General features: G+C 45.4%; 1 protein-coding gene and 1 non-coding gene across 2 annotated transcripts; one reads left to right on the top strand and one right to left on the bottom strand.

Moving 5' to 3' along the window:
- Positions 1 to 70,067: 70,067 nt before the first annotated feature.
- On the bottom strand, positions 70,068 to 70,231 carry LOC117016375 (U1 spliceosomal RNA). Its single transcript, XR_004421898.1, has one exon. It is a non-coding gene; the product is annotated as a U1 spliceosomal RNA (small nuclear RNA).
- A 5,685-nt stretch (positions 70,232 to 75,916) lies between these two features.
- On the top strand, positions 75,917 to 134,799 carry ZNF831 (zinc finger protein 831). The gene is made up of 5 exons (XM_033095445.1): positions 75,917 to 75,970; positions 112,973 to 116,728; positions 117,887 to 118,026; positions 134,522 to 134,673; positions 134,717 to 134,799. Exons 2-5 carry the CDS (start codon positions 113,009 to 113,011, stop codon positions 134,797 to 134,799), a joined length of 4,095 nt encoding a protein of 1,364 aa, XP_032951336.1. The 5' UTR covers positions 75,917 to 75,970; positions 112,973 to 113,008.
- Positions 134,800 to 144,179: the final 9,380 nt, after the last annotated feature.

Genomic DNA, 144,179 nt, shown 5'->3' with positions numbered 1-144,179 from the left:
TATACAAAGATAAACAGTACATATTTAGGACATAATAATTGTGAATTTATATGCACCAAATAACATAGCAAAAAACACACAAAGCAAAGAATGTAAGAACTTCATGTAAAAACTAACAAAAATTATCTTATAGAGGAGCATTAAATTCTCTATACTCAAAACTACAACAAATAAACAAAATTTGTAGTCTACAAATGAGACATAATTTCTTTAGAAGTACTCAAAGAACACTTACCAATTTTATCACTTGTTAGTTTATGTATAATTAAATGAATAAACATCACCAGAGATTTTATAGGCTACACTCTAACAAAAAATACAACTAAATGTTGAAATTAAAAGTCTTAAGAATAAGCAAACAAAATTGCAGGTTACTCTGATATTTTAAAATAATCTCCTAAAGAACAGCTGGTACAATAGAAAAATCAAGAACTTAATGAAGGACAATTTAGAAAATATAATGATAAGAATAAACATATCAAAATAATGCTTAGAGAAAATATCAACAAAAGCTTTAAATGTTTTATTGTTAAAATTAAAAAAGAAACTAAATACATTATTCAACTTAATATCTTAGAGAAGAAAAAAACAATGAAAGAAATAAAAAGATAAAGTCATAAGTTGGAAAGCAAAAAATAAAATCAACAAAAAGAAATGCTGATTCCTTGAAACTTTAACAATATAAAAATTCTGATGTCTAATAAAATAAAAAACAAAAAAACACCTAAAATACAAATTAGAAAAGAAACTCCATTGAAATAAAAACTGTAAGTAATAAATATAAGTATGGTACTGTATTTGTAATGCTCAAAGAAATGGGTAATTTCATAGAAAACAAAAATTCCAGAATTGATTCAAGACAAAGAAAATCTTTAGAGATTGACAAGAGAGGAAAAATCGGAAAGTCGTCAAAGAACTATTACAATTTCAAAGGAAAATTTCTGAATCAGAGTGAATTTTTAAAATATTTTAAGAAATAGATAATACTATGTTATAAAGTGTTCCTGACATAGAAGCATTTAATATACTATTGATAAGGATAAACACCTCAGACAACGAATCAATGACATGAATATTGATGGGGAAATCTTAAATAATACCCACCAAAAGGGCAGTGCATTACAAAATAAAATGTATCCCTGAAATGCAAGGATGGTTCAATTACAGTCTTATGTGACATTAATGAATTAAATGAAAATACCTATAGTCATTTCCATAGATACTGAAAAGTAATTTGAAAAATTTCAACATATATTCCAACTACACATTTTTAAAAAAGGGCTTAGAAATATACTTTCTTAATATAGTATACATATTTTTTAAAATCAAGAGACATTATAGGCAATGGACAATACTAGAGACATTTCTTTAAAAACAGAATGAAATTAAGGTGTTGCCTTAATTTATTATTATTTTGGTATGTCTGTTCAATAAATTAAGAACCAGAATTAAGACATAAAAAGAATACATATTAGGCCTATAGAGACAAATGCTCAATTTCAGGTAATAGGAAGTATAAATGTACATGTACATGCAAAAAGTTGCCAGATATAGAAGCAATGTCTGAAATTGATAGCATTATCATGTACCAGTATTAACATTTCATTTATACAATAAAATTAATTATAAGTTTATTACTTAGGGATAAACTTAACAAGGGATAGATGTATGAAAAATAATGAAAAATTTACTGGAAAATCCAAAGGAAGACAGAGGAATGTAGAGCAATGCTGTGTTCTAGAAGAGAATAAATTTTCTAACTTGGACTTGGAGCATTCTCTCCAAGTCCAATTAGAATCCCTAGAAGATGTTAAACAGAACAAACAAATGAAAACAACTGAAGTAAACAACTATAAAATTCATGAGGAAAGAATGGCAATAGGAAAATATATGCAATTAATAAAAGTGGAGACTAGCCAAGCTGGCAGAAGTGGATTTACCGTGAGGCTAATGAAGCTTAAGCTTCCATTCTCTCACTGTGTGGACCCTCCCAGTGTTCTGGGAGGAGTTTTAGCAACGTGTTCTCATGGTCACATAGTTTTGTAAGTTTTACAAAACTAAATATGTTTTCTTTATGAGCCCCTGCCCCCCACATTGTATCACTCCAGATGCCCCAAGATTTGGTTCTACCAGGCCAGATATAAAAATTGTGTTATAAATCTACAATAATTCAAAAGATTCTCTAAGTGGTATAGAAAAATCAATCAATGCAATAGAAAAAACAGCTACAAATAAATCCATTGACATGTAAAATTTAACTATATGAGAAAGTGTCACAAAAATGTGACGAAAGAATGAATAATTTAATATATGGTATTGGGTAACAATCTACTCATAGGTGATGTTCAAAATATTAATAACAGTAGGGGATGGGTATGAGGACAGCTGCTGGTTCCTTCCATCAGGGGCCACTGCACAGGTGGGTGTGACTTAATCCAGCCCTGGCTTAAATTAGGAAATTGGAAAATGCACTTTAGATGTGCATGCTCTACTGTATTGAATTTCAGGTGGATGAATACTTTAAACCCGAGACACTTGAAAAAATCGAACCAGATAGTTGGAAAAGTGATCCAACTTTCTAAGGACTGAATCAAACACTTGACTATATGTTACACCGCTTTTACAAAATGAAAATTAACAAAATCAAAAAGGAAACAACTATCTGTGGAAAAAAGTGGGAATCAAGTGTGACAAAGAAGCCACGTCAATATATACTGATAAAATGGAAAGTCCAGTAAACAAAGAGTCAAATTTCATAAGTAGACAATGTATGCAAGGACAGACCCCACCAACTTATGAGTGTTGGGCTTCCATTTGAATGAAAGGAATGCTGAGTAAGATAGCAATAGGTGCTATTAAAACAGTGCACGTTAGCAAAAACATTTAAAAAAGATAATAGTTATTGCTGGTATGGCTGTAGTTACACTGGTAACTGTGTATGTTACAGGTGATAATTCTCTTTTGAACAGCAATAAAAGGAATATATTGGCAATATTAAAAATTGAATAATAAAAATATTTCTGATTTTTACTCCATAATCCCACATCTGAGAAACAGCAGGATATTACACCTGGGGATAAGGAATGTTGAGTTGGAAATTTTAGGTTTGAATCCTGATTCGAATACTTTCAAGCTGAGTGATCCTAGGAAAGTTGTTTAATTTCTCTCTGCTCCTCAGTTTCCTCATTTGCAAAGTTGGAATGATCATATGTTCCTCCAAGAGTTTCAGTGACAGTTAAATGAATGGTGTGCACGTAAATTGAGAAGCCCTGTGTTTCCATGGCACTTTGTACTTTTGTCCATGAGCCTCAGGTTCCTCAGTTCCCTGTTGGGATAATGAAATCTGATGTTGCATTCATTCATTCATTCATTCATTCATTCATTCATTCAACCAGTAGTCACAGGGTGCTGTAACTATACCTAGGTGCTGGCCACACAGGTGTGAACAAGGCAAGCCCAGTCAGCCATTCCATGTCCAACTGGAGATGAGTCCAGGGTTGGGCTTGTCCTTGGGTAATCGTGCCACAGGTCTCAACAAACACAAATGTGCTATAATTAGTTAGCAGTTCTGACTGTCTGGTGCAGACCACACTTAGGGTTCCTCGAAGGAGATTTCATACGTGCATTCCCCTTTGGTGCCCTTTGTATAGAACAGGGGCTCAAAATAAAATTCCATCTGTTGGATGGATGGATAAATGCTTGCATAAACGTTTCCAGGAAGGTCATTGGTTTTAATGAATAATCTGAAGTCGCCTAAATGTTCAATACAAGAGGAGTGGCTAGGCAAATGGTATTGTAATTACTCAGCAGAAGAGTTTGCAGCCATTCAAATGAAAAATTATGAGGAGCACGAAAGACAGAAAAATATTTGGTATAATATTACATGGGGAACAAAAGCAGAATATAAAACTGCATAAACTTCACAATTATAACTACATATATGTCCAATGAGAAAGCAGATATTGAAAAACTTTTTATTACAGTGGGAAGATTCTGGGTGAATTTAAAAAAATTCCTTTAATGATTGGAAAATATGACGTTACCAATAAAATGGCAAGAACAATGAGAAAGAAAATGGCTGCTCTGCAGAGAGGGAAAAAAACAGGTGATTTTATTTAATTTTGTTTGTTGAAGTGTAACTTACAAAGAGTAAAGTGCCCTTATGTGTCCACCTGACATTTCTTTACATATGCATATACTTGCTTAAACTCCCCCCAGATCAATTTGTAGAACACGAAAAACAGGTGATTTTAAATGGGAAAAACAGTTTTGGTGTGTACTGTGAGGGTGGACAGAAAACTATAATTTTGCAGAAAGATATCACTGTGTTCCTCATGGATGATAAAATGTTAGAATGTATAAAATCACAGAGAATCTAGAGCCCGTTTTTAGATGCAGTTCAGAAGTTGACAGATTTTCCAAGGCAAACAATGTGAGCAGCCTTTTTTTTTTTTTCCTTTTACACTAAAAGGCCCAAATGGAAGCAAATCACTTTAGAATGATTACATGTAATATGCATAAGTACAAATCTGACACCACCGAAATCATATGCACCACCTCAGTTTTCCTTCTAGCAGGATAAACAAGGCAACATAGGAGACTCTTCCTGGAAATAGGACTCTCAAAGACTACCCCCATCAGTGTGGGACTGGGAAAAGAGAGGAGTGTCAAAGAAGCGATTCAGAAACAGGAAGGCTCTGCCTGTCTTTTTTCTGCCTCATCCTTCCCTTTGCTTTCCTCCAAACTGCGAATACACATTTATATATTCCTCTCACAGCTCTCCTAACTCCCAAGCCACAAACACTGACGTCTTCTATAATTTCACAGTGTTTTCTTTTCGGTGGGTAATTTATCTGGAGTGTTGCGTGGCTGTCTTATCTTTCTTTCCCTACACAGCCTCCTAAATTGCTTCAGCCCATCCTCACCTCTCCAGAGACAGGAGACAGGCACGAAGCTTGAAGCCGGACGCAAGGCCCGCGTCCGCGTGGGCGGTGAATGAATGCTCCATGATGGCAGAGTGAGTCACTGAGATGTAGCTGGGAGTGTGGAGGAGGAGGGCGAGGATGAAAAGGGCTCTGGCACTGCGGGAAATGTGCGCAGGTCGGGCATCCTGACGTCAGGCCCGAAGCCAGTCTTTAAAAATAGTGAGGCTCCTCTGTGAATCAAAATGATTCGACGGGGGAAAAAAACTAAGTGGAGGACGGAAGCTTACATTGCTTCCTCAGAGTAATTTGTACTCGACCTCAAGACAAGCAAAAGTTACCCATCAAAACAGACTCAGAAGTGCTTTAAGGATTTGAAACTCATCAGAACTGTGGGACTGAACTTCCATACAATAACTAAAGAAAATTATTAGGGAACAGTGACCAGGGAGGACACCTGGCTCCCTTTCCTGTTGCAGTAATCTGTACAGGTGGGATGACTGGTTTTTGCTTCAGAACAAATACCATAAGTCTCTGGGGGAGCCTTACTACCAATAATTCAGGCTGGAGGTATCAGTTCGGGATCTGGACGACAGGGTCTGCATTGCTGAGCCTGCCAGAGTTAACCCCAGAGAAAAATGGATCTGAGTATGCTTTATGGTTACATAACATGCCCAGACTTTAATAGGCCAGGTTGTTTCATTTGTATGTGCTTAGCATGCCAGATTCAACCTGACTGAAGCTGTCCCAGCTTTAATGAATTTAATTGATTTTCTCCTTCTGATGGGAAAATAGAAATATACTAGTTAACTACTCCAAATACCCCCACCCCCACCCCCTGAAAGTCTTTGTGAAGTCTCTATGATGAGGTGGTTAATTTTTTTTAGTGAATGACGTCAGACATGCCCAGAATCACAAAAATAATATTTAAATAACACCAAGCTGGACACATAGCTGACATTTAATAAATACCAAATAACTATTCAGATCACATCAGTAGTTCTAAATTCAAATCAATTCTGTAATATTAATAATAAAAATAATCACCTGTGGAAATTAGGTTTTTTGTTTTCTTTCAATGATTCACAAGCTTGCGGTAATAAGTGCAAAAATAGGATTTGCCTGCGGAATAAAAATGTTCTATTTATAAGAGCCAAGCAAGGCCAATAATTAAACACTGTAGTTCTTCAAAGTATAGTTTTAAATTTTAGTCTTTTTATAAAATTAGCTCTAAGTTTTTAAATGATAAATAGTACAGGAAACTGGAGAGCCTAGTTTTTTTCTTAAATAATTTGAAGCAACTTAGTAACAAGAACAAACAAGCTAATTTCAGTTTCTGCTGTTAGTCTTCATATATTATCAAACTGTTGCCAAAATTGTGAGGTGAAGGTGGAAACGATGCTTTTAATGAGACACACTTGCTTTTCCTGGTTCGTTTCATGTACATTTTATCCATATGACAAAACATCAATGTAGAATTAAATGTTATACCCGCAAAGGGATACAGAAAGTAAACATGTTTTATTTTACTTTTCATTTCCCCCATTGCACTTGGTACAATAAATGAGTTGAGATGAGGGACAGCTACAAGTACCACTTTGTGCTGTTGGGTGCAGTTCTAATAATTTGTATTATAAAGTCTAATAACACACCGTTTCAGAACAAATCCAGCCGCAGAGCGTGGCACAAACACAGAAAGGATTACAAAATTATAAGCGTCTGAAACATAAAAGACTATGTCGCAATAAATATTTTTAAAGAAAACTTAGGTGGATATCAAGAAAGGTAAAGACTCTGATTATATAACTGGACATTATAACTCTAATTCTCTAATTACCATGAAGCTAATTTATAATGGTCTAGGGGATGAAAAAGATAATTGCATTTTCAAGTGAAACCTCATAACTTCTCAGAGGGAAGCCACATTCTGTGTCACACTGTAGAAGAGATAGTCACTGCCCTCCCTTTCTAAAAGGAGTCAGAAGCACATATTTATAATAAATAGGCAGTTAGTATATTCTGAAACAATTTGGAGTCTGCAATGGCTTAGAATAGTTTAAAAATGAAATATTTTAAAAAAACAGCCTTACATCCTTTCCAACCTATTCTGAACAATTAATTTCATATAGTAGATGAAAAATTTTCAACTTTTAATATTGCTAAAGGATAAATAACAAGAAAAGGGCTCAGAATAAACAACAAGTTAAATATCCTACCTGTATGACAGAGTAATGCTTTTACCTTCACGATGATGAGCTATGAAGCAGAAATATTTCAAAAGACATGCTTTAGAAGAAGATAACATAATCCAGAAACTCGGCAATGTATTGCCCACAACGTCTGGACTATATTAAAAAATTGCTTGATGTAAGAAGAAACACAACCGGGAAGCAAAAAGTCCAAAGAGTCCATACAAGAAGACCTGGAGGTTTTCTCGATATTGGAGTGAGACAAGAGGTTCTTCAAAATAACTATGATTAATACACTAAAGAAAATAGAGGCAAATATGGGCCAACTGGGTAAAAGATGAAATAGTTAAACATAAATTAGACTATATCAGAAAGCTTATAGCACCGGCTGTGACCCCTCGCACACTGTTGACAGCGGTGGGCGTACCATCGCCCAGATTTGCTCCCAATGTGAGCAATGATGTTCTAAAGGATTTTGGCAGCTGTACCGTTAAGATCTGGGCACTGTACTCTCTGTAAGTTAAACCTCAATGAAAAGACAAAGAAAACAAACGTCTTAGGAGATATTACCATTTGCATGTTAGACTGTTCCAAAGGGTCTAACCTCTATCTTTTTAAAAGAAAAAAATGCTGAAGTGCTCAATCTCGTCTCTTTTTAGTTGCTGAGAACTGCCGTTTAGGACCCTGATGGTCTCCCTGAATTATTACCAATATTGGCTGTAAATGAAAGGAAACAATTGCTTGGAAACCTCAAAACTGATAGGAAATTATTGTGACCAGAGTATTTTCATTGAAATGTTGTTTCAAAATGTGGCAGCTGACTTCTGGTCTCACCAGGATGACAAATACCGATAAAAGTTAAATATTCAGTGAGCCATCCAGGTGAATCAAGTAGCATAGAGTTATTAAAATCCTCACGAATGTCCAAGCTGTTACATACGTCAGCCACCATTTACTAATTGTCTTGAAAATTGTGGGGAAGGGGCTGGGCTGAGGGTGTTAGTCCATGACAATCTGACTCAGTCTTTATTCTCTTGGCCTGGACTGGATCCCAGAAGGGGTGGTGTCTCCATCTCTCACCCCCATAACCCAAGAAGCAACCAAGATCTTCATTTTTTGCTGTCATTAGAGACTCAAAAACACAGGACATCAAACTTGCAAAGAAAATTTTTCACATGAAAGATTTCTGATGGCCATTTCCTCACTTGTTTCAATTTCCTGTTCATCCCAGACACTGCTGTCTGGGAGCGGGTTTCAGTGGAAGATAGCATGCACTTCTCCCCCTTCCTCCCCAAACATTTGCAGCTACCTGACAGGGAAACATGACGACCCATTCTTTTAACTGGAGCCAGCTATTTATTTCCTTAGTTTTCAGTGCTATCGGCAGCGTTTCAATTATCTGAGCATTCAGAGTCTTCCTCTGACTGATTTCTCCCTTCTTAAAAGTTGTCAGGGCTGCTGCAGACCTAGGATGCTGACTGTAAATCGTCTTGCTGGCACACGGCCGGCGTGGATTAGATTCTTGCTTCTCGATTTGCCACAGGCATGTTTTGGAGTCTCCATACCTCCATGTACAGAAATCCTATGGGAAGAACGTGTACCGATACTCTTAAGCACGGTGGACAAACTATTTAGAAATAGAGTTTTCGTTGATGATCAAGTTCAGAGCAGGGCAATAGGGCAAGCCCTAAACCCCTGTGTCCTTAGGAAAAGGGGACTCTTGGAAGCAGATGCAGACACACACACAGGGAGAAGGCCCGTGAGGATGACGGCAGAGAGGGGCTGATGCTTCTACAAACCAAGGAAAGTCACAGACTGCCAGGAAAGCACGGACAGGTAGGGGAGAGGCCGGGAACAGGGCCTTCCGTAGTGCCTTCAGAGAGAGGGGGGACCTGCCAACATCCTCCTCTTGGACTTCGAGCCTCCAGAACGGAGACAATCCATTTCCGTTGTGTAAGCTGCCCCGTCTGTAGGACTTGCTCATGGCAGCCCTAGCAGACCGTATACCCACTCCTGATCTAAAGTGAAAAGCATGAACACGACCCCCTGAAAGGCTCACACCCTTTTCAGATCACTGGCTTCTTGAGATTGTCTGATTTCAACAAACGCCACAGGTTTTTGTTCCCTTTCCCCCAGTGCACCTGTGGAAAGGCCCCTGGGAGTGGCCTGGGCCCCACTGTGGAAACGGGCTCTCAGTGACGGCTTCCCGTCCTCCATGTACTCTCCAACTCCCCGCATGGGACCGGCACTTTATTTTTCCCAGTAACAAATGAATCAAGAACTGTCACTCAAACTCCCACCTGAACCAACTTCTCATAGCCTCCTATTCAAAAATTATAATTTTTACAAAGAAGCTTTCTTTTGAAAGATAAAACAAGAATGACTGTGTGTGATTTTCTTTCTACCAACTTTTACCAGTGGACGTGCCCACAGAATCGCAGAATCCCAGAATATAAGGAAAGTTTCAGTTTTTCATTTTCATACCTCAAGTAATAAAATGAGGAAACGTGTTTGGGATTCTCTTTCAAAACCTTTTAATGAGCCAAACCTGCTTTCGAAAGAAGTCTCAGTAAAAATATTTGATGAAAGCCAATTACCATTAAGAATCAACAATAATTTCTCCTGACCTACGTTCTACAATTAGTTATTTGCAGTTTTTAAAAATGCCTGTATCATTTGTGGAAGTCATTTCAATACAGGTATAAGCTGTTAATGTAAGATAATTTGAACATCTACATGTACATAAAAGATAAGCTAAGAGGTGATTATTCACTTCAACCACAGGGCTTTGGGATTCTTTTGTAAATGATATGGTTTATAAACGTTTGGTTGTACATCATTTTAGAGCACAGCTACTAAAACAAAACAAAACCAAGCAAAACAAAACAACAACAAAACCCAAAGCTCCAATTCCTAATCAAAGGAAAGATTTACTGAGAAGCTTCTAGATGTCCAGTTCTAATTCTGGTGCTATGGGGGAAAAAAATACACCGAGACATAAACTCTGACCTCAATGAATTTATGGAATTCATTTTTAGCTTGCTTGCAAAGATTAGAAAATTATACAGTGGAGGGCTAAATGGATGGAAAGATTTATATGCGCAGCCAGTATTGCAAGCAGACGAAAGTCCTTGAGGCTGTCCTGGAACTACAGGGGAGGCCATAGATGTTAATCCAGCCGTACCTCGAAGCAGGAGTGTGTCTGGATAGACAAAGATGGCAGAGAGCAGATTCTGCACGGCTTCACGCGGGAGCAGCCGCCCGGACAGAGCCCACTGCCCTGGGAGCGAGCGCACAGCGTGAAGTTCCTTGTCCCATGTCAGCTCCCTGGGTGAGGGTAGGGGTGGGGGTGGGGGGGGCTGTGTTGTGTCCAGAGCATCTGCCCGCACTGAGCTCAATACCGCCGACTAACTGAATTAATGATCGTGAGAAGCCTGGCAAGCCTGGCACAGATGGAATGCATGGGAAGTCCCGAAACATAAATGGGCTATATCCTCAAAGACTTTCTATAAGGATTTGGGGCTCAGACTTCCGTTTCTTACAGAAAATTAGGATAAACAGTTCCTGCAATAGCCCATCCATAGAACTTACTGAATCTCATAATGTAAAGGGGATACGTATTTATAACTCAAACGGAAGTGGGAAAGAAAATGCTGTTGCAATGGAACCACATTCAATGAGGTCACAATTCCCAAGAATTGTTGGGGGCCGTTGTAAGGGTCTCTGGAGCTCTCTCCATGGGGAAACACATTCCATGTCAATTCAGGAAGAGAGAATGAAGGAGAAAATCAATCCAGCTGAGGAAAGCCTGGGAGGGTCCCTGGCAATCAAAAAGGATGCCCAATTTGTCAGGGTAGGAGCAACCAGCTGTAGTGGGACTGGTTTGCTGCTTAGCTACCCCCTACCTCTTGAATGCAGTGCATCAAAATGCAGTGCTAATTCGCTGAAGCAGAAAAGGGGACTGAAACGTGGCTGGAGTCGGGGGTCTCAACACAGCCTTGGAATTTTGTTGCTCTTTACCTCTCACTGCTGCTTTTCCTCTGTTCGTCTTCTTCTCGCTCTGTGCTCTCCACAGTGTGGCGAAAATGGCCACTGGCAATTCTGGGCCTTATCTTACCAGCTCAGCCGCCTCAGTGGATTGGTGACAGTGCACAGTCACACCGGACCCTGTGGCTAGGAGAAAATTCAATAATGCTGATCCTGTCTTTAAAATGGTGATATTTTGTTCATTGTGAATTCTTTCTGCATGAATTTTTATTTGAAAGTATGGTGCAGTGAAGTATTATTTACCTTGCTCACTGAGGTTTTGTAGCCCCTTTAAATTTTGTGCCTACGTACGTGCCTCACTCGCTTCCCCTGATCTCCGTCCTGGCTACACCTATGAGATTTTGCTGACCTCTCCAGTCTCCAGACCCCTAACCACACACTTCCCCCCAAAGTACTTCCTATGGGCTGAACTGCAGCCTCCTCAAAGGTATGTTGAAATCCTAAGAGCCTGTACCTGAGAATGTGACCTTACTTGGAAATAGGGTCTTTGCAGATGTGATCAAGCTGAGGTGAGGTCATGAGGGTGGATCCGACCCCTATATGACTGGTGTCCATACGAGATGAGGATGATGCCATGTGAAAATAGAGAGGCGCAGGGAGGAGGCCATGTGATGACAGAAGCGGAGATCGGAGTGATGTATCTGCAAGACGAGGATCACCAAGGATTCCCGGTAAAGACCAAAAGCTAGAAGAGGCAGGAAGGATTCTCCCCGACGGGTTGCGAGGGAATATGTCACTGCTGACACCTTGATTTCAGAGTCGCAGACTCCAGAACTGTGAGAGGATACATTTCTGTGGTTTTTATCTTCCCCATTTGCTGTCCGTTGTTACAAGCAGCCCTAGGAAATGAACACAGTCTCCATGCTCCAGGCCTCTCTCCTTGGCTTTCCTCCTGAGATCCAGACTCTAGAACCATATGCCAGCTTCTCCATATCTTCACCATTTTCTCTCCTTTTGTCCACTGCTTAAATGGTGGTGTGCCCTCAGGTCCCACCGTGAAGTCTTTTATGGGTGGTTCAAATGATCCATCCTCCTTTTCACCACAGGTGCCAAGAGTGCCACCACCGAGAAGAGTTGCTGGGGTTTGTAGGGTTCAGAATGAACTGGAAGGAAGTTAACAGGCTGTGGCACAGACTGAAGCTTCCTCGTGGTTGAGGATATGTTGATGGCAGTGGGTGGCATGAGGGAGGGGTGGCCAACACCGAGGATTAATTAATGAGGTGTGTAAGTTCAAAGCTACCTTTTACCTAGGTTTTTACCCAGGTGATAGGTGCTGTTGTTCCTCCTTCAAACCATCTTGCCTGTGGTTACCCAGATTGGAAACGTCAGTTCCTGAGACCTCTCTCTCTCCCTTATTTCACCCACCGTCTTCTAGTCAGATGACAAACTCTAACGTTCAATTATCATCATTGCTGTGACCACTTTTCAAGTTCAGAGACTTTAACAAAAGTGGAGCCAAGGTCACACAGCTAATGATCAGAAGGTCCTCTGGCTCCAAACCCCATTCTTCTTCCCTGACAGAGGGAGGTCTCCCCGTTGGTCCACGTCTGGCCAAGCCTGGCACAGTCGCTGGTATAGAACAATGCTTCATAATTGTTTCCTGACCAAATTGAAGAATAATTGTCACTAAGTAGCTTCTTTCAAACAGGATGTTTTCAGACGTTGAGGGCTTTCTTATTATTTGGTCCAGAGGGGCTCATCTAATTGTTTTACATTGCCACCTTTAAAGAAAACCAGGCAAACATGGAATTTCACGTAAATGGAATTGGGTACATGGAATTGCTAGGAAGAGTCCCCCAGTCTCTTTCTTGGGGAGGTTGGTGGGAGAGGTAAGAGCAGGGAAAGATGAGCTTAGGAGATGCAATTCTTAGGTCAGGCAGTAAGCGTACATTTGCAAAGGGGCGAAGACAAAGGTCCAACCCTTAGTGCTTTAGGTTATGAACAGTAAGAAGTGTGGGAAGGATCCCACAAATTGCCAAGGACAACGATGAGGTATACAGACACAAATACGAACATGTCACCTGGTGATGCAGAGTAAGTGAAAGTGATGTATGCGTCTTTCCACCCTCTAGAAACAAACGAAGAACAGCCTAGAGCGTCAGTTCAGAAATACTCTTTTGAAAAGGTGGTCTTCTTTGCCTCATGCACTCTGCCTGTCAGGCATCGTTATTTGAGCCTACGAATTCTTAAAAGATAAGAGTCAAAATCAAGTCGGCTCCAGTGAAGCAGTACATCCGTCTATCGTGTTAGGAAACTTGAACTGCATGAAAACGAAGGGTCACTTAAAATGCCCACTGCATTGCTTGCCACAGGGCAGCACCCCGGACAGCAGCACGCATCTTATCTAATGTGAGTCCTCCAAATATGCTTGAAATTTATGCTTAAAATTCAGTATAAATTTGAAATGTACTTTATTCTGATCAACTGAGTAGCACTTCTGAAATAGAAAAACTTGCCAGTGATCCTCCCAGCTTTTCAACAGGAAGAGGGGAAAAAAAAACAACTTTCAGAATTACCAGGCTGAACTTTGATGCTACTCTCAGAAAGTTACTGCTTAATTCTACATCTCTTATGCAAACTGGGTGGCACACGATTTCATTTTAACTTATTAAGTCAATTACCTGAAAAATAGACACCAAATTACAATGTATACTGTTTTTTTCCCACTCTATAGAGAATCAAAATGTCACAGGTAGGTGGGATACAACAATTTAAAAAGTTTTCTGCTTATGAATGATACATAATTTCAAATGACTCACAGCACTTGTTGAAATAAAGTATCTAACTTGGCTGACTCATAATAACACTGACACTGGAGTTTCAAATAGAGTTTCCGTAATAACAAAAATTGCCCCAATGTATGTATTGCAGAGTTATCTTGACCATCACAAATCACTAATGATCAGGCCATCAATCATTTAAACAAGCAATACTATCCCAAGGATAATTCCTTCAATTACCTAACCCTGTCTGGAAGTTGCACAGAACCGCTTTCATAACTTGGACAGAAAGCTGTGGGGTACATTTAAACATCTTTTTAAATGCAGGCTCTATTGTCAAGCTCTAATGAAAAAGCAGGGCTCTTTATTCTCCTGTAATTTTGAAAATGGCCTCATTTATTCTCCAAGTACATTCAAGACATTTGGGATAATTTAAGAATACTGTATTTCTTAAAAACGCGGTGTGAGAAATGTCAGTGTCTGGGAATGAAAAAAGCCGGGTGTCTATTTTTTTTCACTCCCTTTTGCACCTACAGAGCCTGAAGGGGTCACACAATGGATGCTTCACTTTGGTGTCTTTTCAATGAGAGGGTTTTAGAACAGAAAAATAGAGCCCTAAATAATTAAGAGTGATTCACACTTACCAGTTCGCAACCATGTTCTACTTACTAATTTATAACACCTTTATGAAAAGTCAGCTCCCCTCCATTTCAGTTTCCTGTTCCAAAATGGAAGATGGAGATTTTTCTTTAGTAGCAAACCTTCAAAGGGGAAAACTTCAGAAACAGATCGACTGCTCTTTGGTTTCTGTCTTCATTTATAAGAGTAGAGAGACTGATGGATTTATGTAAGGAAGGTTAGCAGGTTAGCTATCATTCAATTCCTATATTAATATCATTCCACTTGCCGTCATTCCAAACACCTTCGCCATGTGTAGAGGGCACCTATGAATTTCCACCGCCCGAAGGAAACTTTGATAGAGAAATTACCAAGTTCTGAGGAAGTATTTACTAAGTATCTCCTAAGGGCTGATTCTTGTAGAGTTTTCTAGTGTTCTAATATAATCATCTATCCACTCAACAAGTATTTACCTGCTATGTGCCCATCAAAGAGCAGAACAAAAATGAAATGGCACCTGACCTCATGGAGTTTCCACTCTACTAGAAGAGAAAGACTCTTAACAAGCAAACACTTTGTTAATTAAGAAAGCTGAGAGAGCATGGGTGCTGTGAGAATGGTGGGGAAACTGAGGATGGTACCTGGGAGTGAAGAGAGAGGCGAGTGCCTACGGAGACAGCCTGGTTTGGTTCCAGGAGGAAGCGACACTTCACCTGAGATCTGCATGGTGAAAAAGACCCAGCCCCCAGGCAGCAGGAAGGAGAGTTTTCTGGAGAGGGGCTGAGGGCTCGATGCCTGTGGCCTGAACCAATGGGGTGTGTGCACACATGGAAAGTGCAAGGAAGGAAGGTAGCACTCATACTTCTTGACCCAGTGCTCCCTTTCCCCTGCTCTCAGGAGGGAGTCAAGTCAGGTTCAAGTTAGGTGAGGGAGTGGGGACTTGATTGATGGCAGGAGCGGGGCAAGCAGCCCAGAGAGCGTGCACTTCAGAGAACACGTGCATATGAGTATATTTGGCCCTTCCTGGGTACAGGTGTGGGTCCCGCAGGAGGAGCTTCTCCCTCACTATACCAGGACTTGTCTGGGAAATCTGGAATCTCTGTGCTACCTGTGTGTTCTTGTGTAAATTAGTCTGTGATGTGAGTGGCATCCTTTTAGATGTGGTGCAGTACACAGCCTAAACACCCGTACACAGCTGCCCTGGGGGCAAGGAAAGCATCAGAGATGATGCAGAGTTCTGGCTTGTGCCATTACTGAGCTGGGGAGAACTGGAGGATAAAGTTGAAGGCAAAAAAGGAAGAGTGCTTTCCCCTCTCCCCTTAATTATGTGGCTTTTTTTTCCTAGTCAAATGTAAAATGTCACAGGGGCAACATGCAGTCTTGATTTGTCCCTTTACCCTGTGAGCCCAACAAGAGGACACAAGATGAATGCAAGCTACAGCACTTTCGTGGCTATCAGAAGGGTGAAGCTTGTGGTTAGCAGGGTCTGGGGTCAGACTGCTTTGTTTTGGCTGAGCCTCTCCATCTGCCGCTGAGAAGGTCCCTTAACCTTCTAAGCCTGAGCTTTGCCATTTGTAAAGTGTGAACTACACACGACCCATTAGAGGGACCCCCGAGTTGGGACCCAGATGTTTGTGACTTCAAGATGCCCACCTGCCATCATTCTGCCCTCTAACTTCACACCTCCTCTGTATCCTGAGTTGTGTAGCCATGCTCTCGGTTGGGAGGGCATTTCTTTGAAGCAAACATTTAAATTTTACTTTTTTTATCCACACAAAAGAAATCTAAGGTTTTCCAAGCAAATGGTTTTTAAATACAGAATATCAAATTTTAAAATATGGACTATGAAATGCCTCCTCTTAGTCTGTGTAACATATGGTAACAATTTGCAACTTGTTCCCAAATATTTCTTTCCTTTGCTACAGGAAATTAGAGTTGAGAAATGGCTTCAGTTTTACCTTGCTTGAACATAGAACGGTCAGTTGAAATGAGGTGTATATAGTCCAAGAGTACAGGGCAGTCATAACCAAACTCAAATTTCTCATGTTCTACTTTTCTGAGTCTTTCATTTATGTCTTTAATTTTTTTTTTTTTTTGAGCCAGTAAAGCATGACAGGAGGGTACTCAGATTTTGGGGATTCTGAAAAAGTTGGAAATAAAGTCCGTGCTACCAGGAAAAAGGAGTTAATGGCACAAGAATGGTCCCCTTGACCTGTAACCCATCGTGAGAAGGATCTTCTACATTTAAACTATTTTTTTTTTAAAAGGGAACCACTGACGTTTTCGTAGCTTCACGTTATTTTTTCAGTGAAAAGAAGATTTCACTCTACGCGCGATGTCATTGGGCAGTTGATCTTGGCACCTCTTCTCTCAACTCAGGGAAGGCAAGAACTGGCAGCCAGGCACTTCTGGGAAGGAGCAGGGACACAGGGCAGAGGTGTCTGTCACATGGCAGACACCCTGTTTCTAGGGACTTCTGAGTGAGCCTGGGGCGTCCATTCAAGAGTTCCCTGGTTTACTATTCTATCATTTCAAGGAAGTATTTCTCTTTACCCTTCTCCATGAGCTCTCAACACATCACTGCCCTAAACAAGAAAACGTGGTGATCCTTTCTGAGGAAGGCAGGAGGACGTGGCCCAACTCAGGGATGAGCTCCTCCATGGAGTCTTTCTGGATCAGCCAAGTGAGAACAGTTTCCCGCTTTCCTACAGGCCCACAGTTCTTGGTTTCCACCCCAACCTCAGGACTTGGTGTGATCTGCCCTGCGGTGTGATCAGATATATGTGTCTTCACAAGATTTTGGGTCCTAAAAAGCAAAAATTGACAATGCCTTTAGCTTTTCTTCATTCCTCAGAATAATGCCTTAAACAAAATGGTTTTACAACAAATAGTTATTGAATTTGAATTTCAAATTCATTCTCTATTAATAGATTCAGTCAGTGACAAGCTCAAGATTTGAAGCTCAAGGTTAAGTCGAGATACGCACTTTGTCCATCCAGGGTTCTGATAACCAACAACAGAAATGGATGCTGATGGACTTAGGAGGACAGGAATTTATTAGAAGGACATCAACAGTTCACAGAACCAATGAGAAGCCTGGCAAAATAGTCCTGGAAAGTGAGCAGGAAGTGCAGGAGAAGGAAACCAAGAAACACCAAGACGACATCACGGAAGGGTCTGCCTGGATCTGCCCGCTCGTGCCTGTCTGTCTGTGCCGGCCATCGCCATCCTCGGCTCATAGCTCCGCTGCTAGTATAATGTTTAATAACCGGTAGGCACACATGTTTCTTGGGGCCACTCCCTACATTTCAAAACCATGGGTGGGGATGTGCAATTGGCTGAGCCTACATATATGTCCACGTGCTGGCTGCTGGGGCATGGGGAGGGGGACACCTGCCTGGCTCTTCTCTGGGAGGCAGGGAGCTCACAATGGAGAATTTCACCGAGACATGAAGGGCGTTATCAGAATGGAGAAAAGTGGGGGGAAGGACAGAAGGAAGGGGAGGGGGAAAAGGGTGAGGAGGAGGAGGATGGGGAGAAGAAGAAGGAGGGAGAGGGAGACGGGGAGAGAGGACGGGGAGAGGGAGAGAGAGAGAGAGACAGAGAGAGAGAGAAGAAATTTTGATCTTGTTAACCATTAGTTTTTAAAGAAGGTTGAATACACTTTTTTCAAAACCATAAGCACCTTTTCTTAATACATTTATCTAAAAAAATCTAAATGGTTTGTGTGAGTAGTAACAGCTTAAGTAACTGTGCAATCTAAGGGACAAACTCCATATTAGCAACACAAAGTACAAGGAGCTCTCAGTGTTTAATAAAAACAAAGTGTAAAGAATGCAAATTGTTCTTTATTGCAATACTAATAAAGAGGGAAATGTTTTAGAATGAAAACCAGAAAATTAGTTATTAACTAGAGAGTTATTAATTAGGTCCCAGTGCTTGAAAATGCTGAACTGTGTAATAAATATTCGTGTATTTTAGCTCCATGTGGAGTCTCTACCTGGTCTGCATTCTGAGATAAAGATCAATTGTGACACGAGGGAGCAAGGACGCTCCCAAGACGTGTTCCTTGTATTGGGAGGATGAATAATAAGTCATTATGTTTTCGTACACTAAATCAGAAGTTCTCTCCCCGGGACAGACAGGATGTGCGCATCATGACCGTAATGATTGTCTGCGCCACGCATCTAGGCTAAAAATTCCTCTTTTAATATCTCCCATTTTCGCCCGGTCTTCATGAATTAGTTTTTGTAATGTTCCTAAATAGTCCAGCTGACTCGAAACTTCTGCACACCCCTCAAGCAACAATAACCCTTTCTTGAGAAAAAAACAGGGCCCTGGCATCACTTATGCGGGGTCAACTTCGTTAAGTCACGCTCTGAAAACATAGAAACCTATTAGGATAAAATAACATGATGGAAAAACATGCCAGCAATTCATGGTTATTAAGTTTTTCTAGAAGAGGGTACATCCAAATTCCTGCTGTGTAATTTATTCATAACATCCTAGAAGTAACAAAAACAGATACTTAAAAAGTTAAAATTGCTGTTTATCTTGCCCGTAGAATATACATTTGTTTTTCAATTCCTAACCTAATGTAGGACTTGTAAGGTGCATAAAACGGCATGCGTTTGGTAAATAGTGAGAAAAACCATCTCACTATTGCGTTCTGTTCCACAAAGGAAAATGAAATCGCCACCAAAGAAGTACTTTTCTGCCCCAACGGTGATAAGTACACGAACAACTATTTCCTAAAGAATTCCAGGATAATGGTGGTCACACAGCAGAGGGAAGAGCAGACAAAAATAGGAAAAATACAGTTTCAAGGAGAGACATCTGAAAGTATAAACGAAATGTCCAGTTTCAGGAGTGAATCAAAGCAAGGAGTTATTGTCAAACTAAATCTTTGAACCCAAGCAATCCAACATTTGGATATTTGACTGTTTATAAATTGAGCTGTCTCAACACAGGGCTTTTTGTGGACATTGAGGAAAGTGTCGTATCTCTCAGGTACTTTTAAAGCACAATATTGATTGTCCTTTTTAGCCAAAAAGATAGGGAAAAATCCTGTTTTTCTTATTTTTGCAAATAAGTAACAATGACTACATAGGCTTAGTATCAGCAGATTTTAATTCAGGCAGTAATTTTGTTTAAAAGCCTGTTACATAATATTTTGGTAGGAATGAGTGACTTACAAAGAAGAGGTCAAGTTATGACCGGAAGTATAAACTGGATCAATATTTCTTGAAGGCCATTTGTCAATACATGTCCAAAAACTTAGCTTTATTTTTGCTCCAACAAATCTACTTTTTAAATTAAAAAAAAAGTTTTATATTAGTGTCGGGTGTACAAAATGACATAATGATTAGACATTTATACTCTTCACAAAGTGATATACCCTCCTCTCCCAATCTACTACCCCTCTGACATATAGCTGTTACAGTACCACTGACTATATTCCCTACACTATACTTTAACAAATCCACTTTTAGGGATATATATTCCAGACATAATAACAAATTCACATAAAAATTGTGCTAGGATGATGTCCAGGACAGCACTGTTTATAAAAACAGAATATTATCAACCAAGCGTCTGCCATCAGAGCACCAGAAGCAGAAACCATACGCAATGACACGCTACACAGGCATTACGAACGGGGCTGGAAGGGACCTAGAGGTCACTACCACAGTGAGACACCACTCTATACCCACCAGGCTGGCCATCCTCAAAAAGTCGGAGAACAACAACTGTTGGTGAGAAATGAAGACTCTGGAATCCTCAGATATTGCTGGTGGGAATGTAAAATGGGTCTGCCCCTGTGGAAAACAGTTTGGCAGTTCACCAAAAAGGTAGACAGAAGTACTGTACAACCCAACAGTTTCTCCTAGGTATAGACTCCAAAGAACTGAAAACAGACAAGTACTGGAACCCAAATGTTCATGGCATCACGAGTCATAATAGCCCCACAGTGGAAACAACCCAAATGTCCACCAGCTGACGCATGGATCAACAACTGTGCTCGGTCCATACAATGGAATATCTTTCGCCATGAAAAAGAAGGAAGGTCTGACACCTGCTACATCCTGGTCGATCTGGGAAAACACGCTGAGCAAAAGAAGCCAGGCACGATAGGCCACAGATTGTAGGATTCTGCTTATATAAAACATCCACAAGAGGTAAATCCACAGAGAAAGAAAACAGACGAATGGGTGCCATGGGCTGGGAGAAGGAGGGAACGGGTAGGAATTGCTTAAAGGGTCCAGGGTTTCATTTGGGGATGATGAAAATATTTTGGGACTAGATAGAAGTGATGGTTGCACACAATGTGAATATACTAAATGCCACTGACCTGCTCACTTTGAAATGGTTAATGGTTAACTTGATGTTATGTGAATTTTTCCTCAATATAAAAACATGTTGATGGAGGAAACTATCTCATGATAAGGGAAAGTGTTCACCATATATTTAGTGGGAGAAAGGTAAAACTGGGCAAGAAAACAGTGAATATAGGAATTTATTGTTATACTTGCTAAAAATTATATATATTTATATATATCGGTAGCACCAAAAAAATGTATACACATGACTTGTATTCATCTTTTCTTATTGGTATATATTGAATATTACAATTTTAATAAGTTTTTCCTTTCTTAAAATGTATATACTTTTTTTGTCTCTCTCTTTCTCTCTCTCTTTCTTTCTCTCTCTCTCTATATATATACATAATATGATTATACACAAAAATGTCCTGGGTAGTGGGATTTAAGGGATTATGTAGTAGGATTATGATTGATTTAATTTTTTTCTTATCTGTATTTCCAAATATCTCATAATTAGCTTGTAATACTTTGTATTAAGAAAAAAAATGTATAAGTAATATAACAAAAATAGGAATAAAAAATCAGGATTAGGTCTCACGACTCCCAGAGTGCTTCCCTAGAACCCAGTAATAACCTGAATAACTTGTACGTGAGCTTATTTGTATTATCAGGCAAATTATGTCCTGTGAAACATAATAACCCAGCGAGAGGCCGGATGTATCATGCTGAACAAAGAAGTTAGGCTCTCCAAGGTGCTCTGCTATGCTTCTGTTCAAAGACTTAAACCTCTTAGTTGAGATAATAGTGAGCAATTATAGTAACAGAATTAAGTGACGTGACTTTTGAATGGACTCAGAGGAAATACACTTACAAGAAATATCATGTTAAGAAAATAAACCACATGCTGCATTTAAATACACCTTTAATAAAAATATAATTTACTTAAAATCATTAATAAGAGTTCAGTCTTTTATTCATCAAGTATATAAAAATACGATTCATTTAGCCAGGATGAAATAAAGTATGCTTTACCTTTTTTTAACTACTTTTTTCAGATTGCTGTGACAAGAAAGCTACTCAAATGAAAATACCTGTATTTTCAAGCTTTGAGAAAACTTGATAAAAATGCAAACTTACAACACAGGGAAGTCACCTGACTCCCAAATGCATTACCAAAAGATGGACTGAATTATTGAACGTATGAGCTCTTTCAATGCATTTTGAAAGTTTCGGTTTTTCTCCTTGTGCAATTACTGCAACTCCTCCAGGTTCTGGATTTACAATTATTTGTCCAGATGATGCTAATTGGTATCACAGAGGTTCCTTTCCGATCCCACCTGATTTCCTTTCTTGTTAGTGAAGCTGCTCTCTGCTCCTTCCCAAGGAGTTGAGGGCTATCGACCACACTCCAGGCGGGGGTTCAGTGCCTGGCGGTCGGAGTGCCACAGACCCCCCCCTCAGCTCGTAAGTGGAGATCTCAGTGCCTGGAAGAGCAGTAGCACACTTGGTGACTATGTGCTGACTCTTAGGAGGAGGAGTCTGGCGACGGGAAATGCAGGTTCAAGCCTCTCCCCGCCAGGGTCAAGGGCAGGCCATGCAGGCTTGCGTATCACATACTGACAGGTGGACGTGAGCTAACATCTATCAAACATCTCCCAAACGCTGCACTGTTCTGAGCAATTCACTCCTCGGAACAGTCCACTGAGCTAGGCACCATTATTATCCCCACTTCACAGATGAGAAAACTGAGGCCCAAGGGGTTTAAATAACTTGCTTGAGGTCATGCGCCTGCTTGCCAAGGGCGAGGAGGGAGAGGAGGACCAAAGGTAGGTTCTTGGGGAGCTCCTACATTTTGGGGGAAGATGAGAGGTGGAGGGGCTGGCCTAGGAGCAAGAAGGGGCTTTCCAGGTGTTCGACAGACAGAAGATGCTTCCCATGATTCATAGAGTGCCCCCACAGAGCCTAGTAATAACCTGTATAAATGAAGCAATGAAGCAAATGAAGACGGCTTCCGAGAGTGTTGGGTGAAAAGTGAGGCATTTTGCGGGTCCTTATGGCAAAGGCGGTCCAGAGCCATGGTGAAGGTGCTGGCCTTATAATTAGACCGTTCTAAGCCCAGACAGTGGAGCATTCAAATGGTGATTTCCTGTCATTACGGCAGGACACTTTCCTCTTAGTAAAATTTCAGGCAATGTCATCTGGGGCAAAACAGGAGATGAAAGGGGTGGGAAATGTTCTCAATGCAGGTGATGGGCACATATGCCTAACAGTCAGGCAGTCATTTCATATGGTGACCGTCTGTTCCAGGCTGGCGATACTGGTTTTTCCACTCGTGGCAGTTTCAAACAGCTCCTTTTAAAAATAAACCTGTTTAGGTAAAGTAAATACATCCACTAAAGGAAAAATGTGAAGTAAATGATGGCACAGATGATATAAGGACATGGTAAAAATCGTGAAGGTGAGGCATAGATGAGTGGAGAAGACAGAATATATTTCTTAGTGAAAATCATTGAAAACTGAATGATTTAAAAAAAAATGTGCCAGTAATTGCTTCACCTGTAATCCTGGAAACTGGCTAGGTGGTACCACATCTCAGCCCAAACCAACACCTGCCCTGCGAGATGCGGGGGATGAGTTCCTCGCAGGGTTTCCAGACTGCTGTTGGCAGAGACTGTGGCCTGAAGAAACCATTCAGCCCAGCTGGAGCCTGTGGATTTGCAGATGTGAGCATCTAACAGCTTCCATACTAGTTAAGAAAAAAAAAAGAAAGAAAGAAAGAAAAAAGAAACTGCTGCCCTTATTTCAGTGTGAGTTTAAAGATTTTTTTTTAAATGCTCTTTTTTAAGGCAATGTATCATTTCATGTCACTCTATATTTGTAAGGCAGTTCTTATGACTAAGAAGTAGAGTAAACCAACTAGCTGAGTTTTATCTGACCGCGTCTTCTATGGAAGACATTATTGTATCTCGTTATAGCATCTATGACTTTTGCTGTTTATGAAATTGATTATTGACACTGGGATATAAAAAGGACCTGAAGACAAATGCCATTTTCATATTCGATTTTAAATTCCTTTGGAATATTAAATTGACTAATCAACTATCCCTATTTAACTCTAGAAAACCAAATAATACTTGCCATATAGAGATGAAAAGATGGTACCTTCCAGAACCCCTTTCCTTCTACTAGGATTTTCATGGAGTACACAGTCAACTTTATAAGTTATAGACATATGCTGAAAATAAACTTCTAACATAAAGGGAGACTATGGACCTGCCTTATAATATTAGGTGTTGTTCACGGATGGGGCAAATTACCCTTTTCTCTTATTCACTTCATTTCTAAATTTCTTCCAGCAAAGTATAAGCTGTCGAAAAAAGTAAGCCCTAGAAACAAGTTACTCTACACCTGTGTTTTCTAGATCTCCAGTGGCTGTTACTGTACCACCAGCCCAGCTGTCTGGTCAGAGAGTAGTGAGGATAGAACATTTCTGGGGCAGAATGAACGCACCATTGCATTTAAACATGAAATCTGCTTGGCACACAAGATTGCTGTAAGATTCATAGAGAAATTGGGCCACTTAGTGCAGAAGTTAAAAATAAAGACATTCTCATTTATCACAAAGGAAAAGTAGGGTTCAATATGAAAATTTATCCAAATGAAGATTGAACTAAAAATCCATGAACTTAAACATTAAAAAGGAAAATCAAAGGACACAAATCTTGATCAGATTTCCGGTCAAGATGGCGGAGTCGGTAAACGTTGTACTCACTTCCTCTCACAACCACATCAAAATTACAACTAAACCACAGAACAACCATTATTGAGAATTGCCTGACGTCTACCTGAACTGAAGCTATACAACTACAGACATACAGAAGAAGCCACCTCAAGACTGGTAGGCAGGGCAGAGATGAAGAACGGGCTGGTCCCGCACCCACGTGTGACCATTAAAAATCGGGACGGATATATTGGCTGTGGACACCCCCCCACCCGCAGGAGGAGTGAGGGGTCCCAGCCCTTCCCCATCCCAGGGTTTCAGTGCTGGGGAGAGAAGTCCCTATAACTTCTGTTTGTGAAAACCAGCAGAGATTGTGGCTGGGTGAGACGAGAGTGGCTGCACTCCCAGGCGCTTCTCTTAGAGGGACCATGCTGGACTTACCTGCACGAACTCACTTGCTCTGAGATCCAGTGCTGGGGCAGCAGCTTGAAAGGTGCCAGAGACCTATGGGGTGTGGTGGGGGGAACTGAGTTGTCTAACTTCAGAGCTAGGGCTGGAGGGGCAGCTTTCTCCTGGATAGAGGAGCTGGCAGAGGTCAGTGTTTCTTTGATGAGCCCTCCCTCTTCCTGGTGTGCAGAGATAGATGGGCGCTATATATGAGTCTCCATCAAACTGGCTATCACCTGTGGTCTGCCCCGCCCTAGTCATTCCCTGAGACCACACCCCACTCAACTTTCAGGCACACCCAAGCCACTTCCAGTGGCTTTTTCGTACAAACTGCCTGCCTGCCTTGGCTCATGCTGCAGACTTTCCTAAAATCTCTCAAAGATCCACAAAACCCTCATAAGCAGCATCTGGTTTTGGCATGTCCCATACCTCAGGACAAGCAGCCCTAAGCCCAGCACTAGTGACAGCTGGCCTTGGTTTGTGGCTTGGCCTCTCAAGGCACCTCCAATCACAATGTGGGTGGCGGCCATCTCTGGATTGCTTTGTGGCTCTTGCCAGGTGGCCCCAGGTAGGGCACAGACTGTGGCTGAACTTTGCCTGCAGCAGGTCCCCTCCCAGGAGGTCCTGGGGCTGGTAGGACCAGGTTCTCCAGGTATGTCCCAGGGAGACTGCGCCACTGGGCCCCACAGGACAGCTATTAGATAAGGCCACTCTAAAGACTGGGAGACATAGCAGCCCTACCTAATATATAGAAGCAAACACAGGAAGGCAGCCAAAATGGGAAGACAAAGAAACATGTCCCAAATAAAAGAACAGAACAAAGCTCCAGGAAAAGAACTGAAAATGGAGACAAGCAATCTACCAGATGCAGAGTTCAAAACACTGCTTATAAGGATGCTTAATAATCTCAGGGAGAACTTCAACAAAGAGATAGTGTGGGGACAGAGCCAGGAGTGCAGTTTCCAGGCTCTCAGCCTCACGTGGAAAGGTGCTCACTGGGGTAGTAAATGGCCATCAACTGTGATTGGATGGCCATCAGCTGTGGCTAGTTGGCCGTCAGCTGTAACCAGTGAGCCATTGGCCAATAATATAACTGCTGTGGCTTTGCTAGCAGAAAATGGGGGCTAGCAAGAAGATGGTGGCTGAGCTAGCAAGCGCGGATTGCAGTTAGCAAGGGGAGTTGGTTGGCAGGCAGTAAAGCGGACAGCAGGTCGCACGTCGTGTGAATCCCTCCTCCTGTGAGACTATAGTGGTATGACTCCCCTACCTATGGCTCTGTGGGTGTTCCTTTTTGGCCTAGTCACATCCTGCGTTCTTATGTGGGGAGCGGGAGCAGAGACCCTGCAGGCCGCCCCGCACGACAGATAGGAAACATAAAAATGGAGATAGAAAACATAAAAAGAATCAGTCAGAAATAAAGACTACAATAACTGAAATGAAGAATACATTAGAGGGAATCAACAATAGATTAGATGAAGCAGAAATTCAAATCAGTGATTTAGAAGATAAGATAGCAGAAAACACCCAATCAGAACAGAAAACAAACAAATAAGCAAACAAACAAACAAACAAAACCCGAAAAAATGAGGATTGTTTAAGGGGCCTCTGGGACAACATCAAGCGTATCAACATTCACATAATAGGGGGACCAGAAGGAGAAGAGAGAGAACAGGAACTGAGAACCTATTTGGAGAAGTAATGACTGAAAACTTCCCTAACCTGGTGAAGGAAATAGATATACAAGACCAGGAAGTGTAGAGAGTCCCAAACAAGATGAACCCAAAGAGGCCCACACAAAGACACATCATAATTAAAATACCAAAGTTTAGAGACAAAGAGGGAATCTTAAAAGTAGCAAGAGAGAAGCAGTTAGTTACCTACAAGGGAGCTCCCATAAGAATGTCAGCTGATTTCTCAACAGAAACCTTGCAGGCCAGAAGGGATTGGCAGGGAATATTCAAAGTGATGAAAAGCAAGGACCTACAACAAAGATTACTCTATCCATCAAAGCTATCATTCAGAAGGACAAATAAAGAGTTTCCCAGACAAGAAGAGGCTAAAGGAGTTCACCATTACCAAATCAAGGAATCTTAGGATCTCAGAGGGACTTTTTAAAGACATAAATAAATAAGTAGATAAATAAGTAAAATGACAATAACTCCATTTTTATCAAGAATTACTTTAAATGTAAATGGATTAAATGCTCCAGTCAAAAGGTGGGGTGGCTAAATGGATAAGAAGACAAATCCTTTACCTATGCTGCCTACAAGAGACTCACTTCAGATCGAAAGACACACACAGACTGAAAGTAAAGGGGTGGGGAAAGATGTTTCATGAAAACAACAAGAACAACAAAAAAAGCTGCGGTAGCAATATTTGTACCAGACAAAATAGACTTTAAAGCAAAGGCTATAACAAGTGACAAAGAAGGACCTGGTAATCCCACTTCTAGGTGATTATCAGAAGAAAGCCAAAATGCTACTTCAAGGGGGTGTACACATCCATATGTTCACTGCAGCACTGTTTACAATGGCCGAGATGTGGATGCAACCTGGGTATTTGTCTATGGATGAATGGATGAAGAGTAGGTGGGACATACATACAGTAGAATATTGCTCAGCCATGGAAGGAAATGGGTTTTTACCATCTGCTGTGGCATGGATGGACCTGGAGGGTGTGGTGCTGAGTGGAGTATTTCAGACAGGGAAAGACAGATGCCACGTGATTTTGCTTATGTGTGGAATCTAAAGAACAAAATAAACAAACAGAACAGAAGCAAACTCATAGATGCAGAGAACATTTTGATGGTTGCCAGATGGAAGGAGGGTTGGGGATGTGGGTGAAAAAAGGGGAAGGGATTAAGAAGTAGAAATTAGTTGTTACACGGTAGTCATGGGGATGTGATGTAGGGTACAGGATGAGCAATATAGTCAATATATTGTAATAACAATGTGTGGTGTCAAGTGCGTACTAGATTTATTGGGGTGATAGGAAGGATTTATGGGGGCAGGGTAAAAATGGTGAAGGGATTAAGAGATACAAATTGGTAGTTACAAAACAGTCATGAGGATATAAAGCACGGCATAGGGAATATAGTCAAGAAGGTAATAACTATGTATAGGACCAGGTGGGTACCAGACTAGTCAGAGGGATCACTTCTTAAATAACATAAATGTCTAACCACTATGCTGTACACCTGACCCTAGTATAAAATAATATTGCATGTTAACTCTAATTGAACCATTGAAAAGGGGGAAAAAAGGTGAAGGAGAATAAGAGGTCCAGATTTCCAGGTATAAAACAAATAAGTCATTGAGATGTAATGTACAGCATTGGGAATATAGTCAATAACTTTGTGATAACATGGGATGGTGTCAGATGGTGGCTGGACTTATCATGGTGATCACTTCTTTAGTTATATAAATGTTGAATAACTATGGTGTAGCCCTGAAACTAATATGATGTTGTATGTTAGCTGTATTTTAATAAAAAATTTTAAAAAAAGACATAAATCTTGATTTTTTTTTTTTTGGTCTTACCCTCTAGACAATTTTTAAAACATCCAAATACAGCTACATAAACTGCTTTCAAAAATAAGACCCTTGATTACTGGTGCCATGAAATGGATGGAAAACAAATTTCAAATGGCATAAAAACACTAAATCTGATTTTATAGCACTTCCTTAGAAACTCTAATTGAATTAAATTCAAATAATGTAAGCATATATTAGCGAGAAAGCTTATAAGCCTTCTAATAAAATTCATAAAATTTTTTAGGAGGTTTTATGTAGAACAAGACAGACGTTAAAATGAAATTATATAAAAAAAATGTACTTGTCTAAAACTTTGAAATAATAACCAGACTATATGCCCGGAGAGCAAGAATTCCTATGAGTAGAAGAGAATGATGTTTTCATCATTTTAATGTGTGTTAGGAGGCTAGCCGGATAATAATAATTAAAAAAAAATGGGCTGGTAAATTTTTGCTAATTAGAAAGGTGACTTAGGTACCATGTGACAAGGCATATAACGGGTGTGACTTATGATGCAATCACAATGTTAAGATTTAATACATTTTTAAATACATAATTTAAAATAAATAACCAAGTAACTACTAGTATCATAGGAATAGAATTGTGAACTCCAAATCCACATCATTACCATATATTCTTAGTGTGTTTATTCCAGAAGTCTTTTCCAAATGGGAGGCACCAATGGAGAAAAACTGTTCACTCCAGCTAAGGTTAGCAAATTAAGGCCTGCAAGCAAATCTGGCCCGCTGTTTGTTTTCACAAATAAAGTTTTATTGGAACACAGCCACATTTGTTTGTTTACATATTGTTTCTGAAAGCATTTGTGCTGCAACAGCAGAGTCTAGTGGTTGTGCAGTGACAGACCTTCTGACTTGCAAAGTCTAAAATATTTCCTCTCTGGCCCTTTACAGAAAAGTTTGCTGATCCCTGGCTTATAGAATCATTCAGAATCGTGCTAATCTATATGTACTTTAAGAGTCACGAAATTGGCAAATTAATTAATTTTGCTTCTCTTTGCTTTTCTACGCTCAAAATAAGTTATGTGTTTATTTTAGAACTTGTGGCTGATCAATGCTCAAAAGCAAATAAGCAAAATTATTCATCAGAACTAAATACTCTGCAAGATGTTTTCATAAAAATAAATGGGGCAGAGAATAAATAGGATATACAATGGATAATATAAGTAATAAGATAATAATTCAGAGCCGAACACTACCCTGAGTCTTCCAAGACAACGTGAGTTACTTGTAGGAAGTGGTTACTCTCCTTGGATTACTCTCCTTGGAATGCATTCATCCCCTTCTCTGTGAAAAACTCACTCTGCATCCAAGGCATCATGACAATGTTAATTTAAATACAGCTTGAAAAAGTTCTATACCAAGTGGGAAATCAGCTTGTATTCTCTTGCTTTTTTTTTTTTTTTCCGTACGAGAAACTTACTGTAAGTAGCTAACATTTTAATTCTATAGGTGCATACTACCGGTTTCTGAACTTAGGATGCAATTGTAAATAAATATACGATGAACGTTCTCTGAAATATAAGATATTGGTTGTAAAGGTTAAGATGAAAATAACTTCAATGATCAAAACATTATTTTACAAAAAGGTAAATGCACTAGTTGGAGCGTCTCAGTAGGTGGGTAGAATGCTCTGGAATGGGTCGTTGTCCCTGGTCAAGAAGACCACCAGGGGGCGCCTTGTTTCTAAGATTTCCCCAGGGGTTGTTCTAGTTGCTTAAGATTCCTGGATTCAGGATGCATCTCAGAATCATTACAGAGACTCTGAAATTGGTTAATCAACCCTGAGGCTCTCAGTTCCTCCCCAAGCCTGGGCCTCAAATGCTCCAATGGATCCTAGAAGTACAGTGGGATAGTTAGGTCCCCAAGACTTGGGACCCTGTATTTTAATCATTGTGACCTTCAATCTACAGAGCCTTTAAAAACCTATAGTCAAGTGGAGCCCAGGTCTTTTTCATCGGAATCACCCTTAGGTTAACATTCAGTCCATAAGGACTAGTTTGTGGGAAATGGGAGGATGTATTTTGGAGTTCTGGGACCCTGGATCAGCTTTGCCTCCTGCTTACTGAATGTGGGGACAGAGTCCCAGAGAGCTGTTTCCAGGCTCTCAGCCTCATGTGGAAAGGTGCTAGCTCAGTTATTAGATGGCCGTCAACTGTAATCAGATGGCCATCTGCTGTGGCTGGGTGGCCATCAGCTATAACCAGTTAGGCATTAGCCACTGATAGAACTGCCTTGGCTATGCTAGGGGGTGGGTGGGTTGGTTTGCAGAGAAGCAGACGTGGATTGCGGATCGTATTGATCCTGCTTCCTGTGTCTCCAACCCAGCCGCCAGCGAGAATATAGTGGTATGACTCCCCTATCTATGGCTCTGTTGGTGTTCCTTTTTGGCCTCACCATATCCTGTGTTCGTTTGCGGGAAGAGGGACCAGAGACCCCACATGACACCCGGCATGACACCACAGCACTCAAGATGTAACATTTTCATCACCACAGCCAATTTCTCTTGTGCTCTTTCAAAGTTAATCCCCTCCCAGTGCTAATTACTTGTTAAGTTTTGTCAGTTTTCTAAAAAATTAGCGTGGAACATCTAACAAAGGCTGTGAGGTGAATGATGCATGATTTGTATTATTTGCACTGACACTATTTAACTTGCAGAGTACTGACACTGCATATTTTTCATCTACTCTTTCCTGGCCCCCTGCTGCAAGGGTAACACCTGTTTCAGCTGAGAAGCCTGGGAGTGTCAGCAGGAAGCTGCCGATCTCAGCTCCTGTCCTGAAGAGTCCCCAGCGTAGGGAGGCAGAGGTAAGTTCCACACGAAATGCATTCCATCCAATTACTGCTCGTGTAATCAAAAATGACATAGGACATCGGTGAAAATAGTTCTTTAGTAATGTTCTTCTCTAAAAGCCAAGCAATACTAATGCTTTTCTGCTTTCTCAAGGGATAAAGGAAAATTATTTTAAAAAATGAAATTGGAACTTGCACACTAGTAAGAGCTTGCTTTGACCACCTGTGTATACTTTTGGACACATCCCCTCAGCTCTAAAAGTCCATATCATTCTTTGGTTCATCCAACTTTTTGCTGAAACTGTCCCAGAGAGGTCCTTGTGCCGTCCCTCTCCTACTGAGGGGCTCACTCATTACTTGAACTCTTTATTTGAGCTAGGTTGAATAGCTGTAGAATTTTGCAACCCAGACAGCCTGATCCAAATTAGAATTGATACAAAGGTCTAAAGAAGGAAGAAGAAATTTGGGTGCTCATCAGGCTATCGGGACACACAGTTGGGTAGGTGACAGGGAGAATCCTCTCCGTATCCTATGAGGAGACATTACTGATCTGTGAAGGGAGACAGTTCATAGAACCGAGGCCTTGAGACCGAAGCCAATGGCTTTGAAGTCTCTGAGTTTCCAGAATAAAAGGAACAGCAGCACACCACGGTCCCACAGGCATGCATGTGGGTCTCGGCGTTTCTGTCACCTACCGCTTCGTATTGATGTGATCTGTTTGCACGTTTGTCATCCCCATTAGACTGTCACCTCTTCATGGGCAGCAGCCAGTGTTATTTGGCCTTCTTTCTCTAATGTCTCTGTGGTGTCTGAACAGAGATCACTCAGATGACATCAGGTAATGTGTCATACCTGAGCAGAGGGACAGCTCTGGGCGCGTTTCCCCAGGACTCAGGAGCACCATCTTGTGTGCTCCCAATGGTTCGCAAACACTATATGTTCCTTTATACCTTTTGTGGGCTCTCTCCACCTTCTCAACCTTTCTTTTAACCTCCCTGCTGCCTCTTAAAGTACCTGGATATAAATGACATTCCTAGCATCTTTGAACTAGGCAGGTGGATAGTTAGTGCTGAAGTCCAACATGTTCAGGTTCATAAAGAAAAAGTTATTTCTGGACAACTAGATGCAAGACATAACATTACTGGATTGGATACTGAGCCAGAAAAAAAAAAACTTGCTCTAAAGGACATTGTTGTGACAGTTGGTGAAGCTGGAATATGGAGCAACACTTCATTATTTTCTGCCCTCTAGTTCCGCCTTTCCTTTCATTATTTCTCCCTGGATTCTAAGATTAGGTAAGAGTATTATAGCAAAGTAAAATTTCCTGAATGTGATAACTGTGTTGTCATTATATTAGAAAATGTCCTTTTTTTCTGAGAAAATGTACATGAGGTATTTAGGGATAAAGACGTGTGATGTATGCAGTTTAATCTCAAATGGTTCAGACAGAGAGAGAATGACAGGGTAAATGCAGCAAAATGCTAGCAATTGGTGAATTGGGGTAAATGGTCCTGGGAACTCTTTGTACCATTCTTGCAACTTTTATGTAAGTTTAAAATAATTTCCAAATAAAAAGTTAACAAAAAGGTAGTAATTTCTAACATCATTAAATCTTTTCTTAGAAGCATTGTGAACAAAAGTCACAGGCCACATACAGCCAGGACTTCCCAGCTGGGGCAGTACCTTGTTATTCATCCACCCCACCTTTCTCCATCTCTTTCATACCCCCGTCCCCCATCCTGACTTTCTCCTCTTGTTATCTGAATGTGGAAGCCTCTTAAGGCCCCTTTGTTTGCTGTCCTTTCCTCTACACGTTCTTGGCGCTCTCTGCTCATGTCTTCTCTGGTGGCATTCCCCCAATTTCTACTGACCGCTATTGTGACGGTTGCTAGGGCAAGTTGCAGGTGTTGAATTAATGGCAGCATAGATATGGCAGGTGGCCAGAAGGTGCTTCTGATCTGGGTTTTAAAGGAACCACGGGCACTAAATGATATTGGGTATCTTTACTTTCTCACCGTCTACTCACCGCCCCCTAGGGTTTGGGCTTTCATCACCATTCAAATCAATTGCCCTTGGTAGGGTCATCAAGAACTTTCAAATCCAGTGGACAGTTTTCACTTTGTCACATGGACCCCTTTGGAAGCTGTGTGAGCTGGGATAAGAGTAATAGCAACAACCTATACAGAGCAGACTCTGGCAGGCTCTGTTGTAGACACTTTACATATAATTGATAATTTAATTTTCTTAAGTCCTAGTGGTGGATATTATTATCTGTCTTAGTCCACGTGGGCTGCTATAATAAAACACCACACACAGAGTAGCTTAGAAACAACAGAAATCTATTTCTCACCATGACAGAGGCTGGGAACTTTAAGATCGGGGTGCCAGCATGGTTGTGTTCTGCTGAAAGCCCTCGTCTATGTCCTCACCTGGTGGCAGGGGACAAGTGAGCTCTCTGAAGCCTCCTTTCTAAGGACACTAATCCATTCGTGAGGACTCTGCCTCATGATCTAACCACGTGCAAAGGCCCTACCTCCTAATAACACCACCTAGGGCCTAGGTTTCAACATGAATTTTGGGGGGAGGACACAAACAGTCAGACCGTAGCATGCGCAGTCCCATTTCACTCCAGGAAATTGAGGCAGGGAGACATTAAGTAACTGGCCTAATTTCGTGAAGTGCTGGTACCTAGGGGCCTGTGCCCTCAGCCACGATGTTGTATTGCCCGTGAGGCGCCCATCACGGGCCCTGGTATTCAGTCAGTGCTCAGTACTTGTTATCTCTCACCACTATTGTTAGGACGTGAAGGTCTGGGCCTGGCGGTCTAGAGCTGCGCTGTCCCACAGGCATCACCGTGAACAGAGGTGTTTTCAGTGTAATATACTCGTCAGAGTTTGAAGATTTAACACACACACACACACACACAAGAATATAAAATACCTTGAGAATTAAAGATACATTTGGATATAGTGGCATAAATACATTATTAAAATTAGTTTCACATGGTAATTTTCACTTAAAATGTATTTACTAGAAAATCTAAAATGACACATGTGGCTGGTGTTGAATTTCTATTGTTCCTTGTTGGCCTAGAAGCGGTAAAGAAAGCATGAAGCCCGGAGCCTCCCAGGGGAGGAAACATCAGGCCCTTCCAGACTGATCGGCTCGGGGTGAGGAGACAAGTTGGAGGCAGGTCTGGGGCGGGAGCCCGGGGTCTGTACAACGGCCTCACAGTCACACAGTGCCCGCGCCCCGGCTGGAGAGGGAGGCCCACAGAGGAGACAGGGGCATGGCACCTTTCAGTTTTCACTGCAATCGCTCCATGTTGTGGTTGAGCAGCCATGGGCCACGTACAGCCTGCCATCAAAACCCTAGGGGAGCAAGCGGGCCACCATGTTGCCCGACGCCCGGCGCTGGGGGACGGCTTCTTCCGGCCGCAGCGGAAGTCCTGCCCCTCAGAGTGAGGCTCCACCCTCTTACTCTCAGCGCACATGCGCAGCTCCTGCTTCACGTGGATGTTTTTTTCTGGAACCCCTGCTGTTCCAGGATTCTTGTAGTTTTTGGGAAAAAGGGTTGCGTCAGAACTTACCTGGTTGTCTAATGGTTTATCATCGTTTCCCAGGGCCCGGGGTAAAAGGGGGGCTGGGGATTGCCATCACTTGCAGTCGATTCCTTCTGAAGCATCTCCACCTGTCTCTGCCCTGTGACCACCTCCAAACCCACCTCTAAAACTGATCTCAGGACCGGTCCGCGGAACCTGCCTCTCTTGTGTGCCAGCATCAGGAAATCCCTCTACCACTCGGCGAGTGCCAAACTCGGGGCATCACCGTGGCTTCTCCATCTGCTTCCATCTGCATGTCCAGTCAATCACCAAGTTCTGTGAACTCAGCCTTGCAGCTATATCTAGAACCTCTCCAGTTGTCGTCTCCCATCCTGGTCTAGGCCACCTGCACGACTGGAAGGGTCTAACCTTGTCCACTTAGCCCTGCATGCCTGCATCCAAACTCTGCATGCTCGTGGGTGTTTTTTCGAAAGCGTACATCTGAGGACATCTCATGGCAATGTTTCCGTAAAGTCCCAGCTCCTACACATGGCTGGCTGGTGGATCTTTTATCAATTAGTTGCTCTCTGACGCTTCAGTCTCACTTTATAGTCTGGCTTAGTCTTCTTGCCATTCTGCCTGAAATTTACGCTCCATCAATGATATCTCTGTACCCCACCCCACCGCCTCCACCCCAAGAATTTGCCTGTCAAGGTTACGTTCTCAGTTTATCTATTACTTACTCACCCCCTCTGTTTTCCCTCCATAAGAGCACTTTGCACCCTGCTTTGCAGGCTGATTTTGAGCATGGACTGCTTTTGATCTCCATTTATATTTCCAGCACTAGTTAAATGCCAAGGAGATAGTAGTTGCCCAATAAATTTTTGTTACATAAAATGAATAGATTCAACACAACTGACTATTGCCAGGTCAATAAGACTATAGCTATTGACACTCAGGTTGACCTGATTTCCAACTTCTTATCCAAAAGTAAAACTCCCAAGATCGAGAGCATTAGTGCTCTAAAATCCAAATTCCTTCCTGTTTGGCCAGCTGAGGAAATGTCCATTTCTCCAATCCACGGAGTCACTCCCTCCCTGCTTTCCTTTGTGGTTATTGCTTTGAGTGGCCAGGATAAGAGTGTCAGTGGAGGTGAGACTGGGGAGAAAGTGGGTAGGAATTATTTCTGCTTAGATGTGGAAATTGAAGTAATTTTTCAAAATTGTTAACTACTTGATACTTTTAATCAGCTTACTCTTTTCAAGTTTGTTCCCATATTAAATTTGAGTATTTGGGGACTCAAAATATCCTTCTGAATTACTGGATGTGGCTGTGAAATGTGTTCTCAAGGAGCCCCGTGTAAATTTCCATGAACCACTGTTATCCTAAGTCATATGAAGGCAGTAATCCATCAGAGTTACCCCATGTGCAAAAGGAAGGACTGTCTAGAATCTAATTTTATCTCTAACTCTATAAACAGCCAAGTGACACCATTTGTTATTTTATATAAATCAGTCCTGAGACCAAATTCTCCTTTAAATGTGTCCTTCAGTCTTTTCCAATACTGCTTAAAAAGCCTCAATAGCTTGAAGCAGTTCTATGGCCTCTGCATTTGGGGAGGGAGAGAAGTACCGAAGGAGAGGACAGGAAATGCTTGAGAGGGAAGAGGAAACCCCTCTCCGGCACAACTGTCCAACGAGACTTTGTTCTCCTGAGCCAGAACATCTGGGTAGAAAGCAAGAATCAAGTCAATAGTGGGCGTGTTCTCAATTTGGCCAGATGTCTTTTTCTATTCTCATTTAAAATGTCTTTCAGAAAATAGGAAATTGTAGGTTTGCATTAATCACCATTAGGAAAACTTGTAGAGGAATTTACTCTCTAGTGACTTGACTTGGAGAGTGGCTGGAATCCATGGGTCCTTTATAAATGTTACTGAGCGACCAGGGCACTGATGAAGACTGATGCTAAATGGGCCGTACGCTTCCTGTGGCTCTAATGGAAATATCGTTGCATTTAGCATAATGGCAATGTGGAAAATCCACTTCCTTCTCCCAGCCATATTTTTACTAATATAATATTATAATATGATTCTCTCTTGTTTATCCCCTTATTTTTTATAGTTAAAATTTTAATTTGGTGTTTAAATGTAATTTGAATACTGCCTAGAGCCCTCCAGAGGTAAGGTGATATCAATTCTGCAGAACGGAACAATTGTAATTTTCACATGGTGTTAGATGGTGACGAGGGACATCCTGTGCCTCATGAGTGGGTATCTAGAAGCTCCTACCATCCATTTCAAAAGCACCATCATGAGCAAATGAGAAACCAATAAAAATAAATGTTTCTCTTCTTCCAAATTCAGTTACCAGAGTGGAAAATCAACTTGTTATCTTTTCTTGCCATACTTTATAGGATGAAAATCTGGTCTTAAAAAAACATTTAGGAGGAAATAGCCTGGTTTCTTCTTTCTATTCAGCTATGGGCTGAATTTCTGGGCAGGTAAGTCAACTGTAAAACTTAATCCTTTTCTGTCTGATTTTGGATGCTGTCCTTGGGGACAGATTATACTTTGTTGTTGTTTTTGCTTGTTTGTCATTCTCAGTCCAGTGAATTCTCCTCTCTAACTTCCATCCAGAGTTAATTTACATTCCCAGTGTTTGATGCCCTTGGATGAAATCAGAAAAGGCAAACAACTTTGAGAACTTTGTGCTCATATGTTTGATTGTTGGACATTTTGGTTTTGGTTCAGTTATAAGCTGATATTGGTTTTGGAAATGAAAAAAGAAATCCTAAGGAGATGTCAGCAACATAAAAATCAATTACTCCACAAACATTGAGTGCCTCATGCGTATCAGGCTCTACCTGGCAATAAGGTTACAGAGAGGAGTAAACACAAGGTCTCTCCCTGTGGGGGGCTTTCCTGTATGTAGGGAACCCAAAGAAGTAAACCAGTGATTACTGCACAGTACTATACTGACCACAGTGCTATGGAAAACCAGTTACCTCTCGGGTAACTGTGGGTACCAGAGCCTGACCTGTAAATTCAAATTCTGGTTGCATCACTTACTATCTCTGTGACCCTGGGCATGTGATTTAACTTCTCTGAGTCTCAGTTTTCTCATTTATAAAATGTGGATATTCATAGTTCTAATTTCATTGATTTACTTCGTATAAAGTAGCTCAATGTTTAGTACATCATTACCGCTCAGAAAATCTTGGCTATTGTTTTTATTTTTATAAGTAAATTCAAGGAAAAGGGAAATTCACAAATACATGAAATTAATACATGAAATTAACACAATGGATCAAAGAAGAAATCAAAATGAAAATCAGAAAGTACAATGAGATGAATGGAAATGGAAACACAACATGCCAAAATGTATGGGATGCAAAAAAGCAGTTCTAAGAGGGAATTTCATAGTGATAAATGCCTACGTGAAGAAAAAAGGAAGATCTGAAGTAAACAACATAACTTTATACCTCAAGGAATTATAAAAGGAACAAACTAAGCCCAAAGTTAACAGAAGGAAGGAAATTGTAAAGATTAGAGCAGAAATGAATTAAATAGAGATTAGAAAGACAATAGAAAATAATCAATAAAACTAGGAGCTGTTTTTTGAAAATATAAATAAAACTGACAAATGTTTAGCTAGACTAACAAGACAAAAGAGGACTCAAGTAAATAAAATTAAAAATAAAAGAGGAGACATTACAATTGACACTACAAAAATACAAAGGACCATAACAGACTATTATGAATAGTTATATGCCAACAAAATGGACAACCTAGAAGAAATGGATAAATTCCTAGAAACTCGCAACCTACCAAGACTGAATTATGAAAAAAATAGAATATCCAAACAGACCAATAATGACTAAGGAGACTGACTCAGTAATCAAAAACCTCCCAACAAAGAAAAGCCCAGGACCAGATGGTTTCGCTGGTGAATTCTACCAAATGTATAAAGAAGAATTAACGCCAATCCTTCTCAAACGCTTCCAAAAATTAAAGAGGAAGGAACACTCTTAAACTCATCTTATGAGGCCAGCATTACCCTGATAACAAAGGCAGATTAGGACACAGCAAGAAAAGAACAGGCCAATATCCCTAATGAATATAGAGCCCCAAATTCTCAACAAAATACTGGAAAACTAACTCCATTCACACATTAAAAGGGTCACACACCATGAGCAAGTGGGATTTATCCCTGGGATGGGAGAAATGCACTTGTAAACCCCAGCATTCATTGCAGCATTAATCACCATAGCTAAGACAGGGCAACAACCTAAGTGTCTGCTGATGGATGAAAGGATAACGATGTGGCTTACACGAATGTATGAACTTACTACCATAAAAAAGAAGGAAATCTTGCCATTGTGACAACATGGATGAACCTTGAGGGCGTTATACCAAGTAAAGTAAGTCAGGCAGAGAAAGACAAAAAGTGAATGATCTCACCTATATGTGGCATCTAAAAAAGTCAGACTCATAGAAACAAAGAGTAGATTTGTGGTTGCCAGGGGCTGGGGGGTGGGGAAGATGCTGGTCAGGGGTACTCCTAGTTATAAGTTGAATAAGTTCTGGGGGCCTAGTGGACAGCAGGTGACTATAGTTAACGGCACGGTATCATATGCTTGAAAGTTGCTAAGAGAGTAGATCTTCAATGTTTTCACCATGCACACACAAAAAGGCAACTCGTGAGTGAGGTGGCGGGACTGCTAACTGTCCTCATTGTGTCATGATATCCACATATATCCTGTCATTATGTCCACCTTAAACTTACACTATGTTATACATCAATTCTATCTCAATAAATGTGGGAAAACACTTATCTCCCGCAGAGCATTTTGGTGCGGGGACTGCCCTCTTCCTTTTCCTAAAGGAATTGTTTATATTCCAAAGGATGGTAAGACATTCGGAAGAAAAGGTTCTCTCTCAGAGGGGAGGCATCGGTGTGTAGCCTCTGTATATAACACCCACATTACTGATTTTGAGGCTCCTCTTCTGAAAGACAGACCCTCGTACATAGAGTGACATCTGCTTCTGACTGGGTCCCTGGAGGGCATTGGGCATGGGGTCTGGGCAGTTATTGCTGTAAGTAATAGCTCTAATCTCTCCTCCAGGAACTCGTGTTTGCTTCCCGGATAAAAAGAAAAAGCCCTAGATATTAAAAACTTTTTAGGTAGCAGGTGCTGGACCCCCTTTCACTTCTATGGATATAGGACTCAGGAGCTTTAAAAGTGATTTCCCATCATGATGTCTGACCTTCTCAAAAGTTCACAGCCAGCAGGGCGGCTATGAGACTCTCTTACAAATGAGGGAAGTGAGAACCTGAAATCTGAAGGGATTTGCTTGAGGTCAGACAGCTAGTAAATAACAGAGCTGGCTGCTTCTTAAACCAGGGGCGAGTCTGCCCTCCAGGGGACATCTGGCAACATCTAAGGACGTTTTTTGGCTGTCACAGCTCCGGGGAGGGTGCCACTGGCATCTCGTGGGTAGAGGGGTGTCGCTAAACATCCTCCAGGACCCAGGTCGGCCCCGGCACAGATGTCGGGGTTGAGAACCTGTTGCCGAGGTTGAGAAGCTGCTTCTAGATCCTTCCCGCACTAGTCCTGGGCTTCTCCATGACTCAGCAACAACCTCTTTTCTGCAACTTCCACTCCATCTTGATTAAAAGGGAAAAGAACCTGGCAATCATGTCCTACAGAAAGTCCCCTCAGCTGTGATCGGAACCTTTTTCGAAGTTTACTTTAGCGTGTAAATAAGCCCTGCCTTTATTACAATGTGCTGCCTGGTGATGTCTAACTCAGTCCTAAGCGAGAGCATTATATTTGTGTGTTTTCTTCGGGAGCCCATTATCATAAATTAAAAAGGCAAGGGAGCCAACTGGGTAAAGCAGCGGGCAGGGCTGCCACACCTGAAAGTGCTCAGAGGAGGGGAGGTTCACCTGCCTCTCAGCAGCGTCCTGCTGCGTGTCCCACAGGGAAGGCATGGTGTTCTCCAGCGTCCTTCCTGAGAGCATCCTGGCTCTGGCTACCCCGTGACCCACGCTTGGCAGCCCTCCTCACTTAGCCTTGCAATCCCAACAGGGCAAAGGTGAGTGTCGCTTGGCCCAAACCCTGGGCTGCCCGGCTGTGTGCCTGGTGCAAAGAGCTGAGAATCCTAAACAGGTGGATGGGTACGGGCTCTCGGACAGTCGGCTTACTGAGAAGAGGTGGCATTTTATGATTAGTCAAAGGGTTTTGCCTTCATCCTGGCCTCAGCTTCTCTCTGGGTCTTATTGCAAACCTTCTGCTATAGCTCTATGTGATTTCTTGTTGGTGTAGCTTTTTTGCTTTTCTTTTTGGTTATTGTTATATCCCTGGTGTTTCGAGGCTTAGAGTGAAGGGATCAGGGCGCTAAGCAACAGCTTGGAAACCTCAGAGACAGTGAAATCAGATCTCATGTCTGAGGAGAATTTGTTGGGACCCAAAATGGCCACTGTCCTTCTCTACCAGCTCATTCCTTGGTCTCCTTTAACTAGAATCAGCCTTTCAAGAAAAGTCTACAGGTCAAGAAGATGCTCCAGCAAAGTATTTAACTTCTTAGGAGGTAAAGATGCTCCCGTCCCCCATAGCTTGTTGGAAAGAGGGGAATGCTTTGCTGGGAGTCCACACACTAGATCCTAATTTTCTCCATCCCTTCTGCACCTTAATTCAACTCAGCCCACAAAATGCTCAGCCAACCTCTGCTCTGAAAGTCTCCACGCTCGTCATTAAGGTCAAAACCACAGTGGGCAAGTGGGGAATCTAGGTTCTGGAGTCTCCCTGCCCTGGTGAATGGGAAGGCGGTGAAATGGAGACAGGTATTGCTGACATGTCAACACATGTCCCAGGAGGAAGGCCTTGGATTGCCTGGGGGCATTGGGCACCGCGGGCCTTCTCCCAAAGAGGCTGGATGCTTCTCCTTTGTTAGTTGTCTGTGCTGTGTAGTGAATTACCACACCCAGTGGCTTAGCACAGCACACACATTGGTCATCTCACAGTTCCTGTGGGTCACTCACGAGTCTGGGCGTGGCTTAGCGGGTCCTCTCTGCTCAGGGTCTCTCATGGCTGCGATGGGAAGTCGGCTGGGCTGCGTGCGTGTGCATCTGGAGTTCGGGTCTCCTTGCATGCTCACTTGGTGGTTGGCAGAATTCAGTGTCCACTTCCTTGCCGTGGTAGAACTGAGGGCCCAGCCTTTTGGAGCTGTTGGCTGGAGGCCATTCTCAGGACCTAAAGGATGCCTGCAGTTCCCTGCTCTTGTGGGTTGAATTGTGTCCCCAAAAGATGTTGACATCTCAACCCAGTACCTGTGAACGTGAACTTATTTAGAAATAGAGTCACTGAAGATGATCAAGTTGATATCAGGGTGGACCCCAATCCAATATGACTGCAGTTATAAAAAAGGGGAAATTTGGACATAGAGATAGGCGTAAGGAAGTTTCTGTTGTTTAAACCACCCAGTTTGAGGTATTTTGCTACGGCAGCCACAGGAAATGAACACAGCTGCCATGTGCGCTTCTTGTACGTGGCTGCTCACTCTATCAAGGAGGCAAGGGGACTTTCTCTCCAGCCTTACATGTCACCCAAGCAGGGAGTGACCTCCGACCACCTTGGCTGTATTTATGGGTTAGAAGCAAGACCCAGGTCCCCAGGGCAGAGGGTTACACAAGGATGGGACTGCTAGGAGGGGTCACTGGGCCACACTTCCCCAGGAACTGGCGACCAGATCCCAGCCAAATGTCAGCCTTGCCTCTCCAGCCAGGTGTAGGGCAGGGCTTCATAGACGGCGCTCCAAGACCAAGTTCTCACACCTGTGGTGAGGCAAGAAAAACAAAGCACGAGATAGAGTGTGTTTGCCCATCCAGCTAGGTTTAGTCAACTTAAAGACACATCTGATTTTTCAGTATGAAACTGTCCTCCTTTTCAGGAAATAAGGGTGACAATAGAGTGTATAGGGCAGGTTGTCAGCGTCTATATTTGGCGAAATAGAAGTTGGAGACTATATCACTTTCCCTAAATAAAGAACAAGTTTGACACCAGCCTGTAAATTTGTCAAGTCGGAGAACCGCTGGCCTCAAGTATGAAGCTTTACTCTGAACAAACAGCACACGTCTCTGTGCTGGGAATCTGCCTTCTGCCCAGAGGCCAGTGGTGGAGCCAGTTGTTACTTGGAAGGACTCAGCCCCAAAGGACAGATGGCCCGCTCTTCTCCCGGTTCTGAGACCGCCAGCCCGGGCCAGACCGCTGGGAAGATGCGGGCGGCCACGAAGGCCCTGCAGAACCGCCTTTCCACAGCCCAAGCTTAGCATCGTGCTCTGAGCTTTTAGCCACCGTCCGTAGGACACGGGCATCCTCTGAGACACTGTTCCCAAAAACGCTGTCCGGTAGCCGCGTTGGTCTCTGCCCCTTACTCAGAACCCTGGGGATAAAGGTCTCTGAACTTATGGCTTGGAAAAGTTTGCTTTTCTTGGCAAACTTGTTTTATTTTTTCTTCTTTAGACAATAAGTTCGGTGGCAATTAGAATTGTGTTTCTTTTATTGCCTCGGTTTCCAGGAAGCGTAGGGAAAGTTTTTTTTTGTTGTTGTTTTGTTTTTTTGGTGTTCAATTGGTCTAGTTTTCCACACCTGAGGTTGTACTTGACCTCCTGCTCTCTGCCCTCACATCCCCCCTTTTTATTCTTTTAGGCTTCTCTTCAAAGTCTTTTGGGTTGATGGTATCTGTGCTTCTAATCATACATCGAATCAAATCTTTTTGGGAAGTATATGGGTATAAATAGTCGTCAAGTTTCTCAGAGTTGCTATAGGGACTATGAGGTTATGTGTGTGAGAATGTTCCATAAATAGTCGGGGGCTATGACCACGCACACACACACACACACACACACACACACACACACGCCCACACACGCACGCCTGCACACACACGGATATGTCCACATCCTAACCCTAAGTTCCTGTGAATGTGACCATATTTCCAAATTAGTTGATTTAGTTGCATGTATAATATAATGAAGCTAAGGATTGCAAGATGAGATCATTCTGGATTCAGGGTGTGCCCTAAATCCAACAACTGATGTCCTTATGGGACAGAAGGGGGAGACTTGACACAGAGACATAGGGAAGAAGGCCATGTAATGATGAAGGCAGAGATTAGAGTGATGCCACAAGCCCAGGAGTGCTACAGGTCCCCAGAAGCTGGGAGAGGCAGGAAGGAGCCTCCCCTGGAGCTTTCAGAGGGAGCATGACCCTGCCCACACCTTGATTTTGGACTTTTGCCTCCAGAACTGGGGGAGAATAAATTCCTGTTGTTTTGGCACGCAGTCTGTGGTCATCTGTTGCCGCCCCAGGAGACTCATCAGGGTGTGAGACAGGAAGGGAAATGAAGGGAAGGCAGCCACACAGAGGGTGGTAGCAGCCTGTTACCACCACGGGCAAGTGGAGCTCAGTCCCATGGGGGATCTCAGGGAGTCCGGGACCATGCACCTCAAAGCTGTGTCACTCCAGGGGCCAGGAAGCTGGGGTGTTTGTGTGCCCCTCCCATCAGTCATTGCCCGAGGGGGCTCCTGAGGGGTGCTGGTGCTCGGGCATTTGTGGCCCAAGAAAGCCCTCCGATGAAATACAGGGGCTGAAGCTGGGGGTAGGCTGGGGGCACGGGGGTCCTCCAGCCACCCAGGTGAAGGGAGGGGCAGCTCAGTGACGGCTACCGTGCTTGTCGCCTCGCTGGCCTTCACCCGTCCTTTCCGTTCTATGTCACAGTCTGGAGACCGTGTTCCCCAGTGTGCCAGGCTCTGCTCTGAATTGGGGACTCAGCGCACAGTCTCTGCAGCCCCAGAGGTTCTTGCTCACCTCTGGCCTGATGCTTACTTATCTGTTTGGTGACTATCAGTGAAGAATTGATCTGACTGCAGGTAACAGAAAACCCCCACGGAAGCAGCTTAAGCACGGTCGGGGCTGACATTTCTCTTCTGCAATGAGAAGCCAGAGGCAGACATTTCAGAACAGAGTGGCTGCTCAAGGATGGCAGGGGACAGCAGTGCTCCTGACCCCTCCATTCCAGGCCTCTCTCCCGGCGTCTGGCAGTTGTGGCAGCCCGTGGTGTCCCTTGGCTTGTGGCTGCATCACTCTAATCCCTGCCTCTGTTGTCACATGGCCTCCTATCCTGTCTGCCTTTGTCTCTGTGTCCCTTCTCCTCTTCTTACGAGGACACCAGCCATACTGGATTTAAGACCCACCCGACTCCAGTACGACCTCATCGTAACTCATTACAGCCACGACGACACTATTTCCACATCAGGTCACATTCTCAGGTTCAGGGAAGGACATGTAGTTTGGAGGGACACGATCCAACTCAGTACAGGGATCAAGGCTTCCGGTTAGGGAATCAGCTGTCTGTCCACAGGGTTTCAGCAGAGCTGCCCCTTTCCTGGGAAACTGTCCCTGACGTCACCCAAACCACGTTAGCTGTCCCTCGTCTGAGCCCTGAAGGCACACTGTCCTTCCCAGCCAGACGGCTGCGTTGTAATTGTCCATTGACTTGTCTGAACCCCTCACATGTCAGAGGGCAGGGATTCCGTATTGGTCCTCTCCCTCACCCCTCATCCCTGGGGGGGAGCCCACAGGGAATGGTGCTTGTCTCTGACTTTAAGTGACAGAAAAGCCAGACTCATAAATTGGCTAAAATGTACGAGAATTTCTCTCCTTGCCCAACAGGAAGTCCAGAGGTGGCTCAGGGAGTCAGGCTGTGACTTTGCTCGTGCCCACCTTCATGTCTCAGCTTCAGCCTCAGGTGACGAGCAAGACGGTGGCCTTGGTTCCAGATGAGCATTTTAATAGAGAGGATATTATCCAGACTACCCTGCTGCGTCACATGTCCTATGGTCGGCAATTGCTGGCAAGGCTTGGCTTGGACTAATCATTTAGGGATGAACAGATGTTGGGGCTTCAGCTAGCACGACCACCTCCCTGGGTGAATATACATACACTCCTGTTGTTTTTCTGTCTTTGTGTTGGACCTGGGACAGTGCCCTGCTTGCAATGGTCTTTTGATTGTATGGTGACTTTGAAAGCTCCGAAGGCCCAGCTCAAAGCCCTGGAGGCATTTTGCAGGGTCCCAAGAACCAGTAGAAACACGTTTCCTCTGGCTTGGGCCTGTATCTCCTGATAACCACTCCTTCATGCCAGCTCTCATGGAGGTCAGCTGAGGGGACAACTTGATGTTCTTTCTGGGCAGGAACCAACTTCTGTCTTGGAAAGTTCTGTGTTCCTGAGCCAGAGACCCCAGGCTGCTCTGAGGTCAGGGTGGTGGGTGAGCAGGTGCCGCTGAAGGTCTGAACGAATGTAGCTTGGCCTGGAAGCCATTCAGGGGACAGACTTCTGCCCTCATTGACTCAGGATTTTGGCTCTGCCTGGTTAGCAAAAGAAGTGGGATGGGAGACTGGAGGTGTTGGTGACTTTTGAATGTTAAGACATCACAGGGCAAAGTCAGTTTTTATGTAGACATGTTCCTGCAGGAATAAAGAAAGTTTGTGGTGTTTCTACTTCCAAAGTCAGAGCAGGGTGAATAAATCAGGGGACACTTACCCTCTGAGCTCCCATTACTCTCCACCCTGAACCCTTTCAGCCAGCTGAGGGGGGTGAGGTATTGATTGCCTCACAGGTTTGCCCCCTCTTCCCCTGCTTAGAACAGCTTCCTTCTTCATCTGGGGCCTCCTAGTGTGGGATGAAATATTAAAAAATTAGGAAAAACTCCATGGTAATAATAGGTAAATCTGTCAAGCACTGGCTACGTGGTAAGAGCTGTATATGGGATAGCTCATGTAATCTTGACAGAAAACAGTGTACCTGCAAGCGGGGTAGTACTAATCATTTTTTCCATTTTCTGGACTGGAGGCTCAGAAAGTCAAGGTCACGGGCTCAGAGGCCCCTGCTGGCCATGCGGGGTCAGGCTCGGCTCCAGACCACCCACCACCCTGTTCTGTCCCTCGTGGGTCATCTCTCAAATTTGTCCAAATAGTAAGATTTTAGGGTAAAAACAGGAGTAGTTCCTCCCACTGTCATCCTTCGGTTTAACCATAAGCTAAGTGATAAAAATGTGTATTTTTTTCTCTGGAGACATAACACTTTTGAATGTGTTATTTGTAAAAGCCAAAGGGTGGAAATGACCAAATCTACCTGTGGGATATAGCTGAATAAACTGTGGTAAGTCCAACAGTCGAGTACCATGCTGTTGTAAAAAATGATAAATATCCTGACGTACGAATACGGGGTGACTTCCGGCATACGTTGCTATGTGGGGAAAAGCACCCCACAGTGCAGACTAGCATTAAGAGTATTTTTTGTGTGTAGGAAAGGGGAGAATATATGTGTATGTGCTTATATTTTCAAAAAGAACAAAAAAAAGCATGAAAAGATAAACCAAAAACCTACTTAGTAAGGGGACCTAGATGGGACGGTAGGGAGTAGAGTGAAAGGGACAGACATGGAAGTAAGACTCGTGAAAATACACTTTATTTTATAGAATCGATTTTAGAAGCGTGAACGTATTTCACATAATTAAAAATAAAAATTCAACCCCTGAAAATTGAAAACAAACTAAAATAAATGAATCTAAGTGAATATGAAATTGATGCCCAACCACACTCACAGAGTTATTTCAAATGATTTTAAAACATAGTATTTGGACTCTCTGCCCCCAGTGGAATATGAGTATGTCCTAAGGACCAAAGGAACCATAAATAAACCTTAACTTGTATTCAGAAGCTTTATTCATCATTGCTAGTTTGAAAGTATTTATTGGATAATGCACGTTAAAGCAAAGGGCAATTATATTGATATCCTTAGGAACCCCAAATTTCAGTTTAAACTTAAAGAGAGGTACATCTGAAACTTAAAGACATAAACCTGTGATCTTAAAATTTGAATGGGAAATGTTAGTATGAGCTCATGCTGTATTTTTCCTTTAAAAATAAACTTACGTATTTCTTAATTATGAAAAGTCCTGGAAATGACTGACGCACTAGTGTGAAGCGTGCTCAGGACCCAGAGGGTGGCCTCTAAATACCATTCCCCACTCAAAGGAACCAGAGGTCCTCAGGGAAATGGCCAATTCCAGGTCTGGGGCAGGACTTATAGAGCTGAACATGGGAGACGCTGTCCCACAGGAAGACAAGAAAGCTTATGGGAGCTAACCGTGGGGCTTTCACTGGCCAAAGACAGGTCAGCGTGGGCAACACCAGCCAAAAAATGACTACAGTTGATGGAAACAAATCAATAAGGTCCAAGTGATACGAAAAAAAATAGCAACTCAGTCACTCTTCCAGGTTGATAAGGCACCAACTTATTCTGAAGAATGTAAACAAAAGAAAAGAAGTAAGCATTGCTGTTGCCTTTCCTATACCAGCTGTATCTCATGGTCACCAGAGGTTAGTTCTGGAAAGTTCTTTATAGAATAATTTTAGTTAAATGAAGAAGGAATAATAGAGTTAAAGTATTCCCATTTTGCTATCGCTAATGAAATGTGGATCAAGGCAACAGTCTTCAAAGATCTTAAGACCATTAGGTGAAAGGTCCATGGGGAGCTGTACGTGAAGTGAACAAGGCTGGCAGCACTGAAGCCCACTGATCAAGCTTAGTGTCACCGAAAGTGAGGCATCTCAATATTATGCGCCTCCTGATGTGACACAACAGTAAGTGCATAGCACCACCCGTATTCTTGCCAAAACAATTTGAACTTGACTCCAGTCAAGTCTCCAGAGCTTCCTACTGGTCTTTAGGAATACGAGGGATACGGGAATGGGCGAAATGACACCACAAGCAGCGGTCACATCCAGAATATGGCACGTTCTATAGGACACATTGTTTCCTTAACAAATAAATAAGAAAAAAAAGGGGGTGGGGGGGAAGAGGTGAGATGTCTACACTAAAAGAAATTTAAAAGAAATATCAATTACGTACAACATGTGGACTGTGTCTGTAACCTCATTCAAGTAAATGAACTGTGAAAAGAAACTTTGGAGAAAATTGGGACCATGTGACTCCCTGTATAGTAGATGATATTCTTATTAATGTTTTTAGATATGATAATAGCATTGTTGTTATGTAAAAAGTATCTTCAACTGATACAGATGTAAGCTAGCAGTATTGGTAGGTAAAATAATACACCATCTGGGATTTACTTCAAGGCAGTCCATAAAAAAGAGTACAGATTGACAAAATATTGAAAATCACAGAACCTCAGTTTTGGGCACGTGGGGATTTATTATATTATTTTCTTTCAGCTTTGCTATATGTTTGATCATTCCTGTAATAAATACTTACAAATGAAAAGAATATAACGTTTTTATAATAAAAAAATCGCAGCTCATTTTCATATTTTCTTGATTTGGTTCTGGTGCACAAAAAAGTTTGCTTTGCTTTGCTCTTAGGCCTGGCTGAGGTTTCACCTCCTCTGGGAAGCCTTCCCTGAATGCTTCCCTTGAAATAATCTCTCGCTAATGAAATTCCAGGAACATTCTGGTATTTATGTCAATCTAATATGTGCTCAGTATCATTGGGTATCATCAGCTAGCTTTTCATGCCCCAAAGTCAGGACTTTCGACTCTGACAGTCTTGGGTTTGACATCTGGCTCTGTTACTTATCAATTATATGGCATCCGGGAAACTACTCAGCCTCAGTAGCTTCTCTGTCAAAGGACATGGTATAGTGCATGTTGTCAAGGGCTCGGTCCCATGGCTGGCATGTGGTTAGAATCCATTGAGTGGTAGGTGTCATATCCTCCCTCCAAAATGTCTAGGTTGGTGTTACGGGTTGAAGGGTATCCCAGAAATTCATATGTTGACCTCCTAACCCTGAGTTCCTGAGAATGTGACCTGATGTGAAAATAGGGTCATCGTGGATGTAATGAGTTATGATGAGGTCACCCTGGAGTTGGGTGCGTGTTAAATCCGATATGGCTGGTGTCCTCGTGAGGAAAGGAGAAGGGAGACAGAGACAAAGGCAGACAGGGCAGAAGGCCATGTGGCAACTGAGGCAGAGATTGGAGTGATGCAGCCACAAGTCAAGGGCCACCAAGGCTTGAGGCCACCCCCAGACGCTGGGAGAGAGGCCTGGAACAGATCCTCGCTGCAGCCTTCAGAGGGAGTCCAGCCCTGCCAACACCTTGATTGTGGACCTCTAGGCTCCAGAACTGTGACAATAAATTTCTGTGTGTAAGCCACGAGTTTGTGGTACTTTATGACTGCTGCCCTAGAGAGCTAATGCAATTGGGGTTTTTGTCTCTATGTCCCCGACAGACTGGACCTGCCCAGTGCTTCCTTCAGGTCTCAGCAGGAGGCAACAAGCCATTGTTAAGGATGTTGATGTTTGGACAACAAGGAAGAGCTTCAAAATGGGGCCATCTTGTCCCAATTTAGGCTTCTTACTTGGACCAGATCCCTCTGACTCTGACAATATTACTGACTCATCAGATTCAGTGCCTCGCACGTCCCAGTGTGCACTCACATACACACAGACACACAATTTTGCTTTTACTACGCGGAGCAACAATATACAACTATTTGCCAGAATATTCCTGAGGTAATAAAACCCTGGGAAAGGCCAACAAGGCCACAGACATGTAAAGTAATGATTTATTACTCAATTGGCTTCAACAAAAGACTGTAAGCCCAGTTGTACAAACATTTGAAAGGTCAGTTCCGTGTGAGTTAATCCTGAGAAAAGACTGATTTCTGGGTCCTAGAAATTGATGTCAGAAAGCTTGGGGATTGGGAGCTGAAGTCCCAGCAGGCTGCCTGGGCAGCCCCACATATCTTAGAGTGTTTCCCAACTCCCTGTCCTCACGTCATTGTCATGCTAAACCCCAAAGGGAACTTGGCCTTTGCAGAGTAATGGCCATAGCCCCATTGCTGAAAGTTTGGGTGGACCGATGTGTTACCTGGAAGACCTAGGGATTGCCTGTAACCATGGAAACATAAATCCAGGCATTAAGAAGCCAGGGAGAAAACTGCTAGTGTTGCCTTGACAACAGATAAAAACCCAAGTCTTTGTTGTTAGGAGTAGAGATAATGCACCTTCAATTTCTTAAATTCATTTACTTGTGAGATGGAGAGGCTGAAGTGGGCTTGAGTACCTTCCGGAAGCAGATGATTCTTGAAAGTCTTAATTGGGGAGAGGTGTCTTTCCGAGGTTTACCTTGCCAAGTGGCGGGGTGTCAAAATCTGCCTCACGTGGCTGAGATGTTCCTGAGAATCTGGACAAAGGGCTAGTGTCCTCATCCCCAAGAACGCCCTCGTATGTCACTCCCTGAGTCGTTGCACTCCTGTGCTCTTTTCTGTTTCTGAGCTGACTCGGGGACGTGCTCCTTGCAGGGAGCTGAGATCCTGTTGTTATTGGGACACATATTTAAACACCCTTTTCCCTTCCAAAATCCTCCCCTCAGCGTTTGTAAGAAACCGAGAGGTGCTGCTTCCGGTGACACGAACCACTCTGCAATCATCCGCAGCTTCTGCAACCCAGGAAAGATCCGCCTTGAGCCAGCTGGTGAGTGCCCAGCTGGTCATAGCTCTGGGCCACATACATGTTTAATGACCAGGTGCCACTGAGAGATTATTTTTGTTCCTTAATATCCGCAGAGGATATTGGACCTTGAGGTGGCATAAACCTGTGAGTTGATGACCAGATGAAATCTGCATGGAGCGTGTCCTTGAGTCCACTTCAAGGACTGGTGAGAGGCTTTCTGTTCTAAGTGGAGGAACAATGACATTGCATCTTCTTGCTGCTAAAGTGTCAGCTCTGTGGGGGAAGATGGCACCCGATAGAGGAAAAAACGTTGGAGGAAAGACTTTACACTGCCAATAGGGGGGTTTTGTACCCCTATTCAGCCTAGAGAACACGGAATAAAATGAGGAAGAAGCACAAATGAAAATATTTATGATGTGGCCGGTGAGAAGAACAGGTGGACAGGTTCCCCACTGCCCCTACTCTGGTCCCAGCCCCGTCTCCCAAAGCGATGCCTTTAGACAATTATTTTAATATAATATGTTGACATGTAGAGAATAATATGTTGAGAAATACAGCAAAGGTGATCAAGGGCAGCACCTTTTTAAGGGCCAAGTGTTTATCTTCGAGCTCAAGCCAATGCCTGGCTTTCTCCCCAGAATCTGAGAAGCTGGCTCCCTACTCCGGTGAGAGACTTCAGAAAAACTCAACTTGGAGAATTCAGGATTACCTGGATTTGTCAATTCAAGGATGACTCTTGATACTAAAGGAGCCTTTCAAAGTAGATTTCCTTCATTTGGCAGCTCTTGACAACCTGCTCTGTGTTGGGAACACATTGCTGGGGGGCTTGTGGCCTGGCCAGTGAGGGAACTTGAAGATAAATATCTCGGCTGTGCCACCGCAATTTAAATCACAAATGTGAAGATTTCACAGATGTATTATAAAATGTGAAGTATACTTGTACCACAAAACAGAAACACACAATGCCCACGGAGGTGAAAAGCTTTAAGGTGGGTTAAAATCAACTATTTACGGAATTAACCAATAACATATTCTGTGACCCACGCAGGGATGGAGCCTCAGACAGACTGTCTTTTATCAGCCCAGTTTTCCTCGCATTACAGTTAGACAATAATGGCACATTATCATTGAAAATCAGCACACGTGTGAATCAGAAAACGATCTGAAACATTAACACACAGGAGATACACCAATTTTGACATATTGCTTTTTGTTGTTGTTGTTGTTGACTTTGTAGCCATTGAACTTGCTGTTGATCTGAAGTACATTTCATATAAAGCTGCTTTATTAATGAAGACCAGACTAGGATTTTTCTTATTACATCTTGAAGAAGCAGCAAAGCTGTGCAGGGTTATTTTGGGTGATGATTTCCAACCACTGTTTTCCACACAAGTGAGATAACGTAAATTAATCATCACTGCCCTTGGATGCATTTTGCAAGTTCCCTTAAAAATAACAAAAAGAATATCTCCAGAAAGTCTCATCAGTCATCTGTCTTCAACTTTTTCCCTCCACAGACTGTCATGAGTTCACACTCTGATAGTCTTTTTTGCTTCTGTGTAAAACAACCACCTTTTAAAAAATAGGTTTTCAAGCTGGGGATTAGAGAACTGATTATGTGGTGACAAGGTGCTCCTGACATTTCAAGGAGTGGGAGGAAAGCGGGAATTTTAAAGTGGATGAATCACCGGGGGATTAGAGCTGGGGCAAGAGCAGCTGGAGAGAGAACCTTATAGCAGGTCGCGTGGCTTATTCCGAAATGTGACACTGTTCTTCTGCTTTTTGAAGACCAAATGGTAGAGAATAACTTATTTCACTGACGCACAGAGAACAGGGAGTGGGAGATGGGTGACAGGGTACAGACCGGTGAGGCGGCAGGCGGATTCCTGCTCAGGGAGTAGGTTAACTCTCTCCTCACCTCTGGGGAATCCGGCAGAAGGGATCCTGGGCTCAGTCCTTCTGGCTTCTCACCTGCTGCAGCGAGGGGCGCATCATACGATAGTTTTCAAGTTGCTAGTGGAAAGCATACATTGCCTGAGAAGTTCTGATTTGCAAGAAATTTCTTTTTCACCATCTTTTGTTTGGTAGTTCTTTTTCTCAGCACCTACTAGGTCCCAGGCAAATTGTAGGTATTGGGGGTTTCTGCCGTGGGGCCATGAATCAACTGGTGTTTGAACTGAGGTAGATGGTCAGAGGGACAGAGAGAGCTGTGGCTGCTGACGTCATCTGGAACCCTGACCTGGCCACATCTGAGGAAACTGCTGGAGGCTGACCCCACTCCCTGAGTTGACAAATTCCTTTTGGAAACAAGCCAGACTGAGCTGAGCTTCTGTCACTTACCACCAAAAAACTCTTGAGGAACAGGAAACTCTTATTTGCTAAGTGAGGGTATGTGGTGAATGCTCAGTAGAAGGTGATTTTTTCCCCCCTTCATTGGGCTGCTGGTGAACCCCGTGTGTACCGTGACCCTCCATTCTGGACCCTTCTGGACCATTCTGGAGTATAGCTTCCTTCACCAACCTCAGGAAAGAAACAGAATCCTGTAGCAAAGTGGAAAGCTTCTCCTGCTTTGCTGGTGTAGGATTCAGCCAGCTGAGATTTCTAGAGTTTGGTTTTTGAAATAGTTCTGACAGAGTTCTGAAACCTCCCGGAGGTGCACAGCTGCAGGAGTTTTCACCTGACCAGAAACCACTGCATTTCTCCTGACTGTTGACCCCTCCTTCGCGGCTGGTACTGGTTGGGGGAGATCTGCCACAGTCATCTGTTGATTTTTGGCTTCCCAGCACTCGTGTCCCTTTTCCTGGTGACAGCACCTCTCTTTTCTGCTGGAGACGCACTGCACTCTTAGCTTGTGGGGCTGAAATGGACTGAGCAGTGTGCACAGATGAAGCTGTGCTCCAGCTAAAATCTCAATGGTCCCGAGACTGAGGGGATCCAGAACTCTTTCTGGAGGGCAGCGGGGAGATCTGAGAACTCTCAGGTTCTACTCCATCTGTGCTGAGCTGACTTCCTGGTTCCCGACACTCAGTTTGCGTTTGACCTGCTACCATAGTCTCCCCACAAGAATGAGGTGCTAGATTGTTGGCAAAAAATGGCCGCAGTTCAATTCTCCACCCCTCCTCTCTGCCCGCCCACACTCTTTGCAATGTGACTTTTCAGTTTCTTTATCCAAAGGTGGAGTCTATTTCTTTGCCCGTTGAATCTGGCCTGGCCTGTGACGTGCTTTGGCCAGTGGAATGTGGTGGGAGTGATTCTGTGCCAGCTCCAAACCTTGGCCTCAAGAGCCCCGGTGGGCTTCTGGTCATATTCTATCTCCTCCAACCCCCTCCCTCTCTCAGAAGCCTGCTGCCTCCATGTGAAAAAGCCTGGGCTTGCTGAAGCATGGGGGACCCTGAGGAAGACAGCCTGATTGTCCTAGTGGAGACCATCCTGAACCAGTCTATGACCAGCTGACCCCCTAATACGTGAGAGAGTTCAGGCAGGATAGTCAGGGCTGCACACCTACCTGCAGCTTATACAGATGTGTGAGTGAGCCCCCGGGGAGACCAGCTGACCTGTAGAGTAATTACGCATGCTTACTACGTTAAGACACCAACTTTTGGGGTTATTTGTTACACAGAAAAAACTAACTGTTACAGACGCCACGGTTAGGCTTGTTACATATTAAATTGGTTGCTGTGGTGAAAAGTTGCCTAAATGTACGTTATCTCCACCAGTCCCACGAAGCTTCGGGAGGTCACTGACTTTGAAAGCGCTAGGTATGCTTGTTGCTATGGATACCCCCATTGAGACATTAGAGTGCAAAGAGAGAAATCTAGTGTTGCCTTGACAACAGGTTTGAAAATCCGAGTCTAGTAAGGCAAAAGACTATAAAAAATAGGAAGAACCAGGAGGAGAGGGGGAAATTAGCCTTCAAGAGCTTCCCCCCAAACAACAACTTGCCTCCATGTAGTCGTCAGTCTATTAGAAACAAGCATTGCCTGAATTGGGGGCTATAAAGTTAACAACAGGAAGCTCCTCTCTTCCATGGCCCGTCTCCTCAGCAGGAAGAAATCACACAGCCAGGGAGCAGCTTGAAGCGCAGTCACTAAGTGCTGCCTTAAAGAGTTTGCCATTCCCTCTCAGTCAAGTTTCATTCCAAGAATTAGAGCTTGTCTAAGCCAGAAGGAGTCTTCTAGCTCCCGGTCCCTTGTTCATTCTCTCCTTCTGTGGAAGGAAACCAGGGCCAATTCCAGGTCACAACGTTAGGGTTTTGGTCTATCGTGTGGGCAAGTGCTCTGGCACCAGAGCCAGCCCGTCCTGGGGGCAAGTCTGACCACACTGTTTACCAGCTGTGTGATGTTGTGCAAGCCGCTGATCTTCCCGACCCTTCCTGTAAGGGGGGATTGTAGTAATATTGGCCTGAAAGTCTGGTGAGACCTCCTAAACTAATGCACAAACAAGTACTTAGCATAGAGTCCAGCCTGCAAGGAGTTTGCAATAAATTGCTTGCTATTATTTTTACTATTACCGTGTCACTCTGCCTCTACAAGCATCACAGTAACACCAGAGAGGCCCAACTGGATCTCGGATCTTCTCAGATGGTGCCTTTTAAGACAGCCACTGTCATTGTCACAATCTTACAGTTGGATGCTGCAGCTTGTCATTTTCAAAGCAGCCCCATCTTTCAATCACCTTCCTAGAAGCCTGGACAGGCAGGCAGGGGAAATTAGCCTTCAAGAGCTTTCCCCACAAACAACAACTTGCCTCCATGTAGTCGTCAGTCTAGTAGAAGCATGCATTGCTTCAGGGGTAACATAGCTTCATTTTTTTTTTTTTCTTTTCGCTTTGTCATGGAAGAAATCGCAGAGTCCCTGGGAAATCTCTGTCTGCTTGAGGGCTTCAGCCTGTCTCCCTGACCACATCTCCGTCTCCTACGCGTGGCTGTCCCTACAGAATGTCGCATCCACACAGATGGCCCAGATGTGGGATTTAACTCAGAGTGAGAGGGAGGAAGTTTGGGGAATCTGTTTATGAGAGAAAATCACCTGCCATGTGTGGAAATCTTATGCATAACAAATAAATGATGGGCAAATACCACTTGGATATTCAGAGGGACAGTTCAGACCTGAACATCCTGTCCTACCTAAACAACTCCAGCTAAGAACTTTTGTAAGGGAAGGGTCTCTGTGCCCCGCCTGGGTGATACTGGAGAGGAGGGTCCCCAGTTGTCCCAGGGGAGCAATCTGAGCCGGTGTCAGAGAAGGGCCTGGCGGGCATTTGCAGATCAAATCGGCATCTTTGCATTGACTGGAGGAGAAAGATAGGAGGCAGTGGTGTGGAGGCGGCTCAATGACAGGGTGGATGCAGGGGGTAGTGGATGGCCCCTGAATTCCTCGAGGGCAGTGGTCTCCCCACACCTGTCAGCTGCAGCAAGCAGCAGAGGGGTTTTGCCTGCCACTGAGTGTCTCTGACCTGGGCGATTTCTTCAGGGCAGCGCCTCTGGGTTCTGACCAGGCTTCTTGCTCACAGAACAGAAACCATAGTAAGCAGCTCTGCAAAGCACCTTTGAAGTGGGTGCCAGGTGAAACGGTACTGCAGTTTCGACTTCTAAGGAGCTTAAGCAGGGCACAGAGAGCAGGTCCCCCAACCCTCCCGTTTCCAGGATAGCGTGCCTCCACACCCTGCGAAGGTCAGTGGTGTTGGTTCAGGTGCAGGGAGCGAGCGAGGGAGGAAAGGCGTCTGATGCAAAATCATCTGTGTTGGTGGCAACGTCAGGTGATCATCCAACAGCTCAGGAAAAATAAACTTTTCTCCTCTGGCTGTTTCTTTTCATAAGGCTCTGAGGGAGAGGCAGACACGGGGCCGGCTGTGTTTGTGTTCTGTAATGTCAGCCTCCAGGGTCATTGCTCAGGCCCATTGGTGAAGAAAGATGGATCCTGTGGTGGTGGCCTTGTCTGGCCTCACGTTAGCATAGGTGACTGGTGGCGATGCAGCTGGGTACAGATTCTGATTTTGAATAAAATTGTCATCTCTTTTGACCCTTGGCAACGTCCCCCAGTGCCACGTAGGTTTGTTTTGTGCACCGACAGGCCATCTGTCTCAGGATTAGCAGTCCAAGTTCTGCGATAAGTCAGGGCCCACAACGACGATTAGCAGCTGCTCCGGCCTTTATTGACTAACCCCTGGGGGGGGGGGGTTCCGGGTATCTCCTGTGCACAGCGTGGCAGGGGCATCCCTTTCTTCCACCGGACTCCCCATCCGAGGAAGGAGGAGGTCACACATGGCGACACTGAGTTTCTCGTCAGAAGACAGGGCTCAGGTCCAGTCAGCTCTCTGCAGCCTCCGCTCCCTCCCTTGGGGGGTGGCACCTGGGCGAGGTTCGCTCTGCAATTCAGTGGCTGTTCCCATAGCAGGCGTTGCTGCCACCCCTCCTCAACCTTGCTGGTGGGACCTGTGTGTGGTGTGTGTGTCCTCTCCTCCATTCCCAGGCAGGGATTACATTCCGATTAGACTCGGTGGCTCTGGCAATGTCCCTCCTCTGCCCAGTGCTGGTGTTGGGCTGAGCAGGTGTCTCAGGTCTGGTCAACAGGGAACTCGGTTCCCAGCGGGCACTTCCGGAAAAAGCTTCTCTTAGAGGCTCATGGCGGAGATGGCTCTTTTGTTGGCTGGACACTGTCGGGACTGGATATGATGCCTGGGGTGGCTCGGCCATCTTGTGACGGGACAGCCCGAGGACACAGCCTGTACTCTAGGGATGCAAGAGGAAAGGACGCTGGTCCCCGCTGGGACTGTTAAGCCCCTGAATTTACCATCCCTGTCCTTGCCCCACTGTAGGACCTCTTGTTATATGAGGCAACTACGTCCTTATCGGATCAACCTAAATGCCTTTTCGCTTCAGAAATGGTCCCCTAACCAGCCAGCAGCCTCGGGTGATTTCAGACTCCACCCAGGCCTGTGGCCTCAGCCTCTGTTCTTTGATGAGGTCCCTGGCGGTTTGTGTGCACATCCAACTTTGAGAAGCCCTGCACCAGTGCACATACTTCTCATTGAACAAGTCCCATGGAGGAGGGCTTTAGTTTTGACAGCGAGCGGCTCAGTTCCCCCCCAAGGCACAATAATATGTGTTGGGTCTGCAGGTTCTGGCCCACCTACCTCAGGTATGCCAAAGAGTTGGAGAAAAGCTCAGGAAGATGGAAGGAGGGCCTCAGCCGGCGTCTCAGACAAATGTGGGAGAGTTGTTCAGTAGCTCTGCTTTTCCCAACCATTTTTCATTGACTCACATGTGGGTGCAGCATTGATTTTAATCTGAAGCTGTGAGTGCAGTAAAATCTCCCTAATTCAGGCCTCACCAATTCCGAAGTGATAATTTAAACGGGGCCAGCCTGAGGGCTGGCTGGAGTGACAGCAAGACTGAGCAAGCTGTGTTGGAGGACTTTGGCTCACCAGGCGGACACAGCGAGAAGCTTCCAATTATAAACGAACCTTGGTGTGTGCAAGTTTAGCAGGAACCATACTTGAAAATCAATCCATCAACAAATATTTATTGAGTGTCCCCATGCACACGTCCCTGGCTGGCAGGGCACATTTTGTCAGAAGGTACTTTTAATCATTACCCATGCTGGAAAGTAGTGGGCTTCTTTAGAAAATGCAATTTATTACACGGTCTGTGCTCCTATCTGTAGCCAACTTTCCTCTGTGTGTGTGTGTGTGTGTGTGTGTGTGTGTGTGTATGTGTACTTTGCTCTCACATTTGTCCCCTCTCTCTCCTGCAACGTCAGTCCCCTCTTCCAGCAAGCTGTTTATAACTTCAAGTTATTTCTGACATCTTAAAAAAAAAGGGGGGGTAATCTCAGTGCCATATTCGCCTCCACCACTGTCCTGTTTCTTCTGTTCCCCTTAACCTGAAATCTCGTCAGACCGGACTGTTCCCTGTTTCTAGTTGTCCTCCATTTTCATTCAAATCCGCTGAAATTCAGTTTTCATCATCGCACCCCATAGATGTGGCTTCTTTTCATGCCCATGAGCGACGTGACGCGGCCGAATTCCAAGGTCGTCCCTTAGCACCTTGGATCTGTTCATCACTCTCTTTATCTGGATACATTTTCCTTGATTGCCCTCTAGGTCCAGCTCTTGATTCTCTGTCCGCCTCACTGGTCGCTCTGTGTGGTCTTCTCTGCTGCCTCCTTCCCGTCTTCTGGTCTCTAAGTGTCGGGGTGACTTAGGACTGGTCCCCCCGACCCTGTCCTGGGTGAGGTATGGAAAGCGGAGCTTCATGCCCGCTGTACGCTGAGGGGTTCTGAGTTTATAGCTCTGCTTGCACCCTGGCCCTTGGCTGCCAACCTGATGTGCCCCTTTGCTGCCCAACTACCTCTGACTTCCAGTTCATGGCTCACCTGAGGATGCTATCAGTAGCCCGTTCCTTTTTACTGATGCACAATGTTCCATGCTGTGTGTCTGAGTCCTTCCGAGCGGCCATAACATATTACCGTGGACTTGGTGGCTTAAACGACAAACATTTGTTTCTCTTTGGTTCTAGAGGCTGGAAGTCCAACATCAAGGTGCTCGTAGATCTGGTGTCTGGTGAGGGGCCACTTCCTGGTTGGCGGATGCGCCATCTTCTTGTGTCCTCACAAGGTGAAGGGCAGAAAGGGGAAGCGAGTTCTCCAGTGTTTTCTAATAAGGGCATGAACCCCACCCTGGGGACCCCACCCTCATGATCTCATCTAATCTGAATTACCTCCCAAAGACCCTGTCTCCTACTACCATCGCATTGAGGGGTAGCATTGCAACGTATGAACTTTGGGGGGTGTAAACATCCATCCCTAACACACTGTGGATGTACCACAGTTTAACCACTCACCTTTCGAAGCACAATTTATGCTATTTATATAATTACCTAGATTCAGCCTCACGCAGATTTCAAGATTCTAGAGCCAAAGTTGTGGTTCAAGAGAAAAACATGAACATAATCTCATAGCCTCAGTTTCCTCACTTGTCAAGTGAGGGTAGTAAGAGTGCTTTCCACACAGGCTTGGGTGGTGTGCAAGTGTGAGCTGGGAAGGGCTTGGCATCTGGAGAGAGCCGACCAACTTTGCTATTAAATTCATAACATTTAACTTGGTACTAAAGAGAGAGGGCCATTCAAACGCTGGGAGGGGTTTCTCTTGGGCAGCTCCGTGAGGGACGTCCATTTGGGTTGGGTGGATGCACGGCCCTCTTTTTCCCTCCCTGTATTTTTCCAACAGGCTGTGACCCACCGTGGCCGTTGGGGATGTTTGGAAGTGTGAAAGGCCCCTCAGTTTCCAGGTGCGCTGAACTGCCCATGGCCTGCCCTGGTCACCTGATGCGCCTCCTTTCATCGTCAGGGTGGGTGCCAGGAGATAGGTTTGGGGGCTTTGGCTCCCTCACTGCCTGATGTATAAGACGGGCGTTGTAAATGTGGCCTGTGATATTTATGTGTGCGAGGCCCTCTGAATACACAAGAGCACGTTTGACACACAAGGTTCTCTCTCTCAGAGCTGGGCGGTATAGCAGGATTAACCCAGAGACGATCGAATGCCCCAAACGCACTAAGGGTGGGACAACATCCGTGACTTTGGGCTAAAAAGGGTGTTCTAAATGGTTCCTAGGCAGCGTGTCCAGGAGTTTGGGGGTGGTTTTCCAAGTTAATATGTTTGGGATTCAGGGCCCAGGGTCTGGGCTGAGTTCTTGCCTCTGACATTTACCATGTGCGTGACTTCGGCTGTCAGTCAGCTCTGTGAGCTGCGGTTCCCTCATCTAGCAATGTTTCCATCAGATTGTGGTGAAGCCCAAACGAAACGAGTGTGACAGTGTGTGGCTCATAGTAGGTGCTCAGCAAGCGTGAGCTGCTTCTGAATGGACCACTGTTTGAATTGCTCTTTTGTGGGTGCGAGGGGGAGGGAAGGCCACAGTCCCAGCACCTGGGTGCTGCTTCCTGGTCTGGAGTCGGGAGAGGCCTCCCTCCACACCCTTCCTGGTCCTCGATCCTCAGAGTCACCAGACACTTAAAGTTCACCTCCAGCCGGAGTCTGTGCTTCCTCAGAGGGCAGGAACCACACTCCTAATAGCGATAATGATTCGTACTTACAGTCTGCTCCACTGTGAAGTTCCCTGCTGGTCGGGTCGCTGTACTCAGACCTCATGTGCCTCAGCTCAGAGAACCCCAGCAAGGCAGGTACCGTGGCATCTCCATGGACAGAAGAGGGAACAGGGTCTCTTGTTCACTGGCTCTTGGCCAGCCAGTTTGTCTGGCTCCAGAAGCCACGGCCTCACTGGGCTTCTTGCTGCTTACTTTGCCCTCTACCCCCGACAATGGCCCCAGTGGTGGCCCTTGTCCCCTTGTCCTCCACTTAGCCCCATGAATGTGTCCTCTTGGGGCCCCGGGATCGAGCAGGGAGGCCCGTGTCTTGGTAGGGATGGGCCTTGCCGGCAGAAGCGGCGGGTGAGTGGGCTGTGGGAGAGGGCCGGGAGCTGGGGCGCCGCACGTGCAGGCGTGGGCAGGATGGACCGCCTTGCCGAGTTCTCATTCTGCGGGCGCCAGAGAGGTCTGTCTCCCAACCGGGCGCGCCGAGGGCCTTCAGAGTGCTTGCATTCTTTGTGCCTCATTGAATCCGCTCTGCTTAGAATGGAAACTGCTTTTATTGTACTGTTCCTGATTATAAAAATGATACGTGATCATTTGTAAAGAATTCAGACCACACTGGAAAGTAGAAAGACGACGATGAAAACCCCTTCCAGTTCTCTCCGCGGAGGGGTAACACGGTCGTCATGTCTTCTGCAGCGTCTCACTGCGCACACACGCCCCATTGTACGAACAATTCCACATAAATTGGAACACCCGTCGTGTGCTGTTCCATAACTTGCTATTTTTCTGCCCAATAGTATGATACAGATATCTTTCTAAGTCAGAAAATGTAGAGTTACACCAGCATTTTAAAATGACTGCATTGTATTTCATTCATGAGTGTCCCATAATTTCACTGGCCAAGGATCTTTTGTTGGGGATTTTTTGGGGGAGGGGTCGTTTCTGGCTTCAACAAACCACCTTGTACATACATGTTGTGAATTTGTCTGATTATGTTGTCAGGAAAAACAATGCCTAGATGACTAATCGCTGTGCCAGTAGTGCCAAGTTGGACTCCAAAAAGCGGACCATTTTATATGCCCGTCAGGGGGGTAGGAGAAGGAATGCCTGTCTCCCAAGACCCTTGGCAACCCAAGTGCCGGCAATATTTTACCTTGCTGTGATCTCATTCTCACCTGCTTTTCTCCTGGTGGTCTAGGGGTGGAGAATCTTTTCATATGCTCCCTGGTCATTTGCACAGCTTCTGGAAATATCTTTGCCCATTTGGGGCTCTTTGTTCTTTTCATACTTCTTTGTAAACCACTGGGTTGCTAAACTGATGAATTAAGTCAAGCCCCCGCAAACCTTCAACTCTGTCTCAAGCACCCCTCGCCTAGAAGGTGAGCCAATAAGCAGTGACAGCCTCGCCGGCCCCAGTGGGCCAGGCGAAAACCCCACAGGGCTGAGGTTCTGCTTTGCTGAGGTTCCCAGGTCCTGACAGGGGCCCCTTATGCTGCTGACCGCAGCTGGAAGCTTCTCAGCTGATCTGTTAGGGCCTATTCAACCTCTGGTCCTGCGTGACTGCCATGGGGTTGCCTTGGGTGGTTGCTCTGCTTGCTTTTCCAGTAGGAAAACACACCTCACCTGTCAAGCTCTCGCCCAAAGTCAATTTCTGAGATGATTTAAAGCAACGCGCTAATGCAGATCTGCACATGGCCTCTCTATGCAGAACCAGACATGCCTCGTGGCGGGCCAGGTGGCCCCATGTGTGGCTTGATTTGATGGTTGCCAAGCAGGAAGAGGGAACCCAAGGCATCAATTTATAGTTATGAATGCAGGGCTGGTGCACAGCAGGCAGCGGGTGGAGGCTGGTGGGTTGAGTGAGCAATGAGCACACATTGGAGTCTGGGAGCTGGAGGAGACCTGGGGGGTTATCTTCCTTCATTTTAGAGCTTGAAAAAAATGGAGGCTCAGAGAGAGGAGGCAAATTAATAGCAAGGGCTGGTCCTGGATGGGGACCTCCTCCTCCTCCTTCTCCTTCAGCCCCTGCTCCACACCATTCTACTCATTCTCGGGTTCCAGAGTTCAGACTGTCATTGCCATCAGGTGTGGGTCACTGGTGATCAGGGAAGACCAGTCCTGTGTGGGGACAGGTCGCAGCATCTCTCTGCATCAGCACTGGGCCAGCTTCCCAGGGGCATTGGGACCACCCCAGATGCCTTTAACATGCACGGTGATGCCCATAATCTGACTGAACGGTGGGCAGAGGCTAGTGGCAGCTGTAGCCAAGAGATCTGCTCCCTCTAGCCCCCCAGGCAGGCCTTGAAGCCGCAGGACCCAGGCCTGAAGGGCACCGTCCACCCACAATGGTCTGATTTACTCCTTTGGTTATTTACCTGCTTTTTGTCCTAATCTCATGGGGACCGTGCCTGTCTTTCTCACCAGTGTAACCCAGAACCAAGGACAGTGCCTGGCATCTAGGAGCTCAATGATGGCTGAATAAATGGAGGAAAGCGACTGGGCTTTTTGTCTACGTTTCTCTCCTTTGGCCTTTCAATGGATGGGAGTTGTGGCCTTTCTCCCTGGGCAGCCTGCTCTTGGAAGCTGAGCAGCAAGAAACTGGACTTCCCTGCAACCTGGAAAGGATGAGAGGAAACCACTAACTCCACCGTGGGCCATGCCTGGAAGGCATGTGGTCATTACTGTCTCAACCTAAGACCTGCTCTTCTTATGGAGCTTGGCCTTCAATGCTCCCGGGCTCTCTTTGCTCATCTGTACAATGGGGGTGCGATGGGAACTGCTGCATTCCCTCCTCTCAGAGCTCCAGACCCCATGGCTTGGGATGGAATCGCCACTTTGTCTCTTATTGGCTGTATAACCTTAAGAAGACCATTTAATCTCTTTGTGCCTCAGTTTCCCCTTTTGCAAGGGGGGTGTTTAAGAAAAATACCTGCCTTCTAGGGCTGTGGCAGGGACTGAGTGAGACCATGCATGTAAAGTGCCCATCACGATGGCCCCGTCATCCTCAAGGTGGAAACAATCATCATCCACATTGTAACAGGAGTATCTGTTGACTGTTTCCTGTACCTCAGCCACCTGAATCATCTTCTTTCAACCTTGCAACGGTCCCAGGGAGTAGCTGCTATTCTTCTTCTTGTTGACCCATGGGGAAAATAAGCCGCAGGACAGGGACCTGCCCAAGGTCATCAGATTCGTTTTCTCTTGCTGCCTTCGCAAATGACTACAAAGTTAACAGCTTACATCAGTACCCATTTAGTATCTCGCAACCTGTTGGGCTCAGCTGGTTCTCTGCTCCAGGTCCCACGACCCCGAAGTCTAGGAGTCAGCAGGGTTGCGCTCTTGCCTCGAAGCTCTGGGGAAGGTCCCGCTTGCAAGGTCAGTCACGTTGTGGGCAGAATGCAGTTCCGTGTGGTTGTGGGACTGAGGTCCCCGTTTTCTTACTCACTGTGGGCTGGGGGTCATTGCTAACTTCTGGAGGCCACCCATGTTCCCTGGCTTGTGGCCCGAGCCTTGGCGGGTTGTGTCCTTCTCGTGCTGGCGGTCATGCGTCAACTCCCTCTCTTCCCTCCCCTTCTGCTTATCTCCTGCCTCTCTCTTCCCCTGCATCCCTTTGCTTTCCTCTTCTGCTTTTAGGGGCATATGTGTCACACTGGCCTCACTTGGATCGTGCGGAATTCTCTCCCTAGTTTTAAAGTCCGCTCATTAGTAATCTCAATGCCATCTGCAAAGTCCCTTTGCAGCAGTGCCGAGACTCATGTTTGATTGAATAACCAGGGGTCGGGAATCTTGTGGAGGGGAAACCTTTAGAATTTGCCTTCCACAATCGCCCAGAAAGTAAGTGGAGGGACAGGACTCCAGCTCTGTCCCGTGACCCTGGAACCCACGCCGCCTTCTACCACCGAGCTTGTCTTTGCTCTCTTGAGTTCATGGTAAGCCCACAACTATTGTATGCGGTAGATACTGTAGCTCCCTCTTCATTTTGGTCCCCAAACTACCCTGTTTCTGAGCTTGCACCCTAGTAGGCATTTGGCCCATTCTAGGGTGAAATGTTAGAATTCGGCCGTATGCTTTTCTTCCCCAGCAGACTCCGAACTCCCCCAGGCTAACGTGGCTGGGTCTGCAAGTTGTCCCCTTGTATCGCTTTTCCTCTCTGTCTCATAGTAACTGATCCCCCAGCATTTCGTTGAATACTTGGTCACCTAGAATGAAAATACACCCTTCCATTTTCTCTTGCAGCTAGATATGACTCTGTGACTAAATTCTGGCCAAAGAGCTGTAAAGACAAATGAGTTATACCCTTTCAGTGTCAAGCCCTCACAAGGAAGGAGTAGGTTTCTTCCCACCCCTTCGTCCATCCTTAAAGGAGGTGATGCAACCCCTGAGATCATGTGGGCAGGGCACATCCAGGGGAAGAAGACCAACCAGTTAGAAGAAACCATGCTTTTGACTCTGTGGGTCTGCCATCCATCCCTGGACTACCTGTGTCTGGACTGTTATAGCACAGAAAAACAAGCATCCATCTTGCTTAAACCACTGCTATTTCTGGGTCTTATTACAAGTGAAAACTTTTTTTTTCCACAAGTGAAAACTTGAATCCCAAGTCAGCAACATCTGTATTGCCAACATGTCATATACTTGAATATGTCTTTAATGTGCTCCCAATAAACCCCTTTTTTGGAGTGAATCAATGGAGCATAGTATACAAGATAAAATAGCGTGCACTTTCCACAACAGTTTTTAATTATACATGATAAACCCTTCTTTATTTCTGTTTCCTGGTCAAGCTGAGTTGAAGAACTAGGAGTTCAGACATGTCACTTGACATCTGTAGGTTGCAAGAGGAGGTCAAACTCAAACTCAACCTTTTCAGGTTCTCTTGGTGCCTCAAACTATATGGGGACGCAAAGCTGGGGTCCCTGTCAGCTCTCCGTCCCCTTGAAGTGTCCGCTAGCCCCCTAGCAGTTATCGTGTTGTGTGGGGGTTGTGAAGCCCACCTGCACTTTTAAACCTTTGATTTTCAGCAGGATCATCAATATGGCCACCTCCTGGAGGAGTCCCCAGGCAGGTGGGAGCAGTGCGTTTACAGCAACTGAGCCCGGATGGGTGGAGTGACCTGGCAGTGCCCGTAGGTTCCTTTGGGCACACCCATGTTATTCTGAGAGGCGCTCTCTGACCCTGTCTCAAGCCCCAAATCCTTTGTTTTATTGCCGGCCTCCTCTTCATGCAACCTCTCATTCCAAGAGCCACGCTCTCCCTCCCTGGCCATCCCAGAGGAAATCGCTAAAGGCTGTTGGACTCTACTCATTGGCTACCTACTCTCAGAAATGCATGATTTTCAACATCCCGAGTGTCAGGTGTAAAATGTGTATCAATTATGCAACGTATTTAATTGCAGGATTAATGCAGAGACACAGCAAAGTATTTAAGGACACATTGAATGTATTATTTTAAAACCGTGATTAACACCGATTTTGGGGCATTTTTGGAAGACTGATTAAATGATTGAAAACCACATTCTGGCGTTGCAGATGTTTGCTCAACAAAAGCATTTGTGGAAATTAGGTGTAATTCAACCACCTCATTATAAAATTAGTTAGTTGCTTAATTCTGTCTACAGGCGTTTGAGGTCAGACTTGGGATGAAGTTGTGGTTTCTGGAGCGTGGCTGGGCTTTAGGCGCTGTCTTCTGCCACCTGTCCCCTTCCACCTTCTCGGTCACACCAAGCTGCTCCCTGTCCTCTGATCACCACGCTTCTTTTACCTCCCTGTCTTGGCCCCTGCTCCTCTCTCTGCCTCTGTGGTCATCGTTACCGCTGTTCTCTAGGTCTTTCTGGTTCTTCTCACAAGCACGTGGTACAGCGCACTCTGCTCCCCACCACCTGGAAGTTGTGCATCCCTAGTGACTTGCTTCCACTAAGGTAACATGGGCAGAGTAACGTGTGCTTTCTGTGCAGAAACTTTCAGGGCCACGTGCCATTTACCTCGTTCCTGCCCCTTTGCCATGGCAACTGAGGTTACCCAGACAGTGGCCTATCCATCAACCTTGGGTCTTGAAGTGAGAAAGATACTTCAGCCTCCCTGCTTCTGGACACAAAGTATGACATGGAAACAAGTCTTGACTGTTTTATGTCACAGAGACTTGGGGGTTGTTTTGTCCTGCAGCATAATCTGACATCTCCTACCGATACACTTCTCCCTGAGTTTCCATTGGCTGATGCCCCCTTATTGTTCAGACTCTTCTCAAATATCCTGTCCTCAGAAAAGTTCTTTTTGTCCACTTCCTCCCAGCTGCTCTTCATCATATTTCCCTGCTTTATTTTCTTTGTAGCACTTAAGGCCATCTGACATTATTTGGTTTATTTGTCCATTTACTGCATTTCGTTATTTCCAAGATAAACATTTTTTCATGTATGAATTTCTGAAATCAGGATGGATCTCACAGTCCACGTGTGTTATAGGCCATGGCATAGTCGAATGGCCCTCGCATGGATGGACATCAAAATGACCAGCATCCAAGCCTGAAGTTCCCTTCTGCAGCCAACACCTGTAGCTATCATGCAGTTGAGCAGTGTCAGCACACGGGAAGAAAATCCCGATTGGACACGGAGCCCTCTTTTAATATCTAATTGTATGTCATGATTGTAGAGATGGAGTAGAATACTGGGGCAAATCCTACATATTTAAGGATATTGTTGAAGTGGGAACCAACGAAGAAAAACTGTATTTAATTCTAAAGTCTACTTAAGAGTCTGGCACTCATGACTTACTTTTAATCCTTTTATGGATTCTTTTAAAAAAAACCCACCATGTCATCAGTGTTATGGATAGATGCACAGAGGATGAGACGGATGGTGTGGAAAAAACCCAGACATCGATGAATCTGACTCAAAAAGTGATTCAGAAGAGTTGAACTCAGTATAAAAAAGTTTGAGGGATAACAACCAATTTATTTCACTTGTATTTTCATTTTTTTATGTATGCACAACATAGTAATATGTGATAAAAATCTGTCTAATTAAGTCTCAAAGAACTCTTTCAATAAGTAAAATTAAAAATTCCAAGCGATAAGAAAGCATTGTGTCATGGATTAATTGGCAGTGTGTTTTTCTCTCGCAGTAGAACAAAAAACAATGGTGCTTCTTGCAACTGTGTGTCTTAGAGTTGATAAAATGGGGTATTTCTGGCTGAGGCTGCTCTTATCACAAAGACATCTGCCATGTCTTTCAATTCAATTTCAGCGGAGTTTAAACAAGGTCTCTGGCCATGTAGAAAGTTGGCTCATTTGGATTCCGGGGCCATTTTGATTTTACATTCGACCAGCTCTGAACTGGACAATGGCTGGGGCCTTGCCTCTGACACCCATTGGGTTTCTAAGGCTCAGATGCCCACAGGTTCTGCCCCTGGGTGGGACAAGGCCCTTCAGCGTCAGAGGGACATCACTGCAGGGCGTTGGGCGAGGCTTGTGTCACCATCACAGTTTTTTTTGCCAAATTCATGAATCACCTGTGCTATTATTTAATTAATAGTTTTCTCTTTCAAAAACTTATTTTTCAATAATTTTAGACTCAAAAGTAGTACAGAGAGGTTCTGTTGACACTTTACCCAGTTTCAGCGATAACAACTTTAGCTTCATAGCTGGGCTACAGATTCAAAAGTAGGAAACTATGATTAAGTAGGCTGCAGGCCTTATTCAGATTTCACCAGTTTTCCCACACGCTCATTTGCATATGTGTGTGTAGGTCTGTGCACTTTGGTCACGTGTGCACACTGTCCATTATCAAGACACAGACCTGTTCAACCAGGAGCTTCCTGTGCTGCCCCATCATGGTTTCACCCCACTCTCTGTCAACAACTACCCGCAACCACTAATCTGTTTTCTGTCACTATAATTTTGGCATTTTGAGATTATTATATAAGTTGAATTATATCCTATGCACGATTGTTTTGTTTTCATTCAGCATAAAGCCCTTGAAACTCATCCAATTTGTCGAGTGTCTCAATAGTGTATTTGAAAAACATTGCGTTAATAGTATTCCGTGGTATAGACACACCAGTTTATTTAATCTCTTCCCTGCTGAAGGACATTTGGGTGGTTTCAAGTTATTGGCTATTGCAAATAAAGCACCTATAAACGTCCACATCCAGGTTTGCATGTGACAATAAATTTTCGTTTCTCTAGGAGAAATGCCCACGAGGGCAATTGTCAGGCCATGTTTAATTTCATAAGAAACTGCCAGACTGTTTTTCAGAGGAACTGCCCCATTTTTCATTCACACCCACCATGTGTGGGGGGGGTCCAGTTTCTCCACGTCTTTGCCAGTATTGGGTATTGTTGGTATTTTTTCTTTTAGCCATCCCGGTGGTGTGCAGGGTTATCTCCTTGTGGCTTTAGTTTGCGTCCCCTGATAGCTGATGGTGCCGACCACCTTCTCATGTGCCTCTCAGCCGTCTGCTTGTCCTCTTGGGGGAGTGTCTGTTCATGTCTGTTGCCCGTTTCCTAATTGGATTGTTTTTTTCACTGTTGAGTTTTGAGAGTGCTTTATATATTTTGGCTACTAGTCTTTTTTTTTCAGGGGAGAGCGCGAACGCAGTCCCCCACTACCACAAATTATGCAGTCGAGTTTCCCACATTTGGGGAAATCGCAGGGGTCAGCACATCCGGAGTGCAATGGATAAGCCTCGCCCTGCGAAAACCACCTTCGTGATCGTGGTATCTCTCCTGCCAGGTAAGTATGGCTACTAGTCTTTTGTCAGATATGTGGTTTGTAAATATTTTCTTCCAAGTTTTTTTGCTTTTTTTATAAAGACAAAATTTTTAGAGCAGTTTTAAGTTCACATAGAAATTGTGCAGAAAGTACCGAGATTTCCCAGATAGCCCCTGGCTCCCCATTGTCACCATCCCCACCAGAGTGATGCATTGGTTACAATCGATGGACCTGCACAGACACATCATTACCGCTCAGTCTGCATTTTGCGTTAGAATTCTCTTTTGGTGTTGTATATTCTGTGGGTTTAGAAAAATGTATAATGATGTGTATCCATTATTATAGCATCATACAAAGTATTTTCACGGTCCTAAAAATCCTCTGAGCTCTGCCTATTCATCCCTCCCTGTCTCCTCTAAGTCCTGGCAATCACTGATCTGTTTTACTGTCTCCATAGTTTTCCCTTCTCCAGAATGTCATGGTTAGAAGCATACATGATGTACCCTTTCAGATTGGCTTCTTTGATTACAAATATGAATTTAAGTTTCCTCTGTCTTTTCACAGCTTGACAGCTCATTTCTTCTTAACGCCGAATAGTATTCCATTGTCTGGATGGACCACATTTTATTTATTCATTCACTTTCTGAAGGACGTCTTGGATGCTTCCAAGTTTTGGCGATTATGACTAATGCTGCTATAAACATCCGTGTGCGAGTTATGTGTAGACATGAGTGTTCAGCTCTTTTGGGTAAATACCAAAGAGCGTGATTGCTGGATCATATGTAAGAGTATGTTTCGGGTAAGTCATCGTCATACCGGTACAATGTCATCTAGGTTTTGTTCTATGTTATTTTCTAGAAGTTCTATAGTTTTTCATTGTATATTTAGGTCTGTGATCCATTCTGAGTTAAATTTTGTGAAGAGTGTAAGGTTTGTGTCTGGGTCCATGTTTTGTTTGCATGTGGATGTCCAGTTGTCCCAACACCAGTTGTTCAATAAAAGTTGTTTTTCATTCTCTTAATATGGTCTTTTGCAGAGCAAAAGATTTAATTTTAATAACATCTAACTTATTGATTTTGTTCTTTTTATGGATTGTATTTTTGGTGTCATGTCTAAGAACTCTTTGTCTTAACCTTAGGACCCAAAGCTTTTCTCCTATTTTTTCTTCTAAAATTTTTATAGTTTTACATATAAATCTACAATCCATTTTGAGTAGTTTTGGTATAAAGTGTGAGGCTTACCATAGTTTTTTTTTTTGCTTCCCCCTAAAACATCCAATTGCTCTGGCATCATTTGTTGAAAAGATTATTTGCTTTTGCATCTTTGTCAAAATCATTCCGACACATTTGTGTGGGTCTATGTCTGGATTCTTTATTCTGTTCTATGGATCTATGTGTGTCTCTCCATCAATACCATACTTTCTTGATCACTGTAGCTACACAGTAAGTCTTAAAATTAGATGGTGTGAGTCCTTTACATTTATTCTTCTTTTCCAAAATCCTTTTAGCTATTCTAGTTTGTTTGGCTTTCCATATACATCTTAGAATAAAATTAATATTTTATTTAAATTGGTTATTAAAATGTATGTAAAAGAGAAACATGTGAATTTGATCTGTTAGCTAGAGCTATACTAAGTCACATTAAAATAAAAATGTAACAACTACAATAAAAAAAAAATTATCTGTAAGCCGTGTGACATGATCTCATAAACCACTAGTTTGGCCCAGACCCTCACCTCCCAGCACCCCTGTACTGGGAGTGAAACGCTGGCTATAAGAAATTCACAGAAACTCGCAGAAATTCACATGACTCTGTCCTTTGTCTAGGGCTGGCTCAGTGTTGGCTGGCCAATGGCTTGCAATTTACAGGGTGGCCCAGAGGGCAAATTCTGACCAACTCTGAGGCCCTGTATGGACTAAGTGAACCAATCAGATCCTCCTTTGGCACAGTTGTGCCAAAGGAGGATCTGATTGGTCAGGCAGAAAGAGTCAGGAGTTGGCAGTGGGCGTAGAACAGAAGCCATGAAGACAGAGGGGACGAGGCATGCAGTAGACACCGAGATGAGGAGAAACCGATTCCCCGTGGATGGAAGCCCTTGGGCACTTGTTCCGGCCTGGCAGTGCCAGGGAAGGTGGGGAACTAGACAACCAGGCACCTGAGAGCTGTCCTAGGTTCTGAACAGCCTTCCTTTTGTGAGACCTGAAGTCCGTGGGTTCTTTTTCAACAGCTCCCCGATGTTGAAGGTTGTGTTTCCAAAGCCTTGGGTTCACAGCTATTGCGGAGCACAGGACAACTGTAGGTGGCACGGAACCTGACTTTGATCACCAAACGGGAAGCTGCTGCCTTTCCCTCCATCTCAGCCTAGATCAGTAGGTCCTTCACACCTGGCCCCTCCTCACCCTCTTTAGGAAAGACAGATGGCGTTGGCTTTAGGGCTTTTGATGAGCAATACTCTCCAGCGAGAGTTTTGTCATGTTGCTCTATTTTTGTTGTGGTTTTCGATAATTTGCTTACACATTGTTTTTTCCTCCTTAAATACTGCCTAGTATGTAGGAGAGGTTCAGATTCTCAGCCAATGAATGAGTGAATGAATTGGATGCTTTTTCCTTTTTCTTTGTTTTTTGTCTTTTTACCCCAACTGACTATGAACCCCATGAAGGCAGGGACTGTGCCTTTGTTTTCCCATGACCGTTTTGTTCCTAGAGCCAAGTGAAGTGCTGGCATGGGAGGCTCTCAGAGGTGTGGCCATTGCCTGTACTGGTTAGTGAGCAGCCAGGTGGATGAGGAAGGCACAGGAAGTCAAGATTAACAGGCTGGCGTGCTCTCCGTTTTGGCTCCCGGAGGAAGCTGACGTGACTGGCTCATGTGGGCCCAGCTCCGTGTCCACGTCAGAAACTTGGCTTATCATCCTTTCCTCGAAATCCTCTTTGCAAGGGCGCTGGTCTCTGCACTCACACATCCTTTCTTCCTGCCCCTCACTCCAGCCATAGCAGGCCTGGCCCTATCTGCCCCTCCTCTGCTCGCACGCCCACCTGGGAGTTTTCCACCATCCGGGAAAAGGCCTTTTCCTGGGTCCTGCCTTGGGGCTCCTTCCGGAGTGGGAACACAGAGTGAGACTGGCCAGCTTTCCTTCCTCGAGGCTGGGCAGTCCACTGAACTTTAATTTCACTTTCTCTTTTTTTTGGCCTCTAATAATTTGCCATGTGCTGAGGATCACATTGCAAACTTGGCTGAAGATTTCCTTGAAAGAAAACCCCAACCAGGCTGGACGCATTAGTGTTGTCAGCACGACCATTACTCTCCTTCAGAGGAAAGGTCACGAAATAATTTCAGCTTTGTTTAAAGCCTCTTTAACGGATCCTGTAAAATGTTCTCATTACTAATAATTACCTGTCGAAGTGCTTACACGCTTTTTAAAGCTTTTCTACACCCATTTCACTTTGTTCACACAGAGTTCAAGTTCTCTGATGTACTTGAGAAGAAATTCAAGAGGAAGCATTTCTTTTCTTTCCTTAATTTTTTTTTTTTTTTTAAATCATGTAATTTGGAGTGTTTACAAGGCAGGCTGGCTTTCTCTCTTCTTGGTCAGCGCCTTTCCTCTGCTTTCCATCTCTTTCCATCTTGTCACCCAATAAGAAATTAAGTGCCATCTAAACGAGATGGAAATCTCTTTCTTATCAAGGGTAACACAATCAGCTTCCGGTCTACTCAGGACCCTCCCATGCACTGTGTCTTTTGAGCCCCACTGAGAGGGGCTGGAGGGCACACCCAGACTGGGTTCTGAACTCCTGCTGCACTACCGACGTTGGGGCTGGGTCAGTCTTTGATGTGGGGCCATCCTGGGCATCGTAAGGTGTTTAGCAATGTCCCTGGGCTCTGCCCACTGGACTTCAGCACTGTCACTTACTTGTGACAACCAAAAATGTCCCCAGACATTGCCCAATGTCCACTGGCAGGGGCAAGCTCCCTTGGTTGAGAACGACTTTCAGATGAGGGGTCGCAGCTCAAAGGGTGTGCCCCGGGCCCGAGTGACGGCACCCTGTAGTGAGGGGGGCTGTCAGCACTGACAGCCCACAGTAGCCCCCAATTTCCTCTCCTGTGCCCTGTTCATCTTCCCAGCCTGTCCTTCTGCCATAGTCATTTTCAACATGAGTGCCTGTAATTCAGCGCATTTACCTCTTGGGGGGTTAGGTGTTGTTTCATGCTCTCCTGCCTCCCAAGTTTCATAGCCAACAAGGGTATGAAGGAAGGCTCAGACATCTCATCAGATGTGGAGGGCCCAGCAGAAGTCAGTGGGCAGGGCGTGATCAAAGCTGCTCAGTGAGTCTGCCCCGCAGTAACCCAGGAGCACGGGGCAGTTCCCAGTCACAGGCTGCCCCGCCCCCTGGGCAGTGGAAATGAGAAGGGGACTCACTAAGGTGGCAGAGAAGATGCACCAAGAGTCCCCCACAGCCCTGAGGGACTGTCTGGATCCCTCATATCGCCTGTCCTGCCAGAACCACAGACTCAGGTTCACTGATAACCATTCAGGGCCCCTGTGTTAATGCCAAGCTCGGAGTCCGAGCTGGTGAACTCAGACCTGCCTGGTTCCCAGTAGCCTGCCTTCTCTTGCTCTCTGGCCAGAAGACTTGATTTGGGTCAAGTCACCACTTGGGAAGTGGGTACAAGTGTGTTCGTGCGGTGTGTGTCTTGTCACTGGTGGTGGTGTTGCTCAGGGAAAGGGGATTCTTTCGTCTAAGATCTCCCACATTTTGGAAATGTTGGCTTCAACAGGATACTTTCTTGCAGGACTTCTCAGAGCCTTTACCTGCTAACACGCTCTGTGATTATCCAAGAGCAATACCAGCTACCACAGTTCTCAAGTAATTTGACCACAGGACACTTTTCCTTTTCCTGGGGTATCTCATGGCACCGCCCACAGAATATTCCTTGGGAAAAATGTCACCCAGATGTGCAAGGGCACCTCACCAGCCTCCGCTGGCCAGTTCTAAGGTAGCTCTGAAAGTAGGAAGGGTGAGACAGCAAGTATGGCAGCCCAGACCCTCTTTGGGTGTGATGGCACTCAGCGGCTGGATTCTGAGCAGGACGTTGGAGAAGAGAAACTGTTTCTCCAATTTCTGGGCGTTCCCAAAGCTGTGGGTGTTAGTCTGGCTGATGTGACTTACTCATCCATGTTGGTGGCCATGGGGCGTTGGGGGTGTGGCTAGAAGAGATGGGGTAGGGGGAGCCCAGGGGGGACGTGCCCACCCTCCCCAGCCCCCTCCAACACCCAAGAGGAGAGGTGAAAGGGCAGACAGTGTAGAAAGAGAAAGGAAAACAGAAGTTTCCACTTGTACCGGATGGCTTTGTTTTTTTATCTGTTTGCAAATGTTCAGTGTAATGGTTTGAAACCCAGCCGTGTAGCTGCCGCCGCCCACACACAGAGCTGCAGTGGCACTGAGCTTCAGCAGGCAAAGCGTAGCGCCAGCGTCGGCCATTAAACCCGAACCCACACCAGGACAGGCTGCTCACCTACCCCCGGTGTCCCTCTGCCACCCACACCGGTGTCCCTCTGCCACCCACACTGCCCCGGCACCCCCGCCACCCGCCACCCCCCCACACACAATTTTTTTTTTTTTAATCTCCAGCACTCGGTTTCTCTAGAGAAGGCATAAAGAGAAGCAAAGGCAGAGATGGGACGAGCAGGGAGAAAGCTCCTGCCTCATCGGAGCCACCGGTTCTCGGGAGAACGCGGCAGCCCCCCCTGCCTGTGGACTGACCACTGAAAGGTGAGAGAGGTCTTTATGATTTCTTTATGCACCTGGAGGTCTGGGAGGCCAGGCCAGATGAAGGGACCTTAATCATTGAGCCTTGTCTGTTGCCTCCCGAGTGATTCTATCAGGCAAGCATGATGGATGCTCCCTGCCAAGCACACGCAGTCGTCTCTGACACAAGCCCCCACTCAGGTCCCTGCGAGAGCCTTTGAACCAGGGGGTGTCTAACGCCCCCTCCTCCACCTTCCAGCACAGCCTCCTGAGCCCGAGGTGTGGACTCAGGTCTGTTCCTGCCTTTGGTTTGACCTGTTGATTTCCAACTCAGGCTGCTGACCCTTCCTCCATGGAGTGAGCACTGACCCATTCCTTTGGGGCCATGTGGAATGGTTCTCCGTCCAAGGGGCTTTGGGAAACCTGTTTCCCCAGTGACCCCAAGCCCCGTAATCAGAAGCCATCAGACCCAGCTGTCCAGCTAATCTGTATGAAATAGGCTTCCTTCCCAGTAGAAATCAGCAAAGTTTAAAATAGAAGGGACCGTAGTTGGAAACAAAGCTGTAGAGTTCTGTGTATGATGCAACAGGCAGGAACATCTGCATGGAAAATATTAAGTACAAATGACACAGCTCCCGACCATGTGAGCCAGGAAAGGAAATGATTTCCTTGCTTATTAAGCATGTTTGTGGGTCGGAGGGAAGCCGAGTGGGGACATCTCTTCTGGAAGGTTTAAACCTGTCGACAAGAAGGAGAGAAATAAAACAGGAATAACAAAGATGGAGGTTAAGAAAAAAGGCCGTAATGCAATGTACGTGTAGAAGAGAAGCAGATAGAAAAGCTCCGAGTTCTGTGCAGTCAGGGATGAATCCGTTGGCATAGATCTATTTTTAGTTTCCAAGATCTGTTACATTTTGCCTGGCATTCATTAATGTCACAGGCATGTTTCATTCACAGGTTCTGAAGGCCCTTAGCATGTCACTCAAATGGGGAGGCGTCGACCCTGGTGGAGGGGCACCCCATGGTCCTGCGGGGTCTGGGCTGCGACACAAACACGGGTCCAGAATGTTCCGCTCTCTGGCCTTGCCCTCTCCGGGTGTATCCGTTAATCTCCTGGCTCCAGCGCTCGGGGGTCTGGCCACTGGCCAAGGGAGGATTGGATTGTTAGCTTTGTTTTTCAAAAAGGAAAGGCTGCACATGCTGAAATTAAAAAAAAAAAAAAGAAAAAGATGTTGGATCATGGCTTGAAATTAAAAAAATGGCGTTGGGGACAATTCCATCATCACAAAGAAGAAAAATGGGTCTCCTAATCTCCAAACAAGGCTGATTTGGACAAAGTAGGTTTCATAACCGGGGACGTCTTCCAAGGTAGGTTAGATTTCAGCAGGAACTAACTATGGGGCTGAGGTTGATCGGATGTTGGCTGAAATCGCGTGTGAGGCTAATTAACCCCCAAAGCCTGTCCACGTGTCAAAGCCATGGCTGTAAATATGGAGAGAATTTAAATGCAGGAGTTCTCATGAGCACGGCGCCGTGCTTCTCAAGGTGGTCACAGAATAGCAGCCGGCTTGAGCACTAGGCGAGAGAGAGAAACGCCAGGCCAAGTGGGAGTCGAACTGTTGGGACAACGGTTTTTGTACACTGGCAACAATTATTAGGTCAATAAGAAAGTATGACTATATCCGGGCCCCTAATTAGAAGACATGCCTTATACTCTCTTCTTCAGAATATTCCCCTAGTAGCTTAGAGTCGGACGGACTCACTGGCTACTCGTTCAGCGCCATTTATTGAGGCCCACGTGGAGTCTTCACTTACTTCCTGAGTCATTTCTGGTGGGTCTGTCCAAGACAAAGGCACGGACGTGTCTTGAGTGGGCGCGGGGAGTTCCCAAGGCACGTGGCTGGCCTCTCTGCTGAGAGGAGAAATACAAGGTGCGTGATTGCTGATGACCCTTGGCAAAGTCGATTTTCAGGTCCTCAAGGAGCACCCCTGAATGTCTGACGTCCTGAAGAAGAAAGGTCAGAACGACCCAGAGGGTGTGAGCGAGCAGGGCACTGACCTTGGGTGTTATGCCGGGAAGCTCAGTTATATCCTGTCGCCCAGACAGCTGCCTCAGGGACGCCAAGCCCACCCATCTCAACTACACGTGTCTGCATGAGTCTTGTTGGTAACATTCGTCCCCAGGGCCTCCTCAGCAGGCACTGGTGGATCGTTCTGGGCTGGGAACCCCTGTGTTCAGCCCTGGCATGGGGCCATGAAGGAGAGCCAGGCACGGTGACGAGACTCTCTGGCCCCTTCCAGACCAGCCATGTCTGTGGTCACAAATGTACAAGGTGGGCGTCCATCGTGGCACATCAGATAGCGCCAGTGGCTTTCAGGTTCTTGTCCTGTTTGAGACCTGACGAGAGGATTCAAAAATCAAGTGAAAGCTTCCTCTGGTGCCCCAAATCTTCAGTAATTTTGCTGCTTTGTGATTTATTTATTTATTTATTTATTTATTTATTTATTTATTTATTTATTTTAATGCACATGGAGTTCTGACCTGCAAGACAAGATGGAGGGATTTGAATCACAGAGACCCGTCTCGATGGTAGTCAAAGTTCTGATCAGAGAAGGTCCTACTGGTGCCCAGGGCTGCACCAAGGAGGAGGGGCTCACCTGCCTTTCTTTATTTCATCCTTGCAACGGCCCGGTGAGGCTGGCACTGTCTCCACCACCACTTCAGGGGGGAGGAAACTGAGCCTTATATATTTTATTTGTCACACTTCATCTTAAAAATATAAATTTTTGCATTGTACTCTTAGTATAGCCATTGGCCTTACTATAAAATAACACTTGCCCCTGAAAAAAAAAAATCTTGATGGAAACCTGTCCCTCCTGGGTGAGGTACATGTTTACCTGTACCGTTAGTAGGTGCACTCCTGTGGCACTCTGCCCGTTCCGGAAGTACACGCATCCCAGCGGAAAAGCCGGGGCGTAGCCCATGGAAGGGACAGACCACACAGCCCCGAGCACAGGGAGGATGCCTTCCGTGTAGGTTTAGTGCTGAGCCTTCTGTGTCTGATGGTGACTCCGGCCAGTGCCCCCCGAGCTCCGTGCCATCCCTGCATAAAGAAGGAATCAGGCACATTGCTACATCGGCATTCTGCAAAGGATCCCAGTTGACTGGGGTGCGATGGGGAAGCTCTGCAAATGGTGGGGGACGGGGCCTCTCCAGGGAGCCCCCAGAGCTGGGCCCTGACTCCCAAGCAGCCCTTGGCCACAGGCCCTCCCTGCCGCCTCTCCTCTTCCTCTGCGAACTGCCACGGGCCTCACATCCTGACAGGAGCCCTAGAAACAGGCCCTGTTGATGAAAACACACGTAGCCTTCACCACAGGAAACGCGGCCTCACGTTCGCAGTGATAACCACCAGGCTCCTCACAGAAGCCAAAGAGGGATGGATTTGAGACTTTTCACTAAATTAGGAAACACATGTTCTCCCTCCCTCGCTCCCTCTCTCCCCTCAGCCGCTCTCAGTTCACCTCACATGTAACCTCTGCCCTCCTTTCCTATCCCACATTGGGAAGCTGGGCGTTTAGGAAACCAAGTCCGTGCTCCTTTGGGCTTCGGTAGAAGCTGTGAGAAAACAGGATATTAGTAATGATGGAAGCCAACGGGCCTCAGGCCCCAGGTAGGGTTGTCAGATAAAACACAGGACGCCCAGTTAGAATTTGAATTCCAGGTATGCAACAAATACTCTCTTGGTATAAGCGTGTCCCAAATATGGCACAGGACACACTTATACGAGCACATTATTCATTGTTTCTTTGAGTTCTCATTGAACTAGGCATCCTGTAATTTTTATGTATTTGCTACAATGAGTAACCGGCACACAGGGGACCCACCACGCAAGACTCAGAGCTTCATCTGGAACATCTCCCTCCCTCCAGGCTTGCTTTCTGGCCCTGTGACAATAAAAAAATAAAGCAGCCTTGATAATAATAAGTCCAGCGGGCCCTCAGCCCTGGGCGCCCACTGACATGTTACGTGCGGGTAAGTTCTGCCCAGTGGAGGCGTGTTGTTATTCATCGTCCAGGGGAGAAACTGAGGCCAGGGAGCTGGCGTGACTCAGGGTGCTCAGTCAGCTGCGGCCTGTCTCACTGAATAGGACTTTCTGGCAGTGGGTGGGGAAGCAGCTTGCGCGCTGGGAAAGCAGGCTTCAGAGGAGCAGTAATAACAGGTTAGCTTGGAAGTGCTCTGTGCAGAGATGGGAATGGCTGTGTCAACACATGCAAATCATATGCAAATACACTTGGCCCACAGCAGACTGCACTACCTGGATGGGAGATGCGTGAGCATAGTCCTCAGCCCTGGGTTTCCGGCAGGGGCAGGTGTCCCTGACTGAGCACGCTGGGCCCCAGAGAGGTTCACGTTCCCGGCTTGCACGTGGGCTGGGGCGGGAGGCGTGTGTGTGCGTGTGAGCAAGTGCGCACACGTGCTTTCTTGGCTGGGTGAAGATTCGGGGGGGGCTGGTGTGGAGGTGGACGTGTGAGGCTGGGGGAGGGTGTCGACATGTTCATGACTTGCCACCTTGATCTGTGCACCCCCAGCCAGCCACATGGCTCCGGTGTCCTGGGATAACCCTCCCGAGGCACTTCTGGCATCTCTCTCTGCCGAGGAAGAGGCAGCCCCTTTCCCCGGGGTATCCTTCTGCTGAGCAGCCTGGGGTTGGAGCCACTCCCATGGCCAAGATGCTCTCTCCTCTCCTCTCCCTCATTGCCTCCCACCAGACCTCCATATCTTAGCTTGAGTCTCAGGTCCTCAGGAAAGCCTTCTTGCATGCCCACTCCCTGATGGCTCCGATTCCCTAGTACTCGTCGCAATTATAATTAAACTATTGAATGTGGCTCTCACCTTGGAAGATCTTAGCATCCAGGAAACCAAGCTAACTCCATTACTGTGCGAGGATGCTAAGGTACACTCCAGAAAGAGCCGCAGAGAACGTGCTGCTGAAGGTCAAGGTGGAGGGGATACCTCCATCTGGGGGGACCACGGGGGCTATTGTTAGGGGGCAGTGCTAGGGTCTGCCTTGATGGACAGTAGGCTCTGGGCAGGAAGGGCGCTCTAGCTGAGGGAGCAACGTAAGCAATAGTATGGGTGGAAGGTACATCCATTTGCCCACCATGCCGGGCAGTGGGCTCGGAGCTGATGACAAGGTAGAAAGGTCCCTGACCTATGGGGCTTGCAAGTAATGATACATTTAATAGTGTGGTTCCTGCAGAGCCCCTGACACGGCAGGAGCAGGAGCATAAGGAACTGAAAGGCCAGTGTTGTGTGGCCTCCCGGGGAGCAGAAACAAGAAGTGGGGTGTGGGGAGGTGGCAGAGGCCAGTGCCCACAAGGTCTTGCAGGCAGAGGAGATCACTTAAGAGCTGGGACCACTGAGGGCTTATAACTAGAGTGGGCTGTGCAGATGTACCTTCATTATGGCTGAAGAATGGATTTGTAAGAGGCAAGGCTGAAGGTAGATCACTGGACTTTTGTGAGTTGTGACCCGTACAATTCGATCAAAACTCCGCTTGGCTACCACCACCACCACCCCTGGCCCAATGGGCTCAGTGGCTATTTAGCAGCGGAACAGGGTCTCATCAGACCCTGTTCCCAAGTCCCCCTGTTTTCCGCCTGGCTTCCCCACCGCCTTCCTTTGGACAACACGTGCCTTGGCTCCTGGCCCACACTCTCTGAGTTCTTCCTCTCTGAGCCAAGTTCTGCATAACTGGACCCAAAGAGAACAGGAAGAAGTCACAGATAGGAAGCATGCTTAAGAACCACTGCCAGACTGCTGAGAAGGTCAGGGCCTGGTTTCTGTTTGGCCCTCCTTACTGGGCCGTGCACGTCTTCATGGGCTGGGCTCCCTGGGGGAGCAGAAGGCTTGGCAGGACGAGCAGATTGCTTCCCAGTGGAGCAAGCTCCAAGGTGAAGTGCTTAATTGTTCTGGCCGCTGCCCAGGCCGCCTGGGTCTCCCAGCTGCCAAGACCTGATCGGGAGGCTGGATGAACACATTTGACAGTCCCAAGGGCCCACCAGCACACCCCCAGAAGGGCGTGTCAGAGGTATGGTGTCCCCACCATGCTGAGTCACGGAGGGACTAGGACCCACGAATGCTTTGGCCAGCCTGGCCTCGGAGAGGGCATTCCTGCTTTGCTACTTCGTGCGGAGGCGAACTTTTCCTTTGAAAAAGTCACAGGCGACTTTTATTCTGACATGCATAACTAAGGGGCTCCATTCCACAGCCCCTTACCCAGGACCTACTTGGAGCTCAGCTAAGAGAGCTAGATTTTTGTCCCTGTCTTTGAGGAGTGCATGGTCTCGTGAGACAGACTGACACACACACAGGTCATTGCAATACCCTGTCTCAGGTGCATGAGGAAGAAGGGGCGCGCTGCCACGGGACCCTGGAGGTGGAGGACGTCCCCGCGTCCTGGGCGCATTGGGTCATAGACTCATTCCTTGCTTGGATTTCTTTGGCACTGGGGCTAGAACCACCACCCACAGCAATACTTACCAAATTTATTCTTTCTTTTCCCATCCACTTTCTCTCATCAGTGTCCCTCTTCTTCAGACTCTGTGCAAAGTTCCTTCTTCTGTTCTGCCCCTGGTATTTTTCGGTTGCTTTCCCTACCTCCGTGCCGTGGTGGATGCTACTTAGAATAAAAGCTGTCCTGTGGCCTGAAAAGCTCTGTGTCATTTGTCCTCTCCACGCCCTGTGGCCTCGTCTCCTAGCACTTTCCTCTTCACCACTCCTCTGCATACCCCTTAGTCTTCTGCTGGTTTTACCTTGACAGGTGAGGCCTCACCCCAGGGCCTTTGTACTTACTGCTTCCTCTGTCTGGAACCTCTTGTCCTTGGGTTTCCCTATGGCTGAATCTGTCTTTAATTTCAGGTCTCTCCTCAGCGATGCCTCCTTCCCTTCTGTCGTCACTTGTCATCACTTGTCATCCATTTTTCTTTCTTCTTCACACGTATCTCTACCTGAAGTTTCCTTACTCATTCATGTGTTTTCCTGTTTATGATTTTCTCTCTCACTAAAATATCAGTCCCATGAGGGTAAGGACCGTCTCTGTCTTACTGTCCCCTAATCCTCTGACTTAGAAGAGAGCTTGGAAGCTGGTTGGCACTCAAGAAATATTTGGTAGACAGGTAACTGTTGAATGTAATTTCCCTGACAGCTGGTGGTGGTGGTGGTGGGGTGGCCTCTCCTTCCATTGCTTTTCTCATTAGTATCTATTTGATTGTCTTTTGTCCTTATTTTCTCCCCAATTATCTTGATTATGTATCACATAAAAGACTATAGAACCATCTAGTGAAGACAAAACACTCTCAAGGCATGGGAAGTGAAGGAGCTCATTGGGAAGCTCTGGTTTCGGTGGGTGGGAAAGCAGAGGGGCTGGCACACGTGTGCGTCAGTATTCTCATCTGCACAGCTGTACATATGTCCACGTATGTTTGCACGTATGTGCATAGAACACAGTGACAAAAACAGTGGCAGCCACAGTTTGGTGTTGTGGGTAATTGCATGGGTTCTGGTGAGAGGTGGGCTCTGGTCCCGCCTCTATGACCTTGAAAGTGTGGGGGTGGCACACCGGTTTTAACTTCTGCGCTGAATCTCGTTGGGCATGATTTCCAGGAGGTCCAGGTGAAGAGGCTTTGGTGCCAGCTCTGTGGGGGGCACTGCCATGGGTCCCGGAAGGGGAAGGGACGTGTTAGATCGCCCGGAAGTACTTTTGCCTCTAAATCCCATGAGCCCTTATCCTTTGGGAATGGGGAGAGATGAGATGGGGACCCGGAGCGAAGGGGCAAATTCCCCTTCATTGGGACGACTTCATCTTCAGAGTCTGGTTTTGAGAGATGTGCTAGGAAACCCCTCCTGGAGGGTATGAAGCGATGGTCAACCTGCAGAATGGATGTGTGAGGTGTGCGTTTTTCCTGGCGCTCAACCAAAGACCCTGAAATGCCCAGCATTTAAAAACAAGTCCCACGGAGAGCTGGAGATGGCTGTGCTTGTGCTGCGGGAAGGGTGACACCCATGTCAGCCTCGCTCTTCCCTCTGGGTGCAGATGGGACTCTGAACTCTGCCTTTGGAGGGAAACTGGGTGGCTTACAACCGGAGCTCTGCTCCCTTCTATAAAGGGCTTGGGGGCCTTACCATAAGAACACAGCCAAGGACAAGACAGTGGGAGATAAAGCCAGAGTGTGAGATCAGAGGCCCCCAAAAGGAAGAGAAACTACATCTCTGAGAAGGGCCGGGGGGCTCAGCTTGGGACTTGGGCTTACAGAACAATCATCGTTTGGTTTCACAAGGACAAAAGGATTCTTGGCTGAAGAAGCAGCTGGCAGAGGCTAATATACAAATCTGTGTTTTAATCTGTTTATTGAAACATTTAAACATATTGTTTTCGTAAATACATCCAAAAGATGCTGATTAGCCTGTCTCCCAAGTGGTGGTAGGGGGTGGGGTCCCAGCCCTGCCATTTTGTTCTCCATCTGGGCCTGTGAACTCTTCCCTTTGAAAAACAAAAACAAAAACAAACTCCTTATATAAGAAACTTTTGAGCGTGGGAGGAGGGGGGTAACCAGTTTTTCTTGTTACCGCTGAAAGAAATGTCAGGCTTTTTCTTTCTGGCCTAAAAAATTAATCTCCAAAAGCAGTGGGTGATGCCAACAGAATCACTTCAGGTGCTGAAAGTGATTTCATTTTTACACTCGGGGGTGAGAAGTCTGGTGGCCGAGTGCTCAGGAACCACCATCACGTCTTCCTAAATAGGGACACACTTGTAGGGGAACCAGAGGCCCTGCCTCCCCCTTGCTGTTTGTCTGTCACTCAGGCACTTGCTTTCTATGTGGCTCTGTGAGACTGCAGCCAGGGGCACGGGGTTGGGAGAACTGCACAGGCAATGCCGGTGGGAGAGCACCGTGGGTGATGGGCCCTGCCAGGCTTCACACCTCCCCGCCACGTGTCAGTCACGGCCCCGGAAGCCAGGAGCCAGCCTGATGGAGCCATCTCCACCAGCGTGATGGGAGCTGCTCTGGAAAGGGTCGGAGTGGCAGGGCGGGGGGGGGGGGCGTTTATCTCCCAACAGCCTTTGCTGCACAGGGAGAAGGAATGAGGACCATTCTGGAGAAACGAACTTGTGAGTCAGAGGGACGTCCTCTTGGTGACCTTCTGCCTTCTACTCACTGAGCCACTGGCCATGGCACCGGGCATCTTTCTGCTCCCTCACTCAGCCCTCCCCAGAGAGTTTGGGCCAGAGACACCCAACCAAACTCAGCCCGTCCTGGTGTCAGAAGAATCCGAAGGACTGACTCAGGAGGTGGTCTGTCATTTCCTAAGGACTATTATCAGACCCCCAGTGGTACTTCTTTAAAAAAAAAAAACTTTTTTTAAAACTTCTTTAACTTTAGGTGGGCCTTTTTCTTTCTTTTGAATAAACTTTCCCTTTTGGAGTTCTTTTAGGTTTACAGGAAAGTTGCAAAGTTAGCACAGGGCGTCCCCGTACCCATTCCCCCGGGTGTGACCCGAGCGTGGGGCATTTGTCATGACTGGTCCTCAGCGGTGCCTGAACCCCAGACTTTATCTGGATTGCAACAGTACTTCTCTGAGGGTTCTCTTTCTCCTCTAGTACCCAAATCAGGTGGTATCTTTTGATAACACTTTTTACAAAAGTTAATACTTAGGGAGTTATTTTAACGGCTGTTACAAAAAGACATTATGACCGCGTCAACCGTGATTACAGCTTGGGGCAAATTGAGTGACAAGAGCAAGTCAACGTGAAGAAATACCTTACAAATATCAGTGAAGGTGACACGCAGCTTGGTGACGAGGAACAAGGCACGCTGTGTCCAGCCCCTTTCCTTCACAGCCCCAGTGAAGGGAAGGGCGGTGCTCAGCGTCCCCCCAAAGCCAGTCACAAAGGCCTGGCGGGGGCCGGGATGGGACTTCCACAAACCAACAGCGCCTCTCTCCTGAGCGGAAGGAAGGAAGAAGGAGGTGGAGGAAACGCTCGGTGGAAATAAAGTTTCCATTTCAATTATTCAACTGATCCTTGACCCCCATTACCAGGGATAATCAAAAACTGGCTGGATGCATCATGTTTTAAATAAAAACATGGTTTAAGTGGCTCTGAGGACGTGCAGACGGATAATTGCATGGGGCACTTGTGCAATTACACTTTGGGGAGGGGGGAGCTTTTCTGTCTGCACAAAATGAGAACAGCCACCAGTACAGTGTCACCTGTCTGTGGGGTGCGCCTTTCTTCAGGGCTCCAACAGGTTCAAGCTCATTGCTCATCACACGTGGATGACAATCGGGAGAGCGTGAGGAGGAGCCAACTGAGCCTGAATTGGGAACTGGCTCAAACGAAAATCTGAGTGTGAGCTCCCAAGGGACAGCGGTGTCCAGCCCCAGAGGGGGCCAGGTCCCGCTGCCTCCCTGTCCCCACCCCTACCCCCACTCCCACCCCCACCCCCAAGTCCCTGAGTTTGATTAGAGGCCGAAGTTGGGCACTGATGAGGTTTGCCAGGTCAGGAAGGTCCCACCTGGTTTGTGAGTTTGTCGGTCTCTCAATGAAAGGTCTGGGTTCGCTCAGGGAGTGAAGAATCTGATAGTTTTGTCACTCAGCAGATGTTGACTGAGGGCTGATTCTGTGCCCAGCACTGAGCCCACCATGTGGTGGGGACAGAGAGGAATGCCTGAGCAGTCACCGTGACGTACGGACAGCTAACCTGAGACGGGGTGGACATGCAGAACGAGAGCCATGCTCCGAGCATCCATCTCAGAGAGTCGCCCGAGGAGGGGTGGCAGGCTGTCTTGACTGGTCTTGCCCCGTCTTGGTCCTTCACCAGTTGTGTCCATGGTGTATACAAGAGTGTTGAAGCAAAGACACAAGCGAACTTATCTACCCGTTGTCATTTATTTATTTAACATACGTTGGGGACCATGACGCTGTGCTAGACTCAGTTCGGTGCTTTGAAGAGGGCCACTGGAGGTGGGGGGAAGGGAATAAAGGCAGGCAGCAGGATGTGGGCACAGGGACAGCCCCTGGGGACATGCCAGAGAGACTTGTCTTGCAGTCACTATCGATTTGACTCATCTGAGGCATTGAGGAGCGCTTAGTGCCCTGCTTGCTGGGGAGGCTGCACCAGGTCGTTGGGCCCCAAGCTTCCTGCTCAGGCTCATCACAGCCTTAGCCCTGGGTGAGCCAGGTGGCTGCACTTGAACTTGGCTGCAGCCAGCCCCTCTCCCTGTGGCTCTCTGCCACATGACTGCACGTTGGGGGACTGGGGAAGGTCCCTTGGACTGAATCCCAAAGGCAGAGGTTCATTGAGCTCCCGTGGCCACGGCTGTCTCTGCAGGAATGTGTGTTGCTGGGATGAAGGGACATGCGGCATGGCCCCTGGACCCCGCTGTTCCTCTCACCTGGTCTCACATGGACACACAGAATGTCTGACGTCTTCTCCTGGTTCTGCTGCTTTTTCTTTGAAATAGCTTTGTTTTAAAGAACAGTCACTGCAGGCTGCAATTCTGCCAAATGAGCCTTGCTTTTGGCAAGGGAGCGGTAATACCGTTTTTGTTTGTTTCCTTGGGAATACAAGGCCCGAGAAAGCGAGTTCACCATTCTTTGAAAATGACTTTTTCTGTGGTGACTATTGCCACATGCTTAACTCATTGGTTATCTGTTGCATGCTCTGGAGAGTTGAATTACATCATGGTGCTAAGAAAAATTGGAAGGGGAGCGATTTATTTATTATATTGAGATATAACTCACATACTATAACGTTTACTGGTCTTTAGTACACACACAGAGTTGTGCAGTCATTGCTATTATCTCATTGCACAACATCTTCTACGCCCCCAAAACAAACTCGCACCCATTAGCACTCACTGCCTTCCCTCCCCGGTACAGGCTTCTTGTCTGTATAGATTTGCTGCTCCTGGACATTTCAGATAAGTGGCCTCGTACAGTAGTGGCCTTTGTGTCTGGCGTCTTCACTTACCACCATGCTGTCAGGGTTCCTCTACGCTGTAGCATGGATCGGCACTTCATTCCTTTTTATGACCTAATGATAGTCCATTGTATGAATATCGCATTTTGTGTATCCATTCACCTGCCGATATATTTATTTTTAATCAACTCCAAAGGTGATTTATTTTTAAGTAGTTCTCGTAGAGGTAACTTTTTCATTAATTTATCTTAATGAAGGGCATTCAGACTGCAACTGGGGAGAAAAAAGGCAAATCCAGGTCTTTTTAGGATATAGGGACAATTTTGTGTCTGAGGACTTCCTCAGTTAAGCCTGGGAACCACCTGGCCCTGCCCCCTGAGGGAGCCTCATTCACCCCTTTTTGCTGTAGCCTCTCTTTTTCCATAGACCTCTGCTCCTGAGGTCTGCTCCTGAGCCTTCCAGCTTTCAGGCTTCTGGGGGTTCTCCCCCACTCCAGGGGAAGGCCCATCTCTCCAGCATGAGTGTGGGTGTTTCGTTGGCTGGTACCAACCTGAGTTTCTAGTATCCCCCTCTCTCTCCCCAGGTCCATGGTTGCCTCATGGCCCTGTCCCTTTCAGGGGCAGTGGAGCCTCACAAGTCTTCACATTTCGTACATTTTCAGGCCTCCCTAGCTTACCTCTTGCTGCTGCTTCTGCCCGTCAGACTCTTGTGCATCCTGCAATGCCCTGCTCATCTGTCATTTCCTCCAGGAAGGCTCCCCAAACCCTCTTCTCCTGGGCTCCCATAATGCTGTGTTTATATGTTTCATGCCTGGGATGGCTCTTGTCATATTTAACAGCGAGAGAGGTGCAAGTATCTATATATCAGAATGGATGCCAGTGTCAGGGCCTGGTAGGCATTTACTCCTTGACAGCTGGGTTCTGAGGGTCCCTGGGGAGGGGAAGGGACCCTGGAGGTGAATTGTGTTCCACATGCCAGTGGGTGGAGGCCCACTCACATGGGCGAGTTGCGTGACCGCTGGCTCTGCATCTATCTCTCGTCCACTCTCAGCTGCATGCTCCCTGAGGCCTCTTGTGCGTAGCGGTTTGCACAGCCAGCGAGGTGCATGCCCACTGATGTGGGGGCAGGGGGAGTGGAGCCACGTGAGTCTGCATAACTGGATTCTTCCAAAGCTCAGCTCACTGCGCCGTGTGAAACCCCCCGCCCCAAACCCAATCTAGCTAACATGAGGCTTAGACCCACGACCAGCTGGGTATCACTGATGGCAAAGTGGGGCGAGGGAGCCTCCCTCTCCCTGGTGAAAAACGGCACATTTCAGAGCATCGGGAAACTGGCTGAAAGAAGCTAACACACCACCACTGTGTGTGGTCAGCTTCACATCTGGTGCCCGTCCGTCTCACTCCAAACGCGTTTCTTGCCATTAGCTCCTGTTCTGAGTTAGAGACCCGTTTTGCCTCTCAGCCTCCCTCATTTAGAATAATTGTGTTTTTCACTCTCCATCACTCCTTCGGAAGTCAGAAACAGCAGGGCTAGGACTCGCGTGGCGAGAGAGAGGGACTCACTGAAGGAGCAGAATTTAAGGGGCACCCAAAGCTCAGTCATCAACTTCATAGTTTAGAGTAGTATCTTAAATATGAAAATTAAGGCAAACAGTTCCATATTGAAGCAAATGTCAAAATTTTGAATACAGAGAGCCTCACAGAGAGCCTGTGGGGCCTCCCGCCGTCATCAGCTGCAATGGAGGTGGGTGCTCCCTCTGGGCCCCCAGGAACATCCAGGCTTTCACGGGGAGGCTCTGCAGACGCTCCTAACCCCGTGACCAGGAAAATGACCAGACCGGCTCCAGTTCTTACGAGCCTGCACAGAACAACTTCAACGTGCGTGCAGTGGGTTGCACACCTCCATTCCCAGGCAGAGGTCTGTTTACGGGGTTTTAGATCCGTAGTTAAGTCACACTTATGCCAAAGCCACGAGCTGTGGCTCGAAGCTGTTCCCCTCTCTGCATCTATCTCTTCCTGTTTTCAAAGGGTTCCGACTGCGACATTAAGTAATGTATAGACAATCATTGACTTCCTATTTCTGAGCCAGTTCAGGCTTCATCTCTGTTGAGTCCCCTCCGGGTTGCTCAGAACGGTGCCTGTCTCAGTTCGAGACGGAATTGACTCAAAGGCCAAGCCATGGAAGGCCACCCTCTTTCCTTGTATTTCCTAAGATGCCTGGAGCATGTCTCTGTCCCCTGAGATGCTGCCTGCGCATTGGGAACCAGTGGAGGATGCCTAAGTCACCTTCTCAGCTAAGAGTCGCGAACTCCCTACACAGGCAGGGAGGAGGGCACGGAGCACCCCCTCTCTCCAGGTGGCAGCCACCTGTCTTCCCCGGACCTTGCGATGTCTTCTCAGTTTCAGGCCAGGCCATTTGTGTTTCAATCAGAGCATCACCGGCTGAAAATACATCTCTCTTCATAAAGGTATGTAACATGCTGTATGAGACAGGCATATAGAAGATGTCAGTTTAAAAAAAAAAAGCAAACTCTTTTTTACCCTATCTTCTGAATGATATATTTATCTTCAAGTGCGCAGTTAGCAAGAAAATGCTACGTAAAACTGGGTCTGAGCCAGTTTCGTAATTCTCTTGTGTGCTTAACACCACGGTTGGTTTTTGTCAAAATATTTACCGCAATTCATAATGGCTGTCAGAAACCAGGTCCACAAACCACGTTGTACTAAACATAAAAACAAGCTGTAAGAAAATTTGGTGCTTTGTAAGCAGTGTTCTGTTGTGATGATGTACCTAACTAAATCGAAGGTGAACATTTGTTAGAAACATCAATTATGTCAGCCCAAGAGTTGGGAAAGCGAAATGCACAGTATAATCTAAATATCAAGGTATTTGATAGAGATATTATTTATAGCGGTCCCATTTACCAACCACCCAAGGGTAGCATTTTTCAATGAGATTTATAAGGGACCATGGAGTCTGGACCATGTATTTATACACATATTTGGTTTCCCAGTATCCAAAATAGCTAGGAGATGGAGGGTCTGTCAGATAAGCCCCAGGGCCCATGTTCTGGGAGGTAATGTGCTTCTCGGTTCCCGTAGCAAATCTTTCTGTAAGAATGAAACCAGAGATGTTATCTGCCGCAATGCAATGGGGGACAGGATGCAACTTAGAAAAATGATAATATCAGCTGACTGGGAAAAGCAGAATAAATGTCAGGGCCCGTTTACAATAATGTGCCTTTTAACCACCCTAATTCTATTGCCCCAGGAAAAATCAATCATTTAGGACCACAAGGCAGATATTAATTAGAGCAAGTGCTTAGTTTCTGTGGCAAACTTGGGGACTGTGGGAAGATTCTGAAAAAGCCAACGGATGAAGGTTGCACTTCAGCTGGGAAGCTGGGGAGGGGATGGTCCGATAGGAGCAGTTCCCCGTAAGCAGGGTCACCCCGAAATACCCAGATGATGGCTGAGCTACCCTGGAATGGTCACGTTCAGAAATATCTGCAGAGCCCTTTTGGGGCATATCCGTAGAAAGTCTTTTTTCTGCTTTGGTTTGCAACCTAGTGAGAGGTCTTCGCAGGTCTTCATAGCCTTAGCTGTAGTTTTATTATGATCCCTTTGTATTCACAGCAGCGGTGAAGCTTTTCCTTACTCGGTAGTGATGTAAAATATTCCTTGAATATACAGATACATAAGGAAAAGTGAATCTATACAGAGAAAACAAAGTGAAGGAAAATGAAGTATGCTGAGTGGGGCTCAGGGACGTGGTTTTAGGTAAAACCATAGATGCTACATTCGATAACTTCAACTCACATGCCAGGAAGGTTGTTCCTGTTTCAATTCTCTTTCTTTTTATTTATTTCTTTACTATTTATGATTTTGATAAATTCGCCATTTTGTCTTGAGACCATTATAGATTCATGTGCCGTTGTGAGCAATAATTGAGAGAGACCCCGTGTACCATTTCCCCCAGGTTCCTCCAGTTGTAACATCTTGCAAATCACAACCAGGAGGAAGGATATTGGTGTTGACACCATCGAGATACGACCATTTCCGTCACCACAGGGATCCCCTGTGGCCACACTCACTTTCCTCCCGCTTTCTTTCCTCCGCTCACCCCGGTAACCATTCGCTGTTCTCCAATTCCATAATTGGTCATTTCAAGCACACTATATAATTGGAGCCATAGAGAGTGGGTGTGGCCTTTGCGATTGGCTTTTCTCACTCAGCATACTTCTCTGGAGACTCACCTAATGGCTCCCCATGGAATAGTTCCCTCCTTTTTACTGCTAAGTAATATTCTATGACAGGGACGTACTGCCATTGGTTGAAACAGTCATCTGCGGAAGGGCTTCTGGGCTGTTTCCAGTTTTTGGCTATTACAAACACAGCTGCTCTGAACACTCGTGTCTGGGCTTCTGTGTGAACAGAAGTTTTCATTTCTGTGGGACGGATGCCCAGGACTGCAATTCCTGAGTTGAATGGTAGTTGCATGTGTAATTTTTGAAAAGAAACTGCTCAACTCTTTTCCAGAATGGCTATGTGGCTTCACATTCATAGCTGCAATGTTTCTGCATCCTCCCCTGCATCTGGTGTGGTCATGATTTTCATGTTTTGCCGTTCGGATAGGTGTGCAGTCATATTTCACTGTGGTTTTAATTTGCACTTCTTGAATGGCCAAAGATCCTGAATGTCTTTGCATGTGCTGTTCCCATCTGTAAATCTTCTTTGGCTCATTTTCTAGTTGGATTGTTGTTGATTTTTTTTTTAAATGTTAAATTTTCATAGTTCTTTATATATTCTAGATAGGAGTCCTTTGTCAGATATGTGGTTTGCAAATATTTTCTCCTGGTGTGTGGCTGCTATTTTCATTCTCTTAAAAGCCAAAGCTTTCATAGAGCAAATATTTTTAATTTTTATGAGGTCTGATTTATCAATTTTTTCCCTATGGCTCATGCTTTTGGTGTCGAGTCTGAGGACTCTTTTCTGTTTTCTAGATCCTGAAGAGTTTCCCCTATATATTTTTTTCTCTCCTAGAGCCTTATAGTTTTACATTGAAGCCTGTTTTAACATTTTGTGTTAATTTTTATGTAAGTAAGGTGTGTAGTTTAGGTGGCAATTTATTTATTTTTGCCCATGGATGTCAACTGCTTCAGCACTATTTGTTGAAAAGGTTGTACTCTCTCCACTAAATTGCTTTTGAACCTCTGTTAAAAGTCAGTTTGCCATATTTGAGTGGGTCTGTTTCTTTTCTCTCTTCCTCTTCCTTTTCCTCTCCTCCTCCTCCTCCTTCTTCTTCTCCATTTCCTTCTCCTTCTTCTTTAACTTCTGTTCTATGGATGTGTTTATTCCTCTACCAGGATGACACAGTCTTGAATATTATAGCTATATAATAAGTTTTCAAATTAAGTAGACCGATTCTTCCCATATTCTTATCCTTTTTCAAAATCAAGCTATTCTCATTCCTTTATTTTCCTGTATAAGTTTTGGGATAATCTTGTCTGTGCCCACAAAAATTCTTACTGGGATTTCGATAGAAATTGAAATAAGCATGTATATCAATTTGGGGAGAATTGAAATCTTTAACATATTTAGTCTTCTGATCTATAAACACAATATGTCTCTTTATTTATTTAGATTTTCTTCGAGTTCTTTCATCAGTGTTTTGTAGTTTTCAGCATATAGGTCCTGTGCATGTTTTGTTAGACTTTCACCTAAGTTACTTTTTTTGTTTGAGTGATTACAAATGGCATTGTGTTTTAAATTTTTGTTTCCAATTGTTCATTCCTAGTATATAGAAGGAGAATTGGTATTTGTATGTCGATCTTGTATCCTGTCGCTTTGCTAAACTTCCTTATTAGTTCTAGGAAGTTTTGTTGTAGATTTCCTGGGATTTTCTACATCGACAATCGTGCCACCTGCAAATAAGGATAGTTTTGTTTCTTCCTTTCTACCTGTATGTCTTTTATTTCTTTTCTTGCTTTATCACACGGGCTGGAACTTCCAGTACTAGGAATATGTTGGATAAGAGGGGCATCTTTGTGTTGTTCCCAGTCTTAGGGAAGAAGTATTCAGGTTTTCACCATTAAGAATCATGTTACCTGTGGATATTCATCAAGTTGAGAAGCTTTCCCTCTATTTCTATTTTCTGAGAGATTTTTATCATGAATAGCAGTTGACTTTTGTCAAAAGCTTTTTCTACCTCAATTGATACAATCATGTGACTTTTCTTATTTACTCTGTTAATATGGTGGATTTTGTTGCTGCATCCCTGGGACCCTTGGTGATAGTCTATATTTAAAATTCTTTTCATGTTGCAGAACCTATTTGCTAATACTTTGTGAAGGATTTTGCATCTATTTTCACAAGAGGTGTTGCTCTTTAGTTTTCTTTTTTTTTCTTTTTCTTTGTACTGTCTTTGTCTGGATTTGGCATCAGGGGAATACTTAGCTTCATAAAATTACTTGGGAACTATTTCCTCCTCTTCTGTTTCCTGGAAGAGGTTGAATTCTTCTTTAAAGATTAATTAGATACAATTCTTTAGTGAAACCATCAAGACCTGGAGACTCCTTTTCTGGGAGTTCGAAATTACAAATTCAGTCTGTTTCATACTCAGAGCATTATTCACATGATGTATTCCATATTTGGTAGATTGTGATAGTTTGTGCTTTTCGAGGAGTTCGTTCATTTAGTCTAAGTTATCAAATTTATAGGGATAAAATTATTTACAGTATATCTGTATTGTCCTTTGGATGTCTGCAGGGTTTGTAGTGCCATACCTTGTTTCATTTCTGATATTGGTAATTTCTGTCTTCTCTCATTTTTCATTTCTCGATCTTTGTAGAGATTCTAAAGATCAATTTTATTGATCTTATTAAAAACCAAGGCTTTTCTTTCATTGACTTTATTATTTTTCTGTTCCAATTTTATTTATTTCTTCTCTTTTGTTTATTATGTCCTTCCTTCTGCTTGCTTTAGGTTTACTATACTTTTGTTTTGCTAGATTATTGAGGTAGGAGCTTAGATTATTTACTCAAGACTGTTTTCTTTCCTAATACAAACATTTAGTGCCCAAAGTTCTCTCTCGGCACTGGATGAGCTGTGTCCCACCAATTCTAAGATGTCGTATTTTCACTTTCATTCATTCAATGTATTTTTTGGTTACTCTTGACATTTCCTCTTTGACCTGCGGCTTATTTAGTAGTGTGCTGTTTAGTTTCCCACTGTTTGGAGATTTTCCTGTTATCTTTCTGTTGTTGAGTTCCAGTGTTAGTCCATTATGGTCAGAGAACCCGCTCTGTATGATTTCAATTCTTTAAATTTTCTGAGGTTTGTTTTATGGCCCAAGATATGATCTATCTTGATGTAGCAAGGGTCCAATCAGGAAGCAGAAACCACATAGCAGGTTCAACAAGAGAAGTTTAACATAGGAATTATTAACAGTGCAAGGAGTGACCATAAGAACTCTAGAGTTGAGAGGAAGAGAGAACTTGGAACAGGTTCAGACCCCACTGGAAAAGCTGTGGTTTGGCCCCCAGAGAACAGGAGTTGGCTGATTTAGCCAGACTGGGACTTCTCTGGTGTTGGGGGGCAAATAACAGGCAGCACGCTGGAGTGCAGGCAGGAAACACGCAGTCGACAACAGGAGACGTGGGTGTGCATCGGAAGTCTGCACACCCGTGGGGACAGAGGCCTTGGGAGCTCACTGGCTGCAGGGGTGGGAAGTGGAGTGGTTCTCTGCGGAGGCCCCGGCCACAGGTGGGCTGTGCATGGGGTTGCAGAAGGAGCTGCTGCACATCCACGGGGACCCTCTGGCCACAGGCAGGCTGCAGCCAGGCAGAGCGGGAGCTTTGGTTTCCACGTGTGGGGGCTGCAGAGAGCTTAGCGCCAGGCCGAGTCTGCGAGGTTACACAGGGACTGCATCTGGGGCTGTTGGCAGGGGTAGGCTCTCGAAGATGTCCTCATACCCATACTTTTTGACCCTCGCTCTGGCTCCTGCTGGATATCGCAGGAAGACACTCCCTCCTGGAATGTTCTTCCAGCACCTTTTATTGGGAAAACTGGGTGTTGTGGCCACGTTAAAGGGATAAAGCTTAAAGGAGTTGCTTTGTTTATCATACAGCAAATGTTGAAAAGTATATTTGGAGTCAAGAGGTAATAAACTAATGACCGACACAGTCTATGCCTTTGGCTGCTCAGCTTCCATACACACCCTTTTATTCACATCAGGACTCCCTTAAAACAACAAGACAACAGATCCCTCTCTCTTTCTTACAAGTGAAGAAGTTCTCAGTATTCAAAACAAGAAGACCCAGTCATTGCGTCCATCGTGGGCTTTATCAATTACCCCTCGGATCTAGTCAAGGGCTCCCTGAAAACTCTGTTCCGTGAAAGCTAAACTGTGAACTTCACCTCCAATAACTCAGGTATAAACTTGAAAAACGTGAAGGATAAAGAAGTAGAGAATGGTTAGTACATGTAAATAAATCCATTCCCGTAACGGGCACAGAGACCACACACAAAGCCACTCCCGTCTTCGTTTCTGGAACTGGCCCCAGCCTGTGGTTTGTAGCTGTGACTCCCTCCTTCAGCAGCCCAACCCGTACTCCCCTCGCCCTCAGGGCAGAACCTCAGCTACTGTGGGTTCTTTACCTCTTGGAGTATCTAGTAATCCCTGGAAAATCTGAGTATTTACTTTTCCCCCCAAATCACAGTCACTCTAGTATGTGGCCATCGGTCCCTCGAGGGAAGGCAAGGAGGAAGATTTATAGTGTGTCTTTGTGGCAAGAGTACAGGGTCCTTTTTCAAGGGGACCCAGGCTTCTCTTCAATCAAAGGCCTCTGGGTCTGTGGACGGACTTAGGTCTGAAAACTGAAAGAAAGGCTGTGTTTCTGTATTTGGTGACTCAGGTAAGGTTACAGGCTGCCACATTTAGAACGTTTCTTGGTCTATAGATCAAGCAATCACCCTGGTGGGCTCAGCACCCGTTTCACCCCTGGGGACACGATGATCAGTCAGCTGCTGTTGGAGAGCTCTCAGAGCCAGAGGATTCTGATGTCTGGCATGCCCCTCTTGTCCTGTGGTTGACATGCCCCCTTTTCTTCTGACAATTAAGTGCTGCCGCTTGGCCTCTGGGATTCTGGGATTCCGTCACCCCACTGAAACCAGGGAGTCCTTCTCAAGGGTGACTTCCCTCCCTGCCATCTTGGCCTAAAAAAAGATCAACCACAAAGTTTTCAGGGAGGCAAGCGCCCCTCACTGATGTATTCCCAATGCCCTAGTGAAGAGAGATACTCTGGGTCTTCTTCGGGATTGTACTGAGGGGGTGGGGGAGAGGAGTTTGACAGCTGCGCATGATACACCCAGTCCAGCATTCCTGGTTACCCAAGACGCCTTCCTCCACGTCATGCCAGGGAAACTGGCATCTCAACCTCATTAAACGTAAGTCACCATTGTGCCCAGGATTCAGTCGGCCACCCTAGTACGCTGTTAAAGTCACGTCCAGCGGCACAAATAATGCATTAAATCCAGTAACTCTACTCAGTGCAGCCCTGCCAATGAAGCTGGACTGATCCCTGGTGTTATTTTCTGCCGCTCTTGGTGCAACACCCTTAGAACCCATCCCCCCACACGCGTTCCCCAGGTTTCTGCTGACAGACATGAGCAAGGCTCACCCCCGTTTTGGTGTGTAAGTTATTTCCTTCCTGGCTGTCGGGTGCACCTGTCCCCCTGTATCAGGCTGAGACTTGGCTTGAGTTATGGGCCTTTTGGCAACGGGGTGGTGGAGGGTTCTGACAAGAACGAACAATCCATTTCAGAGCATCTCGGCCAAGCGAGAGTGTCACAGGGTTCTCAGGCTGAGGAAGGCTGGTGTTCTTGGACACAGGAGGGAAAGCCACTGGTAGGAGAGGCTCAGCGTGATTTGGAGGTAACAGTGTCCGTGCCTCTACGTCCAATAAGATGTCCTCATTCGGATCTCGCTCTCACCGAGCTACTGTCCTAATTTTCACATGAGATACGTGGTGAGACTGTGGAGTCGACGGCCATTTTTATCCAGCAACTTGCACCATTAAGTTTTCTGTTTGATTTTCAGCAAGGTCAGCCCTGTGGCGGTCAGAAATGAGAGATTCTTTTAGGGCTGTCGGGAAGGCTGTCTGATTCTCAGACCATGACCTGAAGTGGGAGTTAAGGAACCTGACCTTGTCGTTTTCTCTCTGTAAGCACCCAGGGCCCTAAAAAAAAAATAAAATAAAAACTACAGTTCATCTCACAGCACAGCCCTTACGGTCATCGCTACGGCCACGGGGCAGGAGTGGAAGTCACTTGGGTTCCCGAGCCACGTGCTGCAGTGGGCACTTTATCACGATCACCTACCTGTGCCTGGTCAATGGTGATGCCACTGCTCAGCATGGGTTACAAGCATCGAATTTCTCACTGGCCAGGAGCTCAGCCTTGCACACAAGTCCAGTGGAGTGATCAAGGCAACCCCCAGGGCCCGTCTGTAGGGATCTATCTTTTGGGCCCACTCCCAGCACCAGTTCTGTAGTAAGCTAGATGTAATTGGGTAGAAATCACACAGTAAGTTACACGATTAACTGTAAGAAAAGAGTAACTGTAAGACTCAAAGAAGCTCTCTACGGTACCCTAAGATTGGGACAGAGTATTTGAGGAGGAGCAAACTCGAAAGGGGTACAGATCTCATTGGAGAAGTTGTGGTTGGACCATCGAAGGGCAGAGAAGTTGGCTGCGTTAACCACACTGGACCTTGTCTGGCATTGCTGAGCAAACCAAAGGCGACACTGAAGTACGGGCAGAAAGCAGGTGATGGACAACAGGAGCCATGGGTATGCTTTGGGAGTCTGTGCATAGTGGGGACACGAGCCTTCGGAGCTCCTGGGCTGTGTGGAAGGAAGTAGGGCTTGCAGAAGGAACAGCCACTCTGTGTGGACCGCCAGCCACAGGTGGGCTGTGCTTTGGCTGCACAAGGCCCTACTGTCACTGACAAGAGGTGCAGACACATCCTCTCCAATCTGAAGCTGTGTGGTTGCAGAGGGATCACATTTGTGGTCTGTGGTTCAGGCAGACTCCATCAGATAGCCTCATATTAATTATGGGGCGATACTCATCACAGTCTATTGGTGTCACTATTTACCAGTTGGCGTGCAATGTAGAAACTTTACCTCCCTTTACCTTCCCCCGTTTACAATTGTCTTGAAAATTTCTTCTGATCCATTTAGAGCCATATCAGTCCAGTGTGCTCTTTTGTTTCCATTTGGAAAATTCCAAAGGAAATATCACATTCACCTATATTTTCACTCTTTCCGTAGTTCTTTTTCCTTCTTGATGTTCCAAATGTCCTTCTTTTATTGTTTTCTTTCTGTTTAGAGAACTTCCTTTACCCATTTCTTTAAGGTATGTCTGCTGGTGACAAATTCTCTTTGTTTTTCATTATTTGAGAATGTCTGGATTTCTCCTTCATTCAAGAAGAATCTTTTTGCTGGATGTATAATTTTGGTTGACAATTCTTTTCTTTCATTCCTTGAAAAATGTTTTGCCACTTCTTTCTGGCCTCCAAGTTTCTGATGAGAAACCTGCTGTTGTTAGAATTTGTTTTCTCCTTTACAAAAGAATTGTAAAGTGTCATTTCTTTCTCACTTCTTTCAAGAATTTTTTCTTTGTCTTTACAGTTCAGAAGTTTGACTCTGATGTATTTTGGTGAGGATTTCTTTGATTTTATCCTGTTTTGGGTTCACTAGTTTCCTGAATCCATGGGTTTATATCTTTTGCCAAATTGAAGTTTTCAGCCATATTTTCTTGGAATGCTTTAGCCCAGTGCCTGTTCTCCTCTCTGTTCGTGATTCTGATGACATGATTACTATAACTTTTGTTAGTCCCATGGGTCTCTGATGCTCTGTTTATTTTTTCAGCCTACTTTCTCTCAGTTGTTCAGATTGGAAAATTTCTATTGTTGTGTCTTCAAAGTCACTGATTTGTTGTTGTTGTTTTGTTCCCTCCATTCTGATGTTGAGCCCATCGTTGAGTTTTTAAAATTTTGGTGATAATATTTTTCAGTTCTAAAATTTCCATTTGGCTGTTTTTAAATTTTTTTAAAAATTTTCTGTGTCTTTGCTGAGACTTTCTATTTTTTATTTGTTTCAAGAATATTTGTAAGTGTCCATCAAAACATTTTTCTGATGGCTGCTCTAAAATCTTTCTCAGATAATCCCAACGTCTCTTGTGTCTTGGTCTAGGCATCTACAGATTGTCTTTTAGTCATTCTGTTTGAGCTCTTCCTGGTTCCTAGTATAAGTGAGTTTTAATGAAAACATGGACATTTTGGGTACTATGTTATAGAGTCTGGATTGATTAAAACTTCTGCCTCAGCTGGCGTTTTTGGATGCTGTTTGGCTGGAGAAGAGGGTAGCTAGAGGTCCAGGTCACTTACTCACTTTCTGTTGACCCCCCCCAAGGAGGAGCTCGTCATTACTGCTTGGTGAGGGTGGTAGTGTAGCTCCCCACTAGGCTGTCACTGATCTCTCCCTTGGGAGATGGCAGTGCCTGGGAAAGGTAGGATGACTTGTGATTATTCCCCGTGTGACTTCCACTGACAGCATGGGTGACGATGGTTTCATTGCTGTTGGATGGCAGTGAGGGTCCTCTCTGCGCAGGCCTCCTCAGATACCATCCAGCAGGGAGGGAAGGGGATAAACAAATTGTGCCACACCCACATACCGGAATACTGTGCAGCAATAAAAAGGGATGACTTGCTGAAATACCCAGTGACTTGGATGGATCTCAAAGGCATTATGCTAAGAGAAAGAAGCTGGATTGAAAATGCGACATAGGCTATAGCTCCACATGTAGGACATTCTGGAAAAAGCAAAACTATAGGGACAGAGATGGAACTGTGGTTGCCAGGGCCTAGGGGTGGAGGAAGGGGCTGACCAGAGAGGTGTGGGGCAGTTTGGGCAGTGGGGAGGTATTCTTTAGCATCTTGACTCTGTTGGGAGTTACACAACTATATCTGTTTATGAAAATTTTAGAATTATACACTAAAAAGGGTGAATAGTACTATATGTAAATTGTTCCTTAATTAAAAAACAACAACAAAAGTCAGTGCAGGGTGTTATTGCTGAAAGATGGAGAAGTTTGAGGTGTGTGATCTCTTGTCAGCTCTCTGCAGCCAAAAGATAATCTTCACAGGCCCTCGTTAACTGTAATATGTCAACTGTAACTGAAAAAATAAACTGAAGAAAACCCCCCAACCCTCACCGAGACCCCCATACCTTTATGAGTAAAACCCATCCGTGCACTGTGTTTCGTGCACTGTGTTTCGTGCACACGCTATGTGCACTTACAGGGTGTCCATCCAAATGCTGTATTTCCAAAGTGGGCAGTTTAACATGTAGGGGTTAAGTGTTGTAATTCTCAGAATCCCGTCAGTCTTTGGGACTCTTTGTCCTACCCAGCCTTGAATTCAGCATTGCATCTGTTTGCTATTTTCCTGCCTAATTAATGTAATTATCTAGAACAATAGCCATCACCAATACAATATTCTGAATTATGTGATTTCACTTCATAAACAAACAAATCTGTTTATATCCTGCCAGGCGATTGTGAATTGTGGAGTTATGTACGATTTTATATGTTCTAAGCTGCAAGGGATCATGCTACACCTCCAGGCCCTTAATGGGAAGCGCTGCCTTTGGGGTGTATGATGCCTGGCAGAGGTCACCTTCAAAGCTGTGTTCTGTGGAGAAAGAGGGGTGGTCCTGGGTGACCATTCTCACCTTTGTGTGAGCCTTGTCTCTCAGCCAGCAATAAAGCTGTAAACTGTGCTTTCTCCATCTGCCATAGAGCTGAGTCGTAGGCACAGCAGTAAGAAAGACAGGCCTCTTGTTTGTCATTTAACTAAGAAGGTGCCTCGATACGTACAATTTCAGGTCTTTTTGTACCCAGACATTTTTCTGCCCTGTCCTGCCATTGAGGAAACAAAGGCCCAGGGAAATAAAAGCTTTTTCCAGAAAGAATCACAAAATATTGTTGGACAGCTGGTATCCATGACTGCATTTCCTTTACATTTAGTTATGCCTCGCGCACACCAGGCACATTCCTGGGTGTTCCCTCTGCCTGAAACACTTCTCCCCGATACACCAGCGTGGCTCACTCCGTCACTAGCCTCCTGTGTTTGTTCAGACGGCACCTTCTCAGTGTGGTTCACCTGACCCATCCCATGTAAAATAGCGACCCTCCCTCCTTGCCGGGCCCCTCTCTCACCTCCCTCCCTCCCACTCCTATCTTTCCTTACCATGCTCTCTTTTCTTCCATAACGCTTACCATTTTCTGATACATTATATAACTTATTAAAAAACAGTTACCTGTCTCCCTAACTAGAATGCAAGTTCCATGATATGAGCTCTTTTGTGACACAGAGTCCGTGTTCCATACACCTTTGCATGGATGAAAAGATCAATAGGTAGAATTGAAACTACGGTAGTCGTACGCTCCATTTAATGTCGCTCTGAAGAGTGCTAATTCGTCTATCACTTTTCGTTTGAAATACTTTACTAAATAAACCTAATGCTTGTTAGTGTGTCTCGAACATTCTTATGAGCCCCCAGCTGAGGAGACACATCATGGCCGACCATTCAGTGTATTCTAAGCCAGGGGGGTTGGAGCTCTATCTGCCAACTCTCTCTGCCAATAGTGACCTGTAGCCTCTCTCCTGGATAGTTAGTTTGCATTCCAGAGAACATTTCTGAATTAAAATGCGTGTCAAAAAATATGCAAGTTCTTGAGCTGGTTTGCCCCAAGAAACAGAGGAAGATAATCTTGCTATAGGTTAAAATGCAAATTTATGGGCTGTCCAAGCCCTTCAAAGAAATGGGTGAGAAAACAGAGGGTAAAGATCAGCAGACACAGGCCCTGTGGACACCAAATGAGCTGGAAGGGTGACCAATGGTTGAAAAAGAGAAGCTGAAGAAACTCAGGTCTGAAGCATGTCAAGACCTTGCGATATTTGAGGAAAATGGAAAGTGCAATGCCATTTCCAGGGGGCTCATCAATAACGACCCTTTCAATGCTAATGAATTTATCTAGCCCAGCAATGTCCTCTGTGAGAAGTGGGTTATCAGTAGCGGCACAGCCCGTGAGGGATGTGGCAAGGCAGACATCACCACTGGTCAAAATTACCCTTAAAATTCTTTAGTCAGGTACCATGCTGAAGCCACATTATTTGTTCAGTTAGCTCTTGTTATCTAACAAACAACCCCAAACACAGTGGCTTAAAATGATAACCATTTATTTAGCTTCTGATTCTATGGGTCAGTGTTTTAGGCTAGGCTCAGTTGAGTGGTGTTTCTTATCTTGGCTGGACTTACATATGTGTGTGTGGTGGGGACTGGCCGGGCCAGGAGGGCCTCCCCGGGGATGGCTTGTCTCGGCTCCATGTGGCCTCTCATCGTTCAGTCCCCTAGCTTGGGCTTGTTCTCACAGAGGAGGCAGAGCAGACGCACCCCGTGTCCCAAGCCCTAGTCTTGGAACCCGCTCACCATCGCTAATGCCATTCTGTTACCCAAAGTCAAGGGGTAGATAAAAAGTCTCCATCTCTTGAAGGGTAGAGCAGCAAAGCCCCTCTGCAATGGCTGTGGAAACAGGGAGGTGTAAGGGATTGAGACCACTTTTTTGGCCACCTGCAAACAGTATTTCTCAGTGCTTCCAACTCAGCCAGTTTTTCCTTTGGTGTTGAAACTTATTTCTTTGTTTCATCCACAAATGCAGTCGGGGGCTTGTGTATTCAATGCACACTGTACCTGAAACCCTGCAAACAGTGGAACTGCGATCAGCAGTGAGATGCTCATGGGGGAAGGCCAAGGGCAGCTCAGCGGACCAAGGCTTCACGTCTCCTCGTTTCAGCTGCCGCACACTCGTGGACTTGACGGCTAGGGGCAGTGCCAAGTGATGGACCTTGTCTTCCTTTTTGGGCAACCTCTGAGGTTGAATTCAACCTCACCTCATGGTGAGCGACTCCCCAGTCTTCCTCAAGGCTGCACTTCATTCATTCCACAAATATTTATGAAACACCTCCCATCGGCCGAATACTGTTTGGGACACTGGCCGTCCTGGGTCAACGACTGATATTATGCAGCCGTTAAATGTAATAATTCAGAGACAGTTTCACAGCCCGAAAACATAACTCATGCTGCATCCTGGATATAGGAAAAGAAAATGTTCCTTTACATTGCCTGTAGCTGACTGGATCTTCTCAAAAGCCTTACTCCTTGGGTAGTGGGAGGAAATTTTTCAAAAAGCTAGCATGTATTTGTTGACTTCACTGAGTTTGTACTTTGGGCCAGGCCTGTTTAAAATTCACTTAACTCTCACACAACCCTATGGGGGAGGTGCTACTATTTCCGCATCTTACAGATGAGGAAACTGAGTCGCAAGGAAGTTGTGCAGGTCATCTGAAGTCACAGCATCTGTAAATGCAGGGCCCTGCCTCCAGAGCCATCTCCCTTAACCTAACCACTGTGTGGAGCCAATTAAATAAACGTCCAGGCCCCTGTGTCCCCACATTTCATGTTCTGTTCCTACCATCCCGCTCACATCTTCAAGATGGCATCTGGCAATCCATTGGGTCCACTCTGGGGCTCTCGTTACAGAGCTATTCTTTCTACTAGGTGCCCCTTTCCAGTACTCTGTGAGCTCTAAGTCAACCCCCATCTAGGCCATGGGAGCACCGAGGCATGGGGGCTCCCTCTGCTCACGCTTGCTCTGCCCTGGACGTCTCCACACAGTTTTTCAGTAGGGAGATGGGACAAGGCCTGGCAGTGCCCCCACACCTTCTCCTCTCTCGGTTGAAACCTGACTCTCCTGCTTGCCTACCTCATGTAACCCGTTCCCCCCTCAACGTCTTCCAGGGCTGGGAAAATGGCATCCTTTTCTTTATTGTCTGTATTAGTGTCCTGTGGCTGCCATAACAGAGTCCCACAAACCGAGAGGCATAAAGCAACAGAAATTAATTCTCTCACAGTCTGGAGGCCAGACATCCAAAATCAAGGTGTGAGCCGGGCCGTGCTCTCTCTGAAGGCTCTGGGGGAGGCTCCTTCCTGCCTCTCGCAGCTTCTGGGGGCCCCGGCCGTCCCTTGGCTTGTGGCCGCATCACTCCAATCTCTGCCTCCGTGGTCCCGTGTGTCTTCACATGGCCTTTTCTCTTGTGCCTCTGCATCCTCTCCTGTCTGCTTCTAAGGACACCAGTCATTGGATGTAGGGCCACCCGACTCCAGGCACAGGTCCTCCTGCCTTGGTGCCTGAAACAATAAAACAAAGAGAGAAGATAATTTTAAAAAACGCTTTCTCTCTCAACAACAGTATCTGCTCTCAAGATTATTGTCCGACCAGAAATCCTAGTTTGCATATTTGAGGCTGGATCTCACCTGGTTCTGTCCATCTTCCTTCTTTCGAAAGGAATACACTTCCCAACGACTTGACCTTGGGTAAATGTCTCCACCTGTCAGGGCATCATTCCCCTCACTGGACCAGAGCAGTGCCTTCCTCACGGGTCACTGTGTGGGGCAGGTGACCTGATACAGGTAAAGCAGTTGGACCAGTGACTGGTACAGGATAGACGCTATGTAAAGCTCAGCTACGTCTGTGATGAAGGTAAAAATGTATGTCGTCACCATCTCCCTTTAGGCAGAGACACACCTCAGGCTGCCTGAGGTGAAGCCAATTGACTTGGAAAAGCAAAAAAGAGAAAATCATATTAAGCGTTTTCAGCAGATTGCTCCCCTTTTCGGGCTTAGGCTGTGACAAGTGCCAGTAGATGGTATCTATTTAATCCTCCGTGTTTATCCCCATTTGACAGAGGAGCGTCCTTTATGTTGAAGGGACTTGCAGAAGCCACTCAGTGGGGTAAGTAGCAAAACTAAAACCTGAACTTGGGAGGTTTTTTTTGTCAACCAAGGGAACCCCGGCCCCGGGTAGGCCTGACAGGAGAGGGCAGCCTTCCCATCTTGCCAAGCCACCCTGGCATCGAAACATCTGAAACCTACCGACCATCTACAGGGCAACCACAGGATTTGAATAATGAAACCAGGCAATTTGAAGCGACGCGCTTCTGCCTGAGCCTTCTGCGCACCATGGTTTTGTTGGTAAGCTCTCTCTTGGCTCAGTTACCTCAATTTGTTTAATCAAAATATATTTTGTCACCAAGCGGAATGAATTTGGGTGAAGTTGTAGCAAGAACCGCCATATGTTTGGCTCCTGGAGTCAGGTCGTGTAGCAGCGTCGGGAAGGGTGCCTGCTTTCAGAGAGGTGGTGCTCTGACTGGACACTCACCTTCTAGACTGCTCTAGAATCTGACAAAAGTCAGAGATGCTCTCTCTTTCTGGGGAAACTCAACCATGCACATAATTTAAGTTGTAATTTCACATTGGGTCCTGGCGGGCCCAGATGCAAGTGTGAGTGGGCCCTTGAGGGGGGTTTGAGGAGGGGGCGACGGCTGGCAGTGTTACCCCAGAGGCCAGGGGCTGGAGCTGCAATTGGGACCTGGAGACGCCACCCAGCAAAAGTGTGGCCTTCATAGAAAGACAGAGCAACCTGGGACCCGCCCTGGCCGGCTCTCCTCCTTCCCTATGCTGACCTGCTGGCGTGGACATCAGAGGATCGGGGAGCCCGTGGCTACAACCTCGGGGGTTTAGGGAGGAGGGAAGGAGATCGGACCCATCTCCAGGGTCTAGCCTGAAAGTGTCCCAGGTCGAGATCTTAAATTAGAGGTGTAGACCCCCAAATATGGGGCCATACCACTTGGGTGAGCAAGATCATATGAGGGGCCCACAGATCTGCACTTAGAAAGATGAATAGTTATATATTTATTTAATAGTTCTTAGAAAAAAGTGATAATCGTGGTAATGATATAGTCCTCCCCTCTTTTTTTTCTCCAGTTATTTTCAAGTACTTATTTATTGCTTTTTTGTGGTTGTTGTTTTGTTGTTTTACTCTGATAGGTAAAAACATGGCATCGTGGTATATATACGTTGCATTTCTTGGTCGGCAAGGATAAACATCTTTTCATATGCCTTTTTAAAAATTGTTTTGATTTAAAAAGTGTTTTAAGTTAGTAGACTTAGTGTTTTAGAGCAGTTTTAGGTTTATAGAAAAATGAGGGAAGAGTACAGCGTTCCCAAATACCACCCTAACCCACTCCCCTCCTATAGCTTCCTCTGTCAGTAGCGTCTTGCATTAGTGTGGTGCTTTTGTGTAACTGGCGAGTCAGTGTCATACATTGTTGTTAACCTAGTGTACGTTCGGGTTCACTCCTGGTGGTGTGCATTCTGTGGGTTTAGACAAGTGTAAAAATACACGTATGCGTCATGACGGTGTCACGGAGTAGTGTCACTGCCCTAAAACCCTGTGCTCTATCTGTCCATCCCTCCTGCCCCCAACCCCTGGCAACCACTGGTCTTTTTACTGGCCCCATAGTTTTGCCTTTTCCAGAATGTTGTATAGTTGGAATCACACAGTATGTAGCCTTTCCAGATTGGCGTTTTTCACTTAGTAACATGCATTTAAGTTTCCTCCATGTCTTTTCCTGGCTCATTCCTTTGACAGCTCATTTCTTTTTAGTGCTGAATAATATTCCACGGTCTGGATGGACCACAGTTTATTTATCCATCACCTACTGAAGGACGTCTTGGTGACTTCCAAGTTTTGGCGATTATGACTAAAGCTGCTATAAACATCCGCGTGCGGGTTTTTATATGATTCTAAGTTTTCGGCTCATCAATAAAGATATGGTTCCCTCTTCCCTCCTTCCTTTTTTTTTTTTTTTTACTTTTTAAAAGTTGTAAAATAGACATAACATAAAATTTGTCATTTTAACCATGTTGAAGTGTGCAGTTCAGTGGTGCTATGTACATTCACATTGTTGTGCAAACACTTCCCTTTTAGAGTCAGGGTATTTCAGCAAAACAGACCCCCATTACCCAGGCATGGGAGGAAGTAATGGCCTGAGTGGGCCCCACACATGGTACAGCAGGTGACAGGGGTGCAGGACCAATGGAAGCTTTGGAAACTTGTAACTAAAACAACAGTCTCAGCTGTTGTTTAGTTCTTTGTGAAAAGTTGTGGTTAATACATTGTGTACATTTCTTCAAGGGGCCCCAACTGTGAATTTATAAAGCCTATTTCTTTCTTTGCCCCTTTGTGGGTTGTTTAGGAGGGTAGGGGCTTTGGAAATAGTCACTGCTGTCCCTCGTTTCTCCCAGCTCTCTGTCCACTCTCTGTAACGCTGCACACTCATGCCCAAGAATATTACTGGCTTGGGGGGTCGCGGGAGGTGGGGGGCTGCATACATGGCAGAATGGAGGACCCGGGGGCTCCATCGTGCTTCTGCGTTGTGGGCCCTCATGATGGCAAGAGTGAGCCCTTGACAATGAGTCTAGCTGACCAGGTGGTCTTCCCAGAACCTTTCCTGAGATCCGCCTTCCCAAACCTGTGCCTCGGTTTTCCCATGAGCCTACTGTGGATGATAAGATCTGCGACCTCCTTGATTCAGGGTGAGGAAAATTAGCAGCAGCGCTTGCTTTGAGGTTTCTGGAGAAACGTGCCATTTCCTGGGAAGGTGCTAGCTGGCTCCTTATCTTGCAGGCAGGGATCCCCTGCTCCTAAAAGGCGTCAATTTTGCTGTGATCACAGAACATGCTGCAGAGAGAGCAAAATGATACTCACGGCACGTGTGTGAGAAATGCAGCTCTGTTTTTCTGGAATTTCTATTTTGAACCCCACTCCTCCCACCCTGAGGCAGTCAGTTCTGGGCTTCTTTTCTGTTTCCCCCCGAGGTTGGGCTTATTTGGGGGGATGTGTGGGGCTCGGTCCTCAGCTCCCCGAGCAGCCCCCGCTTCCCCGAGATACCCCTCGAGGACATGCTGTTTGACCCATTTTATGACCCATTTTCCTGGTCACTGCCAGGCCTCTCTTGGGTGCTCTGAAATTCATTCTGGGGCTGCATGGCTCTGGGTGTGGGAAACCTGTGGGCTTCCTCCATCCCCTCCTGGCTGGACATGAGCCGTGGGCTGCTGCTCTGTGGCCTGGGGCTGCCCAGATGGCCCTGGGGGACTGGGTCCAGGTCACCCCTCCAACTGACCCCGTGAAGCCAAAGTTGGAGGTCTCCTCCCTTCCCTCTGCCTTCCTCCCACCTCTTCCCAACCCAGGGGCCATCATAACCCAAGGGCTGGGAAAACTGGCTCATCCTCTTCAGATGTTTTTAGGGTTTAGGCTTTAGAATTCAGAAGTCTTTATTCTGTTTCTGCCACAGCAGCTTCAACAGAAGCCCTGCCCGTCTGTCTCCCGCTGCACTTGTCATTTTGGAGCCAGCTGTGGGCAACATTGTCATGCCCCGTGGCTTTCGGGGCCACCAGGGTCAGCTCGGTGCGTCCACTCAGCCAGCTGGACCTGCCAGCATATCATTGTTCCCAGGAGTGGCCCTCGATGCTTGACAGCTCCCTTGCCCCAGGTTGGGGTAACTGAGGTGTGTCCCCAGCCCTGTGAAGATCCAGCTGCCCCAGTGAAGAATGGCTCCATAGCTTCTGTCACCCGGCTTTCCCACTCCCCTGTGAGTGTTTCTTGCGATTGCTTCCCAAACAAAGTCCTTGCAATAGCATCCTTTTCTTGGGAATCCAACCTGAGCAGAACCCCTTCCCAGAGGCAAAGAAGGAATCCTGCTGTGCTGACTGATGGGGGAAGAGACGGGTAGGAGGAAGGAGCAGGTGGGGGAGGAATCACTAGCTAATAATTCAAAATATTATGGTGAACGGTTGAAAACTCAAGTAAGTCGAACTCAAGTGACTCCTTGCCTGGTACCGCCCTCAGTGTTTTTACACACACGATTTCATCTGATCGTCCAGTAGCTCTGCCCAAGTGACCTGTCCTGAGAACCCAGGGAACTGGGTCTCAGGCAGAGACCAGCAAACCAGGTAAGCAGGGCAGGAACTTAGGTCTGCCAGTTTCCTGGGGGAGCATCTTGAAATTCCTTAGCTCATAGAAAGGATGCAGCATCTGGAGGTCAGCCATTGTCTTCTACTTACATTAGCACCGAGTCATTCTAGTAGCTACCTGCTGATCTCTAAAGATACCTGTCTTTAAATCGTTCCTTAAATAATGATAAGGTCTCAAATGTTTTGAGGTAGGTGGCATTTTTCTGTGAGATTCATAACGTTAGACAGATTTGTGAGTGATAGAGAATGGGAGAGATGGTCTCAGGATTAAAAAAAGGACTGACTTGTAGCATTTGCCCATTTCCATGGTGTAAATACTCCCACCATGGCCAGTTCCAAACTGTGAACATGACATTACTGAACCCAAAATTGGGAAGAGGTGGGATGTGGAGTGAGCTGGTATTTACATTATACCAATGCCACCAACGTGGATAACCTCAAGAACACTGAGAATGGTGAGATGTAATAAAATAATTGGTAAGTGATGAGTTTTAGTATTTAGTACATTTTTTCCTGAGGTAAAAGTCACACATTAAATTTACCATTTTAACTATTTAATGTGTACAATTAAATGGTGTTTAGTACATTCATAATGTGCCACCACTACCTCTATCTAGTTCCAGAACATTTTCAGCACACCAAAAGGAAGCCTTGTCCCCAGTTAAGAAGTTGTTCCTCATTCTATCTCTCTACCCCTTGTAACCACTATAATCTGTTTTCTGTGTCTATAAATTTGCCTATTCTGGATTTTTCATATAAATGGGATAATACAAATGTGGCCCTTTGAGTCTGGCTTTTTTCACTTAGCATAATGTTTTCACGGTTCATCCATGTTGTAGCATGTTTTTAAGGTTTATTCCTTTTTATGTCTGAACAATATCCCATTATATGGATAGACCACATTTTATTTATCCATCCATTGATTGATGGGCATTTGGGTTGTTTCCATCTTTTGGCAATTGGGAATTGTGCTGCTATAAACATTCATATACACGTTTTTATTTGAATACCTATTTTCAATTCTTTTGGGTATTTTCAATTCTAGAAGTGGACTTGCTGGGTCATGTGGTAGTTCTATGTTTAACTTTTGGAGGAACTGCCACACTGTTTTCCACAGCGGCTGCACCATTTTCCATCCCCACCAGCAGTGTGTAAGGGTTCCACTTTCTCCACATTCTCACCAACACTTATTTCCAGTTTGTTATTATTATTACCACAGCCTTGCTCGTTTGTGTAAAGTCATATTTGATAGTGTTTTTGATTAAATTTTTCTAGTGACTAATGATACTGAGCATCTTTACCTGTGCTTTTGGCCATTTGTATATCTTCCTTGGAGAAATGTCTCTTCAAGTCCTCCACTCATTTTTAAACTGAGTTGCTTGTCTTTTTTGTTATTGAGTTGTAAGCGTTCTTCATGTATTCTGGATGTATCAGATATACAATTTGCAAATATTTCTCACCCATTCTGTGGGTTGTCTTTTCACTTTCTGGATGTGTCCTTTGATGCACAAAAAGTTTTAATGTCGAGGAAGTCCAATTTATCTTGTTTTTGAATTGCTTATTCTTTTGGTGTCATCTCTAACAAGTCACTGCAAAATCCAAAGTCATGAATATTTACTCCTATAATTTCTTCTAAGAGTTTTGTAGTTTTAGCTCTTACATTTAGGTCTTTGATCCATTTTGAGATAATTTTTGTATGTGGTGTGAAGTTACGGCTTAAGTTCATTCTTTTGCATGTGATACCTAGTTGTAGTACCGTTGCTTTTAATATAATCTATTGCATTTTAAGATTACATAATTTAATTTTTCTTTATGGCAGCCATGGTTAACAACCAACTTGCAAAATTCCTGAGAATTTAACAATCAGCTCTCGTGAGCCCATGTGAGCCGGTATGAGCTGGCTCCAGCACGCCACTACCTCCACCTTACCCTGCTGCGACAACCTTGCTGCTGAAGGCTGGAATTTGGATTTGTTTTCTTGAGGAGCCAAGCTGGGGGATGGGTGAAGTGCTTAGAGAGCTCCTGGAGGAGGGGTGCCTGAGGAAAAAGGAGCTGGAGACTCCAATTCTGTAACCATGGGCCTGTCTGGCATTTTCCCATTGCATCTAGCTTTCCTTCCCTTGTTCGAAAAGCATGTCTGGGTCTCTTTCACTCCCTTGCTTAGCATTTGCCCAGTTGATCCTGCTGCCTGAGAGGGAACCAATTGTGTCCCAGCTGGATGTGATGGGCTTTGAAAGCCCCACCTTTGAGCAGAGGCCCAAGCCTGATCCTGAGGTTGAGGAAGTGCTTTTCCTGGTGGCCAGGTAAAATATAGGATTCTCAGTCAGTCCCACTGGGATTTCAGGTGAAAAATGCGCATTTTTTTAGTATAAGCATGAAACATGCAAGATTTGGGATGTCTATCAAGAACTGTGCATTGTTTATCTGAAATTCAAATTTCGTTGGGGGTCGTGTGTTTTCATTGGCTAGATGCTGTAAGCTTCCCCTCCGGTGAGGTTTCTTCCTTGTTGCCTCATCCAACAGCAGAGACAGAACTGCAGAGTGGCAAGAGCCGTCGGGAGCTGCTCTGCCTATTTTACAGATCTGGCAACTGAGTCCCAGATAAGGAAAGGGACTTGCCCCAAAGCATGGGGTCACTGTGAGGACCTTCTGAGCCGCACAACTTGGCTTTTTCATGAGGTCAGCACATTTTCTGAGTGTCTCCTCTGCACAGGGCACCGTGCTGGGTGTCAGGGGGTGACAGTGACAAGCCTGTCATGGACCCCTGTAGAGGGCAAGAATCAAGAGCTCCCTTTGAACATGTTAAATAAGAGATAGGACTAACACAGACCTGGATCCAAATCCTGTGTTGCCATGTTTCAGTTCCATGACAAGTCACTTTGGCTGTGAGACTCAGTTGCCCTTTCCTTACATGGGGAAAAGAGTACTATTCTTGGGGAATTCTTGTCAGGCTTCTGCGGGATGATGAGCTGCCCGGTGGGAGGCAAGGGAGAGTGTGCTGTATGATGAGAAGTGCTCGTGGTAAAGTTTGGTTTTGTCTGCAGGTGACCCGGCATCCTGGGTCATCCAGATGATGTGCGATGGAGGTGCCAGAACTCAACTGCCTTGCCTCACCTGCTGGGGACCAGCCAGCTCCTGCTCCTGGACCCCCAGGAACCCCTGGTGGGCAGGCCTTGCCTCGCCTGACCCTGGGCCCTGTCATTCTGCCACCGGAGCAGGGCCTGGCCCCGGCTGTGTTCCTGAAGGCCCTGCCCATCCCACTGTACCACACGGTGCCTCCCGGGGGCCTCCAGCCACGTGCCCCCTTAGTGACAGGCAGCCTGGACGGGGGCAGCGTGCCCTTCATTCTCAGCCCCCTGTTGCAGCCTGAAGGACCTGGCCCTCCCCAGGTCGGGAAGCCGACCGCCCCAACACTCACAGTGAATATCGTGGGTGCTCTGCCTGTCCTGTCACCGAGCCTGGGGCCCGCACTGGGCAGCCCGGGCAAGGTGCGCAGTGCCGGCAAGCACCTGTGCCCACACTGTGGCCGGGACTGCCTGAAGCCCAGTGTTCTGGAAAAGCACATCCGGTCCCACACGGGGGAGAGGCCCTTCCCATGTGCCAGCTGTGGCATCGCTTTTAAGACCCAGAGCAACCTGTATAAGCACAGACGCACCCAGACGCACCTCAACAACTCTCGGCTGTCCTCGGAGTCTGATGGCGCCGGGGGCAGCCTCCTAGAGGAGAGGGACAAGGCTGGAGAGACCTCCAGAGCAGCTGGCAAGGGGGACGGCTGGAGCCAGGGTGGGGGTGATGGGGCCAGATCAGAGAAATCCCTTTCTCCGGGCATGCAGGGTGTTCGGCACTGCCCGGAGCCCCCCACGCATGTGTGCCCGATGGCCAAGAACCTGGGTCTGAAGCTGGAAGCTGTTCCCTGCCAAGGCTCTGCATTTGCTGACAGAGAGGCCCCTTTGGACTCTACCCAGACGGCCTCTCCTGGGCTCCCCCCAGCCGGCCCACATCGCAGGCGTAAGTTACCAGAGCAGAAGTCTCCGACGGCCAGCAGGTCGTGCTCCCTGCAGCAGCAGCAGGCGACGTCCTCGGAGAAACCCGGGGACACCAAGGCCTTGGAGAGCCGGCTGAGAAAGTGTGAGAGCACCGACTCGGGCTACCTGTCCCGCTCAGACAGCGTGGAACAGCCCCTGGCCCCCTGCAGCCCTCTGCACAGCCTGTCGGAGCACAGTGCCGAGTCCGAGGGGGAGGGGGTCCCGGCGCCTGGGGGGACCAGGGTCGAGCCAGCAGGGCGAGGGGCCAGCCTGGAGCTGGAGAAGAGGCACCTGGAGGAGCGTATTGCCAGGCTCATCTCACACAACCAGGCCGTGGTGGATGACCCCCAGCTGGACAACGTGAGGCCCCGTAAGACTGTCCTGTCCAAGCAGGGCAGCATCGACCTGCCCGTGCCTTACACGTATAAGGACTCCTTCCACTTCGAGATCCGGGCACCGGAGCCCGGCCGGAGGAGGCCCGGCGCCCTCTGCTCCACCCGCTCCACCTGCTCTGCCCCGGGTAAGGCCCGGCCCCTCTTCTTTCACTCCATCCCCACTCAGCTCTCCACCACCGTGGAGTGCATCCCTGTCACCAGGAGCAACTCGCTGCCCTTCATCGAGGGCACCAGGATGTGGCAGGAGCCACCAGACCCCCAGGACACCTGCCCCAGGAGGCAGAAGCCTCTGAGCCCCAGGCCCGTCCCTGCCCAACTGGTGGATGTCTCCAGCTGTCACCCCCGGGCCCTGGTCAGACAGGCGGCAGTGGAGGACTTGCTGTGTCCCCCCACTGGAGACGCCGTGGCCCCTGCAGAGGACCTAGATGGAAAGAGAACTGTTGTAGGGGAGGGGGCCGCTGGCAAGGGCAGAGTGGCCGGTAGGAAATGCAGCCAGAGGAAGTTGAAGATGTTTTCCCAGGAGAAGTGGCAAGTGTACGGGAATGAGACATTCAAGAGAATGTACCAGAAGATGAAAACCAGCCACCATGGAAGCAAGAAGGCGAGGGCGGTGAGAGTGGGCAGTGGGACAGAGCTGGACCTTCCTCTCCAGGAAGAGGCAGACGGGAGCCAGCGCAAAGCCCCATCCCAGGACTGGAGGACCCTTGTCTGTGGGGACACTTCTGTGGGGACCAAGCCAAGGCCTTGGGGAAGTCCGCCAGCCACAGAGACCTTGGTGACTGAGCCCCCCAAGCAGAGGGAGATGGTGGCCAGAGCAGGAGGCAGTGACCAGCCCGGGGTGAACAGGGCTGTGTCATCCCCCATCTCAAACTGCAGAGAACCCCCCTCTTTGGGCAGCAAGAGCCCTTTGTTTCCTCCAAATGGGAGGCTGGAATTGGGGTGTCAGCTGTCCCCAGTACCTGGTCCCCTCAAAGGAGGGGACCTAGAGGCTCCCAGGCCAGTTTTGCCAGACCCCAAGCTGGAAGGAGAAGGCACCTGCAGTGGTGGGGGCACGAAGGACGCCTGTCAGCGGGCCCAAACCGTCGTCCTGAGACAGCCCAGCGGGAGCTCTGGAGAGCAACAGCCCACGGCGGGCAAACTCCCCTCAGAGAGGAAGAAGCTGAGGGTGGAGGAGCTGAGCTGCCAGGAGCAGCCGGGGCCTCTGGGAGCAGGAGGTGAGACCCCAGGGGGCTCTGAGCAGGCCGCCTCCCTGCCATCTTGGAAGCAGGACGGTGACCCTGGGGACCAGCCAGGGGGGCTGCACTGGAGTGCCGACGGCATGACGAGGGCCCGGCCCAGGCCCATGGAGGCCTCTGGCGCCTCTTCCACTGCTTCTTCCTCAGCCCTGAGGCCAGTGGGGCCGGGAGACAAGGAACTCACACTGAGTCCTACAGCTGTAGTCCCCCGGGGTCACTCCCAGCCGGCCACCCCGCCTCGGGCTCCCGGAGTCCTCCCTGCCCTGGCCGACACTGCCTTTCCCCCCAAGTACCTCCTCAAGTTCCCTCAGGGAGAGACCCAGGGTCTGGGCCAAGGCCAGGGCACGCTCTGCAGGAGTGGGCAGCCCGAGGAACAGGCCTCTTTTGTTGGATCAGGGATGGGGACCGTCCTGCCTCTGGGCCCAGCCTCAGACCAGGCCCCAGGTGAAGCAGACAGCTTCGGGGAGTACCCCAGCTGGTCCAAGCTGTGGGGCAGGAGAAAGGGGGTGCAAGGAGAAGAGAAAGGACACTTGGACACCAGCACCCCAGCAGTGGGGGTGTCTCTGAGCTTGACCACTGGGGCTCCCAGGGAGATGGCCTCTTTCCTACACACCCTGTCCTGTGACTCCCAGAGGAGTGAGACCCATGACAGTGGAAACCTCGGCATGGGTGGCGCTGGGGCAAAGGCCTGGCCCTCTGCTGGCGTCCCAAGTCCCTGGGCACCCAGCAGAGAGGTGGGAGGGCCTCCTGAGAAGGCCCCATGTGACCCTCACTCGGGGCCCCCTCTGCCAGCGCTCAGCCCCTGCTGCTCCCTCCGGCCCAGCTCCTTCCTCTCAGCCCTGACTCCCCCGGGCTGGCCTGAGCTGGCCTTGCCCACCCACTCAGAGACTCCTGGGAGCTGCAGGGCCCAGGGCCCCTTCCCCTCGCTGAGGGCCGAGCCCCAGCTCACATGGTGTTGCTTGAAGCGCAGCCTCCCTCTGCCCACGGAGCAGAAGGAGAAAGCAACTTCTGTGTACTTGGCACTGCACTTCCCTGGTGACAGCCCCCCAGACAAGGGTCCGGACACTGGACCGGTCAGCAAGGCGGTGTCTGGAGGATGGACCAGCACAAACCTGAGCGAAGGAGGGCAGGCGCAGACGTCTAAGGTAACACCCAGCTTTGCCCCAGGGCCACAGGGTTGAGGGAGCAAGCTTAGCAGGCAGGCCTTGTCTTGATGGAGAGAAAGCGTGAAACCATCCCTGTAGCATCCGCTGTCCATTGGAACGCCTTCACAGCCTTTTCCAGAGGGAAGTTGGGGCTACCACAATTAGGGCAGAGAGAATCAAAGCGAATAATGCAACATGGAAGAAAATTATGACAAGATAAATTTAAAAGGAGAAATTGTTGTACCCAAGACTCTGGCTGAAGTAGTTTTCTTAAAGTAGACATAAAATTTAACTCTGAGCTTCCTGGTAGCAGAGGCAAAAAGTGAAATGAAGCACTGCCCAGGAGAGCACTCTAAGCCATCTAAGGTTATTAACCAGAAACTCATTGAGAGATAGACTCCAGGCAAAAACCCATCTCTGCAAAGGAGAGTTATTGCACCAGGGACTCTGGAGAAATAATTATGATGATCAGATTCAACTTACCTCTGAGTTTCCTGGGAGCAGTGACCAAAAAGGGAACGGAGTTGGGTTGCCTCAAGAGTTCTCACTTGGTGATTAAATGATAAGTTTCTAGTCCTATCTTGAGAGCAGTTCCACGCATCTGGATTTTATACTTGGGGAGTGTTGTGCTGCTCTGGCAGGTCTCAGGCCAGGGCAACTGACAGGGATCCTGGAGCTTCAATGCTAGTTTACTGTAGAGAACAATGACAGGGCCTGGACTCCAGAGCCTCAGGGGTTGTTCTCCCCCGGGGTGGGCAGAGCCTGAGGGACTGGCAGCACTTCCTTCATCCTGAGAGCGGTGGATTCATAACGAAGGTGTTGGGCCTGAGAGAGGCGGGGCTTCAAGGCCCAGATTAGTTCTTCTTCCAAAATCCATTTAGGTACTGGGAGTAGGGGTTCCCAGAAGGAGAGTTGGGGAAGCTCTCTTGTTCCTTAGGCCTTCGGTTAACACCACAAGTGTGGGCTTTCCCCTGTGGATCGAGCCTAGGCAGGGTTCCAGAAGGTTCCTCCCAGGAATGCTTAGACTACTTGGTGATACAGCATTTCCATGCCTCGATTTCCCCAGATAGGCATCCTATCTGCAGAGAGAACCCTTCTTTGTTGTTCCCACTGTAAGGGCTTTGAGCAATGTGATACCAACATGCCTGGTATTTTCAGCTCTCCTACCCAACAGCCCCAGGGATGGTGTCCCAGGACCAGGGGTCGGAGCAAGAATGGAATAAAGGACTGCCTCGGAGGAGAGGGAAGGGGTCCCGTGGGAGCAGCAAGCAGAAGAAACTGAGCGTCAACTCCAGAAGGTAGGGTGTGTAGCCACCTCTGTCATTTCCACATGTGCCCTTAGTGTCAGGAACTGTAGACCGTGGTTTCCCTGACTCCCCAGGAAAGACCTCACGTGGGATTCAAAAGGCATCTCTGTGCCCCAGAGAAAAGAGTTCTTGTTTATGACCAAGGTCTGAAGTTTCACGGGGGAAGGACTGAACTCGCTTCCCCATCCGTCTGCCTCGCATGGCCCTGCTGGCGGGTGGTTTTCAATGGCGTCTTTCTAAGGCCAGGAATTCAGCAAATATTTGAAATAACTGAGTTGAAAACACATCCATCCAGTTTAAGTCCTGAAGAGAGAGCATGTTAATTATTTACAGCTTTTATTGCTTTTTTAATTATGCAAGCAATGCATGTCTTTTGCAGAAAGATTAGAAAATACAGATGAGCAAAGACAAAACAATAAAACGTTCTGGTAATCTCACCACCCGAGACAATCACTGTTAACATTTAGGTGTGTGCCCTTCCAGACTTTTCACTCTGATGCATATGCACATAATCTGCCAGCAACAAATGGGGGGAACATGGATTTTAACACCACTCCTTCATCATGTCTTTCTTTGACTGTCTTGTTCCTTTGCTCAAAACCCTTCAGGCTGCCCGCTAGTACAAGCTCTAAAGCGAATTCTTTAACCAGCCCCTGTCCCCTCTCGGCCGCCCATGAAGCTTTTGGGCCTTGTTCTCCCACAATCCCCTCCTCTCCTACTCACTGTGACTACAAGCGGTCTTGTCCGGCCCGTTTCCATTCTCTGATCGCACTCTGAGCCCAGGTCCCTGATGCTCTCCTGCCTTTTCCCTTCACACCTTGGCTCCCAGCAGTCTCTGCTTCCGGGAATGCTCATGGCCTCCTACTCCCACCCCCTACCTGTCAATATTTGATCCAAAGTCTAGATAGTCTTCAAGAGGCAATGCAAATTCCTAGTTATTCCCTACAGTTGCTCAGATCCTCAGCGGCTGGAGATGCCATAGCCTCTTCTGAGGTCCCTGCCAACGTTTCAGTTTTCTGCCAGGCGACCAGAGCAAGTGTCGCTGAGGGCTGCTCTGTGCCGGCCACTGTGCGGTGACTCCCCATTTTTTCTCATGAGGAAACTGAGGCACGGAGAGGTCAGGCCACCTGCCAAGGACCCAGCTTTGAGCCAGCAAGTCTTACTCCAGAGCCCGTATGCCAGACAGCAGCTTGTCCCAGCGTTCCCCAGCCTGTAACCGGCACCAGAGTCACTTGGAGTTTTCTGGAGTTTTTCTTGTGATGCCTCAGGGGTGGTGCCTACAATTCCGCATTTCTAACAAGTTGCTGGTGATGCTGAGTTTGCTGGAGCAGGTTGCATTTTGGAGGAGTGATGATTTGCACTGCCCCAAACCACGTCTTGTACTTTGCAACTCCCATCTATCCCACCCAATCTTCTGCACTTTCTTTCGTTTCTTGGGACTCATGTGGTAGACTGTGTTCACCCCAATAATCTCATTGTCTTGCTGTACCCTCAGTCACACCTGCACAGTCATTTTTGCCATGGAAGATAACATCCACACAGGTTCTGGGGGTTAGGGTCTGGATGTCATTTTTCTACCTACTACACTCTCTATCCATCTGCCCACATGTATGATAGTATATATGCATGTCTCAGTTTATGTCTCAATTTATACATCCACCTACCCACTCACATGTGTATGAACGCATCTCTGCCTGTCTGTCATCTATCAACATGTGTGTTCTCTCCTCAAGAAAGAAGCCTGTTTTTTATTTTTATTCACTTTCCCGTTTCACTTCAGTTGTCTTAACGTTCTATGGAAAATGAAATACTGTAGCAGAGATTCACCTCAAGGCCTTAGCTCACAGAGAATGGTAAAGTCCATGTCTCAGAGCATCTGCTCTCTTTCTCTTTTTTTTTGAAAAAAAAAAAATACAAGAAAGCTCAGAAAATATATAATAGACTCCTGGGTAATGATCAAGAATTAATAAACGTTAACATTTTGTCATAGTTGCTTCTGAACCTTTAAAAAAATAAAACAAATGAAATATTACTTTATATATTATGCATTATGTAAAATAAAATAATTAAAACCAAACAGGTAATTATGTAGTTTTATGTATTTGGCACTAATTGTTTCAATCGTTGTTTTCATACTTTGCAAATCAATATATCCACTAATAATATATCATATTGGTTTGTGTCTTTAAAATAGGTATATAAATATTATTCTAAATTTATTGTTTCTCAGTTGGATTTTTAAATTCAGTATTGTGTTTTTGAAGATCTAACCATGTTACATACGGTCAAATTCATTATCTTTATTGCTATACAGTGTTCCAGCCCATGAATACAACACATTTTATTTTCTATTCCCCTATTTATGTCATTTAAATTGTTTCCAATTTTTTTGTTGTTGCTAACTTTGCAATGAGCATGCTTACACATCCTCCTTAGGCACAATGCAAGCAGTGTTTTAAGAAATATACCTAAAAGTAGAATTGCTGGTTATAAGATAATCACATTTCCAACTTTACAAGTGAATAGCAAGTCCCTCCACACAGGGCTGTGTAATTTTACATTTCCTCCAGCAATGAGTGAGAGTCTGCTCTGCTCCCATATTCTTACTAATGTTTGTTATTAGCAGATTTTTAATGTTTTTGCCCATCCAGAATTTGTAGGATTCTCTCTGTTCTAGATTTGTACATATTCTTTGCCTATTACGTATATTGCAAATATTTTTCAAAGTCTGCTGTTTGTCTTTTTAAGCCTGTTCACTTATATTTACCCACATTCTTGCAAATATCTTGCCTCTTCATTCTTTTTCACATATCAGACCTTCCTTCTGGGATTGCTTTCTTCTGTCTGAAACATGTCCTTCCGAATTTCCTTTAGAGAAGAAAAATGGCATTTTTATTCGTCTGAAAATGTATTTATTTCCTAAATATCCTTGTTGTTGAAAAATATTTCTACTGAGTATAAAATCCTAGGTTGACAGTTATTTTCTCTCAGTACATCAAGCAATTATTGCCATATCCTTTGGCTTCTGTGTTGCGGTGGAGAAGTCGGCTGTTAAGTCTACTTATCTGTCTTTTGAAAATCTTTTATCTCTTGCTATGTTTAAGATCTACTTTTAATCTTCGGTGTTCTATACTTTTACTTTGATGTGTACAGGTACATGCTACTTTTATTTATTCCATTAGGAATCCATTGGGCTTCTATGATTTGTGGGTTGATGTCTATCTAGAAATTTCTCAGCCATCATTCTTCAAACGTTGCCTCTACCTCATCCTCTGTCCTCTCTTTCTGGAACACTGAAATAACGTATCCTAGACAGTCCCTATCTTTCATGTCTCTTAACCTCTATTTTCAATAACTTTGTGTCTGTGCTATAATCTAGGTATTTTGTTCAGATCTATCTTTAAAATTTTACTAAGTTTTCTTATTTTTTTGAAAAGCTCTATTGAGGTATATTGAATTTTAATGTTATGCATATTTAAAATACACAATTTTATAAATTTTGACATATGTACACACTTGTGAAACCAGCAACACAATCAAGATAATGAATGCATCCATAATGCGTAGTTTCTATGTGTCCCTTTGTAATTCCTTCCTCCTGGCCATCCTACAGCCCTCTTGTCCCCAGGTAACCATTGATGTACTTTGTGTCACTATAGATTAGTTCACTTTTCCTCAAATTTTATAGAAATGGAATCATACAATATGTGCTCTGGTGTTGTTCTTGTTATTTGTTTGTTTATTTATTTTGGCTTGGCTGCTTTTTTCACTCAGCAGACTATTTTGAGGTTTATCCATGTTGTTGTGTGTATGAAAAATTATATCCTTTTTATTGCCAATTAGGATGGATATGTCACAATTTTTTTTTTTTATATTCACTTGGTAGACTTTTGGTTTGTTTCAGGTTGGGTCTATTACAAATAAAAACTAGAAATATTTATCTATAAGCCTTGGTTGGTATGGTTACATGCTTTAAATTCTCTTGGGTAAACATCTAAGAGTAGAATGGCTGGATCACATGGTTGATGCATAATTAAAAATTTAAGAAGCTGCTAAACGATTTTCCAAAGTGGTTGTGTCATTTTACATTTCCACTAGCAGTGTGCGAGAGTTCTAGTTTCTCCATATCCTTGCCAACATTTGGTGTGGCCATTGTTTTTCATTTCAGTCATTCTAATAGGTGTGTAGTGGTAGCTTATAGTTTGAATTTGCATTTACCTGGTAACTGATGGTACTGAGAATCTTTTTATGTGTTTGTTTGTCACTCCTGTATCTTCTTTGCGGAACTATCTGTTCAAATCTTTTGCCCATTAAAAAAGATAGGTTGTTTATTTTATTTCTTCTTTTTATTTCTTTTAGAAATATGTATTTTTTTTAATTTGATTTCTTACTTTGCTACGGACCTTGGCATGATGTAACTTAACCATTTCTAGCTTGCTTACTATCTTGGGAATTATTTTTCTCCCCCTGCCCCCACAATTCTTCGTGAAGTTTTGAAATTGCAGGTACATAATAAGATGGAAATATGGTGTATGAGAAATGGGATCAATGACAGGCCATGAAAAGCTGTTTTTCCAAAATCTAAGCAAATGTCCTATCAGTACGGGGCAGTCAGGCCCCCTCACCCATCTCTTCTACAGTGACATGGTAGTTAAGAGAAGAGGTTTCAGAGTCAGATTTAGATCCTGATTCTGTCACTTAGTTGAGTCACTTTCCTCATGTTACTAGACCTCACTAAGCTTCCATTTCCACATCTGTAAAATGATTTACTAATAACCGCCTAACCATGTTGTTGTAGAGATTAAATGAAATGACGTATGTGAGGTGCTTTAACACCAGAAGTGGCATAGGCAAAGTGGTCCCATAAAGATGTCTATTACCATCTTTATTTGCTTTTCCAGAATCTATCCGAACTATGATTTCTTCCTCTGTTACCCAAAATAAGATGCATTTTTTTTTTAAGGGCACAGGTGCTTTCTTTCTTTTTTAAATGATTTTTTAATTAAAAATATAGCTAACATACAATATTATATTACTTTCAGGGGGATATTACAGTTATTCAACATTTATATAACTAAAGAAGTGATCACCATGATAAGTCCAGCCACCATCTGACACCATACCAAGTTATCACAATATTACTGACTATATTCCCTATGTTGTACAGTACATCCCCATGACTTATTTGTTTTATACCTGGAAATTTGGACACCTTAATCCCCTTTTTAATTTATCAATTACATTTGACATTCAGTATTATTTTATGTTAGTTTCAGTTGTGGTTTAATGGTACAGTATAATGGTTACACATTTATATAATTTAAGAAGTGACACCCTGGACTAGTCTAGTACCCACTTGGCACTATACATAGTTATTACCATATCATTGACTATATTCCCTATGCTTTACTTCACATCCCCCTGATTATTTTGTAACTACCAATTTGTACTCCTTAATCACTTCACCTTTTTCACCCTGCTTTCCAAACCCCTCCCATCTATCACCCCAACAAATCTAGTACCCATCTGACACCATACATAGTTATTATAATATTATTGACTGTATTCTTTATGCTGTACCCTATGTCCCTATGACTACTTTGTTACAACTAATTTGTATTTCTTAATCCCTTTCCCTTTTTACACATACACCCTCAACACCCCTCCCATCTGGCAACCATCAAAATGTTTTCTGTATCTATGAGTTTGTTTCTGTTTTTGTTTGTTTGTTTATTTTGTTCTTTAGATTTCATATATAAGCAAAATCACATTGCATCTGTCTTTTTCTGTCTGACATACTCCACAACACCCTCCGTGTCCATCCATGCCTTTGCAGATGGCAAAAAACCATTCCCTTCCCTGGTTGAGCAATATTCCATATGTACCACCTCTTTTTTATCCATTCATCCATCGATGGACACCCAGGCTGCCTCCACATCTTGGCCATTGTAAACAATGCTGCAATGAACATATGGATGCACATGTCCCCCTGAAGTAGTGTTTGGGTTTGGCCACATCCACAGCTTATGGGCTGCTGTGTGGGGGGCTGACCCTACTGAGTGGGATTTGCTCCAGTGGGCTCTGGTGCCTGTTAAGACCGTCCTTTGTGTGTGCTGCTTGTGGGCTAATTGGGAAGTTCTCTGCTATGGTCTGAAGCCAACCTCCAAGTATGTTGGTTCTGAGGCCTCTTGGGAGGGGCTCCAGTGCAGGCCCAGGTCACCCACTGCCTCTGACTGGCTGGAGACTACCTGGTAGGAGCTACAAGTGATTCACAGTTGTTTGCTGGCTAAAGTTGGAGGCATGTGGAGAGGCCATGCTGCGAATCAAGGATGGCTGCCACAAATAGCTCTGCAAAAAGCCAGGACACTCCAAGGCTGGTTGCTACCTGCCAGCTCCCTTAAGATTAAGCCACTGATAAAGCCTCGTGCAGTATGCGAGTTGGGTGAGGAAGGGTTTCAGGGAGTCACTAGAGTGGGAAGAATTAGTGGTCACTAGGTTAATGTAGACTATGGTTTGGTGTCAGTGCTGAGCCTGGCGCTACTCAGCAAAAATCTCAGAGCTCACTGAGGCCAGTTGCCACCCAGCTGGAGCCTATGGACTCTGATGGTTTTCCAAGAAAGAATGCAATGTGGGCGGGGCTGGCTGCTCATGCAGAAAGGGCCTCCAGCATTGAGGGAATTGGGTGGGGTGGGGTCCTAGTGAGTCAGCAGGGTGGAGCGATTGGAGCTCACCAGACCAATCAGATTCAGATTTGTCCATAAGCGCGGGGAGCGGGTTCAACACAGGAAAGATGCTGTCAGCCTGCCAGCTGCATGGGAGAAGTTCTCCTCACAGGAAAAGTGGTGACTGTCTTCCAGTCCTTGCCTTGAAACCATATACCTCAGTCTGCAACCCATCCCCCACCCCCGTATGCCTCCAATGCCCCGAGTCACCATCCCTGCACCAGAGCCCAGAGTGAGTGTTTGCAAGCAAGAGAGTGTGTGCACGGGGCCGTTTAAGAGGATGTGTGGGTTTCCTGCAGCCTTCCATCTCACTCGAATGATTCGAATCCCCACTGTTTCTCACAGCCAGATGTTGTGGGGGCTCCTCTTCCCAGCACTGGTACTCTGGGCTGGGGAGGCTGGTGTGAAGCTGGGGTCTTGCTCCTCTGGGGAGAAACTGTTGCCAAGATAGCCCTCCTGATTCTCAATTGCCACACAGAGGTTTGGGGCCTGTTCTGTGTCTCTGCACTCATACCAGTCTCAATGTGGCTTCTTTATATCCTTAGTTATAAAGTTTCTGTTCAGCTGGACTTCAGATGGTTCTCTAGGTTGATTGTTCTACAATTTAGTTGTAATTTTAATGTGTTCATGGAAGGAAACAGGCATAGTATTTGTATACTCTGCCATCTTGGAGGAGTCGTTTTTTTTTTTATTATTGAGTTTGAAGAGCTCTTTATATATTCTGGTTATAAGTCCTTTATCAGATATATGATATGAAAATATTTTCTTCCAGTCTCTACTTTGTCTTTTTATTCTCTTAATGGTGTCTTATAATAAGTAAGTGGTTTTAATTTTAATGAAGTCTAATTTTCATTGATTTCTTTGGATTGTGTTTTTGGTGTCGTAACTGAAAAAAATCTTTGCCTAAACTCACAGCTACAAATATTTTTCTTGTAAATTTTCTTCTAAAGTTTTATACTTTTGGGTTTAACATTCAGGCCTATGATTCATTTTTGCTTAATTTTTGTATATGTTGTGACATATAAATCAAAGTTTTTATTTTTGCATGTGAATATCTAATTGTTCCAGCACCATTTGTTCATCTCTTTGTTCTGGTGCAAATACTGCACTGTCTTGATTACACCACATGACTTGAAGACTTACTGTAAAACTAAGTATTCAAGACAGTGTGGTATTTGCATCAAAATGGACAAATAGATCAATGAAACAGAAAAAAGAATACAGAAATAGGCCACATGTATATGGCCAATTGATTTTTGACAAAGGTTCAAAGGAAATTTAGTAGAGCAAGTATAGTCTTTTCAACAAATGGTACTGGATCTGGAAAATTTCTCTGCCATTAAGTTGAGGCAATCCCAAGGCTTACCTCATTTGTTTCTCTTCTCTCAGGAATCACTGCTTTCATTGCTTAATACACTGTCCAGTTTTTTAATTTTTACTTGAGAGGGTAACTCTTGTTACTGTTACACCATCTTGGTTGGAAAAAGTCCCTGGACTATTGCAATGGCCTCTGAATTGCCCCACCTTTCCTGCTTTTATTGATCTGTTGAATTTTACATTTAATTGTTAATGTAGATAATGTTTTATTTCCAAAAGGTTCCATTTAACTATTTTCAGATATGCTTGGTTGTTTTTATAGTCTCTTGCTCTTTATTTTTCTTTTCTCTTTGTTTATTGAGTTATGATTGACTTACATAAAAGCTGTACATATTTAACATATACATCTCGATGAGTTTGAAGATAAGTGTACATCTACTGTGTTACCCTGAAAAAAAGACCTAGCTGGACAGTCAGCTCTAATGCATCTTTTGGAGCAAAAATTAATGTAAGACCCGGTATTATATTGTATTATATTATATCAATTATATTATATTATATTACATTATATTATATTATATTATATTATATTATATTATATTATATTATACCGAGTCTTATAGTATAGTAAACTAAGACCAGGTCTTATAATAAAATAAGACTGGGTCTTATATTAATTTTTGCTCCAAAAGATGCATTAGAGCTGATTGTCTGGCTAGGTCTTATTTTCGGGGAACATGGCATCACCACATACACTATCCTAAACTTATCTGTCATCTTTAGAATTTTCTTTCCTCCTTTTTTTTTGATAAGAATATTTGACATCAGATCTACCCGCTTAAAATTTTAAGTATACAGTGCAGTGTTGTTAACTGTTGATCTCTGGGATTAATTCATTTTTGCATAAGTGAAATTTTGTACCCTTTGATCAACACCTCCTTTATTCCCCTTCTCTCCAGGCCCTGGTAACCACCATTCTACTCTCTATTTTTATGAGTTTGACTATGTTAGATTCCTGATATAAGTGGGACCATGTAGTATTTGTTCTTCTGTACCTGGCTTATTTCATTTAGCATAATGTCTTTCAACTTCATCCATGTTGTAGCAAATGGCAATATTTTCTTTTTTAAGGCTGAGTAGTATTCCATTGTACGTATATGCCACATTTTCTTTATTCATTCTTTTGTTAATAGACATTTGGGTAGTTTTCCATATCTTGGCTATTCTAAATCATGCTGCAAGGAATGTGGGTATACAGATATCTTTTCGAGATCCTGATTTTAATTTGTTTTGGTATATACCCATAAGTGGGATTGCCAGGTGATATGGTCGTTCTATTTTTTAACATTTTGAGGAACCTCCATACTGTTTTCCACATTGTTTCATATTGAATGTACCAATTTATATTCCCATCAACAGAGTGCAGGATTCCCTTTTTCCCACATTCTTGCCAACACTTTTTTTTTGGTAATAGCCATCCTAACAGGTATGAGGTGATATTTCATTGTGGGTTTGATCTGCATTTCCCTATGATTAGTGATGTTGAGCACTTTTTCAAATATCTGTTGGCCATGTGTATATCCTCTATGGAGAAATGTCTATTTAGGTCTTTTGCCCATTTAAAAAAATTGGGTTATTTTTGTTTGTTTGTTTGTTTTTGAGTTATATGAGTTCCTTATATGTTTTGGATATTAACCTTTTATCAGATATATGGTTTGCAAATATTTTCTCCCATTCTGTAAATGTCTTTTCATTTGTTGATTTTTGTCTTTTCTCTGCAGGAGCCTTTTAGTTTAATGTAGTCCCACTTGTTCATTTTTGTTTTTGTGATCTGTGCTTTTGGTGTCATATCCAAGATATCATTGCCAAGGCCAATATCCAGAAGCTTTCCCCTGTTTCCTTCTCAGAGTTTTACAATTTCAGGTCTTACGTTTAAGTCTTTAATTCATTCTGAGTTGGTTTTTTGTGTATGGTGTGAGGTAAGGGTCCAATTTCATTGTTTTGCATGTGGAGATCCAGCTGTTCCAGCACCATTTATTGAAGAGGCTGTCCTTTCCCATTGTGTATTCTTGACCCCCTCTTGAAGGTCAGTTTACAGTAAAAGGTGGGTTTATTTCTGGGCACTCTATGCTGTTCTATTGGTCCATAGTTCTGTTTTTCTGCCAGTACCATACTATTTTTTATTACTATAGCCTTGTAATAGATTTTGAAACAGGAGGTGTGATGCTGTCTGCTTCAATTGTCTTGTTCAAGGTTGCTTTGGTTATTTGAAATCTCTTGTGGTTCCCTTTGGATTTTAGGATTGTTTTTTCTGTTTCTTTCATCTTTACTCTTATTTTCCATCTTTTTCAAGGACACACTTAATATTTTGCATCTGATAATGCCAACATAGGAAGTCTTGGCATGTTTGACTTGTTTTATGTACTAGCTCGCAATAATGGTGACTTGTGGCCATGTTTGTTTTCAGATTTTTCACAGTGAGCTACGATTTTTGGAACTTTGAGACTTGGGTTGGATGTGAGTTTCTTCAGGAATGATTTGTTTTTGCTTCTGCTAGGTGCCTGGAGGCACCCACTGGGTACCACTTTAAGTAAAATTCTTAGTTTTAGATTTCTTCATGTCACTCTGTAGCGTGAATTCAGATTGCAAACTCATGAGAAGACTGTCTCATTGTTATGAAATTAACAAGAGAGACTTTTATCCCTTTCACTCAGTGAAAAGATTGGATTTTTTTAAGTCTCCTGGACAGATGGTAGGGGTAGGGTGCGTTATTTTTAATTCACCCACATATTGAGATATGATCCTCTGAGGTCTCAGCTTTATGCAGGACTAGAGTTGGCTCTTCCCTTTGACTCTCACCTAGAATTGATTCTAGGTTTGAATTCTGTACCCCGCACTACAGCAGACCATGAAAATGGAAAACCAAGTTCACTTGGCTTTGCAAATACCCTCAAAATGAAAGCTTTCTTACCTTTTCAGGTTTCAGTTTTCACTTGGATTTGGACTTTTAAATGTATCTTACTTTTTAACCTTAACACCAATATGTTGCAATATAAGTTTTAAACATTTTAATATTTTAATCTGCATTTTTAGTTGTTTTTAGTATAAGGGTGAATATGGTGGTAGTCAATCAGAGTAATGAGTCCATAGTACTGTCTGAAATGGACTTGTTATTTCGTAACCTTGTTTATGATTCTCTTGTCATCAAGAAGTTATAATTTTGATGTAGTGAAATAGAGCTAACTTTTCAGTTATAATTGTTACTTTTAGGTCTTGTTTAAGAAATCTTTTCTTATTTTCAAGCTCCCAGTGTCACAAATACAAAAATATATTCTGTAATGTACAGAGGTGCCAAAAAAATGTATACACATTTTAAGAAGGGAAAAAACTGTACTACAATTGTAATACTCAATATAGACCAATAACAAAAGACAAATACAAGTCACGTTTGACCTCTGCAATTACAAGAAGTGCTCAAAGTGGTTACCGCCAGTGCCCAGACCCTATTGATTGTGGCGAACATTGTTTGGTAGACTTCTGTGGCAAGCATGTAAACTGTTCCAACACCTCAGCAGAAACAGCAAAACTTGTTGCTGTGTGAGGCCTCCAGATTTTCCCTTGTGCACGTCACACGCAGCATCATGTGTCTCCAACTTACCACGAATGTGTGCAATTGTTAGGCATATACGTTGGAGGTTCTGTTGCATACTCACGACTCCATTGTCGTTGTACTTCCACAACGTTCTCGAATTTCAAATACCACTTCAAAATGGTCTTGTGCTCCTTGAATAACAACCAGGCTTCCACCATTTTCTCTGACTGTCTTGCCTGTCGCATGGTGACGATAGCACTCATTTGATTAACACCATCTTTTCATTGACTGTCATACTATACAGTGCTACCATAATTTAATTCAACTTTGAAAAGTAATACACAGATAGCATCTCTTAAAATGTGTATACATTTTTTTTTGGCATACCCAGTATAATGTAAGGAAAAACTAATATTTGTCCATATTGAAAACTATGGACCATGGGTCAAATTTGGCTTTTGACCTGTGTTTGAATGCCCTTGTGAACTAGACATGGTTTTTACATTTTTAAAAGGATACACACACACACACACACACACACACACACACACACACACACACAGAATATCTGGCAAAGGTTGTACGCGGCCTGCAAAGTTGAAAATATTTACTATCTGGACACTTATACAAAAAGGATGCAGACTCCTGGATTAATCACTTTTTTTTCTCACTTATTTGCTGTATTTTAACTTTCCCCTCATACTTGGAGTTTTTTTAGGGCCCTCCATTCCATTTCATCCGTCTCTTTGTTTGTTGTTAACTCCAAATATCACACTGTAATGAAAATGGCTGTTTTCATTAATGAAAGTACATGAGTCAAAGGAGAGGATGAGAAAATGCAGGATCCATTTTCAGAGTGGAAATGGAAAAAATGTAGAAATTCATACTTGGATGCCTAATTGCCCTGACATTAACTAGAGGCGTAGGATTCAGAGAGCTCGCAGAATACGTCTCTGCCATGTCTAAAGCAAGCACTGGACCATGGAATTGGATTCTATTGATTAATTTGTAACTGTGTACAGTGCCATATGAAGCATGAAACACCCAGAGACTTGTTCTAGGAAGCTTCTGACAAACGGAACAATGAGCTGTGAAGTCCCCAGCGAATCCGAATGAACGAGGAGGAGATGGGAGGTTATATGGGAGAAAGGTGCTCTGTGAAGCCTAAATTACACATGAATCATTGAGGGGGAGCAAAAGAGAAAAGCCTGGGCACTGAAAATGTAATGCTCTTAACTGACGGTGTTTTTCCTTACGGAGTAGATGTTTGTCTGTCTGAGGCGTGTGTCTACTCACTTTAGCCATGGCACAATTTACTTGTTCAGTGAGATTACACTGTCAGTAAGGAGAGCTCAGTCTCTGAAGTGAGTTGGAAACACAGCCATCCCTAGAGAAGTGATGGCCACCACTACACATGGTTGAGATACTTTGTCACATTCCCCATGACACCAGAAGCTTTGACCATGGTCCCAGATTCTGCTTAGTGGGACACAAAGGGTCTACCATACCTCCACTTCACTTCTCTTTGCTTTGTTATTTCCTTCTATGGGCTCAAGAGAGGAATAATATGACAGGCCACATGTTCTTTCCCCAGGATGAGCATGTGTGCGGTAGGTGTGTAAACCTGTAAGACTCTCCTTGGAGAAGGGGACAGGGTGGGGTTGGAGGAGGCAGGGTGGTCAGTGGTTTTCAGGCAGCATCAAGATACATGACAAAAACCTCCCCTGCCTCCTTTTATGAATGTCCTACTGCACTCCAGCCAATACTAGTGTCTCCTGAGCTCTTGACTTTGGCCAACCAGCTGTCATTGTCCCTGCTGGAGCTGAATGTGGGGTAAGAAGACTTTTTTCTGACAGGTTTTCTATGAGGGCTACAAACAAAGATGTCACACTGATCTTACAGCAGTGTCAATAACCTATGCTCTTAAAGGAAGACTGACAGAGAGAGACCAAGAGAGCAGAGGGTATGCTGAGCCTAGGAGTTGGATTTAAAATCGGGACTTTAAATGGCAGCTTATTAAAAAAAAGTAAACCACTATACAGGCCAGCTAAAAGCAGCAAATTAGACAGAAATACAGAAATCTAGATTGATCTCATAAACATGACCTCGAGTAGAAATAAAGTAAGGAAAAGAACGGCTCTGTGGTTCAATGTCATGCACAAAAGTGACACTACATATTTATCAGGATGTGTGCATATTGAAGGGTGTTTATCAAACATACCCAAGTGAATATCTCTGAGGGAAGTAGGTAAATGGGAGTGAGGAGAAGGGAAGGAGGGGAAGACAGTCAAATCATGCGTCTGCGGTTGGGCTCACCGGAAATAAAGCCTGAGGTGGCGATTCTTGGCCAAGTAACTTATGGAGGGCCGACTCTCAGGAGGCTTGTAAGGGAGTGAAGGAAGCAGACCAGGGCAAGGGAAGAGCTAAGCAAAGATTTGGTGTTGGCTATCCAGTCCTGCCTGATCCCATGGGGAGTTCTGGAGTGTGAAATGCACCAGAGACTGTCCTACTTAGAAGCAAAGGGACTGGGCTGTCATATCCCATGACAGTCAGTCAATGGCTAATGGTCTTTCCTGAGAGGGGTGCATGTGTGCAAACTCCCCCAGGTCTCTCCAGGCAAGATGGCACCCATCTACCAAGGGCAATCGTCTAGAGAGGGGCTAAGTGTGGACCAGTAGTAGTCAACACTCCAGCAACGGGGTGTGGATGTGCAGCCTGGTGAAGGTGAGAGGCAGTCACGGGGTCCGCTAAGCGGCAGGAGGCCTGGCGTGACTGGTGATGGGGGAACCTGCGCCACTGTGTCACCCTGGCTGTTCATCCCCAGGGTGATCCTGCTCCATGAGGGGCGGCACGTGGAATGTCCTGGGAGAACCCAGGAGAGAAAGAAACAGACCCTGCCCAGGACTTAACAAAATATTACTTTGAAGACAATGCCAAGATCCACTTGGGTTCTCCCCGCAAGGTCCAAAGGGTTGAAATTCCACCTTAATGAGACCTGAATTCAGGGGCCAGGACTCTCCCAGCAGGCTCCCAGTTATTTTCATTGAGTGGAGTGCCTTGCTTGGATATTTTCCAAAAGCAAAACCTCCCTGCAGTTCAAACTGTGCCATTCTTAACACCTGCAAGCGTGTGGCAGTCACCCACGGACTTGGGGGCAAAGGTGACCCACAGCACATAGAAGAATTCTCCCTGTGACCCCCCCACCTTCCTTCCTCCCTTTGTTTCTGCAGTTTGAAATCACTCTCCGCCCCAGTCCAGCAGGAGCCCCGACTGGTTCAGGGCTTGTGATTATCGAAACAGCAGCCCTGTTACTTTCCACCCCAGCTCAGATTGCTCTTTCAGGAACCTGTGGTCTTGACAAGCAGTGATGGACTGCTTCAAAAAACAAGGCAGGCACCCCTGGGGAATGACAGCTCCTGTTCAAGGCCAGGGAGGCAACATTATCTTGTACGTGGAACCCCTCCCAAACACCAGAAAAAATGAACAAAAAGTCACTTTCTCATTGTTGGTGCTGTAAAAATCAGCACCCGAGAGGATACTGCATTCATACTGCAGAACTTAATTAAAATTCTGCGAGCAGCCCTGGTGATCATGGGACTGCGGCTGGATGTCGGCAGCTCAGACAAATGAGACAGGAAAATGGCCAAGTGGGTTGCCTCACCTTCCTCCTCAGCCAGGTGGTTTGAAAGAGCGTCATGGGAATAGAATTCTTGTGAACTGAGGTTTATAAAGAGAAGGGAGTCTTTGTGGCTTGACCAGGCAGCTAGAAGCAGAGCAAAGATGCTTTCAAAGAGCTGACCACTGATGGTGACCTCTACAAAATGGTACAGAGCCCTGGGTCAGAGCCTAGCTCCCACCTGACCAACTGGTCTGCCTGTGTCTCAGGGCACATCACAGCTGCTTGGGGTCTCAGTTCTGTCACCTGCAACATGGGGGCGCTAGACTAGCTTGCTGATCTGTGGTTTCTTGCACATCCCTACTACTGGTAGTAAACAGTTTTGAGCCTGTACCCTAACACATGCATAATTGTTCATTTACAAATGATACATGTGTTCTACTCCAACAATGTATTATGTACATTATAAAGGGCATGCGATGATAGACATAAGAGAGTCTATATAAAAATAATTAACTATAAATAAGAGCTCTAGAATTTTCTTTTTCTGCTGTTGTTATGCCCTCCCACTGGGATGTGAATAATTTGTTTTGGAGATTAGACCAGATCATCTAGAAAGGCTTCACTGCATGGTCTGTGATGCCCATCTTTTCAAAGGAGACCCTTTAGACCTGCACTGCCCGGTGCATTAGCCGTTAGCCGCGTGTGGCTATTTGAGTCCATTAAAATGAAATAAAATGTAAAACTCAGTTCCTCAGACACACTAGCTACATTTCAATGCTCAATAGTTTAGTGGTTAGTGGCTACTACCTTGGTCAATGCAGATTATAGAGCATTTCTGTCATTGCAGAATGCTCTATCAGATGTCTGTTTAGTAAGTGTAAGACCATAGGGTTCAGTATTTAGGTATAGCAACTAACCTTTAGTAAGTTCTTGCTATGTGCTAAGCATTATGGGAAGCGTTTTATAAGCACTACCTCATTAAGTCCCTACCACAACCTCATGAGTTAGGTCCTGTATCATCCCCATGTCATGGAAGGAAAACCAGGATAGAAGGGATAAGGTGTTTCTAAGAGCTGACAAACTACTTCGAGCCTGTGTTCTCCCAAGCCCCTTCCTCCCCCACAGGGGCTTGGGTTTTATTGTTTGAGCATCACCTTTTTGGAATTTTGTGTGTATTAACTTCTGGGAACATGCTCTCAAGACTGGTCACTATCCATGTACTTCTCTGTCCCACAGGTACAGAGGGAATTTCTTGCAGTGTCGTGTTCATATGAAAGCAGATAGACTGCGCAAGCCACTCCGGGTGCTGAGAAAAGACAGTCACCCTCCCCCACTCAAGGGGCTGGACCCATGCAGGACTCTTGGGCAGTCTTCTTCAGACATGACAGGTAACCGTTTCCTTGGAGGTGAATCCAAACTGCGTCTGAACAGGTACCAGGCTGCAGGATGAGCAGGAGATAGCCATCTATGCTCTCAAGAGCCTGAAGTTTAGCAGCGGGGACAGATGCCTGTGAGATGATGACAAAAGTGTGACATCTGTGGGTCAGTCAACAGGACCCTAAACTAGTGGACAGGGTACTGGGTGAGAATCCCCAGTGAGACTGGTTGAGAATCTAATATTGAGAAGTCAACAACCTCCTTGAGTACTGGCAATGTGTGCTACGAATTCCCAGCAACCGGAAGTCTTGGTGCCCAGCCCCTCCTCCCATCTTTAAAAAGAAAGTTCAGTTGATTCTTTCCACAGGGCCATTGCAAGGCTAAAATAGGTCAGTGGATGGGCTTGAGAGTCCACGTGAAATAGAGATATAAGTAGTTATTATGTGTGGGAGCTGCAGGGAACATTGCTTACATGTGAAGCGGTAAGAGGTGCACTCTTCATCATGCTCGGAAATACATAAAGGATGGAGTAATGGAGACGGCTTCCTGGAACACGGGCTATTTTCAGTTCTAATCACTGGGCAACCAGCACAAATTGCTTAACTTCTCTGGACCTCAATTTCCCCTCTTTCTCCCCTCTCTCCAGCAGTAATGAGCCCAATCTTAGCCTTGCTTGCAGGGTGTTGACTGGGGAAAATGAAGACCATCTGTGAAAAGGCTGCAGGGTCCCATCTGGCCAGCAGTGACTGAATTACCATCCTTTTGTGGCTAATTGTTGTCTGTTTGGCTCAAGGGCTGACCCTGGGCTCTGTCTGATGTCTGAGGTTTTGGTCCCAGACGACAGTTGGCTCACAACTCCTCCTCTATCTTTGTGTAGCTCCAGTGCCCCCTACAGGCAGATGGCGCTTTTGTGCTCCCCCTCCACTCCCAACCCTTTGCCCCCAAAGCCCTTTTCAGTGGGCAAGGACAGGACTAGTCTTGTTTCTCAGTGAGAATTTAAATCAAGATAGGTATTTGCTCAACTGCATGGCCAATTGTGGAAGGAAAGTATCGTCTCTGTGGAACGTGGAGGGTTCAGATGGCGTGGGAGAGGCCGGGATGAGGTGAGGTGGGGGTAAGGCACAAACACAACCGAGGAGCCCAGCTTTGCCCTTTCTTCGTTTTCTGTGGCCCTCGTCGTCAACCTCATCAGTTTCCTCCTTCTCAAATAGATACAACCAATGGAATTGCCCAGTGGGGTGTGCTGGGGTGATAGCACCCCTTCTAATAGAAACCACCAGAACTCTGCCAGTTGTCCCAGATGTCAGAGCTTTCTCACCAGCTCTCTTCCCAGCACCTGAAAGAGAGTTGAGTCCAGCGGCCCCCGGAAACTCACCTCAGCCTCCATGTTTAAATCCCTGAGCTCCATGCTACGCACTGAAGGCGTGAGAAAGAAAAGCTCTGCTGTCGATAAACGTGGAGCAGGGTGAAGACAGCCTCCCTTTGCTGGCATCGCGTGGGGAATGGCAGGGGTGGGTCTGTTAGCTTCCTGCTTGGAACTGTCTGTCTGTACAGCTGGGCTGTTGATGTGGGTCTCACCCACTCTGCCTCTGCGTGAAGACCAAGTGAGCTACTGTGTGTGGCAAGGGCTCTGCAGACTGTAAGGCAGATAAGTGTTGGCTGTTATTATCTACTGAGCATAACAAGCATGCATGTATCACATTGGCACATGCTGCGTGCCAATGAGTGTGGGGCATGCGGTCATAAGGGTCTCCGTTGTTTAGTGGAGGATGAGGTCAGTGTTAAGGGCGGAACCCAACGGGGGTGTTTTCTGGGGAGCTATAGGACTTCTTCTGGAAATTCGGATGTAGAGGGAATAGAACAGAGGCTTTCTGTACTAGGGAGTGGTGAGGAAATGCTCAGGGGCGAGAACGGGGGACCTGGGGAAGGCACATTGAGTCCAGGTGGGCTGGTGTGTGCTGGGCCGCATGGAAGACCCAGGAAGCCATTCAAGTCTCTGTTTCCATTGGGTACCATCGGTACTAGTTTCCAAGGGCTGCTGAAGAAATTGCCAGAAACGCGGTGGCTTAATATAACAAAAAGCGCGTTTCTTATGGTTCTGGGGTTCAGGAGTCTCCTGCTTCCCCCAAAGCTCCAAGAGAGGGTCCTTCCTGCCTCTTCCAGCTTCTGCCGGCCCCAGGCTTCCTTGGCTTGTGGCAGCGTCTCTCCATCTACTGCTTCCGTCTTCTCGTGGCCTTCTCCCCTGTGCTTCTGGGGGTCAGAGCTCTCTCTGTCCTTCCCTTAGAAGGACACTCACCATGGGATTCAGAGCCCATCCTAAATCCAGGAGCATCTTATCTTGAGATTTTTAATTTAATTACATCTGCAAAGACCCCTTTTCCAAGTACGGTCACAGTCTCCGGTTCTGTGGTTTAGGACTTGGACATATATGTTTGGGGGGCCACGATTCAACCACTACACCACTTTCACAAATTTTCTCCTATCCCCAAACCAACAGAAGTGACCTTAAAATGCGTTTCTATGTGGAAAAGACAGTGGCACACATGGATATTCAGTGTACACGATACACACCGTCTGTGTTCTTACTATAAGAGAGTTCTATTTGAAACCTAAATCAACATGAAATCATTAAGACGGAATCACCACCAGCAGCGCATGTCCCACACTCAGGGGAAGCGCTGTCCAAGTGGTTACAGGTAGCCTCAATCCTAAGACGGGTGCGTTGGGCTGTGGGACTCACTAGGTTCTCCTTAGGAAGAAGGCCCAGTGGCAGGCTGCACAGCGGATGGTCAGGGCCTCCGGTGTGGCTGTGTGGATTTGTGCCAATAGGGGCTGAAAGCCAGCCACCACCCAATTTGTCTGGCCTTGCGCCTTGGCTACGGGGCTGGGTCAGCCCAAAGCAAAGAGCCCCGGCTCTTCTCCCCTCATCCCACAGGGGGCGCCTTTCCACACACTCTCCAATAGAAGTGGGTGCCTCTTCCTAATCTGCACTTGTGCCAGGTGTGCTCATGGTGACCGTGGGGGGTCCAGGGGGATCAGAGAGACCATTTGGAAAGCCTCTGCATTTCATTGTCCTTTTCACCCCTTCTTCCCCTTAAAAGCTTCTCTCAGCCTCAGGGAGTCGTCCTGCTCCCTCCCACATAGACTAACAACAGTGGACATCTTCTGACTCCCTCCATGTTGGGAGAAATCTCACTTCTGTGCACTTCTTTTCTCACTTTGGCTTGTCATACCAAAATCTCATTTTGGCTGTCATACCAAAATCCTAAGTGGCACCCCAAACTGGGGGTGCCCCTGAATAGTGGATAAAACCCTACCTGGACAGAGAAGAGAAAAAAAAGTCAGAAACAAAATCTGAATGTGGAGCCAAGAAATAAGAGGCTATCCATAGTTCAAATTCTCCCTGGGAATGTAGGCCCCCAGTGTCGGTGACAATGTCACAGCAATAGCCTCGAATGGTGACATATGTCTGTACTTTCATGTTTATTATTTGAGCAGCCAGTTGAGCCAGAGGCCTGGGTCACCGGTGCCCATTTTCAAAGGGCTCTCTCCCCTGCAGTTAGGAAGAACACGAAGGAGATCCCCAAAGGGCAGCTGTGAGACAGCTGGGTGTGGTCTGAGCACTGGCCCGGAGAATATTAATCACCCCCTGCTCCTTATTGAAGTGTCAGGGGAACAGCGATGGCTGGTTGGTAAACCAGCAAGCCGGGCTGGATGGATCATGATGGATACCATCTCATTGGAGGGTGGTAGAGTGCATTAAAATCAGTGCCGCCTGGAAATCAAAGGGTTTGGGGATGTGAGTACCACCGCTTGCCAATACCAATATTTCATAGTGGAGTGACAGGCCCTCCGAGAGCGTTGGGTGTTTGAAGACAAAGTGCTGTAACTTCAAAGGAACTGAAAGATGGGCCTTGGTGTCCACCGTTTACAAACAACTTTCTTGTCTCCTTTGACCTGGCAGGTCCTGGGTGGAGAGATCAGAGCTGTCTTCTCAGTGAGGGAGCTGACCTTACTGTGTGTGCGTGTGTGTGTGTGCATGAGTATGCTTGTGAGTGAATGCAAGGATGTATATTTTCTGGGGGGTGGACCTGTTTTCTCTGGCAGGGTAATGTAGGGTGATCTGTTTTGGGTGACCTGAGGGGCTATGATTTGGGGGAACTTGAAATCCAACAAAAAAATTGATAATGATCTGGGGGGGCAGATTTTCCGATTAAAAAGTAGAGAAAACCTTTGGCCCTGATCTTTATAGGCTGACTAGAATCAGTAAAACATTTAAAAATAAGTAGTCAGGAATACTTGTGTCCAGGGGCTGAAATAAGATGTAAATGATTGTCTTCTTTATTTTTGGAGAATCTTCCTGTCAATAATTGATGAGGATGAGAGAGAGAGAGAGGATGTTATTGAAAAACATTTTTTAAAAGGATGCTTAATTTCCCTCTCTTTTAAACTATTCTGATAGCTTGGAACTAATCATTTGAATTAACAGATGGCTTGGCAGTGAAGTCATCTGTAAGCAGAAGGCCAGAGGAGTTATGAAAGATAAAGACCTAAATTATAAGATTTTTATAGTGATTGGAGTTTTTGAGGCTCTCCTGAGAACTGAGTCCATTTTTTTAAACCTAAATTCAATGGTCCATCCCAGCTAAGTTTCTGGCAAGCGGGTGGGGAAGCTGGAAATTTCTTTACAGATGTCTAATAGAGTTGATTTAGTATTAGACACCCCAGGATAAAAGTGACTGGATGGGCAGGGGTGTCAGTATTTCAAAGGACATCCTTCCTCCCCCACGTTCCCTTTAGGATCAGGGTTGAGGTATGGAGTTAGGTGGATTTAATCTCAGACGCTCAAGCTGCCTCATTGAAGGGATTCATAAAAGCAGGTTCTTAGGTATCCGGGCAGTGAATATGCCAAGGAGAGCGAACATCTACTTGAGGGAAGACCCTTATAATCCAAACTTTCTTTCTGAGACACCCCAATCAGTGGTTGACTGGAGAGATAATGATTGTCATGGGCTAGGTCCTTCCCTAATAAATTACTGATGAATTTAGTCAGTCTCTCTCTCTCTCTCTCTCTCTCTCTCTCTCTCTCTCTCTCTCTCTCTCCCCCTCCCTCCCCTTTTCTCCCTCCCTCTTTCTCTCTCTCTCCCCCCTTCTCTTTCCCTTTCTCACTCTCTCCCTGTCTTCCTCTCAAAATCCTTACCATTAGTACCCATCCCTGTCCTTCACGGTAATTTTCACAACATATACATTGATTGCCAAGTGAAACCACAAATCATGCATAAGAGATAAAATTTCATGAAGTTGATGGAAGGGACCACTGGCAGAATGGGACTAAGTGACAAATGGACAAGAGAAAACTGATGAGGACAGCTTTTGGTTTGTTTCATTGTGTTTCAAGATAAATGCTCAAAATCCTTAATTCTTCACTGTTTACTGTGAAATTTTGGTCCCCATTGTGAATGAATTAATTTTAGGTGGCCTTTCCCCAGTGGCAACGATTTCAATTAGTAAGGAGCCTATTTACCAAGCTGACGGTCATCTCCACCTTTGTACCAGTGCCTGGCATGGTAGCACTTCCTCAGTAAGTGTTTTTTGAGTGAACAACTGAACAGGCAGAGGTAAATCTCTTACCTTGAGCTTCCTTGAAGGTCAGGCTCATTGGAAAGGACTATCCAACTAGCCCCCAAATCTTTTGAGATTTGAGAACAAAGAAATGGTTGTGCAACCTGGAGGTTTTGTCTCTGTTGGTGTTATGGAGATTCATCCGTAACAATAGAATCCAGTAGGTATCTAGTTAGGGTGGCAGTGGGCTGAATAGTGCAAAAGAAACTTCATCTTTCTTTTCTTCATAAAAGAAACTTTTTCATCTAAAAAGAAACGTCCAGTTTCCCTGACCCCCTTGCTAGATTCAATTTTGTGGAATTGCCATTTTCAACCTTAAGGGTATCTAGCCTCTTTCCCTGAAAATAAGACCTACCTGGACAATCAGCTCTAATGTGTCTTTTGGGGCAAAAATTAATATGAGACCCGGTATTATCTATTCTATTCTATTCTATTCTATTCTATTCTATTCTATTCTATTCTATTCTATACATTATATTATAGACCCGGTCTTATATTATAGTAAAATAAGACCGGGTCTTATATTAATTTTTTTCTCCAAAAGACGCATTAGAGCTGATTGTCTGGCTAGGTCTTATTTTCGGGGAAACACAGTATCTAATACCACCTCAGTTTTACAGATGGAAACTCTGTACAGATAGATGAAGATGGTGACTTTGAACCTGAAGATGCTCGTTTTGATGTCCTTTAACCTGAGATCCTCTCTTACGCTACAGTGGGACAGAATCTTAAGTAGGAGATTCATTTCCAAAGCCAGTCCTTTAGTCAAAACCACCTGTAGTCAAAATTATCTTTGAAAATCTATAAACCCAGTCATGAGCATAATTGGTGTCTACAACTCTGAGCAGAAATTCTCACAATATGTTTGGGACCACTGCTGTAAAGGAAAAAAAGAGACCATCCGTTAGGCTGCTTTGAAGATGAACAGCAAATCCTCTCACTGAGCAGGGGAGTGAGAAATTCTCAAGTGTCCCCGCTTTGCTGGTCAGGATATGCCATTTGGTTTTAGCATTAAGCCTCTAAAATTGTTATGACATCTTAATGGATTGGTTGCTATAGTGGGGCTTAACTAAGGTATTGACGGTGTGTCTTCTGGGAAGTGTGGAGGACAGCATATTTCAAAAGTCAGGGTTTAGGTTAAAGGTGTGATGGGACCCTGCTGGGGTGGTTTCTCATCTCACCAGAACACCTGTCTTTCTGGTGCCAGCTTAGGAATTGGGGGGCTGTCTCTGTTTGGCAATTACTCCATGCCAGCTGGTGCAGGTGCGTGAAAGACCGTGTCTTCTAGTTTAAGGGGAAATTCACCACCAAGTCTTGTCATGAAAATGGTCGCTGTAATGTTTACTTCCCAAGTTAGGGTCCCACTTAAGAAGAGAAGCTTTGCAGGTATGTGCGTGTGTGTGCGTGCACACATGTTCTCATTCAAGTGTTATCTTTCCATTACAGAAAGCAATTGAAAAACCCACACATCTATACAAAGAGGTGACACCGCCCGAGGGAAAGCCTCTACAGATCCCCTTTTGTTGTGTTTACACAATTCCTAACGCCCTTCTCCTGATGACGTCACTGCTCCGAAATGAACACTTTTCTTCTCAGGATGTGGGGTGCAGTGGGGATGAACACAATATCCTTGAAATCTGTTTGCATTTCAAGTGGGGCTTTCTAGTCTCAGGGAGCTTAAAACCCATCTGCACGCAGCCTTATTCCCGGTCTCCTACTGTCACAGTTATTGACCCCGGGCTGCAAAAAAGAATCTCGTAATTAGGTTTGCTCTGTTTTTGTGTTTATACGCACATCACTTTCTCCCTTGCCGATAACATATCAGCTTCTATTTTTTTAATTGTTATTATTATTGAAACGCTTTGTGTTAATAGGACCTGCTCCATTAACTGAGACCTGTTCTATGTACTTCAAAGCTGGGATACCTTCAAACATTCCATTGAATAAAGAGTGCTCTTATACATTTCCTTGGAAATGCATTTTGCGGAACTGAATGGAGAATGTTGCTGTAGTGGAGGTTAATTAGTCGGGCTTTTGCTGGGCACTGGAGGTCGTGCTGCTTCTGAGGGGTACACAGACTAAAATGGGAGCACTAAAGAGGGGTGAGGGTGGCCTGTGCCCGGATGACACATCTGAAGTCATATTGATGAAGGGAGAGGTTGCATTGAGTGATAAGAACTACCCTGAGTTTATGGTTTTGCCATTTTCTGCAGCTGGCATGGTTTCTAGCAGTCAACACGGTGAAGTTCAAGGCTACATTTTAAAGTGAGATTTGAGAACACTCTCTCAGTAACTAAACTCAGAAGCCACTTTCCACTTAGGAGGTTCATCCCCACTTAATCTCTGCGACAAACTTGTGATGAGTGACTGTCATTCTCATTTTGCGGACGGAGGAACTGAGACGCAGAGAGGCATTCAGTGACTTTCCCAAGGCCACTGAGATGGTACATCTGGTGGTCAACAGTGTTTTCTAAATGCAAATAATTCATCCGCCACCTTCAGAAGTGTTGCATCCGCTTCATGCCACCTAGATGATCATGTGCTTGTGTTATCCTTCAGGCTCACTTACAAAACATGTAAATACATTTATTTTATTTATTTTTCTATTTGTACATAAAACGTAAATACATTTACCTTAAAGAGAAGCTCTTTATCGTTACCGACACAGAAAGCCAATATCACATGCCATTGAGAGAACGTTACAGAGTAAAAACACTAGGAATGGTTGTTTTTGGTACATGAATTCTAGCTAGAATGTATTGTGGGCGGAAGGCCAGGAGCTCGAGGTCTACTCCCTTTGCTAAAACGAGATTTTGGGAAGTGTTAGGGGGGTGCTCCAGATGCCCTAGCACCCAGTTGAGACTTTCTTCTTTCCTTAATTAGAGGGATTATAAGAGAATAGGTTTCTCACCATGTCATTCTGTTTTCTTTAACTGTAAGCTTGAGATCACTCTTCCCCCACCCCCCGGGGGTCTGAGTCTCTCCCTGGGACTCTGGTTGTGCTGCTGTATCCACCTTTTCTCTGTCACTAGGATCCCTGTTGGCTGGTATTGTCTAATCTAGTATTTCCTGAACTTTGGTAAAGCCTTGACATCTATAGATTTAAACTCCACATTCCAGAGACTTCTGCCAAGACCCCTCCCACTCCCCCACCCCCATACACACCCTGGAAGGCTCCACTTTCTCTGCCTCCTTGGGGGTGAGATGTTGACCTGAGCCCACTTGGGCGCTGTGGGCGTGCTGTGTGTGGGAGGCGGAGTGGTGAGACATGCGGCTGTGCCCAGGGCGCTGTGAGAGGAGGCGGTGGGGAGGGGATTGGCACATGGGCAGGATTTTGCGGGGGGGGGGGGTTAGGGTGGGGGGTTCGTCTTTCTCCTGAGAACAATGGGGAGCCACTGAAGGTTCTGGGTGCAGGGCAGCAGCGCAGGAGAAACCACCCAATGTAGGTTTTAAAAAGATGCCTCTGGGCGCAGAGTGGAACACGGATTGGGGTGGACAGAGTGGGTGCCAGGAGGCTGAGGAGAAGGCACCTGAGACCGGCGGGCATGTCCGCGTTTAACAAGAACTTGGAAAAAGCGATGCACCACCTACAGGAGTAAGAAAGTTAATTATCAGGTTTAATCACGTGTGTCATCTTGAATGACGGCTACTACTTTTGACACATTAAAATGAGGTTAATGTTTGCTTTGCTCCCCCCCACAGACTCCCCCACCCCTCACTCCCAATCTTCCTCCCCCACAGATAAAACTATTGTTTGGTTTGGAGTTTGAAGTACATCTGCCAGATCGTTCTCTCTCTCTCTCTCTCTCTCTCTCTCTCTCTCTCTCTCTCTCTCTCTCTCTCTCTCTCCCCATATATATATATAACAGGAGTGGTACCACACTGCACATTTCAT

Source organism: Rhinolophus ferrumequinum, chromosome 23 (assembly GCF_004115265.2).
Source record: "Rhinolophus ferrumequinum isolate MPI-CBG mRhiFer1 chromosome 23, mRhiFer1_v1.p, whole genome shotgun sequence".
Classification (NCBI taxonomy): Eukaryota; Metazoa; Chordata; class Mammalia; order Chiroptera; family Rhinolophidae; genus Rhinolophus; species Rhinolophus ferrumequinum.
This window is presented reverse-complemented; position numbering and strand designations above follow the sequence as displayed.

Excerpts from the sequence above, each read along its gene's own strand:
- ZNF831 (XM_033095445.1), top strand. The coding sequence starts at position 113,009 with ATGGAGGTGCCAGAACTCAACTGCCTTGCCTCACCTGCTGGGGACCAG. Across the intron at positions 116,729-117,886 it reads GGCAGGCGCAGACGTCTAAG|CTCTCCTACCCAACAGCCCC; the intron begins GTAACACCCAGC and ends TGGTATTTTCAG. Across the intron at positions 134,674-134,716 it reads GTCTTCTTCAGACATGACAG|GTACCAGGCTGCAGGATGAG; the intron begins GTAACCGTTTCC and ends GCGTCTGAACAG.